Below are 139,254 nucleotides of genomic sequence, written 5' to 3'. Positions count from 1 at the left end.
CAGATGGATAATTGTCCTGTGAAATGTAAAAAAAAAAAAAATGCAATTCTCCCTGCAAAAGATGGTAAAGTTGAGAAGAGAACTACCTAGTTACATAAATAGATAAATATTATTAGCATATAGCATTAGCACCCTAGCAACAAGCTCATCAGACAAGTACATTTAAAAGCATGTTATGTACTGTGCAAGAATACCTTTTTCTGTCATATTGCTGAATAATTTACAACCCTCTTGAATTCAACAAAAACATGCTACCTTTCATTTAGGAGCTAATATATACACATATATATATATATGTACACACACAGGGTGTCCAGTAAGTCTCCATACATAGGAAAAATAAACGTTTCTTGACATAAACCATTTTTATTTATATAATATGCTCTATATGACTGCCATTTTGTCGGGAACAAATTGATCCAAAACACTTCCTGTTTTTTTGAACTTGACAATTAGTTTTGCCATAGTGTCGTGTGTGATACTCGTCCCATGTTTTCTGTTAAATGCGCTTGCAACCATACGACTGCTTGCTGAACCGGCCATCAGGATGATTTCAATTCGTTGCTCTTTATTCAACTGCATTCTTTGGGTTATCTGAAATATAAAGAAATACCTGTTAATACCATATATGTATGGAATGTATTATGTCTCCTATGTATGGAGACTTATGGGACACCCTGTATATCAAATACATTGATATACATCATTGATACATTGAAATACAAATACTGTCAATCTGCCACTAGCTAACTAGCTAACAGTGGCTAATAGTAGTTTGCCAGTTCAGTTAGACTGATGGGAAATTGCAGTTAGTTATTTTAATAACCTAAAAGTTTTCAGGCTTTTGGGAAATCATTGATAGTTGAAGCTCCAGTTAATTTTATTGTTTGGTCATTACTTTTGTATAATAATCTTGTTGTGGTACTAATACTTTTCTGTAGGAGCTTCATAATGCTCACATTTCTTTGTAGCCTATATGCTCTGTGTGTAAATAAAGTTGAACTGAATTAATAAAGAAGATGTTGCTAACCTTATACTTCATTATCATGTGTATACTGTGTTAGATACTCTTTACAAAAGAAAAAATGTCCAAGTACTTAATATTCAATAATTTTGTGCTAATATTTCACTAGTAACACAAGTGAGAGCAAGTCTTATTGCGTATACATAGAGTAAATCTGGTTTCTAGTGCAAACAAGGTCAAGTAGCATAAGACCATGGGATTTGTCATTTTGATGAAAATATATGTGATATCACTCATAAGTTGTGTTTACAGACAAGATAATGTATTAAATTTATCTTACACAGGGATATGAATTGCATACTTATGAAATAACATGTTGGATTTAATGATCTACATTTTCTTGTCATTACCTTTCATAGTAAAAGCCTTACACAGATAAATGTATAAGAAATACAATCCCTACATTTTATTAATAAGGAACTAGATAAAATAGCTCATAGTTTAATTCAGTTGACATTTCATTGTAATGAAACATCTGCAAATAACAGCAAATGTTTGTAAAGAGGGCATTAGGCACACGCTGTTACACTGAATAAAATAATGGATTGAATATGATGTAATCAAGTTAACAAATTATACAACATAGTTTTTAGATTTTCTGGGGAAAAATGTAATGTATTATTGCTTTCCAAGCTCTACTGACTCATGTCATCATGCAGCATGGTTTACCAGTGACCTAGAGCCAAAGTCTGGATGCTTTGTGCATGTTCTCAGCCTTGCAGCCAGGAAGGTAGTCTCACTCAACCAGGTATCCTGCCCATTAGGGAGGATTAAATGCACTTTTCCAGAGGAGCACCACAGCTGTTGTTGTGATATCCAGCGAGTAAAGCCCAGGCAGGTTTGTCTGGTTTGTCACTGAGGCTGGGTTTGTTATTTATTCATTCATTCATTTATTTATTTGCTAACTCTTGTCTTGTTTAGTCAGATGTGTAGTTATGAAGGCTTTTTGCCCAGTTACTCTTTCCTCCCAAACAAACCACAGTGGCTGCTGAAATACCAGTTTAGCTTTTTAGCACACTAAAAGCTTTTTTCTTGGAAATGTCTTCTTGTAAGAACAGACAGTGTAAATCTTTTTACTGGCTGGTGTTTGAGGCTCAGCGCTGATCCCTCTGCTACAGGGTTAAGTTAAACGTTGTGCTGCCAGTGGCCTCCAGACAGCTGTTTGTGGCCACACTTCATTACAATCCTGATCTGATCGATTTCAATTTTAAACAGATTTATGTGTTTGAATTGTACTTGACCCTCGGGGCAATAATTTTACATTTTATTGCTTGTGTTGTGTATTTTTCCTTTACTGCCTTGCCAGCTCTTCACCCATGAGGCCACATTGGAAAGGGTGTCTCTCTCTGTATTTTTAAACTCTATGTAATTTATTTTATACTTGATGTGTAGTTTCTCAGATAATGATTGAATTGCAGAATTAATGGATGAAAAAAAGGATGAATGGGGAGAGCCATTTTGATGTTCCATGTTTCAGTGTGTGTTTTCAATCTGTTCCTGCCCCTGTAGTACTTCCCCAAACAAGCTTTAGTTTTCCATTTTGCCTTTTTGGCGCAAGTTCACCTCACAGTCCATGACCCCCATGCTCTGTTTTCCTTTTCTATTTTTTTTTCTCTTCTCTTTGGCTTGCAGCTCTTTCCTTCCCTCATCTCTGATCTCTTCTTTCTAATACTTTCACTGCCTTTGCCTCTAATATTTCTCTTTTTCTGTCCTGTCCCATGCTAGTTAAGCAGCTATTTTTGTCAGGTTTATTAGCTAGCTTTATTACTGTAAATTCTGATTTGCATCTGACATTAAATGCATTGTTTATTCTTATTGTATCATTAATTCTTTACTGTAATTGAAGCATTTTGTCGAGCCCTGCCACTCTTTCCTTCATCCTGACCTTTGGGGAGCTTCCCCTCACTGTAATGTCCATGTCCTTTTCCAAAAAACACACAAGCTGAAGATTAACTTACACATACTGTACAATCAAGAGAACATATTTAAAGGTATAGTATGTAAGATTTATGGTGATTTAGAGGTATTTAATTGCAGAAATGGAATTTAACATTATTCTTTCACTAGTGTATACTGTGAAAATGAAAACATTTAGAGTTTTTGAAGACACTGATGCTCACCATACTAATACAGATATTTTCCAAACAGATATTTTCCAAACAATTATTTTATCTCATTGTTTAACGACATATAAGTATTTATGTGACAACTCCTAAATTATTTTTTCTTTACATCTAACTGTTCTGAAGTGATTTATCACCATCTATTATAATATTTCCCCTGAATTTAGCATTTTTCAGTGAACATCAGGTGTGTTCCTGTAGTTAAATTACTGATTATGTAGATATTTCAAAGGTTATTACATGGGATCAGAGAAAACTGAAGAAAAAGTTACTTTTGGAGAAAATATTTCATTTACTGAACATACAAACAAGTGTCTATAAACACTAATATTTGTGAAACTACATGGGTTTCAGTCGTGAATCAGTGTTACAGAAGTTTCCACATTTATTACAGAGACTCTGAACAATCAAATGGGTCATATCTGACTAAAACTCTGAGAAACTGCATTTTACCAGAATTATTTACATGCACTGATAAGATTAATAGCTCAAAGTTATTAAATACTTTACGTCAGAAGATGCATTTAGTCACCAGCAGCTGTTCTCTGATCTCTGAGGGTTAAAAAGAAAATCTGTCTGCATGACATTTGCTTTACAAAATATCTCTAGATTAAGACATAAAAAATAACTACAACCCACTGCAAATGTCCATACAACCGTAGTATTTCTGGTAGACTTTAAACTGTGCTTCTGTTGCATCTAATATCATTTGAAGATTTGTCCACAGTATCCAAAGACTTTAGTCTGTTAAGTGTCAATTTTGGTGAAGTCCTTGAAGTTAATTCTTTTTATCAAATAAATTTCACCCCAACATGAGCGCATGTGTCCATGTGTCCAGGTACAGATGAATTACACAAAGGAATAAAGCGTAAAATTGAGTGTGATACCATTGTTTTCTGATCTCTTTGTTTTTTGTCTGTCCACACAGATACTTCCAACCCTTGGCTTTTTCATCATCTTCACTCTAGAAAAAAATGTAGCAGTTTTTGGGACCAAAAAAGTCATTAACATATGGATGAGCATTGCAAACATACAGAAAAATGTTACATTATATATTGTATTAGTATGGAAAAGGCTATAGATTTACACTGGGAATGCATTACTATTACCATTGTCATTGTCAGCCATCTTTCTACAGAAGCTCAGGACAGACCTCCTCTTCCTCTGTTTTTCCATTTTACATCAGTGTTCAAAGTCAGTGTTAAAGCACATTGTTGGAACCAACTACGAGTGCATTTGAGTGTAGACAAGAGTTAATATCCCCTTACGTCAGGGGTGGCAAACATACCAAAACCAACCCACCAAATGCTCCAAAGTATATTTGAGAGTATAATATATGTAAGTGTAAATATTATACTGCAAATATTAACAGTCAAGTGAATTCAGGGGCCACATACAGACCAATTGGATCTCAAGTAAAATAATGGCATTATAATCTATTAATAATGACAATACCAGTTTAAGGTGAAAAAAACAGTTCAGTTATATTATGAAAATATTTACAATTAAAAACTGTCCTTTAACAATAAAATGTGAATAACCTGAACAAATATGAACAACCTGAAACATCTTAATATGTGCAATTTTAACAATATCCTTCATGTTACTAAATGCTTCTTGCCTTTGTAGATCCACTGTGACATAATATTGTTGAAATTGCACTTACTTTTGTAAAAGAAATGTCAGGGTGTATATGGTTGTTTAGATTATTCACATTTTCATAATGTATTATATCTAAAGAGAAAATTTTTGATTATCATTTGTAGGTTATCATGCCTCTTATTTTACCGGTCCAGCCCACTTGAGATCACATTAGACTGTGTGAACTAAAATGAGCTTGCCCATTTGACTTTTGACCTTTTACTTAAAGGAGTAATATTTTGCTTTTTTAAATGGAATTATGCATTTTAAAACATTTCCCTATGGTCTACATAAACTGTAAATACTATCCTTGGGTCTGAATTCTTCATTAATTCAACTCCACAGGTCCATCTTCAACCCTGTTTCTGAGTAATGACATCAGATGCACATGCACATGAGCCACTTCACCCCCCCTGAGGTTGTTGGCTGTGCTGCTCTGTCCAGTTCAACCAACAACTGAACATTTTAGGTAATCGGCTCGAAGTTTGGACATATTCTCAGTTTTTACTACAACCGCTGCTGCTGACAAACAATTTTTGGTGTATTCTGAGAAATGTTCGTCGGAAGTCTTGACCTTATATGTGCAAATGTTGTGATGTAACTAGTTATAGATCTAACAAATTAAGCAGGAATTCAAACAGGTTGTAGAAATCCGCTCGATTTTTGCCAAAATGAATATAAAGATAGCTTTGCAGCACCTGGAGGGTTCAAATTCAAACTTTTTGAACTACTAGGGTCCAAATACACAAATAAATGTACCAAAGACTAATAAAAGTGGGTTTAGTAAAATATGACCCCTTTAAGGCAGAGGTGTCAAAGTACACAAGGGACTTCCCCATTTTCGGTGGCCACTGTCAGTGAGGATGTGGTATTTGCTTGGTTACAATCTGCCACTTCACCAGTAGATGCCGCTAAATATTCCACATGGAAACTCTAAAGAAAGCAAGTTAAGTTCAGTTTTCGTCACTGCTTTTAAATCTACTCATATTTGGTGATAGGTTTTAACCCTTTCAAGCATACTGGTCACTACAGTGGACAGCTATTCTACAGCGGTTCTCTTTATATTCATGGATTTTATTGTTTTAGTTCCATATCAGCCAACACAGTGGACACCTATGCACCATCTCATACACTACAATTCATACCATTACTGTAACTTTGTGTTCTTGATAAACCTGATCTGCACGAACATGTTTGAGTGTAAATTAATTACTAATTGTTATTATTCTGTAATTAACTGTTTTCTTAATCAAAAAGTTGTTTTGTTTTGTTTTTTTGCATATTATCTCCATGAAGTGAGTAATAAATAGCATTAGAGTATGTTAAAATGTGACAAAACATCAGATTAGATGCATGAAAAATGTTTTTATCTAATAGTTTTCACACTATTTCACTTTCTGATATTGTTTCTTTGCTTCAAAAATCAAACGCATGGCGTCCAGCTGAGTGGACATTTTTGTAACCCCATAAAAAAATAGGTTCAATAAAAAAAATTTCAACCACATTGTTTTTTTCATGCCTAAACAGGAATAAAAACAGTCAGGAAAAAAATCTTGACTAAGGTTCTCATAATTCATGCATGAAAGGGTTAATGTTTTGATAGTTAAACTAACTCCAAGTACCATTTGGTTTGTTCTGTGTCACATATATATATTCACTTTACTAAGTAGTCTGAACTTTTGTCTAAACATTCCTCACTACAATAGCTGTTGATGGGTTAAAGAGTTATGATTTCAAAGTAGTTTCTTCAACACTGTTTATATCTCACTATATTCTATTCAATTGCTTGACACATTCTTTGTAACACCTCTCATCCTCTGTTTTCTCTATGGTACTCGTATTTCCACATATTATAATTTCTCTGTCTCTGGTGTGTCTCTCTCCTCACGCTTTGACCTCTGTTATCCATCTCTGCTTTTGTTTTCTCATCGTCTCACTGTTCCCAAAACATACTGACACACTGGAAAGAAAAGAAAGTGTAAGCTCTACAGTGTGTCTGACTGTTTTATTATACAGATAGAAATAGTGTTTCTTTTGTAACAGGGGTGAGAATATGATAAATATCATGTAATTGCATTGGTTAGTTTGGTTTAAATTATCTTTGCTTCCAAAATGCCTCAGAGATGGTTTTAATTTAGTTTCTCTCAACATTGATTTAGTTTTTTTTTAAATCCATGACTATGATTTTAAATGTTCTACCTCTAGATTTTCAAAATATTTTTTGTGTTCTGACTATAATTAATATTTTTCTTCCACAACTGACCATCTTCTGTCTTCTCATCTCACTGAGGAAGAAAAAAATTTAACACAAGATTGCCAGCTGCACAGCCAGTATTACAAGCCTTTAGTTTTATTGACAGTTCATCCAAATACAAGTTAAAGAGAATTGGGGATAGTTTTATATTGTGATAAATATCATTGTATTGCATTGGTTAGTTTTGTTTAAATTGTTTCTTCTGTCAACACTGATCACGACTCACTTGGAAGAAAAATCTCTCATTAAACTTTAAGGTAATATGGATGTTTATAAAATATTTGGACAAAAATATTGGGACACATGTCTATAGCTGTAAGATGTCCTGTTCATGGTGATTTGAGATATAAACCTCAATATCTCCTTAAAGTTTAATGGGAGATTTTTCTTCCTCTGTGAGAAGAAAATAGATGGCTAGTTGGGGTAGAAAAATATTATTTACAGTCAGAGCATGAAATGTTTTAGAAATTTAGAGGCAGAACATTAAAAACAGTCATGGATAAAAAACAAAAAACAAAATCACTGTTGAGAGAAATTAAATAAAAGCCATCTCTGAGGCATTTTGGAAGCAAAGATGACAATTTAAACAAAACTAACCAATGCAATGATATTTAAAAAAAAAATATATATATAAAACTATATTATGACATTTGTCATTATCGTTTTGTATCCTAGACCCCTGTTAGAAAAGAAACACCTGAATTCAACATGTCCAAATACTTTTGTCCATATAGTGCAGAACTGGCCCACCCTGTAAGTGAACTAAGCAACTGTTTAGGGCCCTGCAGCCACCAGGGGACCCCAAACTTATATATCATGTCATTTGATTTATTGATGATCTTGCAACGTCAAACAGTGAAAACGGTGATTGTAATGAAAACCTGGTAACCCCGGATGAAGCAGTTAGTCAGTTTGTTGGAGCTGTTTCACCGTGTCCAAACAACTACACCCATCGGGCGCCGATAAACGTAAGAAGAAAAAATCTTGAATAAGTAAAGAAACAGCTCTCTCAAGGTGATGTGAAATACATTTTTCTATGAACACATAATGACAACAAATACTTCATGGTAACTTGGTGGAGTGTTTGAGCGCTGTCTTTATAGTGTTTGGCTACAATCTAATGCAGTGCCCATGACATCCTGAGTCATTGTCAATACCACTTTCAGCTGTTTATATGCAATAAACACTACACAATGCAAATGCATTTTTGTCACTCCAGTAAATAAGTTTTGTTAGAACAGGGGTGTTAGCAGTCCATGATTGTCAGAGTGGGGGTAGCAGTCTGTGTGTGTGTGTGTGTGTGTGTGTGTGTGTGTGTGTGTGTGTGTAGGTGTGTAGGTGTGTGTGTATGTGTATTGGGGGGGGGGGGGGGGGGGTATTTTCGTGGGATTTTAACCGTCTTCAATGCGCCTACCTCCTGCCACTTCACAAGCTGCAGTGCACTAGCCCCTTATGGTCTTTCTGAGAGGTGATGAGTGCATCAGAAACTGGGAACACCCTGTCAGTCAATGTTTATGACAGTCTTTAGTGTTTTATTGTCACCGTGTTAAAATATAACACATTGATATATATAGCCGGTGAGCTTTTGACATGAAGTGAAGTGTAGTGAAGTGTAGTGTCAAAATTCAGAGGGAAATTATTTTGTGTTTATGGTGTGTATGGTACGGTGGGGGTGGGGATGGGGGAGCCCAACTTGTCTTGCTCAGGGCCCCCACATGAACAGGGCCGGGCGTGATTTAGCGTATCTACAGTTTTAAAGCAAAATATCTACAGAATACATATATAAAAGAAAACAAAACTGAGGCTCTGAAAGGTAAAAATTCCAGAAATGAAAGACGGTTACTATATTAGCTTGAGAACTGTATGAGGTGGAGGTGAACAGTGGTTCACTCTGCGTTCCACCTCATCTGAAAACAACACACAGCTCTGTGAGAATGTGTGAGCCTGTGTGTCCATGCTTAAGACGCCGTGTTTTTATGTGTGTTTACCGCCTGCATGCTGACCTCATATGTGTGTGTGCTTGTGCAAAGTGTGTATTTGCATATGTTCGGAGGGTACAGACTACGATTGTTCTCCTTGGGTGTTAGCTTTCGGAGCAGGAAGTGCACAGTCAGGTCAGGGGGGGATCTAGGCACGCTCAGTCTGCCCACATCTGTTCAAATACCAGAGACCCTCAAAGTCACACAGGAAATGTGTGTGAGCATGTGTGTGTATATGTGCGACAGAAGCTACTCTTTGTGAGCCTGGTTTATAAAACAAAAAATGACCTTTTGCTGCAAATACACATTCCCACATTAAGTAATAAAGGAAAATTCATCATGTACTTGCTGAAATGTGACCCTTAAAGGGCACAGACACTGAATCAACATGTCACTTGTACAACTCTCTATCGTTTCTGTTCATATGTGCAATAAATGACACTGAGTTTACATGCACACAAATACTATGATCCCTATCTGGATTCTGGAGTTCAAGTGATCATGCAAACAGCATAATCTGATGTGGTTAGCCTCATAGCATAATTACCTAAGTCATATTTTTCTCAGCTTATAGCTAGTGAGGAAAAATGAAGCAGCAGTGTTAGGAAAGTAAAGTTACGCTGATATCACAATTTAGCCAAAACTATGACTTAAGTGATTGTGCTATGAAGATAATAATATGCTTTATCAGACAACAGCAGTTATCCGATTATGAGAAATCGGATTAACACACCTGGATTTCTCCCCAGTACTGATGTGTTCCTGCATGTACACATGTTAATCTGATTCATTTTGTTCTTTTACATCTGTGCATGTGTAAAAACAATTAAGTAATAGAAAACGGAAGTGAAGTAGTCAAACGTGAGTAGACGACAATAATAGGAAGTTCAAGTCTACCATCACTAATACATACACATGTACTCCGAAAGAAATGAAATAATGGACTGAAATGTTAAAACTGTTTTTGTTTTGTTTTTTGTTTTTTTTATCATTGCATTTCTTAGGTGTATATAAATGTGTCAGATCTGATTATTACAAATATCTGGTTTCTCCACATTATCAGACTTGTATGCTCATGTAAATGGGCACACTAATTCTTTCATGCATCAACAATATAGGCTACTGCTTCACTCCATCAAAGTATGGTGTTCAAACCCGCAGACAAACAGTGTTTAAGTTGCTGCCCCCCCAACCCAAAAAAGAAGCGGCTAGAAGGTCTCTGGACCTGCCGCTGGGGTCCATCTTCTCTCCTACCTTCATCGTCATCACTCACTTATCCATATTGTTGTAATTATGTTTATTATATAGTTCCATAGATGGCAGTGGTTGCTAGTATTTGTTCTAACAGTTACAGTAGTAGTATATCCACTGTTAATACTTGTACTTGTAGTAGTAGTAGTAGTATTAACAGTTATGGACATTTGTTCTAGTTATTGATAATTATACTAACACCAGCTGATCTACTTTTTAACAGTTCAACTTCACTTTGCTGTGCATCCATGTGTCGTCGTCCCCCCCCCCCCAATCTCCCTAATATCTCTCTCTCTCTCTCTCTCTCTCTCTCTCTCTCTCTCTCTCTCTCTCTCCCTATACCCTCTCTCTTTAACTCCAGCTGGTCAAGGCAGACAGCCATCCTCCAGGGGTCAGGGTCTGCTCCAGGTTTCTGCCTGTTAAAAGGAAGTTTTTCCTCACCACTGTCACCAGTCACAATCCTCCTGGAGGATTCTGTTGGTTTCTGTAAATTGGCTTGAAAGTCTGGTTTGGACCAGCTCTATATGTAAAGTGTTATGAGATAACTTTTGTTATGATTTGGCACTATATAAATAATTTGATTGATTGATTGAGAAGGGCACTTTTCCTCTTTTCTCTCAGTTGGTGCCATTGACTTTGACTGTGCCCATTGTAAGGTTTTAGTTCTGGTTCATCAGTTGTTGCCTCTGGTTAGTTTAAGCTTTAGCCTTTAAGGGGAGACTCCGGTCCTTGGGTATAAACACATCAAGGCCTCATGGTCTCTGAATGGAGACCAGAGGCTGCTCTGTTTGAATGGAGTCCTATGGGAGAAGTACCCAGTATCCTGAACAAGCCACTACTCTGTGAAAACGTCCAATTTCATAACAAGTAGACAACCTCTCTGATGACCTTTGACATCTTACACACTAGCAGATACTGAGGATAAGATCTTTGTGTAGGTTCTCATTTGCCCAGGTCATCATTCTTCTTGGTAGTTCTTCTCGGTTCAACTGGAGTGGTTTAGCTCCTTTGAACAAAATGGTTGTTCAATGACAGTCGTGGACCGTCTTTCCCTCTTCGAAGACATGGCATTAAGTTTTAACACCTTTCCTCTATTAAAACTCTGAATAGAATTTCTTTGTGTCCATAGGTTTATTAATGAAGTCAATGTATACTGTAACTACAACATTTTTTTTTTTTTTAAAAAAGGCTCAAATTAAATCACTGGTGTGCAGAGTGGTTGTGTAAACTATAATGCACTTGTCAGATTTATCTAGTACTGTAGAAACTCAAACATAACCAGCAATTTTCTCACAATACACAAAATATTGGAAAAGTTTAGACAAATGTAAAAGAACATATACATATAAATGATGGTACCAATGTCAAAAGATGAAGCAAATTCAAAACAGATCCAACCAGTGGTGCCAGACACAACAAACCCCACTCCTCGCACATGTTGTAGTTTACTTTGGCATCAATCCAGATGATGTCATCATGTCTATGTGTATGCTGATGTCTGCATATCAATTGCCGCTATATATGTGCCAAGTTTGATGTAAATTCAAACAAATTTGATGTTTTTATAGACATCATCCATTACAAGTAAACTGGAGAAAAAAGATTTTAAAAACTCATAACAAATTTGAACTTTGATCTGCTTTTCCCAAAATGTAATGACATCTATTCCAGGTCACTGGTAATCTGTAAACCAAATTTGGTATGAATTCAACCAATAGTTTTGCTGCTTAAGTGTTTACAAACAAACAAACCGAACCAGGGTAATAACCCCCAATCCGCGTATCGACCTCAAAAACCACTAACTAAAGTGTAACACCAGGGGGAGACAAAAGCAGCTTTTATGTCACATGTAAAGTACAGTTGGTGTTACAACAGGCAGGGTCAGTTTACGGTGATTCTTGTGTGTCATATATTTGACCACACATGTCTTTTACTTTAAAGAAGGAGCTAAACTCACTACGTACATCATAAATCAAGAAATGTTGAATGAGGAGAATGTTAAATGATATCGACCGATATCATTGCTCATGGTACACGGAACCAACGTTTAATTAGTTGCAGAGCTTATCATTTGTCAGCTGAGTCTGGAGTCTTCCCTCTTTAGCCTTTTCTTTAAACTTTTAATGCTGTAGGACAAAGGTATTCGTTCCATGTAACTCCCTTAGACAGGGTTATACAAGTTAAATTTAGGACTTTTTAAGACCTTTTTAACACTACTTAGAACAGAATTTAATGCCCATTTCACATCCTATTTCATGGCCATATTGGCAAAAATCAGTGACTCCTAGAATTTAGGAAATAGTATATATTTACACCAGTGCCTTGATTTCCACCATTCTGAGTCATTTGTCACCAGCAGCTGCAAAGTTAGACATAACTGGTTCCAAATTTCAGTGTAAATTGTTGGGTTGGAATGGGTGGAACTGAGTAGAATAACGTTACTTTTTTTTTTGCAGCTTGGACATTTCCCAGACACGTTTAAACACAATACAGCAAACAAGTGAATCGCAACATGACTTACTATGTCAACTTTAATACATTTTAATGACTTTAAGGCATTAAATGCAAATTTGTAAGTTCAAAACTTTTAAGACTTTTTAAAACCCCACAGGAACCCTTTTAGACCAACTTTAATTTGCCTGTCTGCAGCATTGTGCAAAGCCTACTGCAGCGACTTAAATAATCATGACCCTCTAAGCAGCTTGACAGAGGTGAATATATAACTTAGTGGATATGGATGAACTGAACTGCAGTGCATCCATTTGATTCATAGTCTGCAGCCAAAATATGCAAATAAAACATGTACATATATGGAGCATATTATCAGAATAAAATCACAAATCAAAGAAAATACAACATAAAGTGGTTGAATCCCCTGCAAGTGTTGTAAAAGTCTTCTGCCACATGAATCAGATTATCTTCAGTGCTCTGTGGTCTTGATTCGACTGTGTACGTTAATCCATTCGAACCAGATTTGAACACCTATGGATGAACACCGTAAGAGGGAAAATCTTGAGACTGTGGAGCATATGAGCTACTGACACTTGACAAATGTTTGCTTCTCTTCAGCAAAAAGGGACACAGTGTTTGAAAAGTAAAATAAACAGTTCACGTGGTATGCAATGAGGTTTCAGCCTCTGATCAGATTTTTCATGGATAATTACAATGATTCCTAAACTTTTCAAACTCAAAAGAGACAAAGATTTAGAATATATGTCGTGAGTTCCCACACATCTACATTTCAAAGTGACTGGAAGTGATTTTTGGTGTGTTTTTTCTTTTTTTTTTTTTTAATTATTATTCTTTTATGTTGTTTTAATCCGATTTTTCATTAAAAATGTCTCCTTTTTACATCTCATTCGTTGTTTTTAGCATTTATGTCATATTTGTCTCATTGCATTTTTTAAAATTACGTCAGATTTGTTTTGTCATTTTCATCTTGTCCTTTTCATTTTACATCTTTCAGTTCAATTTAATCTCATTTCTTCTTCTTCAACAGAGGCTTCTCCTTTGCCTTTCACTTCACTTTGATGGGGTCAGCATTTATAGACTCTTCCAGAGAACACTTTTCTAGTTTTATTTGGAAAAAGAATCCATATGTCATATTATTGCTATATATTTCCATCTGCCAATTGGTGACAAAATGAAAACAGCTCCACCACCCAGTTTGGGTCCCAATCCAAAGTTTGGGAAACGCCACTATTAAAATGTGGAAACCACTTAAATGTTTCATCTGTCTTTGAATTATCTGAAAAATATCATTTATGTCTATAGCATACTTTCAAATAAATATGAGCTCCATAACTTTAATCATTTTCCTAGCATTTGATGGGGGGGAGGGGGTTCTATTTTTTTCTCTTATGCACTCTTGATACGCTGTATGCACTACTTTATTATCTAATAAACTGAAGATCATAAAATACTCTAAAATAAATAAAAATCTTGCAGTCACGGCTCGTATTTCCATAACATCCTTGTTATTCATACAGCGCTGTCTGTAACACATCCACAGTCTACTGTTTTATTGGGTGTGAGGCTAGTCGTCAAATGGGAAATTTCTGGCGTCAGAGGCCGTGTGGTCGTGTTTTCCTGTAAGCTTTGGTACAAACCAACCTTTGTGAACACATCAAGAAAACACAACTTTGCAGAGGTTGGTAAAAATAATGTGTAATTTCTTAGTTTTACATTAAAAAGGCATTTGAGGGGTTAAGGCTTTACAGTGGGATGCAAATTTGATTTAATACTCCCTTTTTATAATTAATTTTTTGCCGTTACCGCATAAATTCATGCTGCAGTACGTGGCATGTTTTTTGCTCTGGTTTTATATGGTAAAGAGATGCAGACAGCCATGCACGCACATGGATTGACTCATTGGCTTTTGTAATGGCCATAAAAGCCGTCTGCTTCAAACACACCCTGTTGATTAAGAGTCAATTAAAGTGTCTGAGACGACAGTAAATGAGTGGAAGGGTGAGGAGAGGAAAATATGGAGGGAATTGTCAAAGAGGGAGTGTCAAATAAAGGATGGGGAAGAGGAGGAGGAGAGGAGAGGAGAGGAGAGGAGAGGAGAGGAGAGGAGAGGAGAGGAGAGGAGAGGAGAGGAGAGGAGAGGAGAGGAGAGGAGAGGAGAGGAGAGGAGAAATAAGCAGGTGAGAGGAAACAAAAAGAAAGTAGAAGAATCGAGAGGAGAGAAAAAATTAGGGGAATGGGAAGATGAAAAAGGAAAGGAAAGGAATTCCTTTCGAAAGAGAGGTGGGAGGTGAAGACTTGGAGTCAGATGTGATATGACAGACAGAGAGCTAATAGGAGATGAAAAGAGGAATTTTTCTGCAGACATGAGTATGAAGGAGAGCAGAAAGACACCCCTCTGATATTTAACCCTTTCATGCATGAATTATGAGAACCTTAATCAAGATTTTTTTTTCTTCTTTAGGTATAAAAAAAACAATGTGATTGATTTTTTTTATTTTTTTATGAATTTTTTCATGGAGTTATGAAAATGTCCACTCAGCGTTTAATTTTTGAAGCAAAGAGAGATGTATTTACTGACATACTGTGTGAAAACTATGAAATAAAAACATTTTTATCCTCCTGAGACCCAGCAATGCATTTTTGTCCTCTGTAGGGCAGCTTCACGGGGACGGCCATGGCTCAGATGGTAGAGTGGGTCGTCCAACAACCGAAGGGTTGGCGGTTCGAATCCCGCTCAGTCTATGTGCTGTTGTGTCTTGGGCAAGACACTTCACCCTCCTTGCCTCCAGTGCTGCTACTCACACTGGTGTATGAATGCGTATGAATGTTCAGTGGTGTTCGGAGGGGCTGTAGGTGCGAATTAGCTGCCATGCTTCCGTCAGTCTGCCCCAGGGCAGCTGTGGCTACAGATGTAGTTTACCACCACCAGAGTGAGAATGTGAGAGTGAATGAATAATGGATCCTCTGTACGCACTTTGAGTATGTATTCATAGAAAAGCGCTATATAAATCTAATCCATCATTACTATTATTATGATTAAAAAATGCTGTCCATTGCAAAGGACATTCCATTTAAATAAATAAATAAATGAATGAATAAAAATAATTTAAAAAAATGTATCTGGAAAAAAAAAAAAAACTTTTGCATTATGCGGTTTCCAATCAAGACAATTGTTTAATGAAAAAAAAAACCTAAAATTTTCATTTTCCTGGGTCTCAGGAGGTTAATGCTGCTAATTTGATGTTTTCTCACATTTAAACATACTATAATACTAGTTATTACTCACTCAGATAATATACAAAAAAAACCCTTTTTGGTTAAAAAAAACAAACAAACTGTTAATTACAGTCTAATAACAATTAACAATTGATTTAGATAAAAGAACAGGAAGGTTACAATAATGGTATGAATGTCAGTGTATGGGATGATGCATTAGTGTCCACTGTGTTGGTTGATATGCAACTAAAACAACAAAACTCATGAATATACAAGAGAACAGCTGTAGAATAACTGTGCACTGCAGTGACCACCAAGCATTAAAGGGTTAAAGATGCTGTAAATAAGTGTTCTACCACAGCGCTGCCCTCACAGACAAAAGGGCAGCTGCGAAAATAGAAATAAAACAAAAGCTGAGTCCCTAAAGTCTCTACCTCCACCCTGTGCTGCCACGTTTATGGGACAATCTGACTATTCTGGGAAAAGAAAAGCCCTGACAGCCAGACGGGAGCCAGGGAGAGACCAAGCACCCGCGATAATCACTGACATTAACAAACGACAAAGGGAATAATAGGAAAAAAAGGAGGGTGGGGAAGGGTATTAATGCTACCTCACTGTGCAATGTTAGTAAGCAAGCTTTATTTACACAGCTCATATCATTCCAGGTGGAAGAACACTGGGCTGCACATAGAAGGAGGAACTATTAGACACAAAAAACTGTGGAAAACTAAGAAAAAAAAACAGCCAGGAACATCTTAATTTAGAACCTAAAAATAAAATAAAGTAACTGAGACAGACATAAAGAAAGTTAAAAACGAATACAGTAATTTTTCTCTCCTTGGAAGTTACGTAGAAGTTGGTTTGAAAGAAGGGTTCAGCTGGATTTTAATATTCAATTCTGTTTTTAGCATTTGATCTCTGCAAATGTAGGAGTATTATTGTTACAGGTGAGCAGTTTTATGGTGGTTTTCACTTCAGGCTGATCACAGTGAATCATCTGTAGAGGCCTGAAATTTAAAAACACTGCAAATCTTCATGAAAACAATAGAGATGGTCCATCATGTTTTAATAAGTTGTAGCAGAAAGAAAATCCCAATCAGAAACTTAACACAAAATGTGCAGATAATGGATGTTTTTTTTGGGTTGGAGAAACAGCTGTGAAATGGATGAATAGTGACATCTAGTGGACAATTACTGGTTGTTACACTTGACAGTTCGCCATCTGTAATGTGGTCTGAGTTATAATTACATAAATAAAAGTAAAAATGAGTGATAAAGAATGTAACAGGAATAAAGATAAAACAAAAACATAAAAAATGATGTTAGTGAGTCAAGATGAGAACAAATAAAATGGCTGAAATATTATGAAACCGTTTATATAGGTATATAAATCATATTTAATGTCATTTTTCAGCTTCTGTAAATCAAGGTTTTTTTCATACCAGAGAACTAAAAGTAACACTGAGCTAAATGTGTACAAACTAAATGATAATAATGAAATAAAACTGCTTATGCTCATAAAACTCAAACACAAACATGAAAAACTACAAAACCAGAATTAATTTTCTTATAGTTTATTTATAAAAACAAAACAAAAACAAAAACAGTATGTTTTATATAAGTAAGATAAAAACAAATGAAGCTAAACACAATTTAGGCTCAGACACATTTGATGACTTTTTTTAATCCAGTTGTAAAGTAAAACATCTGAACATATGCTGGAGTATTTTTTTTTCTTTTGATAAAACACATCTGGTTTATTAACAAATTTTCACTGATTTCAGTCCATGTTTATATTGTTATATATTGTTATATATTATTAGGGTCAGACACATATGACCATTCAGATTAGAAACAACTAAAACACCACCAGTTTACATTTCATCTATTTACTGATTCATTCAGATGTACAAAAACAAGAAGGAATCATATAAGTGTGACAAAGTTTGTGGTGATCCTGATTTAAAACAGTTCAGATGAGTCCATTGGTTCCATGTGTATCATCTAATAGTTCAGTCCATGGTGTGTGTTGCGTCCTGTGTGCTGTTGTGGCTCTGGGTGCTGCTGCCTCCTTCTGTCTGGGTTTTCTCCTCTGAGCTCCTGTTGATGGGCACTTCTCTCTCAGCCTCCTCAACACATGGAGCTTTGTCTGCCTGGATGTGGAGCTTCCCATCTGGACCCAGGTAGCAGCTGAGGGTTTCAGGCTTCACCCCTTCAGGCAGATCCAGCTCCTGTCTGAACTCCTGGCGTCTGTAAGAGGAGCAGCCTTTGGCGTCCTCCTGCTTCTTCTCCGTCTTCCCGCTGACTCTCAGCTTCCTGCCCACCTGCCTGACAGACAGCTCCTCTGGGGAAAAGCCTCCAGTGTCCAGGCTCAGGCCAAAGCGCTGTCCATCTGTGGTCAGCTGGTAGGAGAGCGGTTGGAGGGCCACGCTGGTCTGGAAAGGCTCCGTCTGCTCCGGGGTCTTGTGTGGAAGTGGCTCCATCAGCTCCAGACGACTGCGCAGCTGCTGTAGGTTTGTGAGCAGTAGATCCTGTTGGTAGAGCAGAGGTGTGACCTGTGGACGCAGACTGAGTACAGGCCAGTGGACGTCCAGGAGTGGACTGAGACCAGACCGCCACCCATGAGAGCACAGCATCTTCACAGAGTGTCCACTGTTCAGTCTTGTAGTTGTCAGCTGTTGGTGGGTTGGGTTGTTTTCTGTCTCAGCAGTGGGACTGTCTCAGCTTTTATATCCTGACTGGAGGACGTCCAGAGTCTTCAGGAACTTTCTGTGATTTTCCAGAGTCTCCACTGGGTGGAGCTGTTTCTCTGATACAGTCCTGTTACTGGATTCTTCCTGTCTGTTCTTGAGTATTTGATTTATTTCAGCGTACCATGAAGCAAAATATTATCAAAAAAAAAAAAAAAAGAATAAAATTTCCATTTTCTGCCTTGAGTGAATTCTTCATTCTGCCTGAATGTTTTTCAACAATACACAACAACAAATCTAAGAAAAACAACAATAAAATAGTAAATGTTCCTCTGCAGTGATGATGTTACTAGAACGTTTTGTGTGTTCAGGTTGTCTGCCCTTTACTCTCTGACTGGAGAGTTTTGTTTGTTTTTTTTCCTGAATCCATACTCACATGAAGTATTGATTTCTAGAAGGCTTAAAATATATATATTTTTTTATTCATAGAAAATACACAGCACATTTACTCTAAATGTACTTGTGACAGATTTGTATCACAGTGTTGGTGTGTGATACATGTTGTGTTTTTTCTTTGGCAAAAAAGGAAAATTAGACACTTGCCTGACAGATATTTTTTCAAGGCTTTAAAACTATATGCAGGCATCTATTGGGAATAAAGAGAACAATAGAGAAAATTAAAAAAGAAAAAAAAAAGCTTTTCACTATATTTTTCTTTTATTTAGCATAATTGCATTTTTAAGCCTATGTATTTTTTTTTCTGCCAATAAATGTGTTAGTGTGATAAATTAGACATTTTAGTAAAAGGTTCCATGATTTTTTTTTTGTATCATTTCTACTTTGTTTTATTTTATTGTGACTTAATAACCTGAATGACTGAAGGAAATAATGTATACTTATTTATCACAGGAGAAAAAGTTAAAAAAAAAAAAAAAAAAAAAAAAAAAAAGTAAGCAATGATTTAGACAAAGGCTTATACCTGGGCATATGGGAAGAGGATTTTAGCTTCAACACTGAAATTAACAGGTTCCACAAATATAATATTTGGTGAGGATGGTACATTGTTGATGTTTGTTTTGGTCGGGGTCACAGACTGAACTACATGAATTTCACCAATTTGTAAATAGTCTCAATCCCACTATTAGGCTTTCACTGGAGCACAGCCAAGAAAAAGTCAATTTTGTAGATACAACAATACATAAAGACAGTCTAGGAAATTTACATACTACTATGTTTAGAAAGCCCACCAATAGAAATACTATTCTACTTGGAAAAAGCTGTCATCCCAAGTGGCTCAAAGACAATATACCATTTGGTCAACTACACAGAGTCTGTAGAATCTGTGACCAGGACAGTGACTTTGAGACCAAATGTGGGGAGATGTTAGCCAGGTTCCAGGTTAGAGGGTACAACAAGAACACTACTGGGTTAAAAATGTTAACAGGGACTCCCTTCTGGAAAGAAATCCATCAAAAACTATGAAGGAGTGTGTCGTTTTTAATACGACAAATAGTTATGAGGCTAACAGAGTAAAATAACTCATTAAAAGGAACTGGAGTATTATTTAAAGTGATGTCGCTCTAAAATAAGTGTTTCCAGATCCAGCTCTTGTTAGCTTCAATAGATGCCCCACCCTCCAGGATAAACTGGTCCACAGTTACCAACCCCCTGTTTCCAAAAGGACATGGCTTGGATCCAGACCAATGGGCTCCTATTAGTGCAACACCTGTAACCATTGCAACAATATTTGTCAAACTAGAACATTTCTGAACTATCATTCACACAAGGAAAAAAAGAAAAAGAAGCTTTGTGGGGACCGTGCCTTTTCTGTTGTCGCCCCAAAATTGTGGAACCAGTTGCCCTTAGTTGCTAGACAGGCTCAGTCTCTGCCTGTCTTTAAATCATGTCTAAAAACGTACTTTTTCTCATTGGCTTTTAATCAATGAGTGACATGTCTGGGTTTTTTTTTTTATGCTGTTTTAAACAGATTTAATTTGTCTTTGTTTTTATGATGGTTGTATTTTGTTGTTCTTAGCCCACTTAACACCTTGTGTTATCACTAGTTTTATTTACTTATTTAATCCCTTGTTTTATGTTTGGTGTATGGTTCTTTGGCCAGCTATAAAGTTCTTGAAGTGCTTTATAAATAAAGTTGGCATGGTATGGTAAGGAGTACACCATCAAGCATTTCATCACCTGTAAAACAACTTTTGTTTTTTACAGGCTGGTCTGCCAAATTTGTTAAGTATTTTACATCGGAATGACCAAAAGGCACCTACAGGACAGACTAGCAGAACATAAATACGCTATCTGCACAGGTAACACCAATGATCCTATGGCCAGACACTTTTTGGACTTCCACAATAACAGTCCTGCCAGCCTCCAAGCACATGGAATAGACCACATACCGGACACAATACGTAAAGAAAACAGGCTTAGAAAACTACAGCAACAAGAAACATTCTGGATTTACAAACTTCAAGCAACTAAACACCCTGGACTGAATGAAGAGCTTGATTTCACTGTGTTTTTATAGAAGTTTATACTTTTCTATTGATTATTCACAGGTTTCTATTTTTCTTATTTTGTCCAATTGGTATTAGGGTAAACACTACCATCTGGTGGTGTTTTTTAGTCACTTTCCACATAGATTTACTTCCCACACTTCCTTTGACAGATGCAGAAGCCCTATTGGGGGAATACTTGTATATATTCTCACATGGTATATTTGATTCTTGTTTATCCTCCTGATGAAGGCCAGCAGGATGAAACACACTGGGACTCAGTGAGGTCCACTGACACAAGACATAATTAATAAAGGTATTTTAAAATTATGAGAGTGCTTTGTTTTTTGTATTTTTTGTGCACTTGTAAACATTTTTATCCTGATAATTTTGTTGTTTATCTTCACAGACAGCAATACAGGACCATTTACAAAGAAAAATCAAACATAAACAGTTTACATTTAATATATTTATTGATTAATTCAGATGTACAAAAACAATAAAGAATCACAGATAGATAGATAGATAGATAGATAGATAGATAGATAGATAGACAGACAGACAGACAGACAGACAGACAGACAGACAGACAGACAGATAGATAGATAGATACTTTATTCATCCCATTGGGAAATTTACAATCCTATAACTGTGACTAAGTTTGTGGTGATCCTGATTTAAAACAGTTCAGATGAGTCCATTGGTTCCATGTGTATCATCTAATAGTTCAGTCCATGGTGTGTGTTGCGTCCTGTGTGCTGTTGTGGCTCTGGGTGCTGCTGCCTCCTTCTGTCTGGGTTTTCTCCTCTGAGCTCCTGTTGATGGGCACTTCTCTCTCAGCCTCCTCAACACATGGAGCTTTGTCTGCCTGGATGTGGAGCTTCCCATCTGGACCCAGGTAGCAGCTGAGGGTTTCAGGCTTCACCCCTTCAGGCAGATCCAGCTCCTGTCTGAACTCCTGGCGTCTGTAAGAGGAGCAGCCTTTGGCGTCCTCCTGCTTCTTCTCCGTCTTCCCGCTGACTCTCAGCTTCCTGCCCACCTGCCTGACAGACAGCTCCTCTGGGGAAAAGCCTCCAGTGTCCAGGCTCAGGCCAAAGCGTTGTCCATCTGTGGTCAGCTGGTAGGAGAGCGGTTGGAGGGCCACGCTGGTCTGGAAAGGCTCCGTCTGCTCCAGGATCTTGTGTTGAAGTGACTCCATCAACTCCAGACGACTGCGCAGCTGCTGTAGGTTTGTGAGCAGTAGATCCTGCTGGTAGAGCAGAGGTGTGACCTGTGGACGCAGACTGAGTACAGGCCAGTGGACGTCCAGGAGTGGACTGAGACCAGACCGCCACCCATGAGAGCACAGCATCTTCACAGAGTGTCCACTGTTCAGTCTTGTAGTTGTCAGCTGTTGGTGGGTTGGGTTGTTTTGTGTTTCAGCAGTGGGACTGTCTCAGCTTTTATATCTTGACTGGAGGACGTCCAGAGTCTTCAGGAACTTTCTGTGATTTTCCAGAGTCTCCACTGGGTGGAGCTGTTTCTCAGATACAGTCATGTTACTGGATTCTTCCTGTCTGTTCTTGAGCATTTGATTTATTTCATCATTCCATTATGCAAAGTATTATCAAAAAAATAGAAAAATTCCCAGTTTCTGCTGTGACTGACTTCTTCATTCTACCTAAAAGTTTTTCAACAATACACAACAACAAATATAAGAAGAAAAACAACAATAAAATAGTAAATGTTCTTCTGCAGTGATGATGTTACTGGATCCTTTTGTGTGTTCAGGACGTCTGCCCTTTACCCTCTGACTGGAGAGAGTTCTTTTCCTGAATCCATACTCACATGAAATATTGATTTCTCGAAGGCTTAAATTATATATTTTTTATTGATAGAAAATACACAGCACATTTACTGTAAATGTACTTGTGACAGATTTGTATCACAGTGTTGGTGTGTGATACATGTTGTGTTTTTTCTTTGGCAAAACAGGAAAATTAGACACTTGCCTGACAGATATTTTTCAAGGCTTTAAAACTATTTGCAGGCATCTATTGAGAATAAAGAGAACAATAGAGAAAATCACACACACACAAAAACCCTTTCACTTTAGTTTTTTCTTTTATTAAGCATACTTATATCTTTAGGCCTACATACTAGATATTTTTTCTGCCAATAAATGTGTTATTGTGATAAATGAGACATTTTAGTAAAAGGTTACATTTTATTTTATTTTATTTTATTCTATTTCATTGTGACTTAATAACCTGAATGACTGAAGGAAACAATGTATTCTGTATTTATCCCTGGAGAAAAAGCAAAAATGTAGGCAATGTTTTAGACAAAGACTTACACCTGAGCAAAGGGGAAGAAGATTTTAGCTTCAACACTGAAATTAACAGGTTCCACAAATATAATATTTGGTGAGGATGGTACATTGATGATGTTTGTTAGTTTTGGTCGGGGTCAGAGACTGAACTACATGAATTTTACCAAATTGTAAATAGTCTCAATCCCAGTATTAGGCTTTCACTGGAGTACAGCCAAGAAAAAGTCAATTTTATAGATACAACAATACATAAAGACAGTCTAGGAAATTTACATCCTACTATGTTTAGAAAGCCCACCAATAGAAATACTGTTCTACTTGGAAAAAGCTGTCATCCCAAGTGGCTCAAAGACAATATACCATTTGGTCAACTACACAGAGTCTGTAGAATCTGTGACCAGGACAGTGACTTTGAGACCAAATGTGGGGAGATGATAGCCAGGTTCCAGGTTAGAGGGTACAACAAGAACACTACTGGGTTAAAAATGTTAACAGGGACTCCCTTCTGGAAAGAAATCCATCAAAAACTATGAAGGAGTGTGTTGTTTTTAATATGACAAATAGTTATGAGGCTAACAGAGTAAAATAAATCCTTAAAAGGAATTGGAGTATTATTAAAAGTCATGCTGCTCTAAAACAAATGTTTCCAGATCCAGCTCTTGTTAGCTTCAATAGATGCCCCACACTCCAGGATAAACTGGTCCACAGTTACCAACCCCCTGTTTCCAAAAGGACATGGCTTGGATCCAGACCAATGGGCTCCTATTAGTGCAACACATGTAACCATTGCAACAATATTTGTCAAACTAGAACATTTCTGAACTATCATTCACACAAGGAGTACACAATCAAGCATTTCATCGCCTGTAAAACAACTTTTATTTTTTACAGGCTGGTCTGCCAAATTTGCAAAGTATTTTACATCGGAATGACCAAAAGGCGCCTACAGGACAGACTAGCAGAACATAAATACGCTATCTGCACAGGTAACACCAACGATCCTATGGCCAGACACTTTTTGGACTTCCACAATAACAGTCCTGCCAGCCTCCAAGTACATGGAATAGACCACATACCGGACACAATACGTAAAGAAAACAGGCTTAGAAAACTACAGCAAAGAGAAACATTCTGGATTTACAAACTTCAAGCAACTAAACACCCTGGACTGAATGAAGACCTTGATTTCACTGTGTTTTTATAGAAGTTTATACTTTTCTATTGATTATTCACAGTTTTTGTTTTGTAATTTGGTATCAGGGTAAACACTACTATCTGGTGGTGTTTTTTAGTCACTTTCCGCATAGATTTACTTCCCACACTTCCTTTGACAGATGCAGAAGCCCTATTGGGGGAATACTTGTATATATTCTCACATAGTACATTTGATTCTTGTTTATCCTCCTGATGAAGGCCAGCAGGATGAAACACACTGGGACTCAGTGAGGTCCACTGACACAAGACATAATTAATAAAGGTATTTTAAAATTGTAAGAGAGTGCCTTGGTTTTTTGTATTTTTTGTGCACTTGTAAACATTTTTATCCTGATAATTTTGTTGTTTATCTTCATAGACAGCAATACAGGACCATTTACAAAGAAAAATCAAACACCAACAGTTTACATTTAATCTATTTATTGATTCATTCAGATGTACAAAAAGCAAGAGGAATCATATAAGTGTGACAAAGTTTGTGGTGATCCTGATTTAAAACAGTTCAGATGAGTCCATTGGTTCCATGTGTATCATCTAATAGTTCAGTCCATGGTGTGTGTTGCGTCCTATGTGCTGTTGTGGATCTGGGTGCTGCTGCCTCCTTCTGTCTGGGTTTTCTCCTCTGAGCTCCTGTTGATGGGCACTTCTCTCTCAGCCTCCTCAACACATGGAGCTTTGTCTGCCTGGATGTGGAGCTTCCCATCTGGACCCAGGTAGCAGCTGAGGGTTTCAGGCTTCACCCCTTCAGGCAGATCCAGCTCCTGTCTGAACTCCTGGCGTCTGTAAGAGGAGCAGCCTTTGGCGTCCTCCTGCTTCTTCTCCGTCTTCCCGCTGACTCTCAGCTTCCTGCCCACCTGCCTGACAGACAGCTCCTCTGGGGAAAAGCCTCCAGTGTCCAGGCTCAGGCCAAAGCGTTGTCCATCTGTGGTCAGCTCGTAGGAGAGCGGTTGGAGGGCCACGCTGGTCTGGAAAGGCTCCGTCTGCTCCAGGGTCTTGTGTTGAAGTGGCTCCATCAGCTCCAGACGACTGCGCAGCTGCTGTAGGTTTGTGAGCAGTAGATCCTGCTGGTAGAGCAGAGGTGTGACCTGTGGACGCAGACTGAGTACAGGCCAGTGGACGTCCAGGAGTGGACTGAGACCAGACCGCCACCCATGAGAGCACAGCATCTTCACAGAGTGTCCACTGTTCAGTCTTGTAGTTGTCAGCTGTTGGTGGGTTGGGTTGTTTTGTGTCTCAGCAGTGGGACTGTCTCAGCTTTTATATCCTGACTGGAGGACGTCCAGAGTCTTCAGGAACTTTCTGTGATTTTCCAGAGTCTCCACTGGGTGGAGCTGTTTCTCTGATACAGTCATGTTACTGGATTCTTCCTGTCTGCTCTGGAGGATTTGATTTATTTCATCGTTCCATTATGCAAAATATTATCACAAAAATAGAAAAATTCCCATTTTCTGCTGTGACTGACTTCTTCATTCTGCCTAAAAGTTTTTCAACAATACACAACAACAAATATAAGAAAAACAACAATAAAATAGTAAATGTTCTTCTGCAGTGATGATGTTACTGGATCCTTTTGTGTGTTCAGGATGTCTGCCCTTTACCCTCTGACTGGAGAGAGTTCTTTTCCTGAATCCATACTCACATGAAATATTGATTTCTCAAAGGCTTAAAATATATATTTTTTATTGATAGAAAATACACAGCACATTTACTGTAAATATACTTGTGACAGATTTGTATCACAGTGGTGGTGTGTGATACATGTTATATTTTTCTTTAGCAAAACAGGAAAATTAGACACTTGCCTAACAGATATTTTTTCAAAGCTCTAAAGCTATTTCCAGGCATCTATTGGAAATAAAGAGATCAACAGAGAAAATCAGAAAAAAACTTTTTACTTTTTTCTCTCATTAAGCGTACTTATATTTTTAAGCCACCATATTATATTTTTTTTTCTGCCAACAAATGTGATACTGTGATAAATTAGACATTTTAGTAAAAAGGTTACATGATTTTTTAAATAATTTTTATTTTATTTTATTTTGACTTAATAACTCGAATGACTGAAGGAAACAATGTATTACATATTTATCACAGGAGAAAAAGTGAAAATGTACGCAATGATTTAGACAAAGGCTTAAACCTGAGCAAAGGGGAAGAAGATTTTAGCTTCAACACTGAAATTAACAGGTTCCATAAATATATTATTTGGTGGGGATGGTATATTGATGATGTTTGTTTGTTTTGGTCGGGGTCACAGACTGAACTACATAAATTTCACTAATTTGTAAATAGTCTCAATCCCGGTATTAGGCTTTCACTGGAGTACAGCCAAGAAAAAGACAATTTTATAGATACAACAATACATAAAGACAGTCTAGGAAATTTACATCCTACTATGTTTAGAAAGCCCACCAACAGAAATACTGTTCTACTTGGAAAAAGCTGTCATCCCAAGTGGCTCAAAGACAATATACCATTTGGTCAACTACACAGAGTCTGTAGAATCTGTGACCAGGACAGTGACTTTGAGACCAAATGTGGGGAGATGTTAGCCAGGTTCCAGGTTAGAGGGTACAATAAGAACACTACTGGGTTAAAAATGTTAACAGGGACTCCCTTCTGGAAAGAAATCCATCAAAAACTACAAAGGAGTGTGTTGTTTTTAGTACGACATATAGTTATGAGGCTAACAGAGTAAAAATAAATCATTAAAAGGAACTGGAGTATTATTAAAAGTCATGCTGCTCTAAAACAAATGTTTCCAGATCCAGCTCTTGTTAGCTTCAATAGATGCCCCACACTCCAGGATAAACTGGTCCACAGTTACCAACCCCCTGTTTCCAAAAGGACATGGCTTGGATCCAGACCAATGGGCTCCTATTAGTGCAACACCTGTAACCATTGCAACAATGTTTGTCAAACTAGAACATTTCTGAACTATCATTCACACAAGGAGTACACAATCAAGCATTTCATCGCCTGTAAAACGACTTTTATTTTTTACAGGCTGGTCTGCCAAATTTGTTAAGTATTTTACATTGGAATGACCAAAAGGCGCCTACAGGACAGACTAGCAGAACATAAATACGCTATCTGCACAGGTAACACCAACGATCCTATGGCCAGACACTTTTTGGACTTCCACAATAACAGTCCTGCCAGCCTCCAAGTACATGGAATAGACCACATACCGGACACAATACGTAAAGAAAACAGGCTTAGAAAACTACAGCAACAAGAAACATTCTGGATTTACAAACTTCAGGCAACTAAACACCCTGGACTGAATGAAGACCTTGATTTCACTGTGTTTTTATAGAAGTTTATACTTTTCTATTAATTATTCACTTTTTTTTTTTTTTTTTAATTTTGTCATTTAGTATTAGGGTAAACACTACCATCTGGTGGTGTTTAGTCACTTTCCACATAGATTTACTTCCCACACTTCCTTTGACAGATGGAGAAGCCCTATTGGGGGAATACTTGTATATATTCTCACATGGTATATTTGACTCTTGTTTATCCTCCTGATGAAGGCCAGCAGGATGAAACACACTGGGACTCAGTGAGGTCCACTGACACAAGACATAATTAATAAAGGTATTTTAAAATTGTAAGAGAGTGCCTTGTTTTTTTTTTGTTTTTTGTGCACTTGTAAACATTTTTATCCTGATAATTTTGTTGTTTATCTTCATAGACAGCAATACAGGACCATTTACAAAGAAAAATCAAATGCAAACAGTTTACATTTAATCTATTTATTGATTAATTCAGATGTACAAAAACAAGAAGGAATCATATAAGTGTGACAAAGTTTGTGGTGATCCTGATTTAAAACAGTTCAGATGAGTCCATTGGTTCCATGTGTATCATCTAATAGTTCAGTCCATGGTGTGTGTTGCGTCCTATGTGCTGTTGTGGCTCTGGGTGCTGCTGCCTCCTTCTGTCTGGGTTTTCTCCTCTGAGCTCCTGTTGATGGGCACTTCTCTCTCAGCCTCCTCAACACATGGAGCTTTGTCTGCCTGGATGTGGAGCTTCCCATCTGGACCCAGGTAGCAGCTGAGGGTTTCAGGCTTCACCCCTTCAGGCAGATCCAGCTCCTGTCTGAACTCCTGGCGTCTGTAAGAGGAGCAGCCTTTGGCGTCCTCCTGCTTCTTCTCCGTCTTCCCGCTGACTCTCAGCTTCCTGCCCACCTGCCTGACAGACAGCTCCTCTGGGGAAAAGCCTCCAGTGTCCAGGCTCAGGCCGAAGCGCTGTCCATCTGTGGTCAGCTGGTAGGAGAGTGGTTGGAGGGCCACGCTGGTCTGGAAAGGCTCCGTCTGCTCCAGGATCTTGTGTTGAAGTGACTCCATCAGCTCCAGACGACTGCGCAGCTGCTGTAGGTTTGTGAGCAGTAGATCCTGCTGGTAGAGCAGAGGTGTGACCTGTGGACGCAGACTGAGTACAGGCCAGTGGACGTCCAGGAGTGGACTGAGACCAGACCGCCACCCATGAGAGCACAGCATCTTCACAGAGTGTCCACTGTTCAGTCTTGTAGTTGTCAGCTGTTGGTGGGTTGGGTTGTTTTCTGTCTCAGCAGTGGGACTGTCTCAGCTTTTATATCCTGACTGGAGGACGTCCAGAGTCTTCAGGAACTTTCTGTGATTTTCCAGAGTCTCCACTGGGTGGAGCTGTTTCTCTGATACAGTCCTGTTACTGGATTCTTCCTGTCTGCTCTGGAGGATTTGATTTATTTCAGCATTCCATGAAGCAAAATATCATCTAAAAAAAAAAAAAAAAGAATAAAATTTCCATTTTCTGCCTTGACTGAATTCTTCATTCTGCCTGAATGTTTTTCAACAATACACAACAAGAAATCTAAGAAAAACAACAATAAAATAGTAAATGTTCCTCTGCAGTGATGATGTTACTCGATCTTTTTGTGTGTTCAGGATGTTTGCCCTTTACTCTCTGACTAGAGAGAGTTTGTTTGTTTTTTTTCCTGAATCCATACTCACGTGAAATATTGATTTCTAGAAGGCTTAAAATATATACATTTTTTTATTCATAGAAAATATATACATGGGTATAAATTCTATGGATATGATAGAAATCTTAATGGTGGTGGAGTTGCGTTGTATGTTCAGGATCAGATACCTGTTAAAATAAGGGATGATCTTGGTGTTGAAGCACTATGGTTGGAAGTGAAGCTGCCATATTTGAAGGCTGTTCTTATGGGTGTTTGTTACAGACCACCTAACGCACCAATAGTCTGTCTGGATAAAATCTGTTATTTGCTGGATAAAGCATGTGACTCTAAAAACGAGGTATACTTTTTAGGAGATTTAAATGTTGATTGGAGTTCTAATAATTGTGCACTAAAAAGTAAGTTGCTCTCAATAGCAGATACATATAATTTAACACAAATTGTTACAAAACCAACCAGAGTTTTCTATAAATCTAATGGGACAAAAACGTCCACTTGTATAGATCTGATTTTTACTAATGCAGTTGATTTCTGTTCAAAAGCAAGTTCTGTATGTATGGGGTTCAGTGATCATAATTTAATTGCAGTCTGCAGAAAGACCAAAGTACCTAAATCAGGACAGAAGATAATTGTTAAAAGAATATTTAAACATTTTAATGAAGTAAATTATGCGGAGGAGGTCCGTAATGTTGATTGGTCAAGAGTATTACAAGAGAAAGATCCTGACAGAGCCTTGGATGTCTTCATGAGTTTACTCATGCCAGTTATTGATAAACATGCACCATTAAGACAAATGACTATAAGAAATGTTGCTTCTCCTTGGGTAGATTCTGAACTTAAAGAACATGTAAAGCTAAGAAATGAAGGAAAGGCAGAGGCAATCACATCTGGTGATACTGTTCATTGGAAAAAGTACAGACAATTGAGGAATTTTGTTACAAAATTAAACAGAGCAAAAAAAAAAAGATCTACTATGAAAATCAATTCAAGGAGGCAAAATTAGACAGTTAGAAAATATGGAATACACTTAATGGATTAATGGGACGGAAAGTCAAATCTTTACCCATATTTTTGGAAGCAGATGAGTCTTTTTTGACTAAACCCGTTGACATTGCGAATTATTTAAGCAAACTCATCAAGAATAAGGTTCAAAATTTGCATAAGTGTATGGGTTCCAGGTCAAAATGTGAATCATCCATTAGCACAATTAAAAACAAAATTATGAAGAACAGATCATGTAAATTTACATTTGAAAAAGTAAGTATTACTGTGGTAGAAAATGTCTTAAAATTAATGAAAGTGAAACTGCCTGGTGTTGACAAACTCAATGTGCAATTCTTAAAAATGGTAGCTGATGTGATTGCTATGCCCATATGCTACATCATGAATTTGAGTTTAAAAAAGGGTGTTTGTCCTGCTACTTGGAAAAAAGCAAAAATCATTCCTCTATTAAAAAATAACAAGGGGTCCTTTTCTGGCAAAAACAGCAGACCTATTAGTATTCTCCCTATTTTGTGTAAAATTACAGAGAAAGTAGTTTATGACCAAATTAATATGTATTTTAGTAAAAATGGGCTGAATACAGTATATCAACATGCTTATAAGAAAGGACACTACAACAACAGCTTTAGTTCAGATAACTGATGACTGGTTAAAAGACATTAAAAACAGGAAAATAATTGGCGCTGTAATGTTAGATCTTAGTGCAGCGTTTGATGTACTTGGTCATGAGATTCTACTGGAAAAGCTAACTGAGAAGTTATCTTACTGGTAGAGAATTTACAGTACTGTTTAATGGTAGCTTTTCTGATACTCAGACACTGTGTTGTGGAGTGCCCCAAGGCAGCTGTTTAGGACCACTTTTATTTTCTATTTTTACAAATGATTTGCCTTTTATTTTGGAACGTGCCAGCATTGCTCTATATACTGATGATTGTACCATTTATTTGTCCAATCCTGATGTTGGTGAACTTAAAAAAGCTCTAAATGAAGAGTTAATACTAATTGCAAATTGGAAGAGAGAAATTAAATTAGTGCTCAATACTGAGAAGAGTAAATGTATGGTGTTGGGGTCAAGACATCTTTTAAAAAACTCCCCTGTTTTGAATTTGTCTGTTGGCGGAACTGACATAGAACAAGTAGCTGAGGCCAGGCTGTTAGGTGTGACTGTTGATAGTATGTTGACTTGGAATTCTCATATAAAGGAAATATTAAATAAAATGGGCAGAAGCATTGGTGCTGTTAAACAGTGTAGAAATTACATACCATATCAAATAAGGAAAACACTAGTGGAATCATTAGTTCTGTCGCATTCAGATTGTTGTTCAATCGTTTGGTCAAACACATCAAAAATAAATCTAAATAAACTTCAAATTGTGCAAGATAAAGCAGCTCGAATAGTCCTAAACTGTCCATTTAGAACAAGTACTAGAGACACTCACACCCGTCTGGCCTGGCTACATGTAAAAGGCAGAATTAGATACTCTTGAGTTAAATTTATTAGAAACATCATAATTACAAAAACACTTGAACTTCTTTACTGTAAACTGACTTTCTTCAGTGACGTCCATCAACATTCTGCACGTCAGTCAGGGGACAGACGTTTCCTATTGCCTGCCTGTAGGACAAATCAAATACAGGGTAGTATGCAATATAGGGCAATGGTGGCATGGAATACATTGCCACAATTTTTAATTTCAGAAATTCAAGCAGTTAGTTTTTCTAAAAGGTTGAGAATTTTCATATTTACCCAAGAATAACTGTCTGAGCTATTGCACATCCTGTAGTGACGTCATCTAGACGGTTTGTTTTTTTGTTTGTTGTGGTGCTGTTTTTATTTTATGTTTAATTTTTTGTTTCTATTTTTTGGTTTATTTATTCTTTTTTCTGTTGTTGTTAGTATTATCATTGTTATTGTAATTGTTTTGTATTTTGTGTTGTTGATTTTTGGTTTTTGTGTTGTTGTGTTAAGTGTATGTACATCCTGTTTGTTGAGTGAGTTGTGGGAAATTGTGGTGCTTTGTTTTTATGTTGTTAATGACCCCAGGAAGAGTAGCTGCTGTGGTGTGCAGCAGCTAATGGGGATCAAACTAATAAACTAAACTAAACTCAACTGACTGGAAAAGCCTGAAAGCAAAAGCTTAATGCCTGGCTCAGCGTTGACGCGCTCTCTGCTTCTCCTGATGTCCGCCCCACTAGTCCAAACCATCTTATGGCTGCTGACTCTCTCTCTCTCTCTCTCTCTCTCTCTCTCTCTCTCTCTCTCTCTCTCTCTCTCTCTCTCTCTCTCTCTCTATATATATATATATATATATATATATATATATATATATATATATATATATACATATATATATATATATTCACTGTACTTGTGAAACAACTCAGGCGAAATGTCACAGTCTTCCTCATTTTTAGGCTACAGATCAGTCCACATAATGTACTGTGATGTTTTTGGTCAAATTCCAGCATTTGCCTAAAGTCACCTCTCATGTCATGTATTTAGCCCACACATTTGAACTAACTGTTCTTTTTTATGGTAAGATAATATTTACTGCCGCGCCAATTAAACACCTTTAAAATGTAATGTCAATCATCACATGTAGCCTATTTAGTCATTAAAACATTGGTGTTTCAAAATACTGCAAAAAAACATAAAAGAGCCAGTCTTTTGAACGGTTCTTTTCAGTGAACAGCTCCTGATTGAACAGCTCCCTTCAAAGAGCCGAAAGTCCCATCACTAATATGTGCCCATTTCTGTCGCAATCAAGAGCCCTGTGTTGTGAAGTTCAGTGAGGTTGTGAATGGTTAAACAGTGGTAGAATGGGTGAAGAGGAACCACGAAGATTAAAAACTGCTGATGTTTCGGAAATATTTACATTCTGCTCTTTTAGTTTATTAATGTCACACAAATGTATCTGATGTAGATCAGTAACAAATCAAACCATGGTGTCTGATACAAATGTGTTTGCCTTTGCTCCAGTTATTATATATTTATAATATATTTTCCAATATAGAACCTAGATTATTTTCATGCAGCTGTGCTTATTAATTCCACCTCATAGTGAGTGGGAAAAGCTGGACAATTATTCAGTATAAAATGTAGCGCAGACGTGTTGTGTTCATCTGCTTTGTGGATTATCATGTCTAAAGTGAAGCGCAGGGATATTTCTACCAATACCAGTATGGAAACTGGGTTTAAACCTTACAAAAAACAGAATCTAAACTCCACAACCTGTGAACTTTTATTAATCCAAACTCAATCCAATTGTAAAAGGTGACTAATATATTGTATCACAGATGTATTTGGGTGATGTTCTGTCAGGTCTATGATACTGTGAGTCTGTCTGTTCTGTTCTTTATACTTTTCTGTTCACTGACTGAACATTCAGCCGTCTGTTCAACAAACACAGTGATGGAGTCTACATCACATGACCTGGCCTCCACATCCACCTGACCTGAACCCATATGACATGGTTTGGAGGAGTCGGGCCACAGAGTGAAGGGAAAACATCCAACAGGTTCTCAGAACCTCTGGGAACTGGTTCAGAACTGGAGGAAAACCATTCCAGCTGACCTCCTGAATCTGACAGAATGAGCAGAAGGGGGTCTACTTAGAACAATCTAAAATATCAAACACTTTCTGGGCTGTTTTGTGTCTATTATAACATTCCAGATATGTCACTTCATAGTTATGAGTATTAATCTACATTGTGAGCATAATGACACCAAACACATCCTGTGGTGGTTTTATGTCAGCAAAGAGTGAAGACATGACTTCAAGTAAATGCACAGAGGGGAGGGGGGGGGGGGGGCGGGGGGAGCTCATCCGGTTTCATGTGAAAGTGAAAGTACTCAGAGTCCAGACTCGTTTTTACCAGATGAACAGAAGACGTGTGGATCAGGGTGAGTCAGACATTGGGATCCTTTTCCTGTTCTAGTCTCTCTGTGGGTTTTCTGGGTGTCGACTGGAACAGTAAACATGGATGTAGGTTTACTGGACCCCAGGCCCGGACTGGCCATACGGAGGACCGGGAGTTTTCCCGAAGCGCTGGTCTGGGAATGGCCTGCTGGCTTCCGTCTCTTTCCCGTTTCTTTTTTTTTCCAAGGCTGCTGCCGTCACGGCTGCCTTGAGCTTTCACTCTAAATCTTGGAGGCAGGCCAGGCCAGTAGTGGGTGAGGAGGAAAAGACGATTGGTTTGTTCCGATTAACACTCTATCAACCACAGGCAGCGGTGTGGAGAAAAGGGTGTGTCTGTCAGTTGTGCTGCTGCAGTGTTTGTGTGTGTGGCGTACGGGAGAGGAGGTAAGTGAACTTCGACAACGATGGACCCCAAACCGTGCAAAAAAACAAAGGACCAATGGCCCTGTAGCTTACCGGCCAAATTAAAAGCTTTGGGAAATGTAACCAGATGCCATTTATTATCGCCCAGTTATGTGTATGTATTCTATTACAGAAATAGCCCATGTTTTGGTCATATTCCAATCAGATCTGTAAAAAATTCAAATTCCAACTTGATATCATTGATACTTACTGATTTATTGGATCAATCCACTTCCTATCTCTTATAATGGGGAAATTGTTCAAAGTCGCACCAAATCCAGAATCAGATCCGGATCCAAATCATTTCACTAACTTTTGTTGACATCATCATAAAGAAGCTGTATACCAAGTTTGAAGTCAATCGGAAATGTAGTTTCGGAGAAGAAGACGATTGAAATGTTTGTAACGGACGACGACAACAGTTTATGGGCTGTCGTCGGTAAGCTAAAAATAGAACAGGTGGCGCCGAAAGGGAGAGAGAGAGAAAAAGAAAGGCACTGGAGGATGACGCGGCCACATTTCTAAAACTCACCAGTTTACTCAGCCCTCCCCCCAGTCAAGGTGCCATTAACGTGTCTGCAAGTAAGTTAGCTATCTTAAAAAAACACACTGGTTATCAGCATGAGGGTCAGGGGAAATGGTGCTGTACACTTTTATGCTCTTTAGTATTTGGAGCCCTCAACATTGTCTGCCAGGCACCTGTCAGTGGCTTAGGTTAAGGCTATGACCAGGATTTAGTTAGGTGTTGCCTTGAAGTAGAGATATATAGGGTTCAAAATACCATTGAGCCACTTTTACAAAGTGTAAATATGTAGCCAACTAAGCCTTGCCAGGAAATTAAAATAAAGATTGGGATTTTAAAATCACTGATCTACAAGCCACATTTTTATTGTTGTTTACTACATTTGAATTTATTTAAGATATAATAAGGCTGTCTCCTCATAGCTGATTAATTGCTAGATTTGGACTGGAGTTGTCTTTGTTTATTAGGTTATGTTGTCGGTTACAAATAAAAGCTATACGCCAATGAGGCAGTTGATATTCTACATGACATGACTTATTCTGTGTAACTGTTATATTGGCACTACTTATTATGTAGAACCTTGATTCTCTTCCACTAAAGTAGTACTATTGCAAACACAGCATTAACTGAAATATGCAATAAATTGGTTGAGGGGAGCCATAACTAAACGTATATGTGAGAGGCAATCAAAATGTAGCTGTAGTGTGTGTGGAGCAAATGTAGAATTTCTTTTTGTTATGAGACAAACCAGCCCAACGCTCAGCCCCACCTCCTGAACAGGTATGAGCATGAGCATGCTTTGTAGGATGTTGACATAAGATACACTGCACCACCATGACCTATTAGCCCAACAAAGAATTAGAATTTGTGATAATGCTACTTTTTGTGTGATAATGGGTTTTGCTGAGGATTGTTGTGTTGCTGTATTTAGCTGCCCAAACAAAAAATTTAATGTAGGCTTTATTCCAACTCTAAATTGTACAGTAGGTTCCATATTTGGACTTCTATTTATAATGCACTGTGTGGGTGTGGGTGTGGGTGTAGGTGTGTGTGTATGTGCATAAGTTCACTTGCTTTCATGCATGTGTACGCCCACACATGCATGCCTGTTTGCTTGTGTTGTGTGCATACGGGCTACTGTATGTTTAATAAGGCTGTCCCTCTGTGGATTAATTGTTAGGTTTGGTCCTAGCTTTGCTTGTTGAAGAGTTATTTGTTATGCTAATTTGTATGTAGACAGAAGTCTAAGTTGTGTGTAAACGTGTTTCAATTTCACTAAAAGCATGTTCTTCACCTGTCTTGTCTATGGTATTCTTTCGTTTGATCATCAGTATGTTTAAAGAGTGAAAGGAATATTTTGTATTGACCTGTATTTGCTATAGTGTTAATTACAGACCTTTTTACATGGTAATGACAGTCTATGTCATGTTTTGTTCCAAAATATTTGGTGAGTCAGTCAATAATACCTCCACAGATGGGTCATGCCCTGAAAATATCCATGTGACGTTAGGGTGAGTGTTGTAGTGACTATCATGCCTATATTGGAGTGCATATTTGTTTTGAGTCAGCCAAAAACATACCTTTGTGCGTATGCGTGTGCGTGTGCATGTGCGTGGATGCGTGCCCATGAACGTTGGTGTTGGTGTGAACGTGCGTGTGTGGGCAAGGCCAGGATGGCCTGGTTACATGACTGACTCCTGGCCTGAAAAAGTCTCCCAGTCCGGCCCTGCTGGACTCTATGTCCACTGGCTTATTTCCGTTTGTGTCAGTGTTTGTGACTGATGAACACAGTGTTTTAGTGAGGTGAGCTCACAGTAGTTTTACTGCTTGTCCTTTCAGACCGACTGGAGTTCACAGTATGAGTCTGAGTGTGGATGAAGAGGAGGACGGAGCAGAGTTATCCCATTATACAAACAGGGGTTTGTCCATAAAGGGACCTCCAGGAGGCAGTAATGAACCAGGACCCTCTGATCCACAGTGAGTCGACTGTCACACACCTTTACTGTTTGACTACAGACATAACAGGACATGATGTGTCCACTTTAAAGTCCAAATGTCTCCTTCAGACAGAATAAAAACACACATCAATAATAACCAAAGGTGATAGAAAATGAAGTGTTCACATGTTAATAACACTAACATACTGTCCAATCCAACTGTTGTACTTGTGTTGTTTCCAGAGGTCAGTATAACAGACCCAGAGCAGAGTATCCAGTGTCCACATGTCTGTCCATGAAGACTGACCGGTCCAAGGATTGGCCTGTCAATTTTCGTCGTGAACCTGGACCTTCAGACACAGAGTAAGAGACTGTTTATTCTTTAAAATGATCTGCAGGACACGTTTTAGCAGTGGTTTCATTTCACATCCAGAGTCTATTGTGACATTTAACTCATATAAAAGCTGTTTGACAGAGACCTTGATGCAGACGGGTCAATATATAATTGAGTGACTTTTGAAGTCCTTGGGATATATGTTGCATACATCCTTATGAAAAGTTAAAAAAAAAAAAATATATATATATATATATATGTGTACATATATATATATATATATATATATATATATATATATATATATATATATATATATATATATATATATATATATATATAAGGCCTGTAATGGTACACAAAATTTTCGGTTCGGTACATTTTCGGTTTTGAAAGCCACAGTTTGTGTTTTTTTTTCGGTTCGGTACGGGAAGAAAGAAAACCCCTCAAAATGTCTTTAATACATTTATGAATTTTTTTTAACATTTTTCCCCAAATTTTTGGACACAATAGAATATAGGAAAACGGGAATAATGTAATGCTGCTGCTACAAATCAAATAGAAAATAAAATAAATTATTAATATTACTAAATGTATTTTAAACATTAGGATTGCACTTTTCCCTGACAGATAGTTTTGAACAAACAAAAAAAAAATCTAATCACAGTTCTGTCAGTTCACATTCTGCATAAAAATATCAACAAAAAAAATTCTGCATGAAGTGCAACATTAACAGGAGGGTAAACTGGTATTCTGTTTTAACAAACTGAAGAGCAACATTGACAACAAACTTAACCAAATTATTTATTTTTGGACAGAGAACAAACTGTTTAGGCCACTTTGTGTACTTGTGTGTGTGCGTGCGTGCGTGTGCTCGCAAGGTGCGATTTGTCCAGGGGATGGTTTGTTTGTTGTTTTTTTGGTCGGAGCCGGGGGGTGGGGGGTGGCGGTGGTGCGGTCCACTCCAGTCCATAACTAACATAACTAAGGCTGGGGTGAAACAAAAGTGAAACTTTATTCTTATATACTTTCAATGGCCAACTCCGAGTTCTATTCCTCTGTTATACAGCATGCGTGAGAGAGAGAGACACAGACAGAGCTAGTGTCAGTGTTTTAGAACTACCGTAGTTCCTAGGGGCCAAACAACGTTCGTCTTATCACCGTCTCTTTCCTTGTTGTTGTCTTTCACCGGGACCTGAAGTGATCCCAAACTGGACTGTAATGATGGTGGAGGGTCTTCAGTCTCTTCCTTCCAGGTTGACATCATATTTGTTTTGTTTTGTTTTTTTTACCTTATATCAGCTGCTGTTTCACATTTCGGGTCAATGTGTGCGTCCTTCAGTATGTTCGTGTGAAACTTGCGCGGATTTAAAGTTCCGCATCAAACAATGTCTTTCGTTCCTTTTTCTTTTTCTCATCATACTGTGCCGTTTCGGTACAGCTGTGTACCGAACCAAACAGGTGTGTACCGAAACGGTTCGGTTCGGTATGTGTACCGTTACAGGCCTAACATATATATACATATATATATATATATATATATATATATATATATATATATATATATATATATATATATATATATATATATGTTCATTTTGATCATGTCTTTAAAAATTCCATAATTATTTAATAATGGAAACAATCACTTATTAATAAATGATTATTAAATAATGAATAAATGACTGGATATGCTAAAATGTCAACTAAAGAACCGTCCAAATTTAATAACAACCACCCTCTAATTAGCTAAACAATAATAAAATGAGTTAAGTCAAAAATTGTTTTGATTGTGTTCTTTTTATTCAGTTGACACAATCATGACAGATATTTCTTTTTTGGCAGTATATCAAATTTTATATGGAAAATAATAAATTGTATCTGTGTCCAAGAAATTACTTTCATCTAAGTTACCCATGACAAAACCACCTGTGAAGGAAGTGTGTTTATTACAAATCACATGACCTGCTCCACATGATGTCATTTCCTCCTGAAGAAAACACTGGCAAGACTCCAAGTTCTTTCTCGTCTTTCTTAGTTATTTAATATAAAGTAGTGTGGGAGTCAAGTGTGTATTTATGGCACTTTTATGTCAACAGTGTTACAACAGTATCTTTACAAATAACTTTCAATTTCAATGTGACTCAGTTGTATATATGTGTAGGAGCTATTCGTGTATTTAATTATGGTTCAACGTTAATTTACCTTTTTTGTTCAGTAATTTAGTATTTTTTGCTAATTGTTTATTTTTGGTTTGTTTGCTTTTTCTTTGTTTAATATTTAGGATATGTTTTTGGATTTTCACAGTTATTACTTTCATTCTTTAGTATTTAGCAACTTTTTGTTTTGTGTTTTCTTATTGGTTTAGACCAGGGGTGTCCAACCCTGGTCCTGGAGAGCAACAGTCCTGCATATTTTAGATGTTTCTCTTTTCCAGTCCACCTGACGGTTATTATCAGGCTTTTGCACAGCTTCATGATTGGCTGATCATTTGACTCAGGTGTGCTGGAAGAGGGATCCATCTGAAACATGCAGGATTGTGGCTCTCCAGGACCAGGGTTGGACACCCCTGGTTTAGACCGTGGGCACCTGGGTTTAAATAGACAGCACCAACTTATGCCATGTTTCCACTACGTGGAACCAGCTCGGTGTAGTTTTGGGCTGTTATCATGTGGATTAATGTACCGCTATATTTACTGTCAACTTCCACATCTGTTTTCTGTAAAACGGTGGGTCACAGAGAAAACTGTCTGACCAATCAGTGGTATGCAGTGTTATACGTCACGGTTTAATATCGCTTGGAACCTCAGCGGAGGTGATACCAAAAAACTAGTACCAGGTACCAGATTCCAGGTCCTTTTTCGTAATGGAAATGCAAAAAGGCCAAGCCGAGTCGAGCCAGTGCCACACAGTGGAAACATGGCATTAGACCATCATGCACCTGGGTGGGCCTGTGGTTTTCTACCAGTCAGTCAGTCACAGTCGTCAAGTCTGCCAGGATGAACAGGAGAGACAACAAAACGGCCTTGGTTGTTGTTTGCCTGTAAAAAGCCTGAAGATAAACTACTTGGAATCCATCTATGGTCTGGACATTGTGTTTTTGACTGCGTAGAACACAAACCCGTGGTGCATCTATTGGTTATTTGAGTTCTGTTAAAGCCTTCAGTTCAGTGACTTTTAAGTTGTTTAAATTTGATGACAAATAGCTGCTACAATATGATATTTAGAAGAATCTTTGTGTAAAAATGCCATGTGGTGCTATGGTTATGTTGATTTTAGGGCTGAAAACAGCACAAATGTCAACTATGTTACCCTGTAATGGCAACTCAGAAAGTCCCTCAGATATATATTGACCCAGATGCAGGAAACAGAATGAGTGCAACAGAAAGTTGAAGAGTGAGGGGCTGTGGACCACAATGTCTGACAGAAGACGAACTGACATGCATTTGGCTGTTCCCACCAGTGTTGTACAAGTTACTTCCAAACTGGGATCCATTACAGATTACTGTTATTTTTAAAGTAATTCCTTACATTACAATATTATTACTGTCTCAGACTGGAAGATATTATCACATTTATTAATGATTGTATTTGTAGTAAATATTTAAAGTGCATATAAATATTATAGTTTATATTAATAACGGTTGATTATGTAAATCTTATTGTGTGTGAGGTGACTAAAATAAGTGTATGTGAATGGTTTGCATGGATGCTTTGTGTTATTGAACAAATATATAGAAAAAAAGGGTGTTAACAAAGCAATGGAAGCAGAATTAATTTAATCATTGGGGGGGGGGGGTCTATAAGTTAGACTTCTTCCCACTCTTTTTCAAGCTCTGAAAACTTTAGTTTGACCATGTTGTTCGGTTCTTTGTTTTCTGATGATTCTATGTGCTCCAAATAAAACTGAGCTAAGAACTGTAATGCATTACTGGACCCTTAAAGCAGGGTTAGGTTTAGTACTGAGCATACGTCCATGTGGACAATGGACTGTCTTCTGCCGTCTTCACCCATTGGCTGAAAACCAACAGGAAATAGAACTTTACAGACACATTTTGGATTCCTTAAGGCAGTGGTTTCCAACCTTTTTTGGCTCCTGACTTTATTTTAGCATTGCAAATTTCTGGTGACCCCAGACATTCAAAACAGAGACTTTTTTTTTTTTTTTGCTAAAATTAATTTGTTGTTGATCCTGTAATAGTTTGCTATACTATGTTGCAAATAAAGGTTAATGTTAGAGGACATTTAGTCTTTATAATGTATATTATTGTGGACGGAGGCAGTAAATCCAGGTGTAGATTACAGCACGAAGGGAGAATTGGATTTTCCTTGGTCAGGATATGTACAGTCAGTCCAGCTGTGATTTACAAGGAGGACAATTAATACTGAACAAACAAGAAGTCAAACAATGAATTATGAAAGAGCTGCAGCATCTGAAACCGACCACAATGAACATTTGACAGAGAAACAGAACCACAGAGAAACAGAATGACAGATAAACAGAATCACAGTTAAACAGAACCACACATAAACAGAACCACAGTGCTGCAGTTTCAGCTTCAGAGTTTGTCATATCTTTTATGGATTGTGATTGTCTCTCTCAACTCATCATACATTTTTTACTAGTATGTTTTGTTTTTTTTTAAATTAATTACTAGAAATTTCAGGTGACCCCATTTGAATTCCAGGCGACCCCAAGTGGGGTCCCGACCCCAAGGTTGAAAAACACTGCCTTAAGGTCTCGCAGTCTTTCTGTTTTATTTTTTGTTTTTTTCATTTGAGTAATTAAATTATGGACAAAAAGTGTGTTGTGATGCACGTGCTATTGAACATGTACCGAGTAAAATATTACTGAAAATTGATTAGTAATGCCTTACACCACTGCGTTACAGCAAAAAGTAATCTGTTACTGTAATGCATTACTTTTATAATGCGTTTTTCCCAACACTGGTTACAACACTTTAAATTGACAGTCAATGCCATTAAATTATTAAAAGACAGAGATAAGGACAAAAGGACACATGGACCAGAAGTTGGTCTAAAGTGTAAGATGTCTTTAATGTGTAAAAGAAAATCCACAGCAGCATCTTTACCAAGTTACAACTTGATGAACATTCACACTAATGTGTCATTTGAGCCTCAGAGCTTTTATTTATTTATTTAGTTATTTATTTATTTGGATCCAGGAGCAGTTTTGTCCTGGTGTATTTCCACATCTGAGCAAATCATATCTGTCAAAAGTTTTATATTTATTTTACATGTTGTGGTTCTACTGTGGCTGATTATTTTTCAATAAATAATGAAAATATCAGGCTCAGTTTTTCTGATGTTTACTAGGATTAATAAGTTTTCATAAAATATGAAGCCAATCAGAGATGGTCAGTCTGGAGGCATCTGTTTATTTAACATGTTTTGACATGGACGTAAACTACCAGTTGACAGGTTGTCAGAGTTAAACAAACATGAGACACTGATTCTAGTTGGATTTTATTGGTTAAACAACAGTAGAGACATAACAGGACATGATGTGTCCACTTTAAAATCCAAATGTCTCCTTCAGACAGAATAAAAACACACATCAATAATAACCAAAGGTGATAGAAAATGAAGTGTTCACATGTTAATAACACTAACATACTGTCCAATCCAACTGTTGTACTTGTGTTGTTTTCAGAGGTCAGTATAACAGACCCAGAGCAGAGTCTCCAGTGTCCACATGTCTGTCCATGAAGACTGACCGGTCCAAGCATTGGCCTCTAAACTTTAGTCGTGAACCTGGACCTTCAGACACAGAGTAAGAAACTATTTATTCTTTAAAATGATCTGCAGGACACGTTTTAGCAGTGGTTTCATTTCACATCCAGAGTCTATTGTGACATTTAATTCATATAAAAGCTGTTTGACAGACGCCTCGATGCAGATGGGTCAATGTATAATTGAGGGACTTTTGAAGTCCTTCGGCTACATCTTGCATACATCTTTATGAAGAGTAAAAAATATATATATATCTATATATCTGTATCTATATCTATCTATCTGTCTATCTATCTATCTGTCTGTCTGTCTGTCTGTCTATATCTATCTATCTATCTATCTATCTATCTATCTATCTATCTATCTATCTATCTATCTATATATATATATATATATATATATATATATATATATATATATATATATATATATATATATATATATATATATATTAGGGATGGGAAGATTATCTGATATGCATCGATACGCCGACACTCGCGTGCACGATCTGAGTGCACCGGTGCACCTGTAGAGAAGCTGTGAGTGAATGAAAAGTTTGGAACGATATCGCGATGCATCGGTTATTGAATGTTTGTAAAGATAAAATTCGATCCGTTTAATGGAATATATTCTTACTTGCATTTAAAAATGTTACTATTTATTTGGGTAAAGTTTTTCTTTCCAGACCAATGTTAATGTGCGCCGCGGATGTGTACACTGTACACTAACAGTCTGAGCTCCGTGGATGGACTGTGGCACAAGCTCCGCGGATGAATACTGCAATGTCTGTACGTGAATCTGACAGACTTAGAAGGGAGGAGACAACATGTGGTGTATGAACGTGTACTTTTTACTATATGAACTGCATTAAATACTGCCGTTCATACTGGAGATATTTCCTTAAAACAGTGTCATACAGATCCAACAGTGTATTCCAGAGTACTTTGTGCAGGTGTCTCTTAAAGTGACAGAACCTTTTTCTGTTTTACCTTCATTACAAATACATTGCATTACAAATTGATTCGGTGAGGGAGCAAGAAGTTGAGTGTTACAAACATACAGAGAAAGACTTTGGAAACAAAGTCCTAACTTTTTCACCTGACTGAATGTGAGGCACATGTTCTGAAATTGAACTAAAGCCACTTTATAAAAAGTCATGGTCTTACTTAATAAATAAATAGTCAAGCTCATTGAATTGCACTGCGTTTTTTTTTTTTTACCAGATTAAATATGTTCACTCAGAATGTGCTTAATTGCGCTGTATCATAATTTGGGTGTGAATCGTATTGCATCACATCATGAGATGCCATACACGTATCTTTAATATATCGGATCGGAGAAGCTGTATCGAGATGCGTCTCGTATCGGCCTTACAACTAAGATTCCCATCCCTAGTAGAGACATAATAGGACATGATGTGTCCACTTTAAAGTCCAAATGTCTCCTTCGGACAGAATAAAAACACACATCAATAATAACCAAAGGTGATAGAAAATGAAGTGTTCACATGTTAATAACACTAACATACTGTCCAATCCAACTGTTGTACTTGTGTTGTTTTCAGAGGTCAGTATAACAGACCCAGAGCAGAGTCTCCAGTGTCCACATGTCTGTCCATGAAGACTGACCGGTCCAAGCATTGGCCTCTAAACTTTAGTCGTGAACCTGGACCTTCAGACACAGAGTAAGAAACTATTTATTCTTTAAAATGATCTGCAGGACACGTTTTAGCAGTGGTTTCATTTCACATCCAGAGTCTATTGTGACATTTAACTCATATAAAAGCTGTTTGACAGAGGCCTCAATGCAGACGGGTCAATATATAATTGAGGGACTTTTGAAGTCCTTGGGATATATCGTGCATACATCTTTATGGAAAGTAACAAATGTGATCAATTACTGTCAGCAACTGGTTCAAATCAAACTCAGGTGTGTGAGTACAACTGACACTTTCCAGTCCAGGTTTAGTGACATGGTCTAAACTCATCATTTGGACTCCAGCTGCTGATGTTTGAGACTCTGAGATTAACAACAGCCTTAAAGTCTCTGAAACACATGAGACTCACTCACATCTGACAAAAATAAAGATGTTAAATCATGAACCAAATGTCTGTAAAGGTTCAGACACTGAGAACCTGTTTTTATGTTTGAAGTGTTTTCTTCATTTGAATGAACATTAAACACATGTTTGTGTGAGAATCAGCTCCAAAACAGACCAGTAAGACCAGACCAGTTTTAGATGGAAGTCCTCTGTGTGGTGTGGACACACTTAGAAATGCTGGGTTGTTTTCAGAACCCGACCGCTGGGTTAAGGCAGTTGGGTCACAGGTCGGGTGGGTTTGACTTAACATGGGGTTCAAAAGAATCAACTAGTGCATTGGGTTGGACATGTGACCTGAAATGGAGGCTCATCATTCCTTCCAGCTGCCATTTTCATACAGACTGTGAGTTGAGGTGGCTCAGTGGTTTACACTGGCACCATTCAGCAACAAGGTCCTGGGTCTGATCCCCAACCAGACCAGGTCCTTGACCCAGCACAAAGTTACAGAAATGAGCCGATAGAGTTCCGAGTGTAGATCTGATCCTTTGAACAGCTGATCTGAAAGAACTTTGAAGAAGCTTCTTCTAAACAATGTGTTGATGTCCACAGAGAGACGGAGAGGACTAATTTTCCTGAGGTGGACCCACCGTCCTGTTCTTTGTGTCAGAAGGTCCGGAGTGATCTGGTCCGGACCAGCTGTGGACACTGGTTCTGCAGACAGTGCATCACTTCATACTTGGACCAGTCTGGTTCTGAGCTGCAGATCCACAGCTCTGTCCAAAGTAAGACTGGACATCTGTCTGAACATGTCTGCACTTCACTAAACACAACATGTGTTCAACTGTCACTAACTGAGCATCACAACAAAGAACATTTGAATTGCATTAGACTGAACTACATTTTCTATCATATGTTGGAAATTATCAACAAAAACACTGATTTTATTTCACGTTGATCAAATAATGTTTTACAGTCGATGATGGTTTAAGAAAGTAACTCACTGATTCTCTGTAAATTCAATCACATTAAGGATTATTTGGTCAGTGACAATCATCTTGTCCATGTTGTTAGAACTGCTTTGGAATAATTCCTGTTTGTATAAATCAGATCCATGTCTGATCAGTGGTTCCGTAGTAACAGGTCTAGGGTTTTTCATTTGAAACTGTTGTCAACATGAAATAGTATTAGCATTCACTGACAGATGATAGATATTTTTACCCAACTGTGTTTATTTAAAGTGTTTCTTGTCTGGTTGCAGTTGAACATAAACTCAGTCTGAGGAGCAGATGTGAATGTGTGACTGAAGGAACTGGTGAAACAGGAAGTAGAACCCGTCTAAACCGGATCTACACTGAGCTCTACATCACAGAGGGACAGAGTGAAGACGTTCATACCCAACATGAGGTGAGGACGCTGGAGACAGTTTCCAAGAAGATCATCCAAGAAAGTTCAATCAGGTGTCAGGACATCTTCAAAGCCTTACCCGACCAACAGAAACCCATCAGAGTGGTTTTGACCAACGGCGTGGCTGGAGTTGGAAAAACCTTCTCGGTGCTGAAGTTCACTCTGGACTGGGCCGAGGGTTTAGAAAACCAGGACGTCAGCCTGGTGGTTCTGCTGTCCTTCAGAGAGCTGAACCTGGTCACAGATGAGCAGTACAGTCTGCTGATGCTGCTCCATCTTTTCCATCCAACATTACAGAAGGTCACAGCAGAGCAGATCAGTATCTGCAAACTTCTGTTCATCTGCGACGGCCTGGATGAAAGCAGACTGTCATTGGATTTCCACAACTGTCAGGTTGTTTCAGACGTCACTCAGAAGTCATCAGTCAACATACTGTTGACCAACCTCATCAAGGGGAACCTGCTTCCATCAGCTCTCATCTGGATAACATCTAGACCTGCAGCAGCCAATCAGATCCCTCCTTCATGTGTGGACAGGGTAACAGAGGTCCGAGGCTTCACCACTGATGACCAGAAGGAGGAGTACTTCAAGAAGAGATCCACTGATGAAGATATGTCCAACAAAATGATCTCACACATCAAGACATCCAGGAGCCTCCACATCATGTGTCAAATCCCAGTCTTCTGCTGGATCAGTTCTACAGTTCTGGAGCACATGTTGACTTCAGACCAGAGAGAAGAGCTGCCCAAGACCCTGACAGACCTGTACTCACACTTCATCATGGTCCAGACAAAGAGGAAAAACAACAAGTATGAAAAAGGACATGAAACAAGTCTAGAAGAGATGACAAAGGCAGACATGGAAGTCCTTCTGAAGTTGGGGAGGCTGGCATTTGAACAACTGGAGAAAAGAAACATGATGTTCTACCAAGAAGACCTGGATCAGTGTGGCCTGGACGTCACAGAGGCCTTGGTGTACTCAGGAGTTTGTACAGAAATCTTCAAAAGAGAGACTGTGATCTTCCAGAAAACAATCTACTGCTTTGTTCATCTGAGTGTTCAGGAGTTTCTGGCTGCAGTCTACATCTACCACTGTTACACCAGCAACAACACAGAGGTTCTGAAGAGGTTTATGGGAGACCAGGACAAGGACTCAAAATCCCCTTTCATGAAAATGTTCACAGCCAGTGACAGCCTGAATGTTTTCCTCAAAAAAATGATGAAAATATCCCTTAAGAGTGAGAATGGACACCTGGATCTGTTTGTTCGTTTCCTCCATGGCCTCTGTCTGGAGTCCAACCACAGACTTTTAGGAGGTCTGCTGGGTCCAAAAGAGAACAGACCAGAGAACATCCATGAAGTCATCAAGAACCTGAAGGAGATGAACACTGAGGACATCTGTCCTGACAGAAGCATCAACATCTTCCACTGTCTGACGGAGATGAAGGACCAAACAGTCCATCAGAAGATCCAAGAGTTCCTGAAGTCAAAGAACAGATCACAGAAGAGACTGTCTGAGATCCAGTGTTCAGCTCTTGCGTACATGTTGCAGATGTCACAGGTGGTTCTGAGTAAGCTGGACCTGAAGACGTACAACACATCAGATGAAGGAAGACGCAGACTGATCCCAGCTGTGAGGAACTGCAGAGAGGCCAGGTAAGTATTGATGAGAATATGAACAGTATGAACCATAGACTGAATATAAAGATGGATCACAAAATCCTCTGTCTTGTGTTAATGTAAAAGTGAAATATGGGAACTGCCATGATGGTTGTAGGATCAGAGTCAACAGAGTAGAGACACTGGGATGTGAGGTCACCCACCAGATGCCTGATTGTTTTGTGTTTGTGTTACTGAGGGATTCTTGACAGTGATTGGTCATTGAAGCAGTCAATCACTCATTTTAAGATCATCATGTAACTTACTCAAATCAAAGTAATTAGTAAAATGATTTCTTTAATAAATATCAGCCTAATGAACATTTACTGGATGTATATGTAGCCCTGTCTCTCTCCCTGTCCCATGGCCTGGGTTTCAAACACCTCTGCAGCTACGTGGCTCTGCGTTGTGTGTGTGTTTAAGGGATGCTAGCTGGGGTGCATTCCGTAGGAAACGAGACGGAGAGGAGTTCAGAATCGTGGCAGGACCGTTTATTTTGCCCCATAGTCATCTGTAGGGTGATACAGCATACTAAATCAGTGTTTTACATAACAAAAACACAAGTACAACACCATAAGTAAAAGCTAAAACATCTTAAGGCCAAATCAGATCTCCGAATGAAATTTTAACAGGCAAACAATAAAAGCTGTGCTCACTTCAATTATAAAGGTATTAACGCCACAAATCATTTAGGTATAAATTCTCTTGCACTTCAACTTACGAAATAACTCACAAAATGTACTCTAAAGTGCCAAAATCTTTGATAATTTTATGCTTTAAACAGTCAGTGCAAATAATGTAGCTTACCTGTAGGATGATACAGCGAACTAAAGAAAACATGGCGCCCTAAACTACCTGTACCAACCCTACAGGATAACAGAAGGACCAAAAAAGCACTACCGAAACAGGAGTTTAAGATGAAACTGTGGTGTAATAGCGCTGAGCCAAGCTGGTTCCACGTAGTGGAAACGCGGCAATAGAGCAAAGAGAACAGTAGGACCTATACAACATCCAGCCACTAGGGGGAGATCTAGGGTGTTTCAGCTGTCCCATCACTCTGTATGTTTAAACAGAAACTACAACATTCCCCAGTTGACTGTTGCATTTGTTGACTCCCCTTCTTCTCTCTCCCCATACACTCTAGTAGTTATTTAAGTTGTTTTTAACTTCATAGTCTCTTCACCATTGGTTGCGAGTCTTGGATTCATCTGTGGTGTTTCCTTTGAAGTGCTTTTCTTTTGCTGTCTTTTGTTTTGTTTTGTCTTTGTTGTTTTTGTCTGTTGGGGCCTCTTGCCAGGTCATTATTTTAAATGAAAGGCTGTTCTCAATTGATTTTACCTGGTAAAATAAAGTACTAAAAAATATTTGTTTGGAAGCTGTCATTACATCCATCTTTATACATGTCTATTTTATTAATCTGGTTTTCTTGTCTTATTTAAACCTTAGAACTGTTCATTAAACTTGTGTCACACAACACCATATCCTGACCTCATTGAGACTCAGATGTTCAATAAATGTGTTAATTATTAATTTCCTGTAAATTCTGTATTTATAGACTTTCTAGGTGTGGACTCTCAGAGACTCACTGTGAAGTTGTGGTCTCAGCTCTGAGGTCTAATCCTTCACATCTGAGATTGTTGGATCTGAGTTACAACAACCTACAGGATTCAGGAGTGAAACTGGCGTCTGGACTGGAGAGTCCAAACTGCAGACTGGAAATTCTGAGGTTAGTTCACTGACTGTCTACTGTTCAGTGCAAAGACATCCATCTGTTTTTTCTCTTGAGGGTCATGGGGGTGCCAGAGGTGATCCTTCTTACCTATAGATGAAGGTGGGGTCCACCCTGTTCACTGCAGTACTGTCACACACAAACAACCATTCATTCTCACATTCACACCTATGAGTGATATAGATTTCCCATTGAAACTATTAAGAAGGAGGATGTTAGGAAACTGGAGAACCCAGAGAGAACCCATGCAGACAGGGGTAGAACATGCACTGCTTACACACAAAGGTACACACAGTTGGTGCTGGAATCGTCCTTCTGCTGAGTGCAGTTCATGCCCCCCACAGAAGTGTCTTCCATCTTTAGGGGTTGGTTCTGCTGGTTCTGTTCTTCCATCTTTATGGGTCGGTTCTGCTGGTTCTGCTCTTCCATCTTTATGGGTCGGTTCTGCTGGTTCTGCTCTTCCATCTTTATGGGTCGGTTCTGCTGGTTCTGTTCTAACTCTAACTCTACTGGACAAACTGACCCAAATGTGTTGGAGCAGACGTTCAGTCATTCTGCTTCAGATGAGTTAATGATGTTAACATTTACAATCAGATTAATTATGATGATGGATTTATCTGTGTTAATGTGTTAATTTTGACTGCCCTAAAAATAAATAAATAAAATGTGTGTCATTAATGGATTTTAATTTCCATGATTTATTCTTTGTTCAGGTTGTATAACTGCAGTTTGTCAGAGATCAGCTGTTCTTCTGTGGCCTCAGCTCTGAAGTCCAATCCATTCCATCTGACAGAACTGATTCTGGATGAAAACAACCTCCAGGATTCATCAGTGACGGAGCTGTGTGATTTCCTGCAGAGTCCACATTGTAAACTACAGCGACTGTGGTCAGTTCACTGTTACTGTTATATATTTATATGTTTCATTATCTGTACACATACTAAAAGGGTTTGTCTTTTATTCTGATATGTAACATTGAACAAAGAAAAAATAGAGGAAACACACAGTATCAATCAATCTTTATTTAAATAGTACTTTTTGTACAGTGAAATGTAGCACAAAGTGCTTTACATATAAAATCAGTGCACCCCACCACCACCACCATACATACCTTGTGTTAACATCATCATAAAGAAGCTGTATACCAAGTTTGAAGTCAATCAGAATTGTAGTTTGACAATGACAATGACAGACGCCGCATGCCGACGATAGCTTACGGCCTGTCAGCTGGTAAGCTAATAAAAAGGAGCATTAGTTCAAAGCCATATTCAAAAGGTGGGTCTGGAGCCTGGTTTGACAGATGTCTACATTCTCTGCGGATTCTCTGAGGTTCTCCTCAGGTTCTCTTCAGGTTCTCCTCACGTTCTCTTCAGGTTCTCCTCAGGTTCTCTTCAGATTCTCCTCAGGTTCCCCTCAGGTTCTCCTCAGGTTCTCTTCAGGTTCCCTTCAGGTTCTCCTCAGGTTCTCCTCAGGTTCTCTTCAGGTTCTCCTCAGGTTCTCCTCAGGCTGTTCCATAGTCCAGGAGCAGAATGCTGTAAAGCTCCCTCACTGTGAGTCTTCGTCTTAGCTTTTGGAACAGTTCTCAGGCCGGTGCCAGAGGACCTCAGGGTCCACCAGGGTTCATATGGTAAAAGCAGATCTAAAAGATGAGAAGGAGCAAGACCATTAAGACATTTAAGAACCATTCAAAGGACCCTCAAATCAATCCTGAAACACATGGGGAGCCAATGCAGTGGTTTTCAAACCGCTGTAATGTGAGCCCACCTTCTGGTCTTCATCAGCACTGGAGCGGCTGAGTTCTGGAGAAGTTGAAGTTGTGAGATTCAATCTTTGTGTAGACCAGAAAGCAGGGCATTACAGTAGTGGATTCTGCTGGAGATAAAAGCATGCATTAACATCATTGGCTTGAGAGAGAACTGGATGGACTCTGGCCATATTCTGGAGATGATAAAAACCTGTTTTTACGGTGGATCTAATCAATGGGATCAAAGTGAGCTCAGAGTCAAAGACAACGCCCAGGTTTTTTACTTGTTCTGATGGGTTAAAAGAACACACTTGTAGTTTTGGTAAGTATTTCTCTGTCGTAGCCTCAGGACCGATAACTAAAACTTTAGTTTTGCTCTGGTTGAGCTGTAAGACGTTTTCTGCCATCCAGGTTTTAATATTTAAAATACAGTTAAAAAGGGCATCAATTGGCCGAGTGTCTTCAGGAGACATGTCCATGTACAGCTGTTTGTCATCAGCATAGCTGTGAAAGTTGATGCCATGTCTCCTGATGATATCCCCATGTAGAAGCATATATAGGTTAAAAAGTATGGGGCCAAAGACTGAGCCTTGGGGCACACCATATCTAATTTCATGGGTCTCTGAAGAGCATGTATCCATACTTACCAGAAATGTCCTGTCTGTAAGATAGGATTGAAACCAGTTCAAACCAGTACCAGAGAGGCCCACCTGTGGTCTGAGTCTACTGAACAGAACTGGGTGATCTACTGGATCTAAAGCAGCGCTCAGATCCAGGAGCACCAGGACTGAGATCATTGACTATCTTTAATAGAGCTGTTTCTGTACTGGGATTCATCCTAAAACCAGACGGATATTTCTCTGAAATAGTATTTTGATTTATAAAGCCACTCAGTTGGTTGAAAACAACTTTGTGTAAAATTGTGCTAATAAAAGGTGAGTTGGATATGGGTGTGTAGTTGTTCGAAGTGTCAGGGTCCAAAGTGCTCTTCTTCAGATGGGGCCTCACCACAGCTGTTTTATAGGCAGTGGGAAAGGTGCCCGTCTGAACACAGACATGAACAATGTTTCAAAGTTCACCCTCAAAGGATCCATCAAAGAACTGAAACAGTGATGTGGGAATTGGCTCTAAAAGGCAGTTGGTTGGGTTTACTGGGGACAAAACTACCAAGTGTCTGAGCATCAGTCAGGTCCAAACTGTCCAGTGTTTGATCAGGTAAAGGTCCACCCTCAGTTTGATTCAAATGGTTTCTTGAACAGGTCAAATACTGGATCTAATCAAATCCATTTTGCTTCTGAAGTGGTCTGCAAAACTTTCACGTAAGGAGTCAGTTGTCGCAGAGTGTCTGTTGAGATCTGGGTTGATTCAATGATCAGTTGTGGAGAAAAAGAGTTTGGGATTATTTTTATGGGAAGAAATTAGATTAGTGAAGTAGGTGTTTCTTGCTTGTCTGACTGCCTTGTTGTATATTTGAAGTTCAAAGAATAATTGATGTTTTTTTTGTTATTTTGTTCTTCCTCTATTTTCTTTCAGCCATCCTGCATTTTCTTTTCAACGTTGGTGTTTTCTCATTTCTCTATGGGGGTGTAGGCTTTGTTTTCACCTGTTTTGTAACCAGTGGAGCTACAGAATTGAGGCTTGACTTTAGTTTGTTATTAAAACTTTCAACAATAAAATCCCAAGATGCAGATAAAGGAACTGGAGGGTATTTGTGTAAAACTTCAGTCAAATTTGCATCCACTTCAGGGGTCAGACAGCGCCTCCTCAGTTCTCACAGAGGTCTGCCTTTGGTTCAAACCGCTGATGTTCAAAAACACACAGTAGTGGTCAGATCCTGCCAAATCAACACCAGAGGAGACACCTGTTGGACAGGCCAAGGCTGATGACCAGGTCCAGAGTGTGTCTCCTGTTGGGAGTCGGCTGTATGACATGCTGTATAAAATCCATGGAGTTAAAGAAGTTCATCAAATCTGTAGACAGCTTACCAGACTCATTATCAATGTGCAGATTAAAATCATCAGAAATTAAAATCATATTATAAGAGGTGTGGATTATTGATAAAAACTCTGAAAACTCATCAAAAAAGTATATGTGTTTTTACAGTGATTTAAGTAATTAGTATTTTTTCATTGTACTTTGGTGAACAGTCGTCTAATGACAAACAGCATCTGTTCTAGTTAAAGGAGGAGGAGTCACTGGGTGAAGTTTAAAGTGTTTAGTTGGTTGAAGGTTATTTTACATCAAATGTGAACTGATGTGTTCAGGTGTGTGTTTGTAGAAGACTGACTCTGTAGACATGGAACTGAAACAAATGAGAAAGTGACTGAACAAAAGTGTAAAGTTCAGTAGAGTTAAGTCAAATTAAAACCTGAACACATCTGACTGGATCATTAATATATTTTAATCTACATGATTTATTCTTTATTCAGGTTGAGGAAATGCAGTTTATCAGAGATCAGCTGTTCGTCTCTGGCTTCAGCTCTGAAGTCCAATCCATTTCATCTGCTAACACTGAGTCTGGGTGGAAACAACCTCCAGGATTCATCAGTGAAGGAGCTGTGTGATTTCCTGCAGAGTCCACATTGTAAACTATATCGACTGGGGTCAGTTCACTGTTACTGTTATAAAGTTTGTATGTTTTACTAACGGCAGAGCCTCATCATAGATGAGAACAAATTAATGAGGGATCTTGTTACAATAAAAAAAAATGTTCATAAGACGTATCAAAATGAAATCCAAAATACCTGTATTGTATTTTCTTTAAAAGAAAAGAAAAAGAATATGAATTTGTATGTTGAAATGACCAGAAGCATAAACAACAATGTGTGTGTTTATGGATGCACTGACAGACACTGAAAATGGAATTATCTGAAATATAATGATGTCCATTTGATCAGAATACACTCCATCAGTACAACAGAGTCATGACCGATCATCAGTATCTAAACACAAAGAATTTACGGAAACTGAAGAACACTAAGAACAGGTTGTTGTTCAAATGTTCACCAACTTTATTCAGAAAACAGTTAAACATGGAGGAAGAGTTTACTTTGTGTTCACAACAAAGAAAGAATAAACACATGATAAAATACTGCATCTGTTCAAATAGACAAGATGATCATAAAGTTGAAATTGTAGAATCTGAACTGAATCTAAAGCTGTAAAACTGCTTTTTTAAACATGTGATTGACAAAAGATAAAATAAGACAGAAACTATAGAGTGTAAAACAGCATGAGCCAAAATGACAGAGGTGAAAGTTCCAAACTATGTCCAAACTACAAGTAAGTCTGGAGCGTTCACCTTTATGTGTGTAGAACGTCTGAAGGTTCTATGATGAAAATCACACAAGTCAAGTCATTGTTCAGGTCCAGAAAGTGACGAGTCCAGGCATACGAGTCTGATGATCTGTCCCATATAAAAAGATGAGCCGTTAATGACAAACCTCCCAAATGAAAAACAATAGTATGAGAGTCCTGAACTGAAACTATAGATGTATAGGTGGAAAGACTGAAAAGAAAACAAGTCATAGTTTCAGTGTTTGGTCACTCAAACTAATATTACATCAGAGATAAAGTGAATATTCAGCTCAAACATTTCCATCAGTGACAGTGGTGGAATAATGATCTGCATTTACTGCAGGACAGTACTTCAGCTCCAATGTCAAAGCTTTAGACTTTTGGTGGTGTCATAGAGAACATCATCCACTTGTGTTTTCATTTCTATTACATCAAACCATGAAAATATATTCCAACTGTTCCAACAGTTTTACACTCACTAAATACTGAAATTAATGTTAATAATAAAGAAACATTTCCTCTATTTTATGCAGATTTATACACGTGTAAATAATGTGTAAATATTGGTGTCTTTACTGTTTACATTTGTCTGACACTTTTGACATTTGAGTTTACACATATAAATCTGACAAAAACAGTCTAAAACGTGATTAAACCCTAAACACATAGAACTGGATCCTAAATGGATTTAATCTACATCTTTGACTCTTTCTTCAGGATGTGGGAATGCAGTTTGTCAGAGATCAGCTGTTCTTCTCTGGCCTTAGCACTGAAGTCCAATCCTTCACATCTGAGAACACTGGATCTGGGTGGAAACGAGCTGAAGGATTCATCAGTGAAGGAGCTGTGTGATGTCCTGCAGAGTCCACATTGTAAACTACAGGATCTGAAGTCAGTTCAGTGTTAGTTTTGTAGAGTTCTGTTTTAGGAGCAGCTGAACCTCATTTATGAACAAACATAACTGACATCCATAATGATTTACTGTTGCAAGAAAAGTTCTGTGAACCCTTTGAAATGTTGTAGTTTTCTGCATGAATTGGTCATAAAATATGATCTAATCTACATGTCAGTCACAAGTACACACAAATACAATGTGTTTAACCTAATACCACAGAAACAAAAATAATATTTCATGTCTTTATTGAGCACAACTGTTAAACACTCACAGTGAATTTAATGATTGAACCTCCTTTGGCAGCAATAACCTCAAACAAGTGTTTTTGGGAACTGCTGATCTGACCTGCACAATGTCCAGGGAAATTTGGGATCATTCTTTCTGGCAGAACTGCATCAGCTCAGCTATATTCTTAGGACACCTGGTGTGAATGGCTCTAGTGACTTCAGTCCACAGCGTCTCTATTGGATTCAGGTCTGGGCTCTGATTGGTTCTTTCCAAAAGGTGATTTTTGTTTCTGAAGCCACTCTAGTGTAAAGTCCTGGATACACAAAACGGTGGACTCAAATGCACAACTCACTGAGAACTGAAGATTTTAACAAAAGTATTTTAATACTGAAAAAGTGATTGAACAAAAAGTGCTCCCAAGGAGGATATATAAAACTACTCAAAATAATCTCCATGATAAACAAAAGCCTTACAGAAAATAGGACCAATGGTCCTGTAGCTTACCGGCCAAATTAAAAGCTTTGGTAAATGTATCCAGTTGCCATTTATTATCACCCAGTTACGTGTATTTATATTACAGAAATAGCCCATGTTTTGGTCATATTTTGGTCACATTCCAATCTGATCTGTAAAAAATCCAAATTCCAACTTGATATCATTGATACTTACTGATTTATTGGATCAATCCACTTCCTATCTGCTATAATGGGGAAATTTTTCAAAGTCGCACCAAATCCAGAATCAGATCCAGATTGAAATAATTTCAATACCTTGTGTTGACATCATCATGAAGAAGCTGTATACCAAATTTGAAGTCAATCAGAACTGTAGTTTCAGAGAAGTTGATTGAAATTTTTTCCCCGTAAGAGCCCATGTTAAATTTTCCGTAAGTTCCCGGATCCAGAAGAAGATCCTGATCAGCACGTGGCCATTATGTTTTGGTCATCTCCCCATCAGGGCTGTGCTGTAGAAATTTACACTGGATATAATTTATATTTACTGAGTTATTGCATCGATCCACTTCCTATCTCTTATAATGGGGAAATTTTTCAAAGTCGCACCAAATCCAGAATCAGATCCGGATCCAAATAATTTCACTAACTTTTGTTGACAACATCATAAAGAAGCTGCATACCAAGTGTGAAGTCAATTGGAATTGTAGTTTCAGAGAAGAAGACGATTGAAAGTTTTGTAACGGACGACGACAGACGACAATAGTTTACAGCCTGTTGGCCGGTAAGCTAAAAACTGAAACCAAACTAGCAAATATGAAAAAACCTGGTTTGGACGCTTGACATGAACACACTGACAGAATACGACAAACTGGCACAAGACAAAGGGAGACAGGACTATTTGTACATGAGGTAGGGGAACACAGGTGACACCAATCAGGGGTGGGGCTAACAATCACACTGGAGGGAAGAAACACAAAGGGAGGAAGTCGGGGTCTGAAACGAGAAGGAAGAGATGTGTACAAAATAAAGCAGGAAGTGCAGGACAGGAGCAAATGCGAACGACTGTAACCGAACATAAAGTGACTAAAGATGAGACATGAAACACTAAACATTAACGTGACTAACACACCTGACCAGACATGACAGGACCCCCCCTTCTACGGCCGACTCCTGACGGCCCAGAAGCCACTGGGTGGCATGCAAAAAAGTCCCTGATCAAAGTCTTGTCCAAGATAAAACGTGCTGGGATGAACGCAGGTGGTTCTATCCTGGGAGATGAGGCATGGCAGACAGGTGTCCAGCTCCTGGTTGAGGCGTCAGCTCCGCCCACTGGACTGCAGATGGTAACCAGAGGTCATGCTGACGGTAGCACCGAGGAGCTGGCACAACTCCTTCCAAAAAACCTGAGACAAACTGGGGTCCTCTGTCTGAAACAATATCACTGGGGAAACCATGAATCCTGAAAACATGAGTCCTCCTGACCTCTGCTGTTTCCTTAGCAGAGGGTACCTTGGCAAGGGGAATGAAATGTGCCATTTTAGAGAAACGCTCTGCTGCCGTCAGGATAGTTGTGTTACCTTTAGATTGTGTGTTACCATGATAGGAGCTGCCATGGCCTACATTAGCTGGAGAGTCGGCTTGTGACTGAAGGGTCGCCGGTTAGATTCCCTGGACTGGCGGAGAGTTGTTGGCTGATGTGCCCTTGAGCAAGGCACTTAACCCCCCCATTTGCTCCAAGGACACCTGATATGGTGAGCCCACTGCTCCCAGCATGCAGTGTGTGTGATGCATGATGTAGTGATGAGATAAAGGCAGACGATGAATTTTGGTGTGTGACAAACTACTACTGACAAAATAAAGATTCTATTCTATTCTATTCTATTCTGTTCTATTCTGTTCTATTCTGTGATGTCATGTGGTCCAGGCCCTGATGCAGAACAGCCCCAGATCATGATGCTCTTCCTCCATACTTCACCATGTGCTGCTGCCACAGAATTATGTATCGATCACCAAATCCACCTCAGACTCAACACATGCAGTAGGCGAGAGAGGGTTTGATCCGTCAGACGGAGCCAAATCAGAAGAGAATCCTCTGTGCAGATGTATGTCCACAGCTATGCTGAGTGTTAACAGTGTCCTTAGCAACTGACTAATGTTGCAGTTTTACATTATTCTGGTGAGATCTGAAAAATCTTTGTAACAATGAGCAAGCGAGTGATTATGTACATTCACTGAGTGAATATTATGAAAATAAAATGTATATTTCTTAGTAGAAATGTAACCAAAACACATTTATATGCAGAAAGTAACTCAAAATATTGATCTTTTTTCACTAAATATGAGAGAAATGTTTGCCATGTTTTTTTGTTCTCACGGCCTGAATCTGGAAAGTTACGCCACTCGGACGCAGGCCAATGGAAAAGAATAGGATAAAAAAAAAAAAAAAAACGCGAACATTTTACAATTTTCAGGCCCTAATTGTGACACTGATATGTTTTGTAGTGTGGACAAATGTAGCTGTTTCCCATTTTGATATGAGACTGGGATGGTGTGGATGATGTTGTAGGTTTCTGTCAAACCTAGTGCTGTGTGTTCTTCCAAACAGTTCCAGTTCCATCAGTCTGAACATGTTTCCATTCATGTTGTAAAGTGTTCCAGTGCTCTTTGGTCACTTTTACACATACACTGATGTTTGTTGTAAAACTACATCTTCCTCTGTGGTGTCATGCACTGGACATGAGTCTGTTCTATCTCTGCTGTGGAATAGACTCATTAACACAGATGTTAACGTCCTCCAGTGAGTCCTTCAAGCCTTCAGCTGTTCCTCTATGGTTCTTCTTTTTCTGTTTCCACTCATGGTTGTGTCTTTGCAGTCAGCTTGGCTGGGCGTTCACTTTCAGGCAGAGTAGCCACAGAATTCAATCCTCTCCATTTGTGGACAGTTTGTCTAACTTAGACTGGGGAATTCTTCAAGTCTTTGAGGTTCTTCTCAATCAGGAAATGATTGAACAGCAGCATCTGGAAAAATGTCCAGTGCTTCTCCCAGGTTTCTGCTTTGTCCTTTTGGATCTTGTATTTCTGCAGAAAAGGCAGGAAGTGGAAGAGGAAACCAGGCAGGCAAAAGAGGGAGCCCCCTTCACTCACATGCAAATCAGCAACTCTGGATTGAACCTCTTCTGAGATCTGTGTTGTGAAATATGGTTGACATGAGCAGATGCTTCTTGTGAACATCCAACTGCAGAGGTTTGAGTGTTTTTATGAGTCACAGTGGCTCCATGCATGGCTCACATCTGCTTTCACTGATTACAGTTCATGTTTAGAAATTCTTGACTCTAATCCTCCTCTGACAGCGTAAGCCTCGTTATCTCTTTTTAGAGTCATTAGTTTCAGGGTTCACTTCCTTTTTCCAGTTCCACTGTGAGGGTTTAAGAGTTGTGCACAATTAACATATGAAATATTAGAATAGTTTGTGTGGTTTTGGGTTCAACACATTGTTTGTCTATACTGGTGACTTAGGTGCAGATCACATTGTATGACCAATTCATGCAGAAAACTTTGAGGGTTCACATAGTTTTTCTTACCACTGTATAGTTAACACAATTTAATGTTTTATTTTTCTTGCAGGTTCACAAATTACAGTCAGTAAAAACTGTTGAATGTTGAATATTTCACATTCATATTGAAAACCTAAATATATTTGGCTGAAATGTTAATTTCAATCTCCATCATTTATTCTTTATTCAGGTTGTGGGGCTGCAGTTTGTCAAAAATCAGCTGTTCTTATCTGGCGGCAGCTCTGAAGTCCAACCCCTCACATCTGATAAAACTCAACTTAAGTCTGAACAACCTGATGGATTCAGATGTTGAAGAACTGAAGGACCTTGTTCAGAGTCCACACTGTAAACTGAAGAAACTGGGGTAAGTAATGTCAGTATGTGCTGGTTTGGTGAATACCTCCATGATTAGAAGTCTGTTTGATTATTTTTATTGATTCCTCTGTCGTTTGAATAAATTCAGAAAAGTCTCAGTTAGGCCTGGGCGATATGGAAGAAAATCATATCACAGTATTTTTTTTAAATATCAAACGATATCGATATGTGTGACAGTATAAATCAAATCACTATTTTTGTCCAGCTTAAATTTTCTGTTCCTCATAAGTTAGTTGTGAAGACATCAGAAGGTTATTTTGGATTTAAATATGAGTGATTTTCTGTCAGAGGTTGAACATGACAGGATGTGCTGAAGAACATTATACAACTTGTAACCGAGAGTAAGGGGGGCACAAGCCCACGTAAATATTTGAAGTTAATAAAACTGCACGTAGTCGTCAAAGAAAGCCTGAGACAAATGAGCATTAATATATTTATTTACAAATGTATAGAATATACCACTTAAAGAAAACAACCTTTATTAAAGACTAAAACCTAAAATGGTGAAAAGGGCAAAACTACAACAGGTACAACACAATAAAAGGTTCCAGTAACTTAAAATACTAGGGACTGGCTGGCCACGGGTACACGCGGTGAGAGGCAGAATTAGATGGAGGCAGAGTACCCACTACACACTCTATGCAACACACACACACACACGCACGCACGCACGCACACACACACACACACACACACACACACACACACACACACACACACACACACACACACAAAATAAGAAAACTTCCCGAGCAACAAAAGCATGCAAAAATGAGTGAAGACGTGCTAAAGACCACACAAGGGGAGTGATGGGGTGGCAGTGAGGCACTCTATCACCGGAGCCTCCACCGGCTTGGGCAACCACGCTCAGACCAGACCCTGCAGTAAAAGGAACATGGATTCAAATCACATAAAAGAAAGGGGTTTTGTACACAAAAAGGGGGCACTGCTCGGTGAATAACTACCTAAATAAATCACCACAACATATACATAAATGTAGCCCAAACAAAAAGAGAACCAAACAGAAACACTAGACCCAAATCATAATAATGTAACTGACATAAAACAAGACCCAAATAAAAACAGCAATGGCCGGCTCCTAAAAGAAAACGCACATACCGTGTGTTTCCATGGCAACTTTTCTTCCTGGTTTAATCTGATTAAAGGTTTGATCCTATTTCAGATGCCCATGTAAACACCTTATTCCAGTTGAAAAAGAAAAGTTGAGATTAAATTTAAACCCGATTAAAGTCACTGGTTTAATCCACTTTTGAATCTGGTCTAAACCCTGGTGTAAACCCTTTATTCCGTTTGGACTTTATTCTTGCCATTCTGCTCATGCTCGTTGTCTTGTCCTGTGGTGATGACGCACACATTCTGCGCTGGCAGAAGAATATGCAATGCAGTCTAGTCAACCCAAACCGTTCCAGTGGGCTATTCTGATGGGATCTACCAGCCTGGAAAACCCTGAAGGAATAGTTCACCACTTGTTTTTTTATTAATTCATTTGTCATGCACTAATGAGTTCGATTAGTGGGCAAATCAGTTTGCACTGCAGTGCACCGATTGCCTTGTTCTCGCAGCCCTTCCGTTAGCTTAGCTTAGCCTAGCGTAGCACAATGGCTTCATTCCTATGGTCAGACGTAGCCAGGCTTTTATAGATGATTTGTAGTATTTTATGAGTGATTTTGTGAAATTCAATTCTCCCTAATCATTACTTTAGTCCGGTGGGGTCAATATGATCACAAATTGAGGCTCAAATGATAACCATGTGACTTACAGTAATAAAATCTGGGGAAATAAAAACTAATGCAAAGCGAAAACGGTAAAGCAAAGCTAATTTAGCGCATGCATCCCTTCCAACAAAAAGATTTTCCAACTTCTATCAACACAACAGTCCCAAGATTGTATGAGTGCAGTAAGTCGCAAAACTAAATAAATAATTAGGGAGAAATGGATTTCACAAAATCACTTACAAAAGACAACGAATCACCTTTAAAAAACTGGCTACGTGTGACCATGGAAATGCAGTGACTATGCTAAGCTAAGCTAACAGAAGGGCTGCGAGAACAAGGCAACGTGAGCACTGCAGCGCAAACCCTTTTGTTCACTTCTCTACCTCATTAATACCTCATGTAAACCTTTATTTGGGTTTAACATTTCTATGTAAACAGAAGAGAAAATACTTTAGTTCCAAATTAATTTATTCTGGAAAAATAAATCGGATTTAAAATACATCATGTAATCATACCCACTGTGTTAATGGCCAAAGTACCTCTACAGTCACTAACCAAAAAGAGTAAAAAATTATACCGAAGAAAAAAGAAACAAGTATGGCGTGGCACACTGGTGTCCTTCCCATCCAGACTGCATCAACAGGGTGTCTATAACAACGGGGATAAACAATGGTAAAAGAGCAAACCTATTGACAGACAGAATGCAATTCAGAAACACCTACCAAGCTTAAAGTAGCACCAGTCACACCAGCAGCAGAGTTAAACAGGCAGAACGGCAGCTTACCTGTGCCCTGTCCACCCACGTCTAGATACTTCATCTAAATGATTGGAATGCGGAAGTCTGGGGCAAACCAGAGCGGACCTGGTACAGGGGCTGACGAGGGACAATCTACCTCCAGCTACGAACTGTGTCAGAGAAACAAAACAGGTCCATAAATTTAAAACTAAACTAAAAGTCTGACCAGCAGGGAAAAAAGATTTCTATTTCAAAACTTTCAACACACACACAAAGGGGGGGGGGGGGGGCAGAGGAGGTCTGCCTACTTATTTAATATTAAAGTCATTTATAAAGGGCTGCCAAACTGAATAAAATAACTTTACATTATCTTTTGGTGAAAATGTGATTTTCTCCAAATGTAAGTGTTGCATGATGTCTTTACGCAGAAACTGATGAGTTGGAGGATTTTTGTTCTTCCAGTTTTAAAAGCTTTCAAGTTTTAAAAGAAGCAAACAAAACAGACCATCTTCACCAAACAATACCAGGAGTCTATACGTGGGAGTGCGTTCTGTAACTGACAGAACTGGTATAAACCTAAAGTCAAACTTCATATACTGTGTGTGTTCTGCTTCAAGGTTCATGTGGAAAGGTGAGTGTTTGCATTCTTCACATAGGCTACATGGATTCGTTGGGTACACCTCCATATTGTATTGAAGACCCTGAACCTAAACGGTTCCACCCTACTTTTCAGTAACCCGGTCACCTGAGTTCTGGGTCTCATTTTGTCCTGAGGGAACACTCTTTACCTCCTGCTTCAGCCCAAACAGTGTGTGCGCTGCGGCTGCTCTTACACCTGTACTGTGGGTGTTGACCTAACTTGCCGTGGCTCTAGAGTGATTGGTTCAGTGGCGTTACTTAAATATGATTGGCTGTTCTTATGTCTGTCAAAACATGGACCAATGAATCCTACCCAAATTGTATCGAGCATGTCTCATATTTCTAATGAGGAAAAGTTATTTCACAATCTATATTGTTATTGCTTATCACCCAGCCTTAGTCTCAGTAAACATTTCTGTCTGAACTCTGTATTTTCTTCTTTCTTCAGATGGAAATGATCTGTGGAACAGTCACTGTGATCAGGACTGTGTGAGGATCAGCTGAGTCCAGATGATCGACAGATGTTAAAGCAGCAGCACATCCTCATTTCATTCTCCTCCTGAGGGAGGAGTCAGGTACTCCAACATATGTGGTCAGTTCCACGCTGATTGGGATGTATGAAGGAAAAGTGCTTGGATTCGGACGAACGCTCAGTTTTGTTCATCTGGATTTTTTTGTGCGCACGGACTTTTCTGGATTTGGGCACACACCAGGTTTCAGTATGAAATCCACGCAAGTCTTTGTACATGAGGCACCTGGTCCGTCAGTGAAAAGAGTCCCCGCAGGAATGACAGCCCTTTAGAAGGTTCCGGCCTGGACCAGGAATAGGATTTGATTAGTGTATGGGTTTCTATTTATCTGTGGTGTTTGGGTTTTATATAAGTTATGGTTGTGGGTTTTGGTTTATGGAGGTTTTAGATTAGTTTTAACCATTTATGTAGTTTTGTAAATTCCCTGTTGAGTTGTAGTAGTTTTCTCCAGTGGGCTGAACAGTATAAAAGGTGCCTGTCTCCATCAGTTGTGGTTCTGCTGCTGGAGAAGACACTGCTGCTCCGACCTCCATCTGCACTTACACTTTTTGGCATTCGCACATTTTAGCATTTGCACTTTGTTTGGAAATAGGGATTATTGAAAATATAAAAAAAAATTGGGGACCATGCCATCTCCTGCCTCTGCCTCCAAGTTTCCTCATCTTTCCTTTTAATATCTTTTGCTCTTGGGTGTACTTTTGGTCGTGAATAATAACATGATTAACTGATTCTTCTTCTTGGCAGTAATTACATAGTCCTGTAGGATGCTTCCTTATCAGCTTCATTGTTTTCTTCAGTCTTGTATGTCCTACCCTCAGCCTTGTTAAAATGGTCTCTTCTTTGGTACTCCTTTTGGTTATTCTCCCCGTTCCTACTTGCTGCTGAACTCCATAGAGATGTCGTCCTGTTTTTCCTGTATCCCACCTTTTTTGCCATTCTTTGAAAATGTTCCTTTTAATTATTGCCTTTGCCTCAGATTTCCTGAAAGGGATATTCATATTTTCTTATAGTTTTAGAGCATTCTTAGCTAATGTGTCCACTGTCTCATTTCCTTTTACTCCCCTGTGTGCTGATATCCACATAAATGTGATCAAATGATTGTAGCCTCACGACAGTGGAGTGAGTGAACAGAGTCGAAAACAGAATTATAAATTATATTATCTTCCTCTCCGGGTCAAACCAAATTCCTGAACAACCATGCTGATTGTTTGGTGTCAGGTCAAAGCACGGACATCCTCTGCAAATGACATTTACGAAGACAGATGATCTTAAGGAATGAGCCTAATGGACTTAAAAAATACTTCCTCAGCCATTGTCTTCTGTTCTTCATCAAGAGCCATTTCCCGTCGTGGTAATTGAGAGCACTTGTGTGTAACTTGTGTTTACACTTAGCCGACTTCGTCCTCTCAACATCTGTGTTTTATTATGTTGCTTATCCAGAGGTGAAGATGAACCCAGAAGAAGAAATAGACTGAGTAACCAAAATCATTATATGTGCCATGTTAATAGGATCACAGAAATGTGTTAATGTTGATTAACTCAGCATGCTAACTCTTTTATGTAGACGTAATACTAAGGCCATTTGCCTGACCTGTGGTTTCATATATGTGTGTCCTATTCATGTTCACGTTGAATTATGTTGAAAGTAAGAATATTACTGGTTATAACATGTCTGATAATCATGCTATTATCTTAATTGATGCCGAGTGAGGTTACAGGTGATGTATAAAGTTTAAGTGATCTTTTTTAAGGATCTTATTTAAGGATGCAAAGTTTTCTTACAAGTCTGCACACTGTCCTCTCCCCCTCTGTCTTCCTAAGAGGGAAGAGAAACGTGATATTTTGAGATATGCAAACGACTCGTCAATATGCACGAGGAGGACGGATTCGTGCCAAAACAGACAGAGAAGGCAACGCCCCAAGGCATCGATGACTCATCAATATGCAACGAGGGAGGCGTGCCGAGTTGGTTTTCAGACAGAACTATAAAAGTAAATGAAACCAACTTTTCATCAGAGCTTTTTCCACCCTCGCTGTTCTCAACTTCAGCGACAGAGCTGTTTCCACCTTTACCCGCTCTCTCAGAGAGCTTGACCATCTCCTTGGCTCTCAGAGCTGTTCCACCTTCTGAGCTCTCCAAGAGCTTTTCCACCTTCGCTGTTCTCCACTTCTCCTGGCGAGCTTTCCAGAACCAGCTGCCAGAGCCAGCTGTGCACCTCCTCCAGCCAGCAGAACTTCAGACCTCCAGACCTTCAGGCCTCCAGCGCAAGCACGTCGCTTCACAGCCTGTTCCCTCTTCGAACTCCGTCAGAAGACTTCATCTATTCTCCGTCAAGGCCTCTCCAGCCCTGCAGCCTCACCATTCGCGTGTCGCTCCAGCTGCTACATGCTCCTTCTCCAACATCACGTCCTGCATCCTTCAGGACAGATCTCTCCAACTTGTAAGAAAACTTGCTCCTGATTTATCTGAGTTGGTGTTATTCCAATTTAAGTAGGTTTACCTCAACGTAACCTCACTAACGTTATAATACTGTGAATATAGCCATCTGCCAACTTAATCTACGTATTCTCCTGTCCATATTCTCCTGCTCCCTATTTTTGTATTTATCTCTTGTCTTTATGTTATGTGTGTGTCTTAGTTTAGTTAATAAATTATTTATATGTGTATAAATCCAATCTCAGTCAATTATTTGTGTACTGCCTTTTCACGCTCGGGTTCACTGTGCAGTCAACAAACTATCATCTTTGCAAGATTTCCAAATTATTGTTTTGGGTTGATTTAAGTTTAAGCTTAATTATAAATATATAATTAAATTAATCAATAAATCAACATTCCATTCTTAAATAATTTGGTATCCTATTCTTGCTACATGATTCATGTTAATAAGTCTGTGGAGGTTTTTATAGATTTAATTTACAGAGTCCTGCCTACTCTCAGATGTAAATGACTGCAATGACATTAAAGAAGAATATGAATCTGGGCAAAAACATTTTTAATTTGCATCTCTTCTATCCACTTCAGTACTGTTGCTATGGCCAACATCTCAACATTGAATACTAAGAGAAGATCTGAAGGTCATCTTTTAATAGAAACTTATAAACTAGGAATACTAAATGCAAAACCTGTCCTTCCTGAACTAGGATCCTTAGATCCATCTGTATACACTGGAACATACTCTTTATATATTGTTTGTATTCTATCTTCAACCAGACTTGCAATACTTCCACATTCTTTAAACTGCTTTCCAAGGAAATGTAAGTCAATGGTCACTGAGGAAAACAATCAAGGTGGCATAACTGTTAATGGCACTGCAGGGGTATAGTTTTTCTGATTTATTTCCATGGCTCTTGCTATTTCTTCACTGCTCCAGGCAAAACACTTCTGCTCAGATCTAACTCTCTCCCAACATGGGAGAAGCACCTTCATTGATGGATGTCTGATCTCAGAATGTCCTTTACAATTTACCCAGTAGTTCACCATTGGTTGTTTATGTCTAATATGCAGTGGGATTTTGCCCATCTTCACCTGAAGAGCAGACACAGGAGCTGTTCTGAATGCTCCACAACAAAGTCTCAAGGCTTGAGCTTGTATCTCCTCCAGTTTCTTTGAGGTCTTTGATGCTAATCCATGAACTATACACCCGTAATCCAGCACTGACCTAATTAGTGCTACATACAAAATCTTGATAGCAGGTCCACTTGCTCCCCAGTCAAGCCCTGTCAAACATCTCATTACATTTAATATGTTTTTGCATTTATCAATTACCTTCTGAACATGTTCGTTCCATGTTCGCCTTGTATCTAACCTCACCCCTAGAAATCGAATTACTTTAACTTGCTCTATTCTATGTTCATGCATGTTTATCACGGCATTAACTCCTCTCTTTCATGTAAACATTACTACCTTGGTTTTTTCTATTGAGAACATAAATCCCCAGGAATATGACCAGTTCTCCACTACTATAACTGCCTCTTGGATTTTATTCCCGATATGATTGATATTTCCCCCCCTTTTGCACAAGGCCCCATCATCAGCGAACAATGATCGTCCAACCTCACCCTGAACCTGAGTGAAGACATCATTTATCATGATGGAGAAGAGTATTGAACTAAGAATTCTGCCCTGAGGAGTTCCATTTTCAACCAGATGTCTCTCTGATAATGCAGTTCCAATTCTTCCTTGTATATATCAAATAAAAAATCTTTAATTCCAATTATATATTCTACCTGTTATTCCTATATTAATTAATTTAATCATTGCTCCCTCTGTCCACACCATATTATTAAGCCTTTTCTACATCAAAGAAAACTGCAATTACCGATTCTTTATTAGGTTGTGCTTTTCTGATTTCTGTTTCTACACATATAACCAGGTCCATGTGATTTCATTGGATTGTATTGTTGCTATATTTACTTTAGTGGATATTAGATAATGATCACTCCCAGAGGTCCCTCCTTGATGTACGGTCCCTCACACAATGGAGCTAAGGTACTGGTCATAAGTATAAGATTCAACATGGATTCCTTGCCTGGAGTTCACATCTATTCGTATGCCTCTATCATTAATATAGACAAGGTTTTTCCCATCTAGCACTTCTTCCACTATCTGGCCACTGTAATCAGTTCTATCACTTCCCCACAGTGGATTGTGTGCATTAAAATTTCCACACCAAATGACACTTTTTTTTATTTATACCTTAATTTTCCTCAAACTTGTTACTTTCTAACCTTCTGCATGGATTATAGAAGTTAATAATCACCAGTTTCTTTCTCTCTGCCCGCACATCAGTAACCTCAAGCTCCATCTCAGTTTCAATATGAACAATCCTGTAGGGCAGGGGTCTCACAACTCATTTCCTTTCAGGGGCCACATTCAGACAGATTTGATCTCAAGTGGGCCATACCAGCAAATTAACAGCATAATAACCTATAAATAATGGCAACTCCAAATTTTTGTGTATGTTTTAGTGCAAAAAAACTCCCATTAAATTAAGAAAATACTTACTTTTATAAACTATTCAAACAAAAAAAGATGTGAATAACCTGAAAAAACTGAAATTTCTTAAGAAAAATAAGTATAATTTTAACAATATTATGCCTCAACTTATCATTTACACATGTGCATTATGGATTGGATCTACAAAGACACTAAACACTGGGTAACAGGCAGAAAATTGTTAAAATTGTGCTTAATTTTCTTTAGACTTTTCAGGTTGTTCATATTTGTTCAGGTTATTCACATTTTATTGTTACAGGATAGTTTGTAAATGTAAATATTTTCATAATTTAATGTTATTTTTTGCACTAAAACGAAGACAAAAATTTGAAGTTGTCTTTATTTATAGACATAACGTATACATAATTATTTTTTTCACATCAAACTGAGAAGAAAATACAGAGTCATTATTTTTTGTAGATTATTACGCTGTTATTATTTTACTGTAGATCATATTGGTCTGTATGTGGAACCTGAACTAAAATGAGTGCGACAGCCTTGACTGTGTCATTTTTGCACTTTGCTAATTCATCCCACAGGCCGGATCGGAACCTCTGACGGGCCGCATTTGGCCCCAGGGCCGCATGTTTGAGACCCTCGCTGTAGGGTATTGCCTCCTTCACAAAAGTGGCACAGCACCCTCCTATTTCATCCACCCTGTCCCATCTGATTGCTACATATCCTTTTATTATGAAGTCAAAATTTGGTTTTAGCCATAATTCCTGGATACACACCACCTCTGGTCTATCCTTTTGACTGTAGATGAACTGTTTGAAATCCTGATGTCAAGTGGTGGCGTTTGTGTTAATTTAGTTGAGGGTTTTAGTTAGGGTTTTTTTGTTACGTCTCTTCCTGTTTTATTTTGATGAAGATGTTCGTCTTCCTGTTTTGTCAGCACTCTGACTTGTCTTTGTCACCCCTCATTCCCTCATTGCCTGCACCTGGTGTCCTCCTGTCGATTACCCACACCTGACTGTGATCCCTGCTCTCCTCATATATTCTCCTCTCTCCCTTTGTCTGTTGTCAGTGCGTTGTTCTTGTTTCCCCAGAGAAGACCTACTAGACTCCTTGAATCTTATTCCTTGAATTATCCTGTGTGAGTTTAATGCAGCAAGGCTATTTCTTGTTTTTCTATTTTTGTTGAGTTATTTATTCAGCACTTTTTGCTCCCTCCTTTAGTTCCTGTGTTTTTGTAATTCTGGATTCCCCTGTGAACACTGAAGAATGTAATAAATTCATTGAAATCCATCTCATGCCTGATCGTCTTGTGCATTTGAGTCCATGCTAGTGTGTTGTGCCCTAACACCTGACCATTAGCTATCAGACTTCTTGCATTCCTTTGTAGGATTAACATTGTTATCAGAATTAACCAGTACATTGTGTCTCTTGACTGGTCTGGATACACAACTCATCTCTGACTTCTTCCCACCTTACATGTTTCATTCCCAGATGATGGACAGCTACTTTGACTATAGAGGGTATGCACGTGACGTCACCGCTAGTGGAAGTCACCGTGGTTCCGCCCACTGAGTGGCAGAAAGCGGGAGATGAGTAGCGGCTTTGGCTTGAATACTGAGAAAACTTCAGAACAGTCTAAAAAATGGGGAAGAGCTGTTATGCCATTGATTGCACAAATAGGTTTAAAAAGCACTTGGAGCTATCGTTTTACCGGCTACCTAAAGCCAAAGACAGAAGAAGCAGATGGATCACTGCAATTCGTAGAAATAACTGGAATCCAGGCAACAAAACCTGGATTTGTGGTTGCCATTTTGTGTCAGGTAATGTTAATTTATGCTGTATTCTTGTGTAAAATCATACCTTAAATTACATATCGTTTTGACCAACGTTACATCTTAGTAAAGCTCTTAATGTTAGTATCTGTCATTTAGTTATGTTACGTTTTTGTCTTCAGTTGTGTGATTCTGAACCTTGTGCTCTACATGATTTGTAAACTAGCTTAAACTGAGGCTAACCTAGTTTTCCAAATAAGGGGGTACTCAACAACAAAGCTGTTGTAGCTGTGTTGTATCAAGTATTTGATGTTAACCCTACTTAAATCTCCACAGTACCAGTAGATCATCCACTCACTTGGGTCAATACTAAGGGTTCAACTAAATCAGTAGTGAACTGTGAGCACTACTGCTGGGCCTTTACCTTGGAAATCACCGCCAAGAAAATACGTCTGCACTGACACAAAACCTCAAAAACAATAGTATGTTGAATTGAAAGCACTCACCAGCTGTAATCCTCTAATTAACAATGACGAGGATGTCAACAACTCTTTGGCTTTTGTATGCTTTCAGCCTTTGCATTGGGGATTTTCCCAGCGTTGAAATCAGGTTCATATAAATGTCAGGATACGTGATTTCCGGCCACATGTCGATGTTTGTAGACCACTTGTTGTTTGGTAGCTTGTATGGATCCATGTCGAGTACAGGTGTCTTTAATTTCATGTTATATTCCACATTTTTCCCGGTCTCGCTGTAGTTACTGCTATGCTCCGCCATGTTGACCCGGTTTGTTTTTGCCACCCAGTCTGACCTAGGGGGGCGTGGCCTAGGGGGAAGTGACTATTTCAGTTTTAGACTTTACATCGGCAGTTGCATTTAATACTCTCGCAATGAATGTTACCAGTCTCTTTTTCTCCTCCACCGTTGTCTTTTCCACCTCTTGTACAACACATGCTTCCTTTTGCATCTTTTGACCTCTACAGCTTTCACTAGGCTTATGACCAGACTTCTGTCCAGCCATCTTAACTGCTTCAGCATATGAGACTCTCTCCTTCATTTTTATCTACTACACTGTCACCTCTCGCTTCATTGCCTCACACCCCAGAATGCTACACTATGCCCCCCCCCTTCACTGATACAGTATTTTGGCTTAACACGGGATCCACATTTCCCATATTGATAGTCGTCAAGACATCTTACACATCTGTTTGCCTTTACATACATTTGCCACATGTCCATACTTGTGACAGCCAAAGCACCTTGGTTATTTCAGTCTCTGACCCAGACCAAAACAAACATCAATATACCATCCCCACCAAATAATAGAGCTATTGTTGGCACCTGTTAATTTCAGTGTTGAAGCTAAAATCCTCTTCCCATTTGCCCAGGTATAAGCCTTTTTCTAAATCATTACCGACATTTTTTTTTTCTCTTGTGATAAATAAGGAATACATAAATACATAAAATAAACACGATACAAAAAATTATGTAACCTTTTTACTAAAATGTCTAATTTATCATATTAACACATTTGTTGGTAGAAACAAATACCTAATACATAGGCTTAAAATATAAGTATGCTTAATGAAAGAAAAAATAGTGAAATTTTTTTGTGATTTTCTCTATTGTTCTCTTTATTCCCAATAGATGCCTGCATATTGTTTTAAAGCTTTGAAAAAATTGCTTTTTCTGGCAAGTGTCTAATTTTCCTGTTTTGCTAAACAAAAAACACAACACACCACCACTGTGATACAAATCTGTCACAAGTTCATTTACAGTAAATATGTTATGTGTATTTTCTATCAATAAAAAATATATATTTTAAGCCTTCGAGAAATCAATACTTCATGTGAGTATGGATTCAGGAAAGGAGCTCTCTCTAGTCAAAGAGTAAAGGGCAAAGGTCCTGAACACACTAAAGGATCCAGTAACATCATCACTGCAGAAGAACATTTACTATTTTATTGTTGTTTTTCTTCTTATATTTGTTGTTGTGTATTGTTGAAAAACTTTTAGGTAGAATGAAGAAGTCAGTCACAGCAGAAAATGGGAATTTTTCTATTTTTGTGATAATGTTTTGCATAATGGAACGATGAAATAAATCAAATCCTCCAGAGCAGACAGGAAGAATCCAGTAACATGACTGTATCAGAGAAACAGCTCCACCCAGTGGAGACTCTGGAAAATCACAGAAAGTTCCTGAAGACTCTGGACGTCCTCCAGTCAAGATATAAAAGCTGAGACAGTCCCACTGCTGAGACACAAAACAACCCAACCCACCAACAGCTGACAACTACAAGACTGAACAGTGGACACTCTGTGAAGATGCTGTGCTCTCATGGGTGGCGGTCTGGTCTCAGTCCACTCCTGGACGTCCACTGGCCTGTACTCAGTCTGCGTCCACAGGTCACACCTCTGCTCTACCAGCAGGATCTACTGCTCACAAACCTACAGCAGCTGTGCAGTCGTCTGGAGTTGATGGAGTCACTTCAACACAAGACCCTGGAGCAGACGGAGCCTTTCCAGACCAGCGTGGCCCTCCAACCGCTCTCCTACCAGCTGACCACAGATGGACGGCGCTTTGGCCTGAGCCTGGACACTGGAGGCTTTTCCCCAGAGGAGCTGTCTGTCAGGCAGGTGGGCAGGAAGCTGAGAGTCAGCGGGAAGACGGAGAAGAAGCAGGAGGACGCCAAAGGCTGCTCCTCTTACAGACGCCAGGAGTTCAGACAGGAGCTGGATCTGCCTGAAGGGGTGAAGCCTGAAACCCTCAGCTGCTACCTGGGTCCAGATGGGAAGCTCCACATCCAGGCAGACAAAGCTCCATGTGTTGAGGAGGCTGAGAGAGAAGTGCCCATCAACAGGAGCTCAGAGGAGAAAACCCAGACAGAAGGAGGCAGCAGCACCCAGAGCCACAACAGCACACAGGACGCAACACACACCATGGACTGAACTATTAGATGATACACATGGATCCAATGGACTCATCTGAACTGTTTTAAATCAGGATCACCACAAACTTTGTCACACTTATATGATTCCTTCTTGTTTTTGTACATCTGAATGAATCAATAAATAGATTAAATGTAAACTGTTTGCATTTGATTTTTCTTTGTAAATGGTCCTGTATTGCTGTCTATGAAGATAAACAACAAAATTATCAGGATAAAAATGTTTACAAGTGCACAAAAAACAAAAAAAAACCAAGGCACTCTCTTACAATTTTAAAATACCTTTATTAATTATGTCTTGTGTCAGTGGACCTCACTGAGTCCCAGTGTGTTTCATCCTGCTGGCCTTCATCAGGAGGATAAACAAGAGTCAAATATACCATGTGAGAATATATACAAGTATTCCCCCAATAGGGCTTCTGCATCTGTCAAAGGAAGTGTGGGAAGTAAATCTATGTGGAAAGTGACTAAACACCACCAGATGGTAGTGTTTACCCTAATACTAAATGACAAAATTTAAAAAAAAAAAAAAAAGTGAATAATTAATAGAAAAGTATAAACTTCTATAAAAACACAGTGAAATCAAGCTCTTCATTCAGTCCAGGGTGTTCAGTTGCCTGAAGTTTGTAAATCCAGAATGTTTCTCGTTGCTGTAGTTTTCTAAGCCTGTTTTCTTTACGTATTGTGTCCGGTATGTGGTCTATTCCATGTACTTGGAGGCTGGCAGGACTGTTATTGTGGAAGTCCAAAAAGTGTCTGGCCATAGGATCGTTGGTGTTACCTGTGCAGATAGCGTATTTATGTTCTGCTAGTCTGTCCTGTAGGTGCCTTTTGGTCATTCCAATGTAAAATACTTAACAAATTTGGCAGACCAGCCTGTAAAAAATAAAAGTCGTTTTACAGGCGATGAAATGCTTGATGGTGTACTCCTTGTGTGAATGATAGTTCAGAAATGTTCTAGTTTGACAAATATTGTTGCAGTGGTTACATGTGTTGCACTAATAGGAGCCCATTGGTCTGGATCCAAGCCATGTCCTTTTGGAAACAGGGGGTTGGTAACTGTGGACCAGTTTATCCTGGAGTGTGGGGCATCTATTGAAGCTAACAAGAGCTGGATCTGGAAACATTTGTTTTAGAGCAGCATGACTTTTAATAATACTCCAATTCCTTTTAATGATTTATTTTACTCTGTTAGCCTCATAACTATATGTCGTACTAAAAACAACACACTCCTTTGTAGTTTTTGATGGATTTCTTTCCAGAAGGGAGTCCCTGTTAACATTTTTAACCCAGTAGTGTTCTTGTTGTACCCTCTAACCTGGAACCTGGCTAACATCTCCCCACATTTGGTCTCAAAGTCACTGTCCTGGTCACAGATTTAACAGGCCCTGTGTAGTTGACCAAATGGTATATTGTCTTTGAGCCACTTGGGATGACAGCTTTTTCCAAGTAGAATAGTATTTCTGTTGGTGGGCTTTCTAAACATAGTAGGATGTAAATTTCCTAGACTGTCTTTATGTATTGTTGTATCTATAAAATTGTCTTTTTCTTGGCTGTACTCCAGTGAAAGCCTAATACTGGGATTGAGACTATTTACAAATTAGTGAAATTTATGTAGTTCAGTCTGTGACCCCGACCAAAACAAACAAACATCATCAATATACCATCCCCACCAAATAATATATTTATGGAACCTGTTAATTTCAGTGTTGAAGCTAAAATCCTCTTCCCCTTTGCTCAGGTTTAAGCCTTTGTCTAAATCATTGCGTACATTTTCACTTTTTCTCCTGTGATAAATATGTAATACATTGTTTCCTTCAGTCATTCGAGTTATTAAGTCAAAATAAAATAAAATAAAAATTATTTAAAAAATCATGTAACCTTTTTACTAAAATGTCTAATTTATCACACTATCACATTTGTTGGCAGAAAAAAAATATATAATATGGTGGCTTAAAAATATAAGTACGCTTAATGAGAGAAAAAAGTAAAAAGTTTTTTTCTGATTTTCTCTGTTGATCTCTTTATTTCCAATGGATGCCTGGAAATAGCTTTAGAGCTTTGAAAAAATATCTGTTAGGCAAGTGTCTAATTTTCCTGTTTTGCTGAAGAAAAATACAACATGTATCACACACCACCACTGTGATACAAATCTGTCACAAGTATATTTACAGTAAATGTGCTGTGTATTTTCTATCAATGAAAAATATATATTTTAAGCCTTTGAGAAATCAATATTTCATGTGAGTATGGATTCAGGAAAAGAACTCTCTCCAGTCAGAGAGTAAAGGGCAGACATCCTGAACACACTAAAGGATCCAGTAACATCATCACTGCAGAAGAACATTTACTATTTTATTGTTGTTTTTCTTATATTTGTTGTTGTGTGTTGTTGAAAAACTTTTAGGCAGAATGAAGAAGTCAGTCACAGCAGAAAATGGGAATTTTTTTTTTTTTTTTTTTTAATATTTTGCTTCATGGAACGATGAAATAAATCAAATGCTCAAGAACAGACAGGAAGAATCCAGTAACATGACTGTATCTGAGAAACAGCTCCACCCAGTGGAGACTCTGGAAAATCACAGAAAGTTCCTGAAGACTCTGGACGTCCTCCAGTCAGGATATAAAAGCTGAGACAGTCCCACTGCTGAGACAGAAAACAACCCAACCCACCAACAGCTGACAACTACAAGACTGAACAGTGGACACTCTGTGAAGATGCTGTGCTCTCATGGGTGGCGGTCTGGTCTCAGTCCACTCCTGGACGTCCACTGGCCTGTACTCAGTCTGCGTCCACAGGTCACACCTCTGCTCTACCAGCAGGATCTACTGCTCACAAACCTACAGCAGCTGCGCAGTCGTCTGGAGCTGATGGAGCCACTTCAACACAAGACCCCGGAGCAGACGGAGCCTTTCCAGACCAGCGTGGCCCTCCAACCGCTCTCCTACCAGCTGACCACAGATGGACGGCGCTTTGGCCTGAGCCTGGACACTGGAGGCTTTTCCCCAGAGGAGCTGTCTGTCAGGCAGGTGGGCAGGAAGCTGAGAGTCAGCGGGAAGACGGAGAAGAAGCAGGAGGACGCCAAAGGCTGCTCCTCTTACAGACGCCAGGAGTTCAGACAGGAGCTGGATCTGCCTGAAGGGGTGAAGCCTGAAACCCTCAGCTGCTACCTGGGTCCAGATGGGAAGCTCCACATCCAGGCAGACAAAGCTCCGTGTGTTGAGGAGGCTGAGAGAGAAGTGCCCATCAACAGGAGCTCAGAGGAGAAAACCCAGACAGAAGGAGGCAGCAGCACCCAGAGCCACAACAGCACACAGGACGCAACACACACCATGGACTGAACTATTAGATGATACACATGGAACCAATGGACTCATCTGAACTGTTTTAAATCAGGATCACCACAAACTTTGTCACACTTATATGATTCCTTCTTGTTTTTGTACATCTGAATGAATCAATTAATAGATTAAATGTAAACTGTTGGTGTTTGATTTTTGTTTGTAAATGGTCCTGTATTGCTGTCTATGAAGATAAACAACAAAATTATCAGGATAAAACTGTTTACAAGTGCACAAAAAATACAAAAAACCAAGGCACTCTCTTACAATTTTAAAATACCTTTATTAATTATGTCTTGTGTCAGTGGACCTCACTGAGTCCCAGTGTGTTTCATCCTGCTGGCCTTCATCAGGAGGATAAACAAGAGTCAAATATACCATGTGAGAATATATACAAGCATTCCCCCAATAGGGCTTCTGCATCTGTCAAAGGAAGTGTGGGAAGTAAATCTATGTGGAAAGTGACTAAAAAACACCACCAGATAGTAGTGTTTACCCTGATACCAAATTACAAAACCAAAACAAAAACTGTGAACAATCAATAGAAAAGTATAAACTTCTATAAAAACACAGTGAAATCAAGCTCTTCATTCAGTCCAGGGTGTTTAGTTGCCTGAAGTTTGTAAATCCAGAATGTTTCTCTTTGCTGTAGTTTTCTAAGCCTGTTTTCTTTACGTATTGTGTCCGGTATGTGGTCTATTCCATGTACTTGGAGGCTGGCAGGACTGTTATTGTGGAAGTCCAAAAAGTGTCTGGCCATAGGATCGTTGGTGTTACCTGTGCAGATAGCGTATTTATGTTCTGCTAGTCTGTCCTGTAGGCGCCTTTTGGTCATTCCGATGTAAAATACTTTGCAAATTTGGCAGACCTGCCTGAAAAAAACAAAAGTTGTTTTACAGGTGATGAAATGCTTGATTGTGTACTCCTTGTGTGAATGATAGTTCAGAAATGTTCTAGTTTGACAAATATTGTTGCAATGGTTACATGTGTTGCACTAATAGGAGCCCATTGGTCTGGATCCAAGCCATGTCCTTTTGGAAACAGGGGGTTGGTAACTGTGGACCAGTTTATCCTGGAGTGTGGGGCATCTATTGAAGCTAACAAGAGCTGGATCTGGAAACATTTGTTTTAGAGCAGCATGACTTTTAATAATACTCCAATTCCTTTTAAGGATTTATTTTACTCTGTTAGCCTCATAACTATTTGTCATATTAAAAACGACACACTCCTTCGTAGTTTTTGATGGATTTCTTTCCAGAAGGGAGTCCCTGTTAACATTTTTAACCCAGTAGTGTTCTTGTTGTACCCTCTAACCTGGAACCTGGCTAACATCTCCCCACATTTGGTCTCAAAGTCACTGTCCTGGTCACAGATTCTACAGCCTCTGTGTAGTTGACCAAATGGTATATTTTCTTTGAGCCACTTGGGATGACAGCTTTTTCCAAGTAGAACAGTATTTCTGTTGGTGGGCTTTCTAAACATAGTAGGATGTAAATTTCCTAGACTGTCTTTATGTATTGTTGTATCTATAAAATTGACTTTTTCTTGGCTGTACTCCAGTGAAAGCCTAATACTGGGATTGAGACTATTTACAATTTGGTAAAATTCATGTAGTTCAGTCTCTGACCCCGACCAAAACTAACAAACATCATCAATGTACCATCCTCACCAAATATTATATTTGTGGAACCTGTTAATTTCAGTGTTGAAGCTAAAATCTTCTTCCCCTTTGCTCAGGTGTAAGTCTTTGTCTAAAACATTGCCTACATTTTTGCTTTTTCTCCAGGGATAAATACAGAATACATTGTTTCCTTCAGTCATTCAGGTTATTAAGTCACAATGAAATAGAATAAAATAAAATAAAATAAAATGTAACCTTTTACTAAAATGTCTCATTTATCACAATAACACATTTATTGGCAGAAAAAATATCTAGTATGTAGGCCTAAAGATATAAGTATGCTTAATAAAAGAAAAAACTAAAGTGAAAGGGTTTTTGTGTGTGTGTGATTTTCTCTATTGTTCTCTTTATTCCCAATAGATGCCTGCAAATAGTTTTAAAGCCTTGAAAAATATCTGTCAGGCAAGTGTCTAATTTTCCTGTTTTGCCAAAGAAAAAACACAACATGTATCACACACCAACACTGTGATACAAATCTGTCACAAGTACATTTACAGTAAATGTGCTGTGTATTTTCTATCAATAAAAAATATATAATTTAAGCCTTCGAGAAATCAATATTTCATGTGAGTATGGATTCAGGAAAAGAACTCTCTCCAGTCAGAGGGTAAAGGGCAGACATCCTGAACACACAAAAGGATCCAGTAACATCATCACTGCAGAAGAACATTTACTATTTTATTGTTGTTTTTCTTATACTTGTTGTTGTGTATTGTTGAAAAACTTTTAGGCAGAATGAAGAAGTCAGTCACAGCAGAAAATGGGAATTTTTCTATTTTTTTGATAATATTTTGCATAATGGAATGATGAAATAAATCAAATGCTCAAGAACAGACAGGAAGAATCCAGTAACATGACTGTATCTGAGAAACAGCTCCACCCAGTGGAGACTCTGGAAAATCACAGAAAGTTCCTGAAGACTCTGGACGTCCTCCAGTCAGGATATAAAAGCTGAGACAGTCCCACTGCTGAGACACAAAACAACCCAACCCACCAACAGCTGACAACTACAAGACTGAACAGTGGACACTCTGTGAAGATGCTGTGCTCTCATGGGTGGCGGTCTGGTCTCAGTCCACTCCTGGACGTCCACTGGCCTGTACTCAGTCTGCGTCCACAGGTCACACCTCTGCTCTACCAACAGGATCTACTGCTCACAAACCTACAGCAGCTGCGCAGTCGTCTGGAGCTGATGGAGCCACTTCAACACAAGACCCCGGAGCAGACGGAGCCTTTCCAGACCAGCGTGGCCCTCCAACCGCTCTCCTACCAGCTGACCACAGATGGACAACGCTTCGGCCTGAGCCTGGACACTGGAGGCTTTTCCCCAGAGGAGCTGTCTGTCAGGCAGGTGGGCAGGAAGCTGAGAGTCAGCGGGAAGACGGAGAAGAAGCAGGAGGACGCCAAAGGCTGCTCCTCTTACAGACGCCAGGAGTTCAGACAGGAGCTGGATCTGCCTGAAGGGGTGAAGCCTGAAACCCTCAGCTGCTACCTGGGTCCAGATGGGAAGCTCCACATCCAGGCAGACAAAGCTCCATGTGTTGAGGAGGCTGAGAGAGAAGTTCCCATCAACAGGAGCTCAGAGGAGAAAACCCAGACAGAAGGAGGCAGCAGCACCCAGAGCCACAACAGCACACAGGACGCAACACACACCATGGACTGAACTATTAGATGATACACATGGAACCAATGGACTCATCTGAACTGTTTTAAATCAGGATCACCACAAACTTTGTCACACTTATATGATTCCTTCTTGTTTTTGTACATCTGAATTAATCAATAAATAGATTAAATGTAAACTGTTGGTGTTTGATTTTTCTTTGTAAATGGTCCTGTATTGCTGTCTGTGAAGATAAACAACAGAATTATCAGGATAAAACTGTTTACAAGTGCACAAAAAATACAAGAAACCAAGGCACTCTCTTATAATTTTTAAATACCTTTATTAATTCTGTCTAGACTTGAAATTCAAAGTTTAGGACTTGGACTCGACTTGGAACTTTACAGTCTTGACTTGGGACTCGAACTTGAGACATCAGCCTTGACTCGGGACTTGAGGACAAAGACTTGACTTACTTGTGACTTGCAAAACACTGACTTGGTCTCACTTCTGGTCTGAGAACAATGATTTTGCGGAATTATGTTGTTTCTGTTCTCAAAATGACAAGCCTGAATGGTGGATTTACTACACAGAAGAGGGGGAAAAAGAAATGGAAAGAAATTATAGGGGGAAAATCAAAGATGCCAAAGTTAACCAACACAATTATAAGAGTACTCTGTAGGATAAAATGAGAAACAGGTGTAGCAACAATGCATTCCAATCTCTGAGCCTGATAAAGAGAAACAGATGATCATTGAGTGTGAAAGAACATTGTACGCTGCATGTGCAGTGAGTGACCAGATACTAGATGTGATGAAGACGACATAAACAGACAAGTATCTAATAGTTCCTGTTTCCTTGAGTTACAGACTCAAGCTATGTTTCTGTGTTAAAATTTATGGTTTAATGGGAGCCAACATTATCACTGCCTTCACAAGCAGTGAAACCGTACTGCAGTCTGTCAAACATAAGTTACACATTTACTGATCAGTGGGGCAAGATAAACCTACACGTGCTGTCACAAACCATTTGCATAGCAAAGATTTCAAAATTTAACCCCATGATAAAAAATACTAATGTATCAGATTTTATTTAAGTTTTTTGTGCAGTTTTTCAGTACAATTTACATTTTTACAATATAAACCAAAAATAACAGTAGGTCACTTCATGAATTAAAATAGTCACAATAAATTACTTTAAACATCTCTGGAAGGTAGCGTCCTCCGTTTTTTTTTTTTTTTTAAGTCTTATTTTTAAAAAAATCCATCCTTTCCATCATAAATGTCCCTGGGCTGGTAGATTCAGGGTAATGCCAAGTTTTTGTAATAGCATTCTTCCTATCAATAAAAAAGATTTTACTCAAATACAGGTCAGTTTTAGTGACTAATATCTGATTTTAAGGGCTCTGATGTGCATTATTGCTGCTTTATGTTTTTAATGTTTCAGGTGCAATGAATCCTGATAGTTTTTGAATACATTTTTCATGTGGTGATAGACTTTGTTTTTACTTGCTTATATTTTATCATCTTCATTCCAGATATTTTATCTAATTTCTCCTATTACTGCGTACTGTTGCATTAATACAGGCTATGACTGTCTGCTTGTTACTGGTGTCTACAAGAAACCTAAAGAAACTCAGAATAGTGTGTAGCTAGCAGATATCATAAAAGGAAAGCATCACTTTGTAACAAGAAAAAAGAAAAAAATACTCTGTTCTTATAGTGATGGAATCGGTTTTCTGTTGCTTACATTTTATTAAACATTTCTAGCACTCATGAAACCTAAAAAATAGTCTTCATATAGCTGGGATAAAACACTGTCAAGATACATATCCTCCTGAAACCATCCAATGTATTTTTGTCCTCTGTAGAGACCAGAATTTCACAACTTTACTCAAAAAAAAAAAAAAAATTTCACACTAAAAAAATGTCTTTATTGTCATTGTACAGGTACAACAAAATTAAAAAAGTGCAATCGTCCTAAGTGCCATTAAAAAAAGTATAAATAATGTACATAAAAGAGTATAAAAACTAAAATATAAAAGGAGAACCCTGACGGCATAAATATCTAAAAAGCAGCATAAAAAAAGTGTTACTAGGAATATAAAAGACATATAAAACATCATCATATACTCTGGACAACATTCAGAATTCCACACAATTAGTTATTGTCCAGCAGTATTCAGTGCAATTATGGCTCTAGGATAATAAATATTTTTTTTATATGGTTTGTGCTGGCCTTTAGTGTCTGGAAACGTCTGCCAGAGGGTAAAAATTCAAAAAGTTCAAATAAATTTAAAAAAAAAATAAAGAGTGTCTGGCAAAAAAAAACTGCCATGATATTTCCTTCAATTGTTTAATGTAAAATAAATAAATAAATAAATTAAAAAAGCCAAAACTTTTACTTACTGGGTCTCAGGAATGTTTAAAAGAAATGTTGGAGAAAAAACCCCCCCAAAAAACAAAACAAAAAACATCAGTTTATGAAGTTTTTATTTTGAGTGCATGGGTGAATAAAAATGAAAGAGCGCCCCTCAGTGGATAATCACGATATTACACTGGATCTTTTGATATCTATTATAGTCAGAGCTGAAACAGAAAAAGAATATCACTATGTCTCTCGATAAATTGTATAGATTCTGTAGTTGTACTTAGACTGTTTAGACAAATATGTTTCCTTTTGATTTACATACTTGAGCTGTACACTTTATGCCTGGTATAATGACATAAAAGTCAAATGAATGCACTCTAAATGCTCATTAGTGCACACTGATGGACTGTTGTTTTGGTTTCTGTGACACGTGTCCTGTCTTTTTATTTTTTGGATACAAGTGCCATGACAGCGCATCAAAATCCTCCATATCCTCTGATGTGTCTCTGACTATCCAATAATATCCCGATGCTGGCCGCTTCCACAAACATCTTCCGGTTCGTACCAAAGTTCGCCTGGTCTGCACAGAGCCAGGTTTGTCTGCAAAGGTCAGTGGAGGTATCTCTCTCAAACGTCATTGCTCTTTTCACTTTTCCTCGTGCATTTGTTTCGGTTTGCGTTTGTGTGTGCGCGTGTCAGAGGCTTTTTGGTTCATTCGTTACCTTCACGCGCGATGCAGATGTAAATTTGTAGCCGTTAGCAGTGCTAGCCAGTGTTAACCTAGCTTACAGCCCGCTACATTTAGCCGTGTGAGAGGAGACAAAAAAGAGAGAAGTTGTCCTCCGCAGCTGCTCCCCACCTGGATATTGACAATACCGTGGCATTAAAGCGCGTGGAATAAACACGTTTGCACCCGGAAATAGACGCTACAGGGTTAGCAAGAAGTTATTAATCGCCGTCAGGTCTATGAATGACAAAACATACAGCGGTTGCGTGAAGACAGTGTCCCTCATAGAAAGTCAAAATAGCTAGTGGTCATTGACGCCAACTCTATGGTTCAGTCAAAGGCCAAAGGTTTATGGGAACAGTGAAAGTCATTCAGGACCATAAATGTTAGTGAAAGTAGCTGTACTGTTTTCCTTTCTGGGCACTTTCTCAGTTTGACTTGCTTAACCAAACGAACATCTGCTCTTTCAGATGTTGTTGGCTTGCTAACATTTTCATTTTCGTTTATAGCATCAGCACATAGGTGGTAATGCCAGAAATTTACTGCCATATATTTGATTGCCAAAGGTTCTGCTAATACTACTAATTTTTATCAATGAATTAAGTTGGTGAATGAGTTTTTCAAGCAAACACGTCAAAATTTATCTAGGATTTGATCATCAGTTTGACTTCATTGGAGAATTTCTCCATCATATGATGTTTTTCAAGGTCAAAGTTATCCAAATCAGTTTAACAGATCAATTTTGCCTCCACTTTCTGACATGTTGTCAACTGCCACATTAAAAGATAAGGTTAATTTAAAAATCAATGCAAATGTTTAATTTGTACAGTCTTATTGCTTTACATGTTATTGTTTTGCCTTTTCATTTTATAATATAACACTATGTTCCTCTTGATCCTGTTTGTATTCCAAGGGAGAAGTTTGCAATAAAGAGTAGAGCTCCATCTGACAGCCTTTTCTACAGCGACCACAACATGTTGTTTTTATCTTTAACCATTTATACAGGGCTAATTTGTGCATTAGTTTACATTGTTATTCACTTTAATTTGTAATCTGGCTCTCAAATAGAAGCAGTCTGTAGTTTTTAATTTGAAACAGTCTAAACAGGGTGCAGACAGAGTAGTTTTTGCCAGTCAGTTCCAGCTTTAACCCTGCTCTGCCAACCAAACTCTCCCAGTCTATTCTTGTTCCATTATCTTCACTCTAAATAAACATGCTGCCTCATGTGCTGAATGCCTCAGACACTCACTGTTTGGGCTCCGAGTAGTCATCGCAGTTGTCAGTTTGCTCTTTGGAGAGGCTTTAACATTATGCTTCTATGATTATAGGGAAAACCCTTTTAGGATTTATCATGAGAGATGTGAGTAACTGTTGCATTTTGGATTGAATATCTTGTATTAGTCAGTGTGTACTGTTGTATTAATGTAGGCCATAGCTGTCAGCCTGTTACTAGTGTCTACAAGAAACATGACGAAACTCAGATGTGCAGGGCAGTCACCAGATATTAAAAGGAAATTTGAAGTGGGCAGAAAATACTAACACTGCTGTTTTCCTATTGTCCTCATTGCCCTCGTCTCTCACCTATCTCTCATGTTTCTTCCCAGGAGGGGTGCTGTCTGTCCTGTTGAGCTCCTCCTGGTGTGTGAGTGTCGGGTGTGTATGCACCATGGCGAGCTTCTTGCGTGTTGTGGCAACCAGCTGCTCATCCCCTGTGTTCAGCGGGCTCTCCAAGCTACCGAGTAGCCACGCCGTTAAAACCCCATGCATACGCTTTTTCAGGACCCACCAAGCTCTGGGACGGTGTGCCAGTCCAGGTAAAACACTAAGCATCCCTATGCAACGTTTGCCACAAACAGTAAAATGAGTCATTCATCATGTAGTTTAAATTGTTAACGTAAATACAATAAGACAATGGATGCAATACTTTTTGTCAAAACTCTAGCGAGTAATTCATGTAGTGCAGTTAAGTGTGATTAGGAGCTTAGAACAAATGAAGGATCTTCGTGGAGGTCATATGATCTTGCAAACTCTAATGTGACCTATAACAGTATGACTCTTGTGTGTACAGCACACAAGACAAGCATATGGAGGTTGTTTTTGACACATACCAAGGCCAATGTTGCATAGACTTTGAAACCTCTCAATCCATATTTCAGCAAATATAATTAACATTTACAAATGCAGCTATTTAATTGTTAGGCTTTGCGCATTTCATTTGTTGAAAGTTTGACCCCTGTCATAAAAATCAAAAACTCATATATTGGTTGATTAGTTTACATCACGATTAGTTTGTTAAACTATTTTAGATTTAGTTCTGATCAGCATTTTGTGCTCTTATTCTGCAGTTGCATAACCACAATGCCCATAGCCTTTCTTTTTTTAGGTGTGTGACACTTCACCCACAAACGATAGCAAGTAGATTTACTGCTTAGTTCCTTATAATGGCATGGTGAAACTTACAAAAAACGTATACAAAGACATGCAAAACAGGAAAATATACAGCTCCTATTTTTTTAAAATAAGTGACAAAACCTCACTTGATCAGTGTCTGTTGACGATTAATTAGTAAATTAATATCAAAACAGTTTGCAGTTTCAAGCATTTCTTTGTTTTTTCTAGTAACAGAAATAGTATTTTTTACTGTTGTTTGGGCAAATGGAACCAGGGTTCCCTTCTGTCAGAACTTGACCTCAACACATTTCTAAACCAGCTGCTGACAGTTAACAGATACTGTGCATATTTATGTTCTGATAGCTAGATGGGAGTAACGCCATCTGTAGCTTCTATGTGAATTCTTATGTCCTCATTTATCTGTCTAACAGGAGTAGTATGGCAAATCATTAGAGTGCTTCTTGAATTGACACTGAGGACAGGTTTTTGATACAGTGGTGCTACTCAGTGTTTATACAAGCAGACAAGTATGCCTTTTGTTTGAATGTCTAGGTTGTCTTTGTGAAACTGCTGAAACATAATCTGCCATTGTAAATGTAATTATGCTTCTACAGAGCAGTGCATTAACTGTCGATTCCTTGACACATTGCTTGTGGTTTTGCACTTATTCCTTTTCAAGGTCAGTGAATTATAATATTGAAGAAGGTAATCAACAGTTTTGGCAAAATGGGCATTAAAACCAAACACATACTCCATTACTTTGCTTCTATCTCAGAATTCCTGTTAGAAGTCTATTTTAAGGGTCACTGCTGCTGCCTGATTCTAAATTCCAAGGTCACTTCCAGTGCACTGCAGCGCTGAGGTGTTTTCCCATACGCACTGTGCCCTCTTTCTGTTTCAGTACCTAGAAAGATGTGCTGTTTGTGCTATGAAAGCCAGTCGCAGCTGGTTCCAGGTGCTTTTTGTCTGTATATACTGCATGATTGAGGGCTGTTGGCGACCCAGTTTGCAGTGACACAGTAACAGGTTGACATTCATGCAGTTCGGTTAGTTCCAGTAACAGCTGGCAATGTCTATTTGTGATACACAAGTATCAATTTACAGACTCCCAGACAAGTAGAGAAGAAAATACTTTGTATAGATCAAGGAAACCTACACATGTAGACTTACATTATATTAGTATCAGGTAGTGTTGTCCTGCATCAGGCTGAATTTGGAACTAACTGTTGACTGTAAAACCTGCAAATACTGTAAATATTTCTGGAGCAACAAGAATTTCAAACAAATATAGAAAATATGCTTTATATGTTTTTTGAGTTATACTGCAAATGCATTTTGGATTAAAATGAGTCAACTTGCTTGGTTGTCAATGAAACAGAGACTACTCTTTTTAAAATCTCTGTTTTTCATGTGAAACATACAAACTACCGTTCTTGCATAAAAAATACAAAAACTTAGGCTAGCAAATTTTATCATTTAGGTTATTATTTACAACACTTTTTTTTTTCCTACTTCTGCAAATTTCCCTAAACATGAAGTTTTAAATGACTGAGACAAGTTGCTATGCAATCCTATTAATTACACAGCCCTAACAGAAACAACACAATAAGTTCCACAATAAATGTCAACATGTGAATATTTGGTCTGTGAGATGAGGGCCCAGGTAGCCGCTAGTTACCCTCAAATGAATTGATGTTAATTTAATCATATTGGCCTCACGGTGTCAAACAGTGTATTTGCTCTTTGCAGGGTTATGCAGGCCTATACAGAAATGTTTGGACATAACCCATATATCCCCTCTTCTGAAGGACCATTGAAATACCAGGATCTTTAGAAACCACTATAAATACAAAATGATCTCAGGTCTTTGCTGATTGAATAGTCATGTTTTGATGTTTTATCTACTGGTGTCTGTCTACTCATTTTTTTTTTAACTTAAACAGCATTATCTCTCTGTAACATAATAGCCATGGGATTGTGTACCTGTTATCATAACTGCTTGATTTTCATAAGAGTGTGAAGGCTGAAAGTTGTTGAGTCACATAAGTCACATAGGACATACATTCAGCCACCACTGCTGAAGTTTAATCAGCTGCAGTGCTTTCTTGTTCTGCAATAAATTATCAGTAGTTATCTTTTTAAAACATTTTGATGTGGATCTTTTTTTTTTTTTTTTCTTTTTTTTTTTTTTTGTGAAATAAAAGTTGTTAAAGGCAGGTCACCACAGCAGGGTGAAAGTACAGGCCTGTCTGAGGCTCTTATGTTTGTGTACAGATTAAGAGACAGTAGGAAACAGCTGCAGTGGAATTTTCCATAAGACAAGTTGTCATGTGACCTGCATGTTACATGAAGATGAATTAGAATACTAAAAAAGGTGTTGAACTATACTTAAATCAGTTTATTCAGAGTCTTTTTCTTAGTTTTTATTTTATGTTGTTTTGGTTTTTGTTTAACAGTTTATATTTTTAGTATTAAGCCTCTCTGTTTTTCTCATTCATTTTAAGTGCCTGTTTGTGCTGAAAATAGTAAAAATCTCAGTCAACAAAGAAAAGCTTGTCCTTTTAAGTCACCCAATTTCATTCTAAAATATAATGGGCCTTGTGACAGAATATTCCCAGACTGGAGAGAACTGCTGTTTTTGTGAGTCAGTAGTGTAGCTGACAGGCCTCGTCCATGTGCAACAGATAAAGGCCACTGTACACTGTCTACACTATTTATAGTAAACACAACTCGGGGTTAACTTAGTTTTCCTCTGAGATTCTCATCTAAGCTCAGCTGCTAGTTTCATGAAAAATATCTTAAATATTTTGATAAATACTGTAGAAATGGTGTTTGTAAAAGAAAAACAATATATATAAAAAAGTATAATATGCAACATTTCGGCAGATGACACTAACCATGATAAATATTTTGATTTGTATTAATTTAGTTTCCTATTAATGGTGTCATATTCTCTTTACTAACCTCAACCTTTAATGGTGCAGCTTCTTCCTTTGAATGAAGTGAAATAACACCAATATACTTAATTAAACTTGATATTAATAAAAACTCAGCACTTTACCGTGCCCGTAAACATGATTGATTTTTCATGTGTGGTGGTAATAGTGAGAACAATTTCCATGATACCACAATACTTCATAAGTCCTCTACTATGTTTTTTTTTTTTTTTTTTTTTTTAATTATTATTATTTGTTTTTGACTGCGAGACCCATAGTGGGATATATTATATCCCCCTATATTCTACACATCGGACATTTTTCAAGGATGAGATGAGAATATATGGCTGAATCAAGGCTGTCCCTATGTTTCACTCCATTGCTTCCTTTTGTCTTTCTAGGTATTCCATATAAGCAGCTCACAGTTGGCGTTCCTAAAGAGATTTTCCAGAATGAACGGCGTGTGGCACTGTCTCCCGCTGGTGTCCAGGCACTCATCAAACAGGGTTTTAATGTGGTTGTGGAGTCTGGAGCCGGAGAGTCTTCCAAGTTCCCTGATGAGCAGTACACTCAGGCTGGAGCTACAGTTAAAGACCTTAAAGATGTGATGGCATCAGATGTGGTGGTCAAGGTAGGGTAAAAGGGTGTGCTAATAATAAGAAAAAGTCTGTAATATGACGCTACAGAAAATGTGGGCAATGAAGTGAAGAAAGTGGTTATCTCTGGGAAGAAACATCTTATCTTATTGGCTAATCTGATATTCAGACAGAAGGGGGAAAAACACAGTAGAATATGTTAACTTATTTTTCTTTTTTGTGGAATTTTTATTTATCTTTCTTTTTTATCAGTATAATACAATCTAATCTCCTCAGGTTGAGGAGCAAGAAAAGAAACTAAAGAGCAGAAAACAAACAAATGAAAAGAACAGCCTGTGTTTGTATCAGAATGTGTTTAGGTCCCTTAATAGACACATTTTCCCTGAATGTCAGCCATTTCCGTCAGTTTTTTTATGAAGAGATTTTCTTTCAACTTCAGTTCATATGTAAGATGTTCCATGACAAGTATATCATCTATGATTGAAAGCCATTGTTTGTAAGACAGAGCATCAGTCTTAAGACAGTTCTTTGTTATGGTCTTCTTCCCAGCCACCAGGAGGATCTTGACAAGATATGTTAACTCAGTTTTCATGTTTTATCCTTTTGGTTTTTCTGCTTCCAGGTCCGTGCTCCCATCTTCAACCCCACACTAGGTGTCCATGAGGTGGAGATGATGAAAGATGCAGCTACTTTAATCAGTTTCGTCTACCCAGCTCAGAACCCTGAGCTGATGGACATGCTGTCTCAGAAGAAGGCCACAGTGCTGGCTATGGACCAGGTGCCCAGAGTCACCATCGCTCAGGGTTATGATGCTCTAAGCTCCATGGCAAACATTGCAGGGTAATTATAGGCTATATTCTGTTTTAAAATATCCCAAAATTACGAGGGTTATGCCATTTTTTTTTTTTTTTTTTTTTTTACTTGAAACTTCAATAACTGTACAGTACACCCAGTAACTTCACATCACTTGTGAATTTGTCATTAAAAGGAAATGGCATAATGTGAGTAGGGCTGGATGATAAAAAGATAGCAATATATATCGCGATATAACTTTCCTTGATAGAAATATGGGACATGCTTGATATAATTTTGATATAATTCATTCGTCTATGTTTTGACAGACATAAGAACAGCCAATCATAATTAAGTAGTGCCGCACTAAACCAATCACGCTAGAGCTATGGCAAGTTAGGTTGATGCCCACAGCACAGGCGGAAGAGCAGCCGCAGCACACGCACTTCTTTGTTAATCAACAATGGATGCTGAAAACAGTTACTTCTATTCTCTGACTTTGCTTCATAGCATCATCAAACAATTTTTTTGTTTTGATTGAGTCACCCCTAGCTGCAGAGAGGGCAGACTGTATTGCAGAAGCTTTTCCAAAACACTTTACTGAAGTGGATAAATAAAAATAATTTTTAATGTATGAATGGAACAGTCTAAAGAGGCAAAGGCACATTTTGAAGCACGTGTCCATTCTAGTGTTTTTGTTTTTTGTTTTTTTTATATCTGTCATCAATGTCATTATCCCCTCTGTATTTTCAGGTACAAGGCAGTTGTGTTGGCTGCTAATAGCTTTGGACGCTTTTTCACTGGACAAATCACAGCAGCTGGCAAAGTGCCACCAGCAAAGGTCTGTGTATCTTTAATGAATGTTTACTGTATGTACCATTTAGAACTTGTTGTAGTGATATATTAATCATTCCATATGATTTGACATTTGTGTCTGTGAACAGGTTCTTATTATTGGAGGTGGTGTGGCTGGTTTAGCTGCAGCTGGTTCTGCCAGGGCCATGGGAGCTATAGTCCGAGGATTTGACACTAGGTTAGTTTCTCATGTAACATACTTTAAATGAAATGAATCCATATCTAGCTATCTAGCTATCTATATCTGTATGTTCTGTACGGATGTGAACACTCTAGAAGTTTAGATACAGATACTAATTTTTGATGTTTAATGAAATGTTATTTTTTTTCTTATATACCCGTAGGTAATTTTTACACTTACTTCATGGGTCATTTCCTATGTCTTTCAGTGAGTTTTTTTTGTTTGTTTGTTTTGGGTTTTTTGTATCTGCAGAGAATATTAACACTTTCCCTTAAATAAGGGTGGAGGAAATTCAGGTAATTGTTCTTGGGGAAATATGTAGCCAGAATTTGGGTTTCAACTCAAAGGGATATGATACATTAGACTTACATTCCAAAGCTAATGGAGGTGAATTTTTTTTTTCATGAACTGCAAGATTCTATATTTGTGAAACAAATTATTTGTTAGTTAATTTTAAATTCAGCAACAACTGGATGATCAGTACAAATTTAAGCCCAATTTTGTGAAAAATAAGCAACTGGTGAGCTCAGCATAGCGCTGAGGACTAATCATCAAAAATTCACAGTGCTTGGACTACAGTTTCAGAATTTTGAAACATCCATGGATTTGATATATGTTTTTGCATGCAATTTTTTTTCATTTTCCTGACATGAACCAAGAGGGCACCTTGATTTTATATAGAATGATCCTCATGCCATATAGTCAACAAAACACTTGGTCGTGATTTGTGAAAAGAAATGTTGATAAACAAAATCTCAAGTGGGATGACAATATTGTGCTATTACTGTAGATCGTTATGTCTGATGCATCATCTCCTTCCTCTCTCAGAGCTGCAGCTTTGGAGCAGTTCAAGTCTTTGGGTGCGGAGCCACTGGAGGTGGATTTCAAGGAGTCAGGAGAGGGTCAAGGAGGCTACGCTAAGGAAATGTCAAAGGAGTTCATAGAGGCTGAGATGAAGCTGTTTGCCAAACAGTGTCAGGACGTGGACATTGTCATCAGCACTGCTCTCATCCCTGGTATGCACAGACACTTTTTTACTCTTTATGCCATGATGAGTGGAACTGAGTTATTATAGCTTTCAAACTTTTCATTAGTTTTTATCTTTATCAGTCTTTAAGTTTGTTTTTTTGATTTTTGTGTGGTGTTACAAGTGCATATGGTTTATTTTTATTTTGTGGAATTGAATAGTTTTACTAAAGTGTTTTAGTTTTGTATTTTGTTTTTCGGGTATTTCGAGGGAAACTTTGATTTTTAGGAAGCTGAGAAACCAAGAATGAAAGAATACATGACATCAGTATATTATAATACAGTATTTATCAGACTAGTCAGTTAGACCCTATTCATGAAAGGGTTTTTCTGTTTTTACTTCAGTTATTGTGTACACATCAGTTTTATTTTTGTCTCCCTGTTTTCATTAATTTTAGTAATTTGAAATTGAATTTTAACATTCCAGGTAAGCGGGCACCAATCCTGATCACCAAACCGATGGTGGAAAGCATGAAAGATGGGTCAGTGGTGGTGGACTTGGCTGCTGAGGCTGGAGGAAACATTGAAACCACAGTCCCAGGAGAGCTGTCAGTGTACAAGGTCGGCTATATTCTGACCATTTAACATCCACATAGTACCTTGTCTCCTACAGTTTAATAATGAATCATAAATATTTGTACTTTCTTGTATAGGGTGTGACACATATTGGTTACACAGACCTGCCCAGCCGTTTGCCAACACAGTCCAGCACTCTGTACTCCAATAACATCACCAAGCTGATTCGGGCCATCAGCCCAGACAAGGACAACTTTTACTTTGACGTCAGGGAAGAGTTTGACTATGGAACCATGGATCATGTCATCAGGGGATCTATTGTCATGCAGGTATGGGCTCTAGTGACACTGGCAGCAAAACATAGCAGTTGGTAAGATTTCACAGAAAATTCCCAGCTGAAACATGCTGAGAAACATTCAGTCATGTAGACCTCAAATGCCCTGCAGGTCTGTGAAACAGTCACTAGATGTCACTCTTGGACAACTAATCTTTTGACAGCTCCAAAATAAAATTTCATGGTGCTCATCAAGCTCTATGTACTGTCTTTTACAGACAAATCCCAATTTAATTCCTCTAGAAATTAACTCTTACAAAACAGTAATTCAGTTGAAGTAAGAGGTTCTTGATCATTTCAAAGTAAGTATAGTAATAATAACTTCTGTATGGACAACTGAGATGACTTGGAGCAAACTGCTGCCCTACCACCAAAAATAAATGTATGCAATTCTCCACCATTGCCTAATATCCTTACATTGTCTATTGATATACATGTGTATATATCTCATATATGTTTTAATTTGAGTTTTTAGTAACTTGATATGTAAAATCAAGTGGAATTTGCAGGTGGCATTCCTGATCCCTGATCATGTAAATCTCAACTCATTAAGTATAGTAGCTGTTTGCTTTGACGTTTCCACTGTTACACATCGTTAGATCCTTTTAGTTCTGTTAACATTAACGTTTTAGCATTACTTCAGGCTATTTCACTAGAATGAAGTGCTATGATGTGAATATATGGTCAATCAAACAGAATGGGATGACGCTATTTTGAGTTGCATCTTAATGAAATGCTCAGTGATGAAGTTCACAAATGCAGTGTTTATGATTAAGGCTTATTTTGTGAAAGTTAATAATGAAAGTGGTGGATCTTCATTGCTATTGACATTCTCTGATCATGATTTGATTAGATTGCACATATACAGCCAGAGGGCAAACCATGGATGCTGTTCACTTGTCAATTAAACAAAAAAACAACTACTTCTTGTCCTCTACAGAATGGAAAGAACCTTTTCCCGGCTCCGCAGCCTAACAATGTGCCTGTTGCAGCTCCTCCTAAACCCAAGAGTGTCCAAGAACTGGAGGCAGAGAAGGCAGCACAGATCAGTCCCTTCAGGGCTACATTAACTAGTGCTGGTTTGTACACTGGAGGTAAGTTATTGTAGACTAAACCAAATATTCCATAAAAAAAAATTGATTCTCTAGAGCCAAGGGGCAAAGTCAAGAATAAACATGTAGGCAGAGTTTATTCTTTTATAGATGAGTTCTGTTCAGTCCTTGCATTAACATCAATCCTCACATATCTGAACAGAAATGGTCAACTGTAAGTGCATCAGTTCACACCTGGCATCACAAAGCCTATCCAGATGTGTATTGAGTGATCATTTGCGATCTGATACTCACTGCATGAGGGGACACTGTTAAGCAATGCACCTTAAATATCAATGTGAGGATTTTGACCATTCTGTTCATTTTCATCAGCTGAAAGTGCATGACTTGCACTTTAGCGATGATTGAATATTAAGGCAGGTTCTAAACTGGGCCCTACATGTCCTTAGTGGATCTGATGTGAGGTTCAGGTCTGCTATAAGGTGAAGGATAGGTCAGTAATCAACTTTTTAGGTCACCGGAGGAATGTGCACAGGAGGCGAGAAGTGACAGAAGCACACACACAGACACCCTGTTAGTGTCAGGAAGTGTACATTGTAAAAACAGTGTCACGCTGAGTGTTTGTTTGAAGTGGAGCTGAGGTGAGTGGTTCCCATGGTGCCACACAGCTCTCTGTGTAAATGCACCACATGCAGTTAATGTGGTTCACACATTGTTGAGGTGTTCCAGCAGTTTCCCACTGAACACCACCGCACAGCTACTGTTGGGAGCTGCTCTTTTATTGGAGTGAAAACTTGCTTAGTGCTGGTTACATGCTTATTAGCAGGGCATGTAATTAAGCAGTTTTGATCATTTGCTGCTGACTATTATGAACATGAACAACTTAATCAATTTTTTTTTTCTGTCTGGAAAAAGTCAGATCCATTTAGACTGCTAACTATAGTATGCTTACTTGTTAAATACACAGGAAGCAAAAGCATCATGGGTGGTCAAGTGCCTACCACATCTTGCATATTGCTTTGGGTAAAGGCTATCCACTCAGTCCAACCATCGTTTCTAACATGGTTCATAGCTTTCCAGTAGATAATGTTTCACCAATGGTTTACATTTTAGTATTGCAAGACAAATTTAAGACAGATATTTAAGAGAGATATTTATTTAAAAAAAAGGCAACAAAGGAAAAACTGAGTGACATATATTTATGACACTGAATTGAATGTGAGAATTGAATGTGAAAATTGCTTCGGGGTTTTTTTGTGTGTGGGGGGGGGGGGGTTTAAGCCATGGGTGAACAAAGACTTGTTTTAAGACTCATGTTACTTTGTCTCTGCCGGCACCAGGTCTTGCCACCTTGTTGGGTCTGGGTGTGTCTGCTCCTAACGCCGCCTTCACTCAGATGGTCACCACCTTCGGCTTGGCTGGCATCGTGGGATACCACACAGTGTGGGGAGTCACTCCAGCCCTACACTCTCCACTCATGTCTGTCACAAACGCCATCTCAGGTGAATGTAGTTTGCCCTCCCTCATTTTCATGAAAAATAGTTGAGTTTAATATGTGAATCACCATATGCCTACTGTATGATATTATCCATTACAACACTGGCTGAACATGCAGCCTCAACAGGGTTGTAAGAAGTGACATAAAATGATGAAATACATTTAGAATAAGCCATGATCAAAACTATAAGAGTAACCCTAACCAACATTATGCCACCTATTGGTTTATCAGCTACCACTTTACATCGCTAGCCCTTCCAGTCTGCCTTATGCAACCCTGGAAAAATATGCACAGTAGTTGATCTCAAAGGGCAAATTATTTGTGATACTGTTTAAATTATGGCATTACATACATTGTCACTTTATAATAATTTCAGGACAGTACAGGACAGTAACACTTTGTTAGAAACACTGATTTGTGTGAAATGCTCACTGGACTGTATCTTTCATTTGGCATGATATACATCTTTGCCACAAAAAGAGCCATTACCTTGACACAGTTCAAGATTGGGTGTAAAAGTATTAAGAGGTGAAAATCCTAACAGGTTGAGAGATGTATCGCGGCTTTGTTAGGGCTGCAACGACTAGTTGACTAATAGTTGACAGCAAAATTAGTCAATGACTAATTTAGTTGAATTTAGAGCTACTGAAAGTTTCAGTAGCTCTGAGCAGCTTGTTGAAAGATAAATTCTGTGATGGCAGGTGTGTTGTCTTTCTAATTATATGTTTTCACAGTCTTTCTCTTCATCTTATGACAAACTTAGATTTTCTTGACTAACATCAGATGTGTTATCGATGTGTAAAAGTGGCTATTGCCACAGTACTGTGGGACTAACTTTCCCATTTGTCTGTTACCACAGAGCCAATCAGCGCCCTCGTTTATATCATGTGTAGACTGGTAACCTGTCCCCCTGTTGCCACAGTATTGTGGCAATAAGTATCGCACATGCCATGTACCAATCCATTTACAAGAAAAGGCTAGGATACCAGCTACGTCCAGATGACAACACTCATGGTATTTTTCTTTTGCGGATTCTTTTGCGTCCATACACATATCGTTTCAAGAAATATTTGTGTCCAGGTGGAAACAGGGAAAACAATGTTAAAACGGTGTAAATGTGTATGTCACACCTATGTGTGGCACTATACACAAACACAGACAGAGCCGCAGGAGACACTAAAATCACAGAAGAATGCAGTGAGCATGCTCATGAGGTTACATCCGGGGTTTTCTTCTTCTGGTCACATGGTACTATGATGTCATAGATTCCAAAAAAATGGTGTTTTGCCCATACGGCATCGCAAGGGCAGTGCTGTGAGATTTTTCCACTCTGGGGCCAGTTCTCCAAAAATTCCATTTTAGGGCACCGACTGGTGTCATGTGGACAAAAGGCCAAAACGATATTAAACTTTTGTGGATTGACATAATTTCATTGTCATGTGTACACCATATATCGCCACAGTGCTGTGGCAACAAGAGGCTAAAGAGTTCATGTAACGGTATCCACGATTGGCTCTGTGGCAACAAAGGGTCATTACTGCTTATTGTCACTGTACAAATGCTAACATTTGATTGTCTCTGTGGCAATAGACAAACCGATATTTTGTGCCACAGTACTGTGGCAGTAGGCATTGTCAAATTATTTATATCTTGCCATTAACTACTGCACATACTGATTTTTTTTTTTTTTTTTTTTTTTTCAGAAATAAGGTTCCACATTTGACTGGAAGGGTTAAGAATTCGTTTCACTATGAGCATTAAAATCAGGCACAGCGATAGAGGGTCTTAAAAAAAAAAGTGAATGAGAGCATAGTGATTCCTGAGGAAAATGAATCACTTCGTATTTCAAGAGAAAATACTTCTTTGGTGGAAGGTACAGTAGTTAAAGCCAGGATTTCTCTGTCAGTGGTATAAGATACTTCTACCTTCGTTTCAGTTTCAAGGCATGGTTGTTGCCCTTTGGTTATGATGTATGGTCATATCAGTGAAGCCAACATTTTTTGGATCACCTAGTGGTTGCTTTGTCCCATTTAACATAAAGAACAAACTTGGTCCCAAAACACCTCAGACATGTTACATGTCAGTCAGGCCTGGCCCTGGGGTGTTGTTCCTTTTAAGTTTTGCCATTCAGCTCAAATAAAAACTTAAAAGATTGTGTCCTTATTGTCAGCTACAACTTGACACAAAGGGGTTAGGAGGTTAGCGAGGTAAGTGCATGTGTGTGTTCTTATGTCTTTGATCAGTCTTCAGAGCCACACAGGGGTAGGAAGTAACACACTGGTGATCTTGTAGGTCACAGAAGTCCTTTGCTGGTTTACTTTTGCACACAGCCGGACATCAGAGCTTAGCTGTGTAACAACTATAATAGACAGTTTTCACTTCCTTTAAAATTTTATTAGTCACACCTCTACCCTGCTCCTGTCTTCACACCATTGTATTTATTCTTCTGGTTCTGCATCCTTTCATTTATAGCATGGTAATATGTTTGTATTTTTCAATTAACTCACTTTAACCTTGCCATAATTCATCATTACGTGCATTCCACGTAACAGTTTCAGCACACTTTGCCAGAGGGTAATTTATTATTTGTGACATTTTTATAGTTTTAGAAAGATCTTTTTGAATATCCATAGAATTTTGGACCAAAAATTAAATAAATTTACACGCAATCCAACTCTTAGTTTTCAGCGCCACATTAAAGTTCATCCAGAGGTTTTTCTTCCCTCTTTCCTCTCTGTTCATCCTCATCTCGTTCTCTCTCCTTCTCCTCCCAGTCCAGGTATTTTTCCTTTTTCTATTTGCCATGACCGCCTTAATACCTTTTTTTATATTTCTGTCACTGACTAAATGTGGTTATGGAAACACTGAAACCAGTAAGATTTAGTTGTTGTCCTGCCAGGCATCATAAAGACACACACAATCACTCACAGACATTAGTGAATCATATTGGAATTTAGGGTTTCAATGAGGGACAGTTATTTTCTTCATGGAGAGATTATAGTCTTACAACTGATACTGAGTGTGACCGATGGGTCATAGTAAATTCCTCAGACATTGGTTTTATATCCAGTGGCTCATTGAAGCGCATCTGTATAGCTGGTGTCTGATAAAAATGCTTTTATCTACCTGAGAGCACTGATTCACTGTCACTCTTTGCCTGTAGCCTGGTAGCTTATGTTTAGAGCAGGTCATAGGCCCACCCAGTGTATACGTGTGTGTTGGCGTATGCTGATGGCTATTGGCTTTCTTTCTGGCCAGTCTGTTGGTTGTGGTGGCCAAGCCTGTCTTTGATCTACACCTAAATAGTGTAACTGTGTATTTACTTTGTTCTTTTTAGGGTTTTTTAGGGTTTTTTTGGTAGAAATTATGTGTCCTATCATGTCAACTGGCATACCGATGCTTAATTCTAATTTGACAGCAACATTTTTTAGTTATTATCAGTAGGTTTCATATGGTTGGAAATGACATAAGCAAGTGTTTCTTTTGCTTTTTAATTTTTACTAAAATGTCATGTCTACAATGTTTTCATGCCTTTTGAAATTTTCACAAACTTTTTAACAAAAGGCAAGCTTCTATACATGTTCTAGCGCAGGGGTGTCAACACTTTTTCAGCTCACAAGCTACTTAAAATGGTATATGTCAGGGCGTAAAATTAACTTTTTACGTCATCTGCCATTGGCTAGTGACCTCCAAAAATTTACCAGCCAGAAATATTTTTCACCGGCCAAATAAAAATATCATGCCTTATTTTACTTAAAATAATTACCAGATGTTTGAATTATGAAAATCCAACTTAAGCATCACTTAAAGAATGCAGTTATGTACAGATAAAATTAGATGATTGCTATTTTATAAGGTTATATTTAATTTCAAGGTGACTGCTGCATCTTCATGTAATAAAAAATTACAAATGTACTACTACTAAAAAAATACTTTGTAATAGGTGTACCTGCATGAACACTTATGGCACAGTACAATTCTGTACATTTATAGTCAGTATCTTACTCTGATAACTTGCACTGAATGGAGTCATCCAGGGTTGCATAGTCTGGTTGGTACCAGCCTCAAAAAGTCTTCCAAATGATCATCAGTCCTAGTGGAACGGCATTTGGACTTAATAATCTTCATGTGGGGAAAAATGTCTGCTATCTGATAAATAATAATTTTAGTTCCCTCATCTTTCTCTCCCTCAGTTTTTCAGACACAAGTCAGTGTTGTAGTTTTTATGAAGAGTTCCATAGAGTCTCTCCACATTTTCTGTCTTTGGTATAACACTGATAACTTGATAGATCAGCCAAAAATGCTTAGAATATGACACGATGGAGGAAAAAAAAAAGTGTTGTTCCTGTTGTCCATGTAAGTGATAGGTTTTTTGTTTCTTACTTGGATCCATATGAATTGAAGGCTAACTAGTTCACTTAGCTGACAGGAGTTTTGCAGTACCTCACACAGTTAATGCATGTTTGACTGTGTGGCCATGGTGTGTTAGAAAAGAAGAGATCTCAGACTGGTTGCCCTGTACGTCGATTAAGTGGGAGATTAGATGATAGACCAACATCTAAAACATTTTTTTGAATGGCTACCGTTGCGATCTAGTTGATGGTAATTGACGTATTAAGCATTCTTGTTCTAGAGCATGTCATGCAAGTGTAAATTAAGTAGTCCTCTAGTCAGCTAATATATCTTTAGTGTAATGTTTTACCATCTTGTGTTATTTTTGTTTGTAATTTTCACAGATGAACTATGAAAACTTTGGTCTTAACTGTGTAGAATTAATAGACATCAGAAATAAATCCTGTCTTTAGTCCTGTTTTATTCTAATGTTATGATATTCATTTTGGTATTACAGAGTGCCTTGTTAAAATAATTGTACCACCACCATTTTAATTAAGAACTCTCAATGTGGTCTCACAGAAATGTATTTTCCAACACTATTTCATGGAATACAACCAAAAAATTTGTTTGTACATTCCAATCGGATTTTTAGAGAGATGTGCACTGAAAGGTTACAGTGTTTATAGAATACTTACATCTACTGTAAAAGAACAGTGATGATGCTTCCCAAAGGCTGTTGAGCTTATATTCTATATTTGTCTTGTCTGAAAATGGACTCTCTTTGTACCTGCCAGTTCCTACTAAATTGGACACACACATGTCCGTGTGAGTGCAGGCTCCTGGGGTGCTGTGCATTGTATCTTACTGGCTGTAAGTCATTACAAGGCTGATGTTATCAAGGTTTCCTGAGCCTGTTTCGGTAAACACTCTCTTTTTCCCCTCTTTTCCTTTTCTGTCTGTGAACTTCTTTCCAGCTTGGAAAACCGTGTGCTGAAATTCTTAAGATGAAATGTGGTGGTTAAATTCTCTTTGCTGTGTTCAGTCTTAAGATGGACATTTATAATGACTGAAATAATGCTTGTTTGAAACTCTGTTGTTGTTTCATCTACACTAAAGCTGTTACCATCTTGTGCTGTATCATGAAAGGGTGACGTCATGACCACTAAAATCTGTGTGTTCTTCAGGTCTGACGGCTGTGGGTGGTCTGTCCCTGATGGGAGGTGGCTATACCCCAGCAACTACTGCTCAGGCACTGGCTGTGCTTGCTGCCTTCATCTCCTCGGTCAACATTGCTGGTGAGTCACCCGTACATAGACATATCATAGCGATCCCTGCCAGTTACAGCAACCCATAGCCAATAAAATATCAGCTCAGGCTGAAGATTGAAGACTTTTATATTGATTATACAATAATACATCTCAACCCAAGTTTTTCAGCTGCCATTTTTGCCCACCTGCTCAGACAGTCAGCGGCTCTGGCTTGGACCACACACATTCATTCCTGTTATTAATAATTCCCATTATAATGACAAGTGTTCCTGGAGCTATTATAAGACTCATCACTCCCTAATTCATCGAGGAAACTGAGTGTTCCTCCAGGGCTGAGCCATGAATTAGTTTTAATTTCTCTTATTAGCCTGTAGCGAGACACTAGGGGAAACTTTGATGCAATAATATGAATATTTAGCTTCAAATTGAACTCACTTCTTCTTCATGTCATGTTTGTTTGTTTGAAGGTTATTTAAGTTATGTGTGTAAGAAATGCTGGACATTATAAAGGTTAAAAGTCATGAAAGTGGTGTGAATCTGTCTCTAACTTTGGGCTGTTGAGGTTCTGTGGCACTTCTTTTAGAACCAAAATCTTCCTTATCTTCGCTCTTAACAAAAACATGCTACAACAACACAGCCTTTTTCAAAAAACCTAGTTTCCTACCCGTTGTTTAATTTCATTTTGTCATGTTCTCCATGGTTTTGGTTCCACACGCACATTTCTAAATGGTTTACCACATTACCCATAAACCCCTGGGAACACAAAAAAAAACATTCCATGGAAAGGGACGAAACACAATAGTGAAATTTAGCTCCAATAAAACAGACCCAGAAATTTTTTCGGTGTGTCTGTTTTGCGGAGCAGGTCCCTGGCCACAGCTTCTCATTCCCTCTGTGTCTCCACAGTCATAAGATGTGGGAATGCATGGAAAACACCTGGGTTTGTTAAATCAGCAGAGTATGTTCAGACAAATGTCAATCTGTGCTACCATGTCTCTTTACATTTTTATTCTATATTGTATTAGTGACTGATTTAATGTTGGCCTCAGAGAAAATGTATTGGTTTTTACTTTGACAGCAGTAGTAATTATTCTTGCAAATCTTCTAAACATAGTAGTCCTGTTCTGGGAGAAGAAATGTAAAACACTGAGTGGACACTGGTTTGGCATTGTTTAAGTACCTGAACATTCCTCCATATTAATATATTGACTCAGATTGGTTTTCAGTAATATTACCCAGGTGCTTCTTAGAGGTTTTAACCAGGACTGTCTAAGACTAAAATTACATGAACTGGAAAAAAACAGTGTTCACCTCTGATTCACCCATTAGTGTGTGGGTGCAATCATGCCAGAGGAAAAAGGTAGACGTACACACTGTAATGTGATCTCTCCCTATAAAGCGGTGAGATAGTGTCTGGTCCTGGTTTGACACATTTGAGGTTTTCTATGTGAAATATTTACACTGACACAAAGTGGACCCATTAAATTCCTAACATAGGTTATTGAGCTTGGCAACACTTTTCAGCTATTGGCTTTAAAACACCTGTTGTCTAAAAATAGAGGCTTCAGGTGCTTTGGTTCCTGCTGACACATCAAATCTACAAACTAGTTTTTCTCACTTTTATACTTAATTTTATTCTTATCGTTTCTTCATTTTAAACATCTCTTAAACTTGATTTGTGCAAGTGAAGATTGTTTTTCTGTTACCAGGTGGTTTCCTGGTGACTCAGAAGATGTTGGACATGTTCAAGCGTCCTACAGATCCTCCAGAGTACAACTACCTCTACATGCTCCCTACTGGTGTCTTTGTTGGAGGTTATGCTGCTGCTCTGCAGGCTGGATACAACATTGAACAGGTGTGACAGAAGAGGCTGTACATTTTACATCTCACTCCTTACAAATAAAATGGCCTTAAATGTCCAGTGCATACAATTTAAGAGCATTTAAGTGTAAAAAAGAAAATGTAAGATGATATTCTGTTTTCATTAGTGTTTAATCACTTCCTTTGTTTTTTGTTTTTTTTTGATTTTTCATTTTTTTAATGATGGGTGGCATCCAGTGTAAAAGTACATTATTGATGCCTTTTATGGAGCACAGTTAATATCTCCTTATCCAAAAGCTCTGAATAAACAAAATAAAAACTGGCCATAATTAGGGTTTTTAGCAGTGATTGTACAAAGAAACCTTTTTTTTTTTTTTTTTTTTTTTTTTAAGAAAAAACTGACTAACCAGGTATTGTTCATTGTCCAACTAGTTTTTCAGGTTTTGTTCCGTGATGCATTTGATTCATGTCTAGAACCACTTTTACACATTCTGTCTCTTTCTCTCACCAGATGATGTACTTGGGCTCAGGTTTATGTTGTGTTGGTGCCCTGGCTGGGCTTTCCAACCAGACCACAGCCCGTCTGGGTAATGCTTTGGGAATGATGGGAGTCGCGGGGGGGATCGCTGCTACTCTGGGCGCCCTCAAACCAAGTCCTGAGCTTCTGACACAGATGAGTGCAGCCATGGCTGTAGGTGGAACTGCTGGTAAGTCTGCACATTTTCACATCAAAAGGCGAACCGATAGGAAGTCACTTGACTGCAAATTAGTCATTGGGCTTTTCAGTGTTTGTGTGTGCATGCATTCCAAACCTGACCAGATTAAGCAGCAGGTGTTCTGAATGCAGAGCCTCTCTGTGATGTTTACATCAAACACAACATGACTAACTCCCCGCCAGACTCAGGAGGTCTGTAGAGATGGTGAGCATCAGGCATTACTCACTTTCTCTCAGCTTCTTTCAGGACTGTTTGGTCATTTAAATGCTAATTGTTCCAGTAACAAAGCTGAAGCCCAGACTAAACTATCTCCACAGACAATAATGTCGTTTTCCTCTACAGAAAGTTTGCAAAACTTCCTGTAGGATAGACACACAAAGTGTAGACCTACTCACGAACATGGAATTTACCCAATGGTTCTCATCATCAGCACCTGGTTCCACAGACGGACCAGTTTCCCAGCAGTCCTCTGAGTTTGTGTGCATGTGCTTGTGATTTGCATGTTGTAAATTTGTTATTCATGTATGGGTCCGTCAGGTCCACATAAATTATTAGGGAAGAAAATATCGAGTGCGACTTTGGATAAGGATTTATTTTCTTGGCTTTATGTACTTTTAAACTGCATTTAAATAGTTTATTACATGTCACTTTTCTTTTTTTCAGGCCTGGCCATTGCTAAGAAGATCCAGATTACTGACTTGCCACAGCTGGTGGCTGCCTTCCACAGCTTGGTGGGTCTGGCTGCTGTGCTCACCTGTGTGGCTGAATATATGATCGAGTACCCCCACTTCGCCACAGATCCTGCAGCCAACCTCACTAAGATAGTCGCCTACCTCGGCACCTACATCGGCGGCATCACTTTCAGCGGCTCTTTGGTGGCCTATGGCAAACTCCAAGGTGAGAAGAGTATAGGTGATAGTTTTGTTTTGTTTTTTTATTGAACAGAATTTTGGAGTTTGTCACAAATGTAATCTGGAGAAGAGTGTTTTTAGATATGTTGAGTTTTGGTAACTTATAAACCTGTTACAAAGTTAATATTCAGTGAGGTGTAATGTAGTTAGCTCTCTTTAGGTTAGGTCAAACTGGTTTTAAGATGTCTGCAGACAAATATTACATCAGCTCAGCCTCATCATCCAAAAGGGAGAACCTGATATTTGTTCTTCTCAGCTGCCTGCTGAGAGGACAACAGTTCATCATGTTCGTGTGCTGGCATCATTCCAGGCAGTGACATTGTAAAAGTGGTTTTGCTTGCAAATTATTCACTGAGCATTATGCTGAATTACCAAGAGTGTTTCCATCCAGCTGTTTTTATACAGTTTTTCAATTTGTGCCATAAAACACTTGGAAATGCTGTTGGTTCGAGGTGAACGATGTAGCTAAAACATTGTTTCATGGTAATAATATATATAACAGTACCATAATCGCACTGTAATTTCAGTAAAGTAACAAGACCATATTGTAATTCTTTTCTTCTATTCTTTGGAACTTTTACAAACACAGTTCCTGTTCACAAGTGATCTGACTTGTGTCATTGTCATTTTTTTCCGTGTTTGTTTGTCCATGCGTTCTCATGCAAATTTGTTGCTTGCCACTGTGTGGGACTATGCAAACTGCCCACATGATGAAAATTATTGCGGTGAAGACTTACAATAACAGTATAAACAACGGAGCATGTTATGAAAAGATTCAAATTTTTTGTTGCAACATGACATACATTTGTAATATCATATCTTATGGTGGTTTCCAAAATGTCTCCAATTGGAACAGAAATATATTTGCACTTTTGAGGGGTGGAACAATTAAATTTTAATACCTATGGCGATTTATGGTGACTTACAGAAACCATGTAATGTGAAAGTCAGCCATGTTTCTGTACCAGGAAAAAAATGTTGGCACACAGAAACAATCAGGCATTTGTGCACTGTTAGGGAGACTTAATGTTTGTTGCTTAAATTTATAGAAGAAACAAACAAAAATGCTATATTGAAGGGGAAACATCTAGAAATAACTAATGATTTGCAGATGGGACATTTTTCCAACTATTGGTATCAGTAGAGGTTTGTGCGGGGAGTTAATATTAGGCTTCTCCACAGCAGTTTCTGACCATGTATTAGAAGGTTCAGAAACAAATGTTAGCCCAGGACAAACTGGCAAATACAGAGAACTAGAAGAGTTTTATTTCCTAATATCCTCATAGCAGTAGTGAGTGGCATTTTCTCTTACTGATTTTTCTGAAACTTTGCAGTAAATTTTTTGGAAACCTAACCACCGACAAGTAGTCAGTAGAAAAAAATGAAATATTAAATCCTGCAAGTCTTAAGGCTTTTGATGCACTTGGGAAAGAACCAGATGGACATGTACTTAATGGCAGTGACGTGCAGTGGGGTTCATGGCTGGGGAGGCACTGACTCTTTCAGAGCCAGATCTACAAATATATTGTGGCCTGAGAAACTGGAATAGAGAGAGTGAGCAAAAGGAATGGCCTGGGTATATGGGCTGTGCATCAAGTCAGCATAGGTAGACTGGCAGGAACTCAACAGGAAACCTTCAAAAAGAGCCATTTCAAACTAAAAATAAAAGAAGTTTATGGTCTTACCTTTATTTGTACATGAAATCCATGCACCGATCCTGGTGAATTAAAGTGTATAAAAAAGAACGAAGAGGATTATAAGCGCATGAATCTGTGGACTCACAGGCGCCATCTATCATGAGGCAGGGGTACTGTTTGCCTCCCTTAGTGACTTTTTCACTGCGGTTTTATGATTAATCTGTGAGCCTAAACACATTACAGAAATACATTCCATACATTATGCAGATTATGGAAGGATAGAGCATATAATCAGAGTGTTTGAAAGCATTTTAACTGCGATATACAGAGGGACAGCGACACAATATTTTCATCGGGTACCAGAAGAGTTCATGAGGGGAGGAGACAGTTCTCCTGGAGGCACAGCACAGCGCTGCCTCACAGCGCATCTCCTCCCTGTATTTGAACGGAGCATGCAGAAATTCTGCTATTCTAATTGACAAAAAAGAAAAATAATAATATTGGATTCGAACGGAAAATGAGTTTATAGGACATACCAGCTGACAACTATCAACATTTATTATATTTTATAGTCAAGTTTTTTTTCTTTTCAAGATTGATAAGGGAGGCTCTGCATCCCCTGCCTCCTCTGACTGCACATCACTGCTTAATGGCCATTAAGTGTTCTTTCTTATTCCATCTATCTCATTTACCCTCTATTTACACACACAGGTGTTCTGAACAGCGCCCCCTTGATTCTCCCTGCTCGTCATGCTCTGAACGCCAGTCTCATGGCCGCCAGTGTTGGTGGGATGATTCCCTACATGATCGATCCCAGTTACACCACAGGCCTCACCTGCCTTGGGTCTGTCTCTGCTCTCTCCGCTGTCATGGTAAGCAGTGTCTGGTTTCTATTGGGTGCGGCAAGAGAAAAATATGCACTAAAATATCGCAATGGAAATTTTCTTACATGCTGACAGACAAAACATGTAAGAATGTTGTTAAAAAGGACTTCAATAAACACCAGGAAGAGGAAAAGGAATAAAAATGTCAGAAAAATTCAAGCTGGAGACAGATTAGAATGTAATATGTGAGAAAAGACAGCGAGAGGAATTTCATTAAAAAAAAAAAAAAAAATAATAATTCTTGCACAGGAAACAGTAGCTGCCCAGAAATAATTTTCAGTCGAAGCTGGCAAAGGGTTGTTAATGGTCTGGCAGCCATAGAGGCAAACAGGCTTGACTTTGTGAAAGTGCCAGTTTCCTGCTTGTATTTGGATTGTTTTATTGGGCTCCATCAGTGTTAAGTTATGATTAAACCTTTGAAAATGCATTGTTCAGTTATTGAGGAGAATGTGTTGTATGTACTCAACACAAACATCTTAAGGACATTATAAATGAATGTGTGTGTGAATCCATTGACCAATCTTGACTGGCTAAAAGAAAACATGCACTCATTTAACAAAACACAATAGCTGTCTGTCAAAAAAAAATTGACTTAGCTAATAGTCTTGACAGTCCTTGATAAATTATGCATCTGTGTTTAGTTTTAGCACTTTGGGTTCTGCATTTTTTTAACGTTCTCATCAGATAATGGTGTTAAGGTAATCAAGTTAAGATTATAATTACATCATTCTACCTTTAAACATTTTTGCTTGTTTTGCACATTTTTCTTGTGCTGTTAATAGCGGTAGTGGATAAAACATCTAAGTTATATCTGTAATCAGACTGCAAATTGGCCACACACTAATAAAGCTGTAGCATAAATCAACAACTGGACTCAGTCCCAGAAAAAATATCGACGCATCAGATCAGTTATAAGTCTTTCAAGTGCCGTAATACAGTAATGCATCATCTGCTGTTTTATTTGCGTGGGTCTCTGTGAGAATGCAGTGGCACAAGTCTTTCTCATGCACATTTTCCTAAAAATAATCCTACAGTATATCATTAGGTACAGTCTATGACACCCACCTGTGCAAGTCCATAACATTTATCACATACTCTTGGATCTTGGTGCTGCTTTGGTAACTGCAGTTGGCTCTTGTTTAACAAAAGCTGCTCAGATGATAGAGGGGCAGAGAGCAACTGAATTTAATTGTGAAAAATGCATCTATGGCTAGAAAGGCTTTTTCCCCTCCTATGAAGAGTAATGGTTAGTGTTTTTTAAAAACATTCTAATGAGAATTCTTTTTTCATGGCTGACATCCGCTGTGGTGTTCACTGAGCAGCTAATCTAATTTCAGCAGTGAATGATACTCCTCTTGTGTTTCCCTCTGTTTTTCTTTAGGGTGTAACCCTGACAGCAGCTATTGGAGGTGCTGACATGCCTGTGGTCATCACGGTTCTCAACAGTTACTCAGGCTGGGCCCTGTGCGCCGAGGGCTTCCTGCTCAACAACAACCTGCTGACCATAGTCGGAGCTCTCATCGGATCCTCTGGAGCCATTCTGTCATACATTATGTGTGTGGTGAGTGCTCGCAATTTAAAGAGCAACATACATCATAGTTTTGCTGCTTTGAGGCCATGTCCACACGAAACCACATCTTTTCATATCTGACCTTTTTCTTTGTCGTTTTCAAAAAAAAAGGGCTCTGTAAACACAGAGTCGTTTCAGGGAATATCTGCATCTACACAAAACCACTGAAAACAATGTAGTACAAATGCCAGGCCTGTATGTGGCGTTGTAATGCTCGAAGAAGACGACGTAGAGCATGCACATAAAGCTTGCGTGCTGTGGTATACAAACCATAGGCTATAGAAGAACAACAACTCTCCGCGGTAGATCCGAGAGCATGTAGTGAATATTGTTAGTTAAGGTTGTTTGTTGCTAATTGTAATGAAAGGGTAGCCAAAGATTTTGGTTCAGTATTTCCAATAAGCTCAATAGGTGTTGTAACACGAGCACTACTCTGTAGTCCACCATTGTTGTTATTGTGAAGTGGCATCTTGCTTCTGAGGTGAAAGGTTAGAGAGGTGGGGCTATGACATCATCAGTTTAGAAAAGTTGCAATTTGGTCATACAGACGAAGACACGAAACTGGCGTTTTCAAATTTATGAACTCTGGGGCCCGGTTTCAAAAAGTGGTGGTTTCAGTGACTGAAAATGCCGGTTTCATGTGGATGAAAGGCCTATCCGATACAAAACTTTTTGTGGATACGACCGAAGCCATTTTTGTATGAACAGGGCCTGAGTCTCAACCTCATGATTTGGAAATATTAACAGGTGTTTTAATGTGGAGAATGCATCACTCATCCAATTTGGTTGAAAGAGTTTGGCTTCTTTCTCACTCCTTCAATTAAGAATAAACAAAAAGCAGTGTTGGGACATTGAGGACCCATATATGTGTAGATGTTTTTTGAACATGTGCACAAACCCAAATTATATGGGGAGAAATATGTTTGATATGTAAAAATTAGGCTATGAAATGCTCAACAATGTTAAGCTCCAATATCAAGAGTGTATTAAGCCGTGGACGTGTTGGCTGAAAAAACTGAAATTTGTATACAATTTTTCATTAGAATGTAGTGTATTATAGTATTCCTAGCGCTGTGACCCTCAAAGAAAAAGAAAAAAACCTAAAAGAAATTCCAGAGGTAGAAGATACTACCTACTTGGGGCTTTATTTGATTGTATTTGTTTTATGTCACCTTGCTGTTCTCTTTTTGTGCAGTAAAAATATTTTAAAAATACTAACAGGAATACTATTATTGATATACAGTAACTCTACCCTCTAGGCAGAAATGCAACATTTTCTTTCACCAAGTTTTCATACACTACATAGCAGTATTACAAATACAGGAAAATACAGTTTTCTTTCCTAATATTTGATTCGGATGTTTTTCAACACAACCTAAATCTGAACAGTTCTATTGGAGTTGTTGTGACTTTTACTTGAGTATAAATCAACATTGGCCACATTTCTGCACTGGCAGGAGTCACATAGTAAATGTAAACATGGAAGACCACTTCTACATCACCATTAATGGAAACATAGGTGAAACAGTAAATGCAGACTTTACTTTACCACAGGCTGCATATCATCTGATCTATGTCTCATTTATGTGTATGTTCAATTCAGGACTGTGACAAGTTCACACTGGAATCTGATATTGGCCATGATTAAACCTTATAACAACAGACAAAATGAGTGCAAAATCTGGCAGAGTTGCAACATCTCCAGAACAAACTCAGCAAGGAACTGATATCGCATGTTAAAAAGCAGAAATGGCTTAAAGATTCATAAATGTGTTTGTTGTCATCTTCACTGATCATCATCATCTCCTGTATACAAGGTTCAAGAAGGTCAGTGCATCTGCAGACATATTTAGATGGTTATTCCTCTTCTTTCCACCAGGAGGGACTCTAACTTTACCATTATCACATAAAAATAATCCCATTCCAGATCTTGGCACAAAATATCTTTAACCTAGGCAGTAACTATGACACATTTCAATACACACATTACATGAAAATTGCAGATAATAATCAAAAGGCCAATGTATAACCTGTTCTCTGCCCCTCTCAGGCCATGAATCGTTCGCTGGCTAACGTGATCCTGGGAGGTTACGGCACATCTTCCACTGGTACAGGGAAGCCCATGGAGATCACCGGGACGCACACAGAGGTCAACGTGGATCAGACGGTCGACATGATTAAAGAGGCCCAGAACATAATCATCACTCCAGGTAAGACACCCACGCAAAAACAAGCACTCGCGTGCACACACACAGTGGTCTTGAAAGTGAGTGGAAAAACATGATACTTTGACTTTGCCTGTGTATTTTTTTTTACTCAGCGTTAGCAAAGTGTGTGTTCTGTTTATTTAACCTTTTCTTGACCCATGTTACATCACCGTTTTGTTAATTGACAAGTCATGGTAGAGCCGCCACTCACACACACACACACCCACGGGTCTCTGTGTGGTCGTCAGACCCTGGTAAATAGACATTCTACAGTGTAGCGTATATATGCTGCAAGGTCAAGGGAAAATTAGATGGAATGAGGGCATGGTGGGTTTTTGTTGACAATTCAAATACAACATTCAGAATTGGCTTGTAGTTCCATTTTCGGGGGTTAGAGCGTAGGGTCCAACCTTTGTTCCAACTACATGGTTTCCTATTTTCACATATTTCAAATATCTAACTACAAATGTGTCTGAACCTCCCAGTCACACTGTTACGTCTCTCCCAAATCTTCAATGTGTGGCCCAGTGACATTTCGTTCCCCTTTCCAGACTATTGTTAACAAGTCACAGCTCCAACGTGTTGTTTTGCTCACGTGCTCACATACATGTAAACACCGACTAAAGACACTAAGTCTGCAAATTGCTGCTTCCAGTTGAGGGTCTATAAACAAAAAGGGACTGCTCATAGGAAACGCTGCAATTTCCAAGAATTACAAAATGAACCACGTGCCTGAGATGAGTACATGAGAACTGCATTCTGCTTCACAGTTCAAAGTGGATTCAACCACGCAAAGATGAGCATTAAATAAGAACGGATGCTGATTTTAATAGAATCTCCTCTGTTAAGTTATGTTTTGAGGAGCTGATATCTGGGGCAAAATGCCAGAATCTAAAAATGCACGCCTTCCTCCTGCAACTCTAAAGACTAAAAATGAAGATATATAACCTGACAGTTTCACACTTTTAGTGTAAAAGAGTCCAAAGAAAGAGGTACAGTTCTTGTTCCCTCTAAGACTGCCTGAATTACAATATGCTGAAAGATAAGTATAGAGCCTTTGTAAAATGGTGCTTAAAAACTATCAAGTATTAAAGTTTAGGTTTGCAGAAGTGCAGTTATAACTCAAGGGACTTATTTAACATCAATTGTTTTTAAGTTTGATTGCAACTAATCTCCTCTTTATTTTTCTTAATGGTCTACAAAATGCTCACATTTTGTCTAAAAATCACACTTTAAGCTAGGACATTTTTTCAGTTGATGCACTCATGCAGTACCATCCTTTCTACGTGTGGAAAAGATTTTAATTTTGCAATATGAAGAAGTGAAAAGATTCAGTCATTGACTTATTGAACAACCAACAGTTTTTGTCATAGCATATTGATAAAATTAAAATTTTCAGGACTATTATCAAAAAAATATAAAACATTGTGTCTCCAGATTCTCATGTGTGGTGATGTTCTTTTTTTTCTCTTTTTAGCCAACTAAAGCTAAAGGAAAATAATATTTCTTCAGCCTTTGGGGAATTGCCCTGTCATTGTCACAATTTTCTGGAAACTTTTGCAAGATTCCTTTCTTTGCAGGTGCAAATGTTGTATAAAACCTTGATAAATGTTTTTTTTTTTTTAGTCTTGTACATGCCAGTAAAATACTACAACATTATATTAAAGGGTAATTTCCAGTATCGTATAGTTAAAATTTTTCTAATTTGTTGACAGAACACATACCATCCAACAGTATCATCCATTTCTCTGGTCTAGCAGTCGGTGGTAGATTTGTATTGTTACCCAGTGCCTGCTCTTAGTCACCCCCCTTGTTTCCATTTTGACCATTCTCCTTAATTGGAGCCGTCACAGTCACTTTGCCTGATTGACATCTGTGGAAACAGTTAAGACTCTGCCTGATAAACATAACTGTTTTCCTGGCCTCGTCTGGGCCATCTCCGCCTGGTCTGAGTCCACATGTTTTTCTTATAGCGGAAACTCTAGGGAGATATTAAAGCACAGGGACTGAAAGAATTGTAATGGGGAGAAAAAAATAAAACCATTTAATTGTTGAGCTGGACGGCAGACAACTATGTTTCTGCAGTTTTTTTCCCCTCTCATTTCAGAGTTTGAAACCATGTCATTTTAATGTGTTTAACAAGAGTTTCTGACTGGTTGTTGTGACAAGGCTAGTAAACACCACTGGACCGTTTAGTGTTCGCCGCTATGCATGAGTGTTGACGTGATAAAAATCAAGTCGCACACAAAAACATTAAAGATGTAATAGCCAAACCTTAGGGAAGTTATATTTCAAATATATAGAGACCTTCATACCAACTTAATGTTAAGACAAGAAACACTAATTCTTTTTTTTTTTTTTCTTTTTTTTAATTGAGTGATGCAAGACAGAACATGACAAATGAAGGACAACATAAGAAAGAAACACTATTTCAAATGTTCTGTGTTGGTAACTGATAAATGAGAAAGGAAAGTAAATTGAAGACATAGAAATGTCTTTTGGAATTAGGATATTATGTTTGACAGCATATGAATGTAGAAAAACAGAGCACCTGCTCTTTGAAATGACAGTACTTTGACAACATCCAGCAGTATCTGTCTGCACTGTCAGCTGTATGTCTGGCTGACATCAGGTTCATTGTAGAGTTACTGCTGTGGTCTGTAGCTGCTGTTATCAATACACTGTTTTTTCAGTCAAGTCCTGAATGTGTTTTTCAGATGCATACAGAGAGATAGAGCGCAAAATGAGAAGTGACTATATGACTTGTACCTGAGTGTACAGATTTATACTTCATCAAACCTAATGTCAGACATTTGTCGACTACAGATCATGTGTCACTGATCATAAACTTCATAATATTTAGTTTTGAAAGTAGTGCAGGAATCACTCATCTCAGTCTAAAAGGATTTTGTTCATTATCTGACTGTGGCATTCACCTGTCACATGAATAAGTGGTATTTATCCTAAAACCTGCTTTGAATGGTTTGTCCAGTTGAGTAATGGTTTCTAAAAACATTTCTATTTGAGACTTATGCTTCAACCGCATTTAGCTTCACTATGGCCATAACACAACATCACATGAAAACTGCATTATTCTACAACAGCATGTTACGGTATTGTAGTTAAAAAATATTACCTAGTCAGGATGGGTGTTAATACTCAAGAACCCCTCCACTTAAAGATTAAAGTAATAAAACTACTAAAAACAGCAATAACAAGAAACACTTGGATATTCTGAGATGATAAAAAAAATCACACATTTAGGATAAAATACTTGGACTGGGATTACATAGTCATACATTTGTGAGGAAAAACTCACCCATACAATTAATGCACATTCTGACTTTGTAATGCCAGAGAATATTAATTTATAGTTTTATTGTAAATTTGTCAGTTTTTTTCTTCCTTCCTAAATTTATCATTTCAGTCCACTTTATTCTGTTATTGTGCTAACATGCCATCATAGCTTCTTATCATTTGTGTCTTAAATGATGTTTTTATGCTTCTTTCAGGTTATGGACTCTGTGCTGCTAAGGCCCAGTACCCCATTGCTGAGCTGGTGAAGATGCTTCAAGAAGCTGGCAAGAAAGTCAGGTAAAGGTAGAATGACCAAATATAGCATAAAGAGAATAATGAAAGATGAATGTAGTAGGGAAAGAAGTCTGTACTTCAAAAACTACCATCCAGGGCATTTAGGCCTGGACAGATAAGAAGAGACTTGTATGAAAAGAAGGAATGAGAAAGGGAAATAAGAAAGAGAGGAGAGGAAGGGCAAGGTAGAGCGGAAGCCTGTGTAATTGTCCTGCCTCAGTCGTTTGATCCTGGCTGTTGCAGCTGCTGCTACTTAGAGCATTTGTACTTGATTAGAGGAAAGTGGGTGGTCACAGAAAAAGAGGAAAAACCCATTTCACCCGGACCTCTTACTTTTTTCTCTCTTGTTTTTCTCTTTCCTACATTGAATAGAAATGCTATGTTACCTATTTCTCACTTGTTTGCTTACTCTTAGTACTTAGTTCTAATCCCTCCCTGTTGTATTCTTCAGTTTTTTTTTTAAATTTATGCACTTGCTTTTAGTCCCCATATATGCAGACTACATTTTGCGACACACAACACTCTCTCACCATATGTACTCTGTTTCCCCCTAAAATTAATGAACAAACACAAAATAAATCTTCAAATTGACAGTTGCAGAGAGCCGACCACCAGAATTCAGTGGCTGGTGTTAATTTCCTACTCTGATTACATGACATGGCTAATTGAGTTTGAGAGTTCTGTATAACTATTCACACACTTGTGCACACTCACTCAACAAACAATACACGGTCAAGCATTGAAATCAGACAGTAAACAAATGTCTCTGAACTCCATAAGTCCAACCTCTTCATCTTATTGTCTCTCCTACCGGGTGAGACGTTTATTTTCACTGATTTACTTGTACCACTGTTCCATTTCATGTCCCACAGTTGACCGTTTTTCTCCACCTCGTCATTTCTTTTAGTCTTCTATAGCGCTGCAGGACCCTACTGCTTCATTCTAGTTCTAGTTTAAAGACTGGCTGACATCTTCACAGCTTAACAAAGATAATCAGAGTCAACATCTTACTCTTGCAGGTTTGGTATTCACCCTGTGGCTGGCCGTATGCCCGGTCAGCTCAACGTACTGTTGGCTGAAGCTGGTGTTCCATATGATATTGTCCTGGAGATGGAAGAGATTAATGAGGACTTCCCAGGTAAGCGTATACTCTGAATAATTGTTACTCTGATCTGATCCAGTATGCTTAATTTTACTGCAACTCTTGAAGAAATGCTGACAAAAGTGATGTAACTGGCATGTTCAAGTACTGTACATTTGAGGTAGATTTACTTTGCTTCAATATCTCTACTTCATACTGTATTTTACTTCTACTCCACTGTATCTCAGTGGCAAATATTGTACATTTTACTCACTAAAAGCAACTATAAAAGTTAATTAAAGTTCTAACTAAGTTACTTTTCACATCACAATGTCGTTAATTTTAGTTTCCCCTTATTGATCGAGAAAATTCTCCTCCTTCTTAAGATAAACTCCTAAAAACCTCTTGGATTAGCTAGAAAATATATTTTTACAAAGCTGAAAACAGGTTTGTTTTTCTAAGGTCTTTTTAGAGACACATGGTTCTCACTGGACAGTGACATCACCAACATATGATGATCTTTTGCTGTAGATTAAATTACCCAACAGCATATAAAGCAGTTAAAACGAACTCAACTTTAAACATCTGTAACAGTGAAATGTAAACAGTAAAACAGTAGAATGAATGAAAAATTATCAAAATAAACAGCAAAACACTGTCAGGGATCATTTTACTTTTTTGGTCCATTTACTGTAGGATCTGAATACTTTTACCATGGCTTGCAAAGGAAATTCCATGTGTAAATTCTGCATTAACAAAGTTGAACCATCACAAGCTACAGTTTGTGGTTTTTCTTCCTGAGAAAACATCTTTTTTACACAGTTAGAAATGGACAGACACAAAGCCTTGTTTTTCCCCTCTTTGTTCTTCATGAGCACTTGGCTGAATTTTGGTAACAAAAATTCATGTCAAAGGGCCAGCTTGTGAAAATAATTTACCAGTAACGTAGAAACTGCATGTTGTGGAAACATAATTGATGTTTTTCCTGTAGCTGCTGATGTGTTGCATATGGGCAGACTAATTTTCATCATAACCTCTAGAAGTTTCTTGAACAACCTGTTTTCATAAACTTCAATCGCAATGTTCAGCCCATCATCTCAAAATGTGTCATGCATCAACTCTGACTAAGTGAGCCACAACGGAGCTGGACACACACACTTAGATAATGGTGATCAGGCCCTTTCTAGCTGATGGATATCTCAATACTTTGGTTTGTTTGTTACCTCCGCCAGTAGGTATTGTGATCGCTTTGCTTTGTGTGTTTGTGTGCGTGTTTGTTTACGTGCGTGTTTGTTTGTGTGGGTGTTTGTTAGCAAGATAACTCAAAAAGTTATGGACGGATTTTCATGAAATTTTCAGGAAATGTTGATACTGGCACAAGGAAGAAATGATTAAATTTTGGTGATAATCGGGGTGGGGGTGGTGGTGGTGGGCAGATCTGTCTTGGTGGAGGTCTGCGCTCTCTGAGTGCTTTTCTTATTGTAGACTGTCATTGCTCTGATTTGAATGCATGTCAGAAGTTTGTGAAAATAAGTTGTGATGGTGTTGATGTGATTTTGAAGGATTTATTACGTTTGTTTTGACGCTTTAAGTGCTGATATTCACTTCAGCATTCATCCACAACAGTGGATGAATGGGAATTATACAACTTATTTTTGAACGTGTGAAGGTTATAATATTTTTGTATTTTTCATTTTTACTTTTAGACTTTTTGTTTCACTTCCACTTTACTATTTTTAGAAAATGCATACTTTTCATTTAGATGTTATTGGATTTTCATTGAGTTTTTTTAGTCTTTTGGGGAGGGGGATACATATTTTAACACTTCATCTACAAAGTCAGCCTTCTTTCTCTTATCTAAGATGCAGTCATGTTCAGATTATTCAGCTTGTGTTCTTCTGCCTTTGGTCACCATGATTCTGGATTTGGATGGATGTGAAATACTGGCACGTGATATACACGAAATACAGGCCCTGTTAAGTAATTGATAGATGGGGTTCATATCCACTACAAATATTAGACTATTGCTAGAAATACAGTTAATTGACAAAGTTGAAAACTAAAGGCATTAGGAGGTATTGTGATCACTTTGCTTTGTGTGCGTGTTTGTTTGTTAGCAAGATAACTCAAAAAGTTAAGGATGGATTTTCATGAAATTTTCAGGAAATGTGGATACTGGCACAAGGAAGAAATGATTAAATTTTGGTGGTGATGGGGGCGGGGATCTCTCTTGGCGGAGGTTTGCGCTCTCCGAGTGCTTTTCTTGTTTAGTTTTGTGAACATAATTTCACTTATCATTTTATTTGTAGAGCTTTATGATTATTTTTAACCCATTATGTATTTTTACACCTGCTCACTTTGTGTTAATAATAATGATATAAAAAGTGATTTTTTTTATTTTTTTTTAATTCCCCTGCTTTGTGTGTCCACTCAGACACTGACCTGGTTCTGGTGATTGGTGCTAATGATACAGTGAACTCAGCCGCTCAGGAAGACCCTAACTCCATTATTGCTGGTATGCCTGTGCTGGAGGTCTGGAAGTCTAAGCAGGTAAGACATCTGGTACATGCATGTGTGATAATGAGTTTGTCCTGAAGCCCAAAAAGATAAAGAGGAATGGAGGTTATGTGTCCACACCCATAGAGGGGCCTCCATTTGGAAACACACAAAACTTAACCGTGGTCACACTGATGCGCACACACTTCTGCTAAGGCTCACACACATAGATGGAGTGTTACGGTTCCAGGTGCAGTCCCATCCTGATCCTATTAGCAGTGACTGTGTCGCTGTGGAATGACGGCATTCGGAGCATCCCACTGGCACCGCTTCGAGATCTGGGATTTATACAGAGCTCCCACACACTTTTCCCCGGGGAAATCAAAGAGCGCATACTACCTAACCGCACACAGTCATGGACACACACAGGCTCAGGTGCACATACATAGACACACTCTGTAGCTGAAAGATGCGGTTTACACACAAATGCCCTTAAATAGTGGTCTGCATACAGTCCTGTGGGTGTTCATGCATTGTCATATAGGACTATATGACATTGTGCAACACATACTTTTGGAAATTTGGGAAAAATTGATACTGTGAAAATCATGAACCATTTTTAGGACAGTCACTTTAGTTTATTCCCACAACCAAGAACAATGAAAGAAAGAGGAAAAATTTGATAGAATTATTTGCAATGAAATTATTATTCCAAAAACCTGGTGTGGAGATTCTGCATCCCTTAAAAACACCACGTTAACGTCACTACTGCTGTTTCCTTTCATCTAATTGGAGGTTAATGTGGGCTGGTTTTGTCTTCCTGTGTAACTGGATCTTCTCCCATCAGGTGATTGTGATGAAACGTTCCCTGGGTGTGGGATACGCAGCTGTCGACAACCCCATCTTCTACAAACCCAACACTGCAATGTTGCTAGGAGACGCCAAGAAGACTTGCGATGCCCTGCAAGCCAGGGTCCGCGATTCCACGAACCAGTAAAGCAGCTGCACTCCCAGCACAAATCCCCACTAAAAGCACAAGGGAAGTGGGGAAGGTAGAGTATGATGAGGCACCGTTTTTCCAAGATTGTCAGCAGCAAAAATGATCTTTGTGAAGTTTTCATTTAAGTAAATGAACAAAGATAATCTTCACAATGAAAGGTTTATGTCAAACCCCTCCCAACATCTATAAATAAGAGACACAGAAATATGTTGTAAAGCTAAAACTACTATAGAGTACAGTAAGAGCCAAGCAATACAGATACTGTAGATTCTAACGCTCCTACCATCACAATGTACCATCAGTAAATACAGTTTTTTTTTCAGTTTGTCATTTCTTTTATTTGTGGATGTTAAAGGATGGGTTCCTCCACCATGTGCATGTGGTCTTTGTTATCTGGGGAACAACTTACAGGGTGTCCTTCATTTTAGATGCCTATATTGATGTTAAAAATGAAAAAAAAAAAAAAAGAATAACAATCAGAAATGTAGATGCATTAAGATGTTAGATATGTTAAATTTACTGTTAAAGGGTTTTAGTAAATAGTCAATAGATTGAAGGAAGTGCAGAGGAAATGGAATGGATAAGGAATAAAAGATGTAAAGGTAAACCATCAGAGAAAGAGGTACAAGAGATGGAAGCACCTATGTTTTTCCAAGCGTAATGACTTTCCTCCCTGTTTTATTTCTAATTATTTTTTTTCTTAGTAAGGTAGTTTGGTGTTACTTCGTATTTCTGCTTAACATCACATAAGGTGTGCTCTCCTCCCCTAAGTACCTAGTTTTTCTTTACAAGTAAAAAGAAAAAAAGCAGATCAGAGCAGCATTTTTGTAAAGTTCATTCAGTTCCAGTTTTATACTGTATTGAGAGATTTTTGTATTCGGCCTTTGTATTCTAGAAAACGTCCACGTGATCCCGTTTTAGAAGCCATAGTCAAAGTTGATGACGTCCAGTCATGCTATTTGCTTTTTTTCTTTTCACTTCTGTCTTGTGATCTTCACTCTTGTGTAGGAGTAACACACAGGTCAAAAACAAAAAAAAAAATTGATTCAGACATTGTCTCTGAAGTATTTAATGCAATAAACCAAATGTGTCTGACCTTTAAGTGAGGTCTTGTGCAACTGTCTTGGCTGCAAGTAAAGACAGTACAAACATTTTGTAGCTCTGATGAAGCAGAATGGGTTTTGTGTTTTTGAGCTGTGTGTGTCCTACCGTCCTGTGTGGTTCACACATTATAGTACATGTGAAACTCACCTTTGGCCTTGACCATAAAGAACAATTTATTTAAAAGAACATAGTTCAATTTTGCCCTTATCCACTCCACTATGTGTCCTCATGATTACTCTACAGGAAAATGAAGGATCACTATTTATAAAATGATGGCCAGATGTTAGCTTCTTAATGTCACCAGTCTAAAACATCAACGCAGCTATTTTGATTTAATTTTATTGCCACATTTTAGAATCCATGAATTGTTCAACATTTATTATACATTCATTATTGAGGAATTTAATATTCCACATATCTGTCTTCATTCATTAAATACAATGCTGAATACACATTAATTTGTGCCAAATCTTTCACACTTAGTCCAAATAAAACAAATGGTACAAATAGAAAGGATTTGGTTACTGCTACAAAACCTCCAGTTCAAGAAAGATTCCTGACCGTACAAAAGTTGGATCTTTCTTTGTTCTATAACTTTCCATTCTCTGAGTTATTGTGGTCATAAAACTGTTGATGAAATGGTCAGATACATGGTTTGCAAAACAGTATCTCCTTAGGTGATGCACTCTTTGACTCTTTCTCGCTCACAGTCTTTTAAAATGTACACAAGTAATGTAAGACGGGTTTAGATGCAGATTTGAGAAGGCCTGCTGATCTATGTCACATGTTAATCCTGGGACCTGATAACATTGACCATGACAACTGTCCTACCTCTCCATAAACCTGACCGATAGCTTTCCAGAGAACACCTTCCTTTACCTGTTTACCACAGGATATAGTACGGAGCAGACCAGTCATTTTACTTCCACACGCCTTTAATGTAACCTGTACATTCTCACGTGTCCTTAACCTGACCAGTTGCCTTTCATTTTGTGTCCTTTTCGCATTTGTAACTGTCAGACCTCACCTTACTACTTGACATTTTTCTGTTTGTTATTGAAGTCCAGAGCTGCAGATGCTGTTAGTGCTTACTAAAAGTGATTGTTACGATACAAACCGCTGCATTTCAACAAGCAAAAACAGAAGACGAATAGTTTGAGAGCTCAGTTATATCTGTGCACTTTGTTGCTTGTTTTTTGAAGGATTGTTCAAATTAAGGGAAATGGATAATCATGTTGATAAAATTGCCATCTTGCCCCCTTGCTTATTCTTGTTCATTAGAATATTTTTGTAAAGAAAAGCGGAGGATCAATGAAATTTTGAAGGTGTAAAATGTTTCAGTGCACCCAATTAGGGAGATGAAAAGATGAAATGTACTGTGAATATTTTTCCCCTCATTGTTTATCGTGGAACATTCTCATCCCTAATAAACCTGTATTTACACTAGATGTTGCCTCTAAGTGTCAATTCCTTCCTTGAACAACTCTTTAAGGTGCTCTGGCAGATATGTTGTGAAAGGTATTTCCCTGAGGTCTGTCACCGTGTTGACAGTAACATTACAAACCCGATTTTTTTTTTTTTTTTTTTTTTTTTTTGTCGCAGTCTTAAAAGAAGAAAAAGAGGGGAAGGAGGTTTTATTCACACACAGCATGTTCTTCACCTGCCAGGTTCTGCCTTACAGGTGATCTACAAAATAACATGAGCCACACTTAACATCTGCTGTGTTGGAATAAGTGTGTATGTGTGTTTATGAATAGTTTAAAGAACCTACACCAAGGAATGTGTTCTCATTGTCTCATCAGGGTACTTGGAGGAACATACTGACAACTTTTTTTTGTTGTTCTCTTAGCTTCTACAATGTTTTGGTGCTAAAATTTGAAATACTGTATTTTCTCTCCTCTACAAGTATGTGTTAATGTTTAAAACCTAGTCTATATTGTTACACTTTTTTTTTTTTAATAAATAAACTCCGTAAATTACTTTTTGTTACCAGAGGGGCATGTTTAGTTCTTCACTTCTTGTTCTGCAATGTTATTAAACCACATACAAACCACAAATTATGACTTATGGACGAACCCTCATATTTTGGGCAGATTGTAAAAAGGGGTGGGGGCTGGAATCGTTTTACACTTTAACACTATAACTTGGAACAAAATGTCAGGAGTTAGTTAAAGGTTGAGTGTCTGTGGTTTATACATGTCTGATGTTTGTGTTGGACCTGGTTATTTGTTGACATTAACTAACCCAATTACTAATTTGACAATAGCCTTGGTCTCCTGTATCCATGACAACAGAGACAATAGACTGATTTCTATATACTCCTGAGACCCAGCAATGCATTTTTGTCCTCCAGTGGACAAGAGTTTAGCAGCTTTACTTAAAAAAAAAAAAAAAAGTCTTCTAAAAAAAACTAATAAAAGATGTATTTGACAAAACTGTTGCATCATGTTTCCAATTAAGGCGATTTTTAAATTTCAAACGGTGAAAATGTTTGCTTACTGGGTCTCAGGAGGATATGCAGGTTTCAGATCACTCGGGTTCTTCTTTGCGTTTCTTCTGTTTAATCACTGTTGGATTAAAAATTCGGTCAACGGATGTCCAGTTGCCAGCACAACACTGACTCCAACACAAACTTCATATACAAAAACATGCACAAGTCTAACGTGTTTAACCTCTCTCTGTTGTCATTCAAGTTCACCTGGGTTAAACGTGTTCAAAGAAAATGCAAAACAGTTCTAGCCTCTACTCTTTTTAAGATCTGCCCCAAAATGTGAGGGTTCGTCCATAACTCATAATTTGTGGTTTAAAAACATTGCAAAACAAGAAGAGTGGACCAGTGGCCTCACCCTTCTAGTTAAAAAAGGCGTTTAAGATCTCAAAAATGTAAGGGACTATGCTAATACTCCATCGCAATTAGTGAAGTTACTCTGATATAATCCTGCTGAAAGATGAACATAACCTCCTTGGCAGAAGTAACTGTTTGATGGAAACGCTACAACATCTGTATGCTCTGCACATGTATGTTGTGGGCTGATTTGCAGTTGGATCATATTATATATAACAAATGGCAAAAAGAGGTAAAACATGGATCATAATTTCTGGTTTCATCATATTCTCTAGCAAGAAATAAGAAACACCAATTGCATGGGTCTGCTTCCAGAATTAAAGTAATAAAACATCGCCAAATTTTAGTTTTCAAGATACAGTATAGGGTAAAAAAAATGTAACGTATGAATGGATGAGTGAAGGGCTGTTACTGAAAAGGAATGTTTATTTCTGAACTACGAAGTTACCGCCAAATACTGTCTGCACATTACAATACTTTCACTTTTCAGATTACTTCTAGTATAAAATGTATACATCCGTAATAAAAATGTACATAACCCTAGGTACACCGTTGCCCATAAAGTTCCATTCCTATTCTTGTTCCTGTTTAGTCACATCAGTAATCACCTCTGAGTCCCAGTTGCACTTTTTATCAACAACAACAACAATTTTATGAGGCGAGATACAAATGTTTTATTCAAACTTTATGGGCAAAAGTGTATATGTGATCACATGTTACCATACATTCATATATGCTGAAAACAGTCAACTAGTACTTTTGCCGCCCCCCCAATTCAACTCATCTAAGTATGCAAGATTTAGTACATTTTGTCTCTGATGCAGATCATTTCCAAAAAAAAAAACAAAAAACCTTTACACCTAAGATACATATGTGATGAGAATATTGTCAACAAGTGGTGCCAGGTACAATAAACCCCGCCCCCCACACATATTGTGTCTTATTTTGGCATCGATCCAGCTGATGTCATCATGTCTATGCATGTGGTGATGTCAGCATATTAATTGCCTCTATGTATGTGCCAAGTTTGAAGTAAATTGAAACAAAATTAATGTTTTTAAAAGACATTTGAAATTTCGTCCTTTTTAAGTAAATGGGATTAAAAAAAAGTAAAAAAAAAAAAAAAAAAGTTCATTAAAAGTTGGAAGCCAGTTCTGCACTGGCTTCCTGTGGCTCAGAGAATAAACTTTAAAACAGCTCTGCTCGTTTAGAAGTCTCTCCATGGTCTAGCACCAAAGTACATCTGTGACATGTTGGTCCCATATGAACCATCTCGGACCCTGAGAACCTCAGGGACTGGTCTTCTGCTGGTCCCAGAGTCAGGACTAAACAGGGTGAAGCTGTGTTTCAGTTCTACGCAGCTAAACTCTGGAACAGTCTTCCTGATGACGTGAGACAGACCTCTACTGTGGCAGTGTTTCAGTCCAGGCTGAAAACAGCTCTGTTCAACTGTGCATAGAACAACTGAAAGGGTTCTATCTGCACTCTGACCTTTTACTTTGTTTTAATTAATTATTATTTATGTTCTATTGATTATGTTTTAATTGTAATTGTGTGTTTTTAATCTGTCTCTTTCCCATTTTTGTAAAACACTGTGAATTGCCCTGTGTATGAATTGTGCTATACAAATAAATCTGCCTTGCCTAAAAATTTGCACTTTGACCTACTTTCCCCAAAATGTAACCACATCTATTTTGGCTCTGGCAATCTATAAACCCAATTTGGTATGAATTCAACCAATAGTTTTGTTGATACAGACATTTGAAATTTCACCCATTATAGGGAAATGGGGGGAAAAAAAAGATTTAAAATTCTTTAAAAATTTGAACTTTGACCTATTGTTCCCAAAATGTAATGAGATCTATTCTGGGTCACTGGCAACCTATAAACCCAATTTGGAATGAATTCAACCAATAGTTTTGCTGCTAGAGAGTTAACAAAGAAACAAACTGAACCAAAAACAATACCCCTTCCCTGACCTTCCGGGGGGCGGGGTAATAATCCTGATAACTATTATTATCATACTGGTTTGTATTGGAGGAAGACCGAGGGGTGTTCACTATTTAAAAGACATTTATAATGAATTTGTATTACTCTCTTTTGCTGATGTTAGGGATGCATTTGATCTGCCAGGTTCCACCTTTTTCTTTGATTTACAGCTAAGGTCAGCGCTCAGGGCACATGGTGCGCCCTGGCAGTGTTCTTTGCCTACTCACCCACTTCGAGGTTTATTTACTGAACAGAACAGAGCTAAGGGTTTGGTTTCCAAACTGTACCACGTTCTGTAGGTAACAGACTTTGCTTCACTTCCAGTGGAGAGGATCTGGAGGAGAGATTGCCTAGACCTAGCTCAGGATTTTGATTGGGATGTGGTGTGGTCCAGCATTCATGAAGCATCCCACAATCCAGACATCAACAAATTCACTTTAATTTTTTACACAGAACATACCGCACCCCTGTTAAACTCCATCACCTGAGAATTATTAATGAACCGTGTTGTAATTTGCGCTCACTGAAAGCTCAAGGCACATTTATTCACGTGTTTTGGTACTGTCCTCCTGTCGGACGACTCTGGGGCAATGTTGCATCCAAATTATCTGAGCTGATACATGAAACAGTGCCTGTAACTATACAGGGTGGGGAAGCAAAATTTACAATATTTTGAGGCAGGGATTGAAAGACAGTGTATGACCAATTAGTTTTTTGGAAGTCATGAGAATTTATTTGCCACAAGAAAATTGACATAATAGAAAATGTTTTTATTCTATGTGTCCTCCTTCTTTCTCAATAACTGCCTTCACACGCTTCTTGAAACTTGCGCAAGTGTTCCTCAAATATTGGGGTGACAACTTCTCCCATTCTTCTTTAATAGTATCTTCCAGACTTTCTCGTAATAGTTTTGCTCATAGTCATTCTCTTCTTTCCATTATAAACAGTCTTTATGGACACTCCAACTATTTTTGAAATCTCCTTTGGTGTGACGAGTGCATTCAGCAAATCACACACTCTTTGACGTTTGCTTTCCTGATTACTCATATGGGCAAAAGTTTCTGAAAAGGTATGGATAATAGTGTTAGGTATGATTATGACATCAATATATGTTTGGTTTCAAAACAATTGACGTAGTGCCTGCTGAGAAAAAACAACTAAATGTTCATTGTAAATTTTGCTTCCCCACCCTGTATGTGTGTTGATGCTAAATGATTTCTCAGTCTTTAATATTTCTAAACTCCAAAAGCGAGACAACTTTACTGGACTGACAGCAGCCAAGAAAATGATTGCAACTCACTGGAAGGCATCTCATTCTCTAACTCTCCAATCTTGGATTCTCTCCTTTTTGGATGTCATATACATGGAACTTTCAACGGCTCGAATTAATGGTGCTAATGAAAGCACTCTAAACATCTGGCGTAGCACTGCTGACTCTTTGAAAAACATGCTGTAAGTTGATTTTGCCACTGGCTCTCTCACCTTAGTGCCTCTAGATGTCAACTCCCTTCTGTCTTGTCTATATATGTTTATGTGTCTGTATGTTTTGTGTATGTTGTGTGTATTCTTGTAGGTTATGTAAGCATTTTTATCTATTGTGTGCGTAATTAACCTTACTTTTCCTTTTTTATTTTTATACTATCACTGTTTTTTTTTTTTTGGTATCCCACGACACATTCTTATGTCTTGGGCTCACTGTTGGTATTCTTGCTCTGAGAATCCATTCCAGTCATATTGTATAACCTGAAATACCTGTGCTCGATTTAATTTGTTAAATGAAAATGAAAAAAAAAAATTGATTGCAAAAAAAAAAAAAAAAAAAATCATACTGTTTTGTACATGATAGCCTGACTGAGGCCAATTTGAACGTGTCCTGTATTTTGGTTTATCTCAGATTCCTTCAAAACCCAATGACGTCACCTGTCGGCGCTGCACTGTGTTGAGCAAAAGCTAACATGAAAACAATGTAAACATGGAAATCATTATACCTGCTTTGGATCTTTATGCTGATGTTAGCATTTCTTTCAAAGCACCGCCGACCTGGAGCTACTTGCGTGGCTGTATATAGAAATGTATAAAACTTTCCAACAAGGCCAAATAAATGTTTCAAGGAGAAGTCATGTGTAGGAATCACTGTAAAAGTACCATGTGGCTGTTTCCAAATTGTTATCACACTGAAATGAAAATTAAACACAGCTGAGGAGGTTATGATAAAGGTTTAACTCTAACACATGGTTACCTAAGAGATACTGCAGGATACTCACACAAATAAGGTATTTAAACACAGCTGGGAAGTAATTACTGTCTACCATCCTGCATCTAGTGTCATGCAATGTCTGCCTCTTGTATCATAATATGAATCTTTATATATAAACAAAAAACAACAGCTTTGCTTTCAGACGGATACCAGTAAAAAAAAAAAAAAAAAAAAAAAAAAAAAACACTCTGTACCCTCCTTGTATGTGCAGCATAATGGGATTGCATGAGTCTGGCATGAGGGTTGTGATAATGACTGAAATGTAAATATCAGTTTGGGTGACATTTTCACCTACAAGCAGCACTTGATTGCTATTCATCATCAGAGAGCGAACTGGAGGTACTTAGAAGGGGAGTGGTGCCTGCAGAGAAGAAGCAGATTAGACACTAGATAGATTTATGAAGATGGGGATTGCATGTGTGTGCAATGAGGGTGGCTTCATCCTGTAACAAGTAGCACTCAGACGGGCTGTTATCTGCGCTCAGGCTGCAGGAGATCTGAGGAAAACTGTCACTCCTACAGCCGAGGCAAGATGCAGCGATAGTGATTATATCAAAGGGGATGAGAAATGACTATCAAGGGTATTATGTGTGTGTGAGTGTGTGTGTGTGTGTGTGTGTGTCTACCACACCAACTCACCTAGACCTCCCAGTTCATGGAAGGGATTTTCTGAAAACGTTTATTAAGTTAATCAGACCTGGCAAATTCCTACAGCTCTACTCCATACTTTGTTGTGTTTTTTTCAAGTTTAATTTCATTACTAAAATGCAATTGCTTATTTTCGCTTCGCTGGGAAGAAATCAAACATCTAAGAAACCCTACGGATCTTCTGTAATGAAATGAAGCTTTAATTTGCATCTTTGAGTACTTAGAAAAGCACCATACAAAACCGGTGTATTATTATTATTCATTTCCAACTATCGCCACTGGTTTTCATTTTCTTGCAACTAAATAATTCCATGCAGTTTGCAGCTATATTATCTTGAAGTTATTTGATGCTCTATGAAAAAATTGACTGACGTGGATCTTGCTAAATATTTCATCGGAGATAAAAAATGAAAATAAAAATTTGGATTATTTGAATTACCTTGAAACTTTCTCCGTTAATATTCACTGCAGATGTAGGCTATGTTATGTCCTAATTGTCAATATGTGTGCCAAGTGCACAAGTTTATCTCTTTTTTTCTCAGGTTCTTTCTGCAGAATTTTGCTCCTAATAATAGCCATATATGCGTTGAAAGGGTTTCAGGTTCTGGTAAAGATCATGTGGGTCTTTGTGGTGTATGATGTGTGTGCATGAGAGTGATAAGTGGGATAGGCAGCGTGTAGATCCACAGTTGGATAAGTGTGGAGGTGACAGCCTCCTCAGCTCAAGCTGGTCTATTGTCACTGTGCCAGTATTTATCCAGGGTGCTGAAGGATAACCAGCATGTTCCAGTGACAATAAACCTCCATCTTCCCACCCGACGGGGAGAGTCTGTCCTCCCTCAGAACAGTTTGTTTTGCCTGGTCTTGCATGCAATTCCAAGGTATTTAATTATTTATAGGGAGAGTGTTTTTTGTTGAGTTAGTGTTGCTGTCTGTTTGCTCCTTAAGACCCAAGTCTTCCGAGAGCACTTTCAAACATTCCATTTTAACTGTATTATTATGGTTATTCTGTTGTTTTACTTGGTATTTTTATGTCACTGTTTTAATCGTACAGCTGTTTTTATGTCTTCTTAATCTTTTTTTGTATTTTTAGTCTATAATTTTGCTTTTTAATCTTCTGTACGACACTGTTTTTAATTGTACAGCTGCTTTATGTCTTTAATCTATTCTTGTATTTTATTTTATTTTATTGTAGTCATTTATTTATTCATTAAATTTTTTTAATTTTGGTTTTCCCCTGTAAGTCGCTTTGGAAAAAAGTGTCTGCCAAATGCATAAATGTAAATGTAAATGTTTGATGATGAGTGGTAGTACATTGAATGCAAACATGGATGCAGTTTTTAAATGAAACATAAGTAGAATTATTTCCAAAAGCCATATTTCCAAAAAATTTCCAAAAACAGTAATCCATGAATTGTTTCTGAGCCACTATCTATGATGATTTTATTGCCAGAAGTTTCTCAGAGACAGTTTGAACAATGAGCCCACCCTTCATTTGACATGTTGTTGTGACATCGGTAAATTTTCAATCACCATAAACAAATTTATACATCATAAATCTGGTGCTTTTGACCACCTAGAGCGTCTGGAGCAATTTCCAGTTTCCTGTTTGTAATCAAACCCCGCTTTCAATGTAATTGGTTAATGTGTTAACAGACTCTGGTAGCTGTGAAATATTTTTACCCACTGTTTAATCTGTTGCAAAATACAGTGGAGCCAGATAAAGGGAAACACCGGATGTTGGTGGTCTTTTCTGAGATGACAGTGCCTCCATCCATACCGCACACTCACTTAATGGTTTGTTGAAAAACTAGATGAATCATACGCTCCAGCTTTCACAGTCCCCAGATCTCTACTCAACTAAACACTGATGGTGGATGGTTTTGGCTCCACCTGCTTTCCACCAGCAGCATCAAATACAAGAATATCTTTTGGTTGAATTGTGTCCTATTCATCCATTGAGTCCACAAACTTATATAAGTCATTTCAAAGTGCACTGAAGCAGTCCTCACATCACATGGAGGCCCAACAACTTCTGACACTTAATTTTAGTTTTTCCTTTAATTTTCCACTTCTCTGTATGTTTTTATCTGCACATACACTCACTGGCCAGATTATTAGGTACACTTGCTCAAACACTTAACACAAATATCTAATAGGCTAATCACATGGCAGTGACTCAGAGCTTTTAGGCATGTGGACACGGTCAAGATGACCTGCTGAACTTCAAAGAAAAAATCTGAATGGGGAGGAAATGTGACTTACTTCAGTGACATTAAACTTGGCATGGTTGTTAAAGCTCAGATTATCTTGAAATGGCAATGAGTTGACTGGAGTGAAATGGCCACAGTCAGGAGATCTCAATGCAATAGGGCAGCTTTGGAATGTAATCGAATGAGAGATTTGCATCATATATGAGCAGCTGAAAAATCTACAGCAACTACATGATGCCGTCATTTTAATACAGACCAAAACATCTGAGGAATGTTTACATCACCTTTTTGAATCTATGCCATGAAGAATTAAGACATTTCTGAAGGTAAAAGGGGGTCCAACCAAGTACTAGTAAGTTTTCTTTAATAAAAGGGCTGGTTAGTGTTTGTACATCTTGTTAAAACACGTTTCCAATCAGAAGCTGTAAATTAAACTAGTATTGTGATAGACTACTTGAACAGTGGAATAGTGAAAAATGTATTTTTACCACCAAAATGGAATAAGCTATGATAATGTTGATTTTTAATATTACTCTTGTTGAATTTGTTTGGCACAGTGCTAGAAATTATTGCGAATGGGGATGTTTTTTGTTTTTTTTTCCTGCCATAAATGTTGGAATAAGTAGCAAACTAGTATAAACTGAAACCTGTTTAAACCCTGGGTCATTTGTTTTCAGTCGGAATCATTTCGATGAAACACATATCAATGGCTTAGCTAATAGTAGAAGTTTCATTCATATAAAACCAAATTATGATTGGAAAACAGTAAAGGTAAGTAATATTTGTAATCATTGGATCATAATGTGAACTTTATTTTTGTTCTTCTTTGTCTTGTTCAGTAAGTTTTAGCGATAGAGAAATAATACTTATGTTTGAACTGCTCAGTGTTAGCTTAGCGCTGCAAAGTTTGTGTCATTCTTCTGTGGCTTTATTAATTTATTCATGACATCTGCTGGCCTCGGACCGTTAAGTGCTTGTTGTTTGGATTAAATTCTACTATTTGATAATTGGTCCATCCGGGTTTAAGAGGCTGTAAACAGTTTAACACTAGAGTAACACTATTGAAATGTGTGAAACAGCAGCATCATCCACTATACTTTTAAGCCATTTCAGTGTGCTCATGTCACTTTTAATTTGCTGCTTTTCAGTACAACACAATATTTCTTAGTTATAGAGTGATTTTTGTGAGTTTTATTATGCTTCACTTAAATACTGACCTGTTAATGGTGAACCTGCTGCTGCATTACAGTTGTTTTTCATGGTTTTAAGTATTTCTTTATAATTACTTGGGAAGTTTTGTGTTGTTTAATACTTTCCAATTTTTTGCATTGCAAGTAGGTGCAGAACGGGGAATTTCAATGTCAGATGTTGGTATTCTAACATTTAATTCACATTGTACTTGTGCTGATGTACAAACTGTATCCTTGTGTCATGTGCAACAATGCACAACAGGCCAAATGGTGTTTTAAATGTGCGGGAGTGTTTCATCTGATCTGACACTCAAAACACTATAATTTACTAAGGGGGTCAAATGAGTGGCCATTTTTGTCAAAAAAAAACAAAAAACAAAGTTGTAAGAAATGCATAGAACTGTGTTGAAATAATGCTGATACATTTGTGCACAGACTACTGATATTATTTGACAGTGGAAGCTATATTTCCAGAAATATTGGATTTTGAATAGCACGTGTATGTGAAAACTTTTGCTGGTGGACGGACGTGACATTACCCATGATGATCTGGTCAGTACCAGTACTTTATTAGTAATAAACTTATACACTTACTATTGCTAATTCTCCTCTTATTCTTAAATGTTAGTATTGTGGATCTAAAACAATAACAGCTAACACAAAAACACAAAATGTGGCAGTGGACGGATGTGACATGGTTGTTACAGATCCCATCATACTGATGCTCGGCAGCCATGTCACTGTTTCCACAAATGATCCCTGTGCAAAAACTAGGATCAGAATGATTTATTGTATAGTTTATCATCATACTAAAGAGTAAATAACAATATAGAATTGTTATTTCTTTATAAAAATGCTTATTATTAGAAAACTGTTGATTTAAAATTGACGTGTGACATTCTTAATGTATGTATTGGCGTAACATAAGCAGGATGGATTAGCACCATCCTCCATATTGCAACCTCTAAAAATAAAACATGTGATATGTAGGATATAATCTTGTAAGAAAAACTGGGGAATCTAAAAGAATAGAATATTTGTTTTTCAGGTAAATTCAGTTAAAATGTAACTTGGCCATTTGTGACATGAAAATATAGCATTAATTGTGATGAAATTGGACATTTTTGACCTGAAAACACAGTTCATATGACCATCAACATGTTGCAACAGAACTGAAATCCTGTAAATTTGCATAACTTGCATTTACCAACACAAAGTTCCTTTGGGGATTCACTTATATTGATTTATTATGCACAAAGACATAAATAAGAGCTCTAAGCAAATTTTAGCCGTATAAAACTAAGTGACACTATGTCCAGCATTGCAGATTCACAAGCATAGTTGGAATCAGTACTACTGTCAGACTCAGGTCAGGGTGTGTTTCCAGATGCCGGAATCCTACAACTATCAGCATCTACAAACCCGTAGACCTCAGATAATGCTCTGTATGTGAAAGTGAAGGAAAGAGTGCACACACACCCATGTGTACATGAGGTAATCCCTGTTGAAAGGCATGCAGATGAGACTGTGTGATTGGAGAGGTTTCTTTCACAGATGAAGTAGATTTGTTGTGTGTGTATGTGTGAGACTAGAGGATGTGGCTACGCAGTGAGTTGAAACTGCACCAACAAGCATTTACATCCGATCAACATCTGTTTGACATGTCGTCATGTTGCATCTACTACTCTGACATGAATGTACGTATGGACAAATACATCCTGAGCTCACCACAGGAGGCATTATTAAAACTATTTCTCAGGGGTCCCAAATCAGAGGAATCTACTCTTGTAACCTTCAGCATTGCTTCATTAAACTACATTACTGCTCATTATATTCATACTGGAACAAAAAAATGCCCACAAGTTATTTTAACCAAAGTTTTTAAGGGCATTTGATCTGTAGTCTGTGGTTTAGTGCTTAGAGTTAAAGAAATTTAAAGCTTTATAAAGTAAAGCCAAATACATTGCATCATGATAATTGGATGTGGCAGTGTTGTGACTGTGCTGCATTTAGAAATATTGCTGCCTGGTAAGTAAGACATCAGTCATCAGTTTAGTTCATATTGGACCTGTTTGGATCTGATTCTGGGGAAAAAAAGAGGTCAAATGTTTTGCTAAACTGGATGTCTTTTCTTTTACGTGTGCAAATTCACAAAATTTACTGGTATCTACTGAATGAATTAAACTTTATGAACCACTTACATGCTTTTAAAAATTCTTAATAAAGACCAATCCAGAGCAGTCAGTTAAACTACCTGATAGTTGTATCAGAGGAAGTATTTTAGTACTCTGGCGGCGAACACATGCACCTTTATTTGACTTGTATTTCACTTTTCAAGGACAATGCATGAGTTTTTATTTTGTCATCCATCTATGAGAATTATGCCATCTGAGAACTATTACCTCCCCTTGCTCAGCCCCTTTATTACCTCTGTCTCCACCATCAACATGTAAACACCTCATACAGAGGTAATTTTAACCATCAATCCTGGCAAATGATTTCCAGCTAGTAATTTTTCTAAAGGGTGTTGGTGGTCATCTTCTCCTACTTACATTAAGATACAATTGTGTCTGTTGACTTTTGTCCATATTTCCCTCAGTTTCTTTCTTTCTTTTTTTTTTTTTTTTTTTTTTTTTTTTACAGTTTAATATTCTGTTAAGGCTTTGAAGGTTTGTGATCTGGCCAAAGAATCTTTTGAGGTAGAAGTATGATCCACTATCTGAATCAGTTTTTTTAATCTTTTCATAATTATGAAATAGAGGCAAGTTCTAACCAGCTATTAGAAGTTTTCCTCCGCTTTCTGAGGCTTACGCTGTGTGTGATAGCTTTTTGTAGTTTTTATCCGGCTACAAATTCTGCTTGTTTACATCATTTTGAACCAATATTATTGTAGTTTTGGCAAAATGTAGATGGAATTAACAAAACTGCATTTTTCTGTTCATACAGCTGAAATCTTTGATTAATAACCAAACACTTTCATGCAGATAGATTAAAGGTGGGGTACGAGATCTTAGAAAAAGGGTTCGAGCAAGCTACATTTTGAAAATACTCAATTCAAAAGGCCAAACAACTTTCTTCAGACATCCCCCCAAAGCCACGCCTCCAGAGTACTTGCATGTGCAATGCTTGTTCCCGAGGGTTCACGAGTGCTGCACAGCAACAGTTCGCCGGCTCCGACCCCGGCTCCGATCCATGCATACCTCATTCAGTCTCCTCCAACACCCCTGCTCTTACAGAACAGCCCCAGTTCATACCTATCTGGCTAACGTTACGTTTCTTAGTGATTTATGTTAGTGACAAAACAGTTTGCTGGTGAACTTTCCATCCTAATATAGCTAATATAGCCTATCTCTGGCTCTATCTTTGTTTCCTGTACAAGTGCTCCAAGCCTCTGAGAACACATGATTCATGCAAGAAGAGGGGTATGAGCAGAGGGGGGAGGGACAAGTGGCAGGTTGAGTTTGATAGACATATCACTGTTCAATCATTTTGAGTGGGCGCTCAAAATGATTGGATGGTGTTTTTTTAGTCCTGTCCGTTCCACAGGTGACAAATTTTTTTAATTTTTGTGTCAGAGCATTTAGTTAATTGGTTGTAATCGAGATGTGAAGGGGATTTTAAGCAATATAGTAAAAAATGCTCCAGGAAAACATCTCGCACCCCACCTTTAAGGCTGCACGATTTTGACCTAAAATAAAATCTCGATTTTTTTTTTCCCCTCTAAAACTCAATTTTTGATTTTGATTTAGATTCAGGCATGTGGTGGTGTTTTAGCCAGCATGTTTTTTTCGTGTGCAGTCCGCAACGCAATACACTGTTCCCACTCTGGTGTATGATGATGTTTGAGGTGCTGAAATAAGTTGGTTGTGTTGCTGTCTTTGACTAGTACCACCTTCAGGTTGACTTTGCAGCGAGGAATGGTTTGGTCTTCATCGGAAACTTTGAAGCCGTACCAAGTCCACACAACCGACTCGCTCTAGCTATTTTTAGCCACGAACTTCTCACTCTCCTTTGCAAATGCCATTTTTGTACTGGTGTGTGGAGACCAAAGACTGTGGAGACTGTTCTCACAGTTAGGAGGAGGGGTCTACGGTAGCCCGGAGGTGCACAGAGACAGAATGAAATTTGATTTGACGATTACCATTTTTTAAACATTGTCCTAACTAAATAATCTCATTTCGATTTAAAATTGATTAATCGTGCAGCCCTAGGATAGATATTCAAGTTTCACCATAAAAGTACTGAAGTAAACTCACTAGTAACATTAATGCTACAAAACCCATCTGTAACTGCAATACTTATATGCTTACATATGCAACACTTTGGGTAATACTGTAATTGCACTGATAACAAACAGGCCATTGAAAACAGCACTGTCATTTTTTTTTTTCAATGACAAGACTGATATTTAGATCATACAATCCTATTGCTACAATTTAACAACCAGACTATTAGAGTTGGTGTGATAGCACTATAAGATTCCAGAAAACCAAAAAATTACAGAAAAAAAAATCTATCCATCCTCATTTACTGAGACTGTGTGTATGGAAGGTTAAACTACATTAAATATCAGGTCATGTTCATCAGTCACCACAGCTCTAGTCTTGACATATCTGCAGCAGATTGAGTGTTTTCTGTGTCTGTAGTGAGACAGCCTTACCTCTCAACTGGAGGAATCTCTTTCATCCTGGATCTTGGGCATGTTCCCACTCTTAATGTCTAATCTGATCCTTCTAACAGCTTGTTTGGAGAAACTGTGTTATTGAGCAGTGTCTTAAAAGCCCCTAGACCCAGGCCTCTTGGATACATAGTCCCATGGACACACACAAACATACACAACGTCTGCTCCAGACTGTCCTAAAGTCATTTTGATTGTAACAGGCAGAGATAAATGTAGACACACTAACCTGGCCAGTGAGCAACACAACTGGCCTCTTTACTGTTCAGTTTCATTGCTGCTCAGAGCTGGATAACATAAACATTGTGGGAGTGTGTCCTTTTAGGCTGCTTTTATTGTCCAGCTGCTGCTCAACCTCTGGATGTAAATTGTTGAGAGGTTAGAATAGAGGGATGAGAGAAAAGGGGAATATGACGGGGGTGAAAAGAGGTAAAGGACTGGTTAATGTGTGTAAGAGGAAGGGATTCTCTCTGAAGTAAAACAGAGTGGTTTCTGTCTGTGTATCTGTTCATGTGTGTGTTTGTGCATATGTCATTAAAATGAGGTTTACAGACACAAAGTGTTTATTGAAGCATCTTTCTAGGCCACTTAGCATCAGTTTGTTGTCCTGTGGCATGGTGTGAGCCGTGTGGGTAAAACTTCACACTTACGACACACAACTGATCTAAAAGAGGAGGCAGGAGAGTCACTACACAGCATCACTGTGGCTGTCAGACACAAACACTGGGAAGGAAACCCTTGAAAATATGTCTGCAATGTGACTGTGGTAGTTTTGTTATGGTATTTATCACCTGAGACACTTCCTCACTTGATGTCTTTGGTCCCTTAGAGTATTTATAAGTGCAGTGAAAAGAAAAATGGTAAATGCTTCACTGTTCAGACTAGTTCTTGAATGTGTTGGGCCTGAATGTGAGGAATGACAGGAAGATATTAAATATCATAATATCTGCAAGGAAACCTAATTAGTAGAAATGCACCGATTCATCGTTTTCAGTTCTGATGCTGATACCGATGCTGGGGCCTTGAGTATCAGTCGAAACCTGATACTGATCCGATATCATTGTTCATTTAGAGCAGAGGTTCTCAACCGGGGGGGCGCCAGCACATGGGGTGGGGGGTTGCGAGTCACATCATCATGCGTACGTACGGGTGCGTTAGTGACTACTATTGTACATCACAACAGTATAAATCACTCGGCACACCCCCCCCCCCCACACTCATGGACCTCAATCCAATTGGAAGTTTGTTTTGGGTGGGCAGCAGGTAGTCATTGAAAAGGTAAGGGGAGCTCACTTTCTCACAGCTTTATCTACATGGCTATATAACCCACCACGTCCTCCACAGGTCCATTGCGTTACTTTTAGAATTTCGTTTGGCATGCTCATAGCCAATGTCACAAACATTTAAAGGGGAAGGATTGGTCTTACATGTCGGTTGCTTTTACCGATCCCCAATCCAGCTAAAGTGTTGATATGGGGCTGATATTAGATCCTAAAATCGGATTGGTGCAACCTTACTAATTAGAGTGTTTATTATTGCTGAATTAGTTTCTTATTTGTATTTTCCATACTTATCCAATGATTTTTTTATTTTGAGTTGCATTAAAACAAGTAGACAATGTTCTTTTTGGCTTATATCTAGGTCTCCACTAAGGATTTATTTTCACTTTCATTCTTATGGAGACTGGGAAGGACAATAAAATTGATTGTGTGTCCTCCCACTGTTACAGTCTGCTTTTACTCTTCCAGACGGTGATGTCAGTGTTTTCTGACACTTGTTCTGTGGTATCTTTTCGTGGTGTGACCTGTGTATCTGTGGTAAGATGGCATAATGGTGACTAAAGCTCAAGAACAAAGAAGAAAGGGAGAAATTGAGAAACAGAGTCTCGCGTGTAAGTAAACCACAGCAAAGAGGATAGTGGATGTGTATATAAGTATGTGTGTGTTTGAGAGAAAAAGCGTCATCAATGGGAGTCGGGTATCAGCTGGATTACCTCTTCAGTGTCAAGGGGCCTCGTCCGTAAAACACAAAGGACAGACTGACACAATGAAAGAGGGAATGGAAGAGAGATGAGGTTTCACTGTCAGTAGAAAAAGGAAAACATCGTATCTTTCCCCTCCTTTCTCTTTTTGTCTCACTCACTTTCTGTCTCTTTCTCAGTGTTTCTAACAACTACAAAGGCAGAAACACCTGAGCCCCTTATTTGGGCTGCACCATATCATAGGAGGAATGTGCCATTTGTGTGTCGTCGGTGTGTGCATGCACAGGTGTATGTGTGTCTCTGTTTGGGTGATTAGATGAGAGGGAAACGGCAGCAGCCAGCATACCTCACTTGTGTCTGAGTCTTTGAACGTTCCCCAGCTGTATGGTGGCCCATTCACTGATCAGTGCCTCGCATGAAGTATTTGATCACACAGTCTGAGTGGGTATCTGATGAAACCTGTATGTTTGCCAGGAAAAGACTGATGTGTTTTCTAGCTGATATTCTGTCCTGATAAATAGGGTTCTACCTAAAATTGGACACATATCAGGGACTTCCCAGCCATCTTACCTGTTCTTTCCATGAGTGATCAATCACAGTCATGTTTTATTCTTTGTTTTCAGCCAAATATAAGTGCATATTTCCCTTATGAATTATCTCCCTCAGAGATTAAATGTGATAAATCATACATACTTTTAGATGAATTGGAAAGTAAATGAC

The 139,254-nt window shown here is 38.3% G+C and overlaps 9 protein-coding genes across 9 annotated transcripts; 5 read left to right on the top strand and 4 right to left on the bottom strand.

The window, feature by feature from the left end:
* Positions 1 to 17,625: 17,625 nt before the first annotated feature.
* Positions 17,626 to 18,651, bottom strand: LOC115429975 (heat shock protein 30-like). The gene has a single exon (XM_030149829.1). It carries the CDS (start codon positions 18,594 to 18,596, stop codon positions 17,973 to 17,975), a length of 624 nt encoding a protein of 207 aa, XP_030005689.1. The 5' UTR covers positions 18,597 to 18,651; the 3' UTR covers positions 17,626 to 17,972.
* Positions 18,652 to 21,801: 3,150 nt separating this feature from the next.
* Positions 21,802 to 22,560, bottom strand: LOC115430048 (heat shock protein 30-like). The gene has a single exon (XM_030149920.1). The coding sequence runs from the start codon at positions 22,503 to 22,505 to the stop codon at positions 21,882 to 21,884; it is 624 nt and encodes a 207-aa protein (XP_030005780.1). The 5' UTR covers positions 22,506 to 22,560; the 3' UTR covers positions 21,802 to 21,881.
* Positions 22,561 to 25,083: 2,523 nt separating this feature from the next.
* LOC115430007 (heat shock protein 30-like) lies at positions 25,084 to 25,928 on the bottom strand. The gene has a single exon (XM_030149864.1). It carries the CDS (start codon positions 25,844 to 25,846, stop codon positions 25,247 to 25,249), a length of 600 nt encoding a protein of 199 aa, XP_030005724.1. The 5' UTR covers positions 25,847 to 25,928; the 3' UTR covers positions 25,084 to 25,246.
* Positions 25,929 to 28,422: 2,494 nt separating this feature from the next.
* Positions 28,423 to 29,240, bottom strand: LOC115430036 (heat shock protein 30-like). The gene has a single exon (XM_030149907.1). The coding sequence runs from the start codon at positions 29,183 to 29,185 to the stop codon at positions 28,586 to 28,588; it is 600 nt and encodes a 199-aa protein (XP_030005767.1). The 5' UTR covers positions 29,186 to 29,240; the 3' UTR covers positions 28,423 to 28,585.
* Positions 29,241 to 34,518: 5,278 nt separating this feature from the next.
* LOC115430832 (NACHT, LRR and PYD domains-containing protein 3-like) lies at positions 34,519 to 64,593 on the top strand. Its single transcript, XM_030151087.1, has 13 exons — positions 34,519 to 34,551; positions 37,332 to 37,469; positions 37,673 to 37,792; positions 43,438 to 43,557; positions 45,082 to 45,201; positions 46,168 to 46,340; positions 46,817 to 48,617; positions 50,176 to 50,346; positions 51,063 to 51,236; positions 54,523 to 54,696; positions 56,108 to 56,281; positions 60,713 to 60,886; positions 64,457 to 64,593. The coding sequence occupies exons 2-13, from the start codon at positions 37,351 to 37,353 to the stop codon at positions 64,464 to 64,466; spliced, it is 3,330 nt and encodes a 1,109-aa protein (XP_030006947.1). The 5' UTR covers positions 34,519 to 34,551; positions 37,332 to 37,350; the 3' UTR covers positions 64,467 to 64,593.
* Positions 64,594 to 73,534: 8,941 nt separating this feature from the next.
* LOC115430046 (heat shock protein 30-like) lies at positions 73,535 to 74,348 on the top strand. Its single transcript, XM_030149918.1, has one exon. It carries the CDS (start codon positions 73,590 to 73,592, stop codon positions 74,211 to 74,213), a length of 624 nt encoding a protein of 207 aa, XP_030005778.1. The 5' UTR covers positions 73,535 to 73,589; the 3' UTR covers positions 74,214 to 74,348.
* A 2,527-nt stretch (positions 74,349 to 76,875) lies between these two features.
* LOC115430053 (heat shock protein 30-like) lies at positions 76,876 to 77,673 on the top strand. The gene has a single exon (XM_030149928.1). The coding sequence runs from the start codon at positions 76,931 to 76,933 to the stop codon at positions 77,552 to 77,554; it is 624 nt and encodes a 207-aa protein (XP_030005788.1). The 5' UTR covers positions 76,876 to 76,930; the 3' UTR covers positions 77,555 to 77,673.
* Positions 77,674 to 80,215: 2,542 nt separating this feature from the next.
* LOC115430029 (heat shock protein 30-like) lies at positions 80,216 to 81,037 on the top strand. Its single transcript, XM_030149900.1, has one exon. The coding sequence runs from the start codon at positions 80,275 to 80,277 to the stop codon at positions 80,896 to 80,898; it is 624 nt and encodes a 207-aa protein (XP_030005760.1). The 5' UTR covers positions 80,216 to 80,274; the 3' UTR covers positions 80,899 to 81,037.
* A 2,679-nt stretch (positions 81,038 to 83,716) lies between these two features.
* Positions 83,717 to 122,181, top strand: nnt (nicotinamide nucleotide transhydrogenase). Its single transcript, XM_030148909.1, has 22 exons — positions 83,717 to 83,816; positions 85,540 to 85,749; positions 89,664 to 89,893; positions 90,481 to 90,698; positions 91,404 to 91,491; positions 91,595 to 91,683; positions 92,515 to 92,702; positions 93,140 to 93,273; positions 93,366 to 93,557; positions 94,503 to 94,656; positions 95,955 to 96,116; positions 101,632 to 101,742; positions 103,425 to 103,570; positions 104,048 to 104,243; positions 104,916 to 105,149; positions 107,512 to 107,672; positions 109,066 to 109,245; positions 111,305 to 111,464; positions 114,974 to 115,055; positions 116,072 to 116,190; positions 118,568 to 118,683; positions 119,477 to 122,181. The coding sequence occupies exons 2-22, from the start codon at positions 85,602 to 85,604 to the stop codon at positions 119,624 to 119,626; spliced, it is 3,258 nt and encodes a 1,085-aa protein (XP_030004769.1). The 5' UTR covers positions 83,717 to 83,816; positions 85,540 to 85,601; the 3' UTR covers positions 119,627 to 122,181.
* The last annotated feature ends 17,073 nt before the right edge of the window (positions 122,182 to 139,254 follow it).

The sequence above is a fragment of the Sphaeramia orbicularis genome, chromosome 12 (genome assembly GCF_902148855.1).
Source record: "Sphaeramia orbicularis chromosome 12, fSphaOr1.1, whole genome shotgun sequence".
Lineage (NCBI taxonomy): Eukaryota > Metazoa > Chordata > Actinopteri > Kurtiformes > Apogonidae > Sphaeramia > Sphaeramia orbicularis.
This window is presented reverse-complemented; position numbering and strand designations above follow the sequence as displayed.

Excerpts from the sequence above, each read along its gene's own strand:
- LOC115429975 (XM_030149829.1), bottom strand. The coding sequence starts at position 18,596 with ATGCTGTGCTCTCATGGGTGGCGGTCTGGTCTCAGTCCACTCCTGGAC.
- LOC115430048 (XM_030149920.1), bottom strand. The coding sequence starts at position 22,505 with ATGCTGTGCTCTCATGGGTGGCGGTCTGGTCTCAGTCCACTCCTGGAC.
- LOC115430007 (XM_030149864.1), bottom strand. The coding sequence starts at position 25,846 with ATGCTGTGCTCTCATGGGTGGCGGTCTGGTCTCAGTCCACTCCTGGAC.
- LOC115430036 (XM_030149907.1), bottom strand. The coding sequence starts at position 29,185 with ATGCTGTGCTCTCATGGGTGGCGGTCTGGTCTCAGTCCACTCCTGGAC.
- LOC115430832 (XM_030151087.1), top strand. The coding sequence starts at position 37,351 with ATGAGTCTGAGTGTGGATGAAGAGGAGGACGGAGCAGAGTTATCCCAT. Across the intron at positions 43,558-45,081 it reads CCTGGACCTTCAGACACAGA|AGGTCAGTATAACAGACCCA; the intron begins GTAAGAAACTAT and ends TGTTGTTTTCAG. Across the intron at positions 45,202-46,167 it reads CCTGGACCTTCAGACACAGA|AGAGACGGAGAGGACTAATT; the intron begins GTAAGAAACTAT and ends TGATGTCCACAG.
- LOC115430046 (XM_030149918.1), top strand. The coding sequence starts at position 73,590 with ATGCTGTGCTCTCATGGGTGGCGGTCTGGTCTCAGTCCACTCCTGGAC.
- LOC115430053 (XM_030149928.1), top strand. The coding sequence starts at position 76,931 with ATGCTGTGCTCTCATGGGTGGCGGTCTGGTCTCAGTCCACTCCTGGAC.
- LOC115430029 (XM_030149900.1), top strand. The coding sequence starts at position 80,275 with ATGCTGTGCTCTCATGGGTGGCGGTCTGGTCTCAGTCCACTCCTGGAC.
- nnt (XM_030148909.1), top strand. The coding sequence starts at position 85,602 with ATGGCGAGCTTCTTGCGTGTTGTGGCAACCAGCTGCTCATCCCCTGTG. Across the intron at positions 94,657-95,954 it reads TGCTGGTTTGTACACTGGAG|GTCTTGCCACCTTGTTGGGT; the intron begins GTAAGTTATTGT and ends TGCCGGCACCAG. Across the intron at positions 103,571-104,047 it reads CTGGATACAACATTGAACAG|ATGATGTACTTGGGCTCAGG; the intron begins GTGTGACAGAAG and ends TTCTCTCACCAG.